Source organism: Sceloporus occidentalis, unplaced genomic scaffold, assembly GCF_023333645.1.
Source record: "Sceloporus occidentalis isolate IW3139 unplaced genomic scaffold, rSceOcc1.0.p SCAF_41, whole genome shotgun sequence".
Taxonomy (NCBI): Eukaryota; Metazoa; Chordata; class Lepidosauria; order Squamata; family Phrynosomatidae; genus Sceloporus; species Sceloporus occidentalis.
This window is the reverse complement of record NW_028317021.1, coordinates 4,021,637-4,141,301: the sequence shown is the minus strand read 5'-3', so window position 1 is coordinate 4,141,301 and position 119,665 is coordinate 4,021,637. Positions and strand designations below refer to the sequence as shown.

Here is a 119,665-nt window from a genome sequence, read left to right as displayed (position 1 = left end):
CCAAGGGGGTGGGCAAAGTGTGGTCCTCCAGAGGCCTCTCCACACTACACAATTATTGCGCTATGATTCTACTTTACCTGCCAGGGTTATGTCCTATGGGATTCTGACATTTGCACAGTAGAGAGGGGCATTTAGAATTCTTTGCCAGATAGTTCTAGTGCCTACCCAAACTACAAACCCCAGGATCCCACAGGATGCAGCCATGACACTTAAAAAGCAGCATCACAGCACTATAACTATATAGTGTGAAAGGAGCCCAGATGTTGTTGGATTGCAACGCCCAGCATCCCTCATCATTGGCTATTCTGGCTAAGCTTGTTGGGTGCTATGGTCTTGACAAAATCTCAACAACCACAACTTCTTCAGTCCTGTCTGGAGGGCAGGGTGGATGAAATTCCCTACCGTACAACGTGACCCATTAGGAGAACCCCTCATAAGACCATGGGAATAGCTGCCTGACACATTTGTCCACTGTGTTTGAGTCTGCAGCGGAAACAAGAGTATACTTGTTCAGGTTTTATAGTAACCAGTAGTGGAGAAAACCCAATGTAAAATACGAGAGGCTGTTACACAACTCTTGCTCTATGATCAGCTTGTCAATCTCATTTCATATTGATGCATTCATTGGTGCAACCTGTGTCTTCCCCTCCTGTTTACGGTGTGTTTCGTAAAGACGGTTTTGCAACAACCCACAGTACAAACAAATAAAATTCACTTCCAACTGAAAACAAAAGCTGATTCAAGATTTGTTTTAACAGGCTGTGGCCTATACAGTTTAATGCTACTACAAGCAGCACAAGAACTCCGACGTTTGTTCTTAGATCAATGCAGTGTTCATTTATTATTTGTACTTACAAAAAGAAACTTCCCAAAAACCAACCCTCCCTTTTTAACTATCCCCCTCCCACAAATGCCTTGTACAAATAGTTAAAAATTAAAAACCAAATAACATTAATTTTGGTACAATTATTCAGTAACACAACTGTCATAATTAACAGGTTAAGTTTCATACAACCAGGTGACTTGGTAAGGGGGAAATTCTGGTTATTGGCCAAATAATTTTTTTTCATATTACAAGTTAGCAAATTCTAGTACAAAAATAGTCCATGTGATACAACAGCCTGCTTTCTTTTATTGTTATTCACAGTTAGAAGTCTGTTGGCGGCATATTCCCTAAGCAGTTTATGGGACTCCTCCTTATGTAACCCAAATATATGACAGAGCCTCAATAAATCCTTAGTAACGAACCCTATAACAAGGGTTAATGTGATGTTCAGTTTATCGTCTGTGCTTTTTGCGGGATATCCAAAATCCAAGTGGCTCCCAAATAGTCCCTTTGATCACTGTCACTATGAGATCTGGAATCAAAAGGATCCCTGAAGGACATTTTCCAAAACTTTCCACAGTTGCCAAAGGCCACATCTGTAATGCTCAAATTTCACCTGGAAAAAAACCTCCAAACTCTATTCATCCCCTTATTCCACACATTCTTCTTGTGACCTTCTTTTTAAAAAACGAAACAAAACCAAACTGAATTTTGTTTGTTAGAACAAATCGGGGCCTGGTTCTTGTATTTTCCCTTCCCATCCAACTCTGACTATGGCCCTCCACTTCTGTCTTAATGCTTGTCGGCAATTTCCCCCCACAGGCCAGAGAAGATGCTACTTGTCTCTCAAGATGTCTAGTTGCTCTTGATATTCTGTGAAGAGCCGCTGGAAACGAAGGTTCTGGCCAATGACGGGAAGCAGTTCCTTAAGCAGATCTCGCTTTCGTAAGCCCTGTATAGAAACAAAAAGAAAACAATTCCTTAAACATTCATACACTGCCTCAGTCAGAGCCCCTGGGACTCTGTTTTAAGACCTAAATGGGGACTAGAAATTGTAAGTGATTTCACAAGTTCCTTCTCTCTGAAGAAGGGTTCAGATTTGAGATTGGCTACCCTACAGCATCACAGCCTCCTGGTGACGCCAAAAGAAAAGCTGATGTATTATTATGCACAAATTTTCCAGCAAACCCTTAAGGAAGGCAAGCATGATCTCTGGCTCCACCGAATCTACCCCATACTTTTTGCACCACCTAGCAAAGGTAATCTAGGTAGCTTTTTCTCTCTCTAAGAGAAAGGAAAAGCTCAACAAATAATCATTGACAGTCTCCCTTGGAGCTAGGCAAGAAACTGGAAATAGACTGCTCCTTTGCTAGGAAGTGCACTTCAGGCTTACTTTGCATATTGCTGCCTACTGAAGCAAATGAGAGTAGCAACTCAACCAAGAATATTTCTCCACTGCAGGAAAAAAACAGTACTTACCACAACAGTTGATTCCCACTGACTTCCAGATGAGGAATGGACTGGACCTAATAAATCCTTGCATAATTCCCGCAATCGATATTCAAACCCTAATGAAGACACAAAGTGAAATCACATTCGTAAGCATCACATCCTTTGCACAATTCAGACAACAGAACTCAGTGGGGGCAGCAAAAGAAAGAGAAAGGTCTTGGCCAGAGGACATTGTAAGTTATAAAATGACTCCGTAAAGAATCAGGGCAAAAAGAAAATGGAGACCAGGGAATGAAAAGGTGAACAAGGTATCCATTCTAAGTTATTTCTTCACTGCTAGCCTAGTGGCCCAGAGTCTGATCCAGCCATTAAGTACAACTTTTCAAACAGCAGGTGCCAGATTGGAGAGGGGCACGCTACCATCTCAATGCTTTACTTGTAGAAGGTCTCATGTTCAGTCCATGATACCACCATCCTAAATGGTAGCTGGTGCTGAAGAACATCTCTGCTTGAAACCCTGGACCTGCTGTTGTTCAAGACAATAATAGTAGACTAGATGGACAAATAGCCTAAATAGTACCTCATGTTTTATTCACCCATCCTATTTTAGCAGCTATGTTTCCATTTGATTTATATTTCAAACTGAGTTTAATTGCCTTGTTCACTGCATGATAGATTTTTTGACTTGAGCCAGTTAATAATAATTAATTAATAATTTGTTTTATTTATATACCGCTATTCCAAAGATCATAGCGGTGAACAGCAAGTAAGCTAATTAGCAAGTAAGCTAATTTGCCCCCAACAGTCTGGGTACTCATTTTAGCGACCTCGGAAGGATGCAAGCCTGAGTCAAGCTTGGGCCCTTTTGCTGGTCTTGAACTCGCAACCTTGTGGTTTCGAGTGAATGGCTGCAGTACAGGCATTTAACCACTGCGCCACCAGTGTCAGAATTAATGCTGAAGATGTGTAGAAGTATTAGTTTAACAGAATCCAAGACAGGATGACAAGAGTTTCTCAGAGCTCTTAAGTGAAGAGGACAAGAACCTGTTGCCTATAATAGCTGATGACTGGAGGACTACAAAAAACAACAACATAGAACTTTAGAGGAGAATGCCCAACCAAGTGCAATGAGAGAAGGCAGGGTGGAAATCTGAAAATTAAAAGGATACTTCCATGGAACATAAAAACACAAGGACCTCACCTTCATTAACTAGATACCGTGCATAGATAAGAAGCCAGTGGCGGTATTCGTGACTTGATTGTAAGGCCAACGCAGCTGCTACCTGGCTCTCCAAGTACGCCAGAGTAGTTTCTTGCTGGACCAATAGAGGCATAGAGAACAACTTTGCTGCTTGCCTTCCAGAACTGAAATAATGAACAAAGATAGGAACATTTGCAACAGTCAGGAAGCAAGTGGCTAAAAGGTAAGAGTCAGTGTATACACTCGTACATTTGTGGCTATATCGAGACTTGAAGGGCAAACCGTGAGCATCTGCATCCATGTGTTTAGCTTTTCTTCACCTGTTCCCACATGAGAGAAGCTTCCACCTGTGGTTTGTTGCTATGATTTTCTAATAAACCATCTTAAATCTAGGGCAGAAGCTTCTCATCTCCTTTCTGGAAGCAAGAAGGAAGGAGCAGAGAAAAGGGTACAAGCCAGAGGCTGCATGCTTCCTTCTTCTGGTTCATTCTATCTATTTGGAAGGCAATTCATGTTTTGTTTTTACGTCTGAACCATAATTACCAATATAGTACCATCTGTGTGTACTGTGGTGTTTTTCAGTGAATGAGAGGACAGGTTGACAGGATAAAAACAGGCCTAAGGGAGACAAAGAGAGACAGGAAGGAAATGAAGATGGGACAAAAGGAAGAATATGTGATTATTTTAGTTACTCACACCCATTAGAGCAAGACTTTAAGATTAGAGTGTGGAACCTTTATCAATGTGTTTGTGTGCCTTATCCAACTTTCAGAAGCCCTCTGCAAGCAACCAGTTCAAATCTCCTGCAAGAGTGACCTAGTCTTCTCCCTCAAGAGTGACCTACAGGCCAAGAATGAGAAAGGAGAGCAAGGCTAGCATTAAAAAGTGATGCAACACTCAAGTTCTTACTTAGCTGTTTTCCCTTGGATTATGGCTAAAGGTCCCGAACACAGCATAGCCTCCTGGGATGGTAAACTGTTCCTGAAGTCTGCACATTGTGCTAGAGTCTCCTGCTTGTCAGAGATAAGGTTCCTGGAAAGACAATATATATTTTGGAGCTAAATAAATGGGAAATGAGATGCCGTGTTTTGAAAATCAAAAGGGACGACAGACTGTTCCAGTGTCTCCTTTCCCAATCTGGTGAAAATTAGTAAACACCCAACCCTTGTAAACCTTTTGAAATCCATGGTACCAGGTTTCCTGGTGCAAGGACGCAAGCACAAGCTTCAAGCGACAGGGTAGTAAAATGGAGGGAAAGGCTTGCAAGTTAACCTTAACTCATTTAGAACCATTTTTACTCAACAAGTCACATTTTGTTGCAGAATTCCCATAGAATTAGACTTTCAATGTAGACATTTAGTGACATCACCACTGTAAGAGTTGAAAACAATGTTTTCAAGCCACTTGCCACATACAAGGTTTTTTTTTTAAAAAAAGGATCAAAATGGCTGAGACAAAAATCGAAGCAACAAAATCTATTACTTTTGCTAACTGTACATTTTTTGTCCTAGCCAATGTAATGTGTATTGGAACAAAAAATGTCCAGTACCATTTTAGGGGGACCCAAAATGTCAAGAGGCAGGTGACCTATTCTGTTTGGAATATGTCATAGGGCATTGGTATTCTCAGTAGGTTCAAGAAACAGAAGATGTGTAAAGTTAACTCCTCCAGTGCTGCCAACCCTTAATTTATCAGAATTCCCATGGGATCAGAATATAGCCCAAAACTCACTTAATTCAACTGCTTTATCTGTCAAATTCAGAGTCAAGGCTGCATTCTACAGTCCACTCATTCCAACATAAAAGCTCTGAAAGTCATGAGGACTGCTGCAGAGAAAAAGCGCTTCACAATAACGGCTATCATTTTAAATTAAGCCATCAAATAAAAGGTACTGGACAACTGATGTCTGAGCCATAGATCTGTTCCCATTTAGCATAATTTATACCAAAACAGACAAATCAAAGCTTCCCCCATGCAATACTTACCAGGAAGACAGAGATGGGCTAAAACAGTATGCTTTGCCATCGGACATGTTCATTATAGGGATGCCATGTTGTGTCAACAAGATCTGAGACACAGTGGTTTCGCTTCCTATGGATCAAATCATACCAAATATTTAGATTTCCTTGTGGTAAAAAGATGGTGAGGTCAATGAAGAGAAGTAATAGGCAGGTTTGCATGCAAATGGCCCTTGGCATTTGCAGGTGAAAGAACCCAGGTACCAAGACACAAAAAGCCATCTGCCTGGAAGAACTGCTGCTAACCAGAATTTTCAGTAGTGACCTAGATGGACCAATGGTTTTGACTCTGAGCTTGGAAACATTACTTTTATGGACTGCAATTCTCAAAACTTCCCAGGGATGTAGTTCAAAACAGTAATACCTCCAAGCTCACCTCCAAGCTATCGTCTGCCATATAAGGCAGTTTCATGTGCTATGTTTGTTAGGGTGCTACAAGAGTGCAAAGTCAATGAAAATACACGGTGCAAATATTCTTTGTCCTCCTCCGCAGTTTTCAGAAGAAAGAAAAGGTGGGAAAAGTGATGTGAAAATTCAGGAGGGATGAAATTATAAGACAATATCATCTGGATCCCCCTGCCTTAAAAGCTGTGAATGAGGCAGGCCAACAAAAGTCTCTCAAAGAAGCACACTTCTGCAACAGGGAGTACTCCATACATGACAAACTTTGGCAACTAGATCACATGCCGGGGGAGGGGGGGGACAAGGAAAATAAGTACAGTATTCACATTGACTATTCATAATAGACTTTTACAACCAATATGTCTTTGCAGGAAAGGGAGAATTAGCCCCCCTTACCAATTTTCTCTGCTAGCAACATGTTAGAAGATTGGAGGAGCCTGGAAGAAAGTACCAGCATTGTGTGCAAAAGCCCCTTGAGAAAAGGCTCCTTGGAAACAATGAGCTGAACAGAGCAGCTAATAGGAAGGATTGAACAGTGCAACTGAAATGCAGGTGGGAAGAATAGCAGAGAAGTGGCAGACCCTTGTATTTTGACTTTCAGCCATAGACACTGCTTAATATGTAGCACTTAGGCAGCAACAGCATTAGAAATTGCATTTACAATAGCATTTATATCATTACCTGCTAAAATTGTTTGCAGCGACTCATCTTTCACCACTACCGATCGTTTCTGAACATTCCTGAAAAGTAAACGAAACAGTGTCTAAGTGGTTTACAACTGTAAGCTAATTTGCCCCCAACAATCTGGGTACTCATTTTAGCGACCTCAGAAGGATGAAAGCATGAGTTGAGCTTGAGCCCTTTTGCTGGTCTTGAACTTGCAACCTTGTGGTTCTGAGCGAGTGGCTGCAGTACAGGCATTTAACCACTGCACCATCAGGGCTCAGTTGTGCCACACAGACTCAATTGCCATCACTGCAGCATACTGTACTCTCCCTATGGGGGCCGAAATGTTAGTGACACTGTTACATCTTCCTACTTACCAGACAGAGAGGGTTGCTGCAGTTGTAAGAGCCATAACGTAGAACCCTGTGCAGTGCAAAGTAGAGATGGGTGAATGCAGAACAATGGGGGGAAGCAGGCGGCGCCCACAAGCCGAAAACACTGACAGGGTTCTCTTCTCACAAGCAACACTCACCACCTCACTAGAAAAGACCAAGAGGAAATTCGCCTCAGAGGTTATGCTTATTTAAAACTAAACTTTAATAGTCTCCAGAGCAAACTACACACAATCAACAAATATATTTAAAAAAGCCCAAGGGGGAAAAAACCTAACTACTCTAAAATCAGCATTAAGAAATAAAAACAAATATAGTTCTATATATATTTTCCAACTAAATTTTGGGAGAATAGGGTAGCCTTGATTGTATGTTCCTGCATGGCAGATGGTCAGACTAGATGGCGCTGGTCTCTTCCATTTCTATGATTCTATGAAGCTTAAGCCAACATTATGCAAAAAGCATAATTATCTCAATAGTCATGTTCCAATGCACCTTTGCTCAAGGGTGCGGACACTCATAGGCACTCATACGGTACCCTAAATCTCTGTGTAAATGAGAGATAAGACACCCTTGCAGCTTTGCTTTGGGCCTAAACCCACTGAATCAATTGTTGAAAGCTTTTACAGCCCTACGATTCCAGACAACTAAAACCATTTACGTTGAAGGCAGATATAAAAAGATCCCTAAGGAGCAGCGTTATTTGCATTTGTGGAAGACACCATACACTATATGCTACATTGTAGGATATATAAATCCCCAAGAGTTTTTGAAAAGAAGTTTAGAACTTGTAGCTAACCAAAATGACCTGGAGAAAATCATTTACTTGTTAGCTAATACAGCTAAGTCTGTGATGTTCAACACTGCCAAATGCACTGTGAAAGCAGCTAAACGTAGATTAGATTTTGAGGATAAAGGCCTGCATGGGAATCTGCAATAAATAAATTATACTAATTTGAACGGATTCTGGAAACCTGTGATATGTTTTAGTATGAAAGATTTTTGTTATTCTAGTGTAAACATATTGCTTTATATGTTATAGAGTTAACTGACTGTAAAAGTTTTAAAAGGTTTTAATTATTTTTATTTTTTTAATTTTATGACTATAACCTGTATTTGGTTGTTAGGAATAAACTGTGTGAATGAGTCAATGTGTATGCAAATTTCACTCTGATTCAATGGGTCTACTTTAGTTGAGACGACTATGGCTATTTAGGACTTGAACTACAACTCTCATATGCCCCAGTGAGCTTTGCCATAAATTGAGGATTATGTAGTTTGTACTTGAAACACCGGAAAGACTCCTGATATAAATGTTATGTATAGTTATCTGAGCAGTTATGTTCCAGTGCACCCTTGCTCAAGTGTGAGGACTGCTGCACATACTTACCAGCTTCCTGCTGCTGAGAGAATGCGGCTGGTGAGCACCGTTTCCCATTCCTTTCCTTCTCGATTGCACTTTAACCTGCTAAGTTTTGAACCTCCCACTGCAGTGATTTCATTCTCCACTTCAATATACATGGAGGGATCTGAGCTTACCTGAAAAAGACAGTCAGTCAGTCATAACTGGTAACACAATAATCATAACCGGCAAACATTTGCAATATGAATAGAGTTCAGGAGGCTTGTGTCTTCAGAGATTTTTGTGCTATGGAAAAGAAAGCGAACCTCAGTGTACAGAAGATGAACGGCAAAGCCAGGCAAGCTACTCCTCATCATTTCTTTCCATTTGAAGTTCAAAACATGGCTTGGGATCTAAAAGTCTGTTATTTCAAGTGCATGGGTACATTAGCCACATTTGCACTTAACATTTATTGTAGCTTGCTGTGAGCAAGCAGCTTGTTGGTGCAGAAAGCTTGTTTACTCCAGTTTAATTTCTCCCTTTGTGTGAGCAAGTGACATTCATCAGGATGTTTTACTGAGACTTTTTAAACCCAGTATTCTGGTTTGTCTTCCCAAACAATCCAGGAGCACAAGTCAGCAAAAACTACCTTTGAAAAAGAAATCAGGGAGATACAAAATACAAACCGTATTACATATTGCAGTATGCTGCTTCTTCATAGCAAACCAAGAATCCTGTGATACTGCCAATGTCTGAACGCCAACCCGTATAATCACACTAAAAACGTTCAGGACTCTGAAGGCAAGATTTTTGGAATGCCTAATCCTATGTTGTTGCTCTTTTCCTATATGGCTCAACTCAAGCCTTTTCATGACCCACAGTGTCTTCACACATATATGGTACTTCATGTAATTACATAAGCAAAAGATTATGGATCACCATCCAGACATTGTAGGATAAGCAACAACAAGGGAGAAGAAAGATTAATTAGGAATATGAGTATCAGAAAATGTAGTTGCATGTATCACCACCATCACTTTTATTTATATCGCACCTTTTTCCAGAATGGGGATTCATAACAGCTTTCATGTATACTCAGATTTTCTTAGGGTTTGAACAAATCAGCATCTGTTTCATTTATTTTGGAGAGACACTGGGAATCTCTCTTTGAGCTTTGGCTTGACACCCAGTCCATTCACACAAGCCATGCCAACTACAGGCAGCCCCCCACATTCACTGGTTTACCTTTCATGGATTGGACAATTTGCGGATTTGATTAACATGTTCTCTCTAGGAATCTCTAGGCCCTCTAGCATGATTCTGTAGTCAACTTCCACTGGACGCTGACGTATTATCATGCTGGAGGACCTAAAGAAGCCTACAGAAGAGTTCTCGGGTTAAAAAGAAGTATTCAAGATTTTTATTTATATTCACATTTTTTCCACTTTTGCAGCCCTGTAAATGGGGTGATGGTGGTGACTGTATATAACCTCTTAAGCCCCAGGAAGAAATGTAAGCAACTGCACTGAAGTGCAACAGTTCTTCTCCACTCTGTCTAAGTTTAGTTTGATCATTCACTTACTTGCAACGCAAATGATTTCTGTGGGACCGGGGTTGGCAGTTTAAGTGCTAACGGTGCACTGTGGCAAGCACCATCCTTGTCTGAAGCCAATAGAGCTGGGGACTGAAAAACACACAAAAACTCACACATGTAGCTTAATGCAAAATGCCCACAACATTTCAGATGCAATGTGCATTATGGAAAAGGCTCCTTCTCACCAACTGCTCTGGAAGAAGTACCGTATATACTCGAATATAAGTCGAGAAATTTATGCCCCAAAATTGCCTCTAAAATGTTGGGGTAGACTTATAGAGGGGTCAACTGATTGGCAGTGCTTAGAAGGGTCCCCAAGCAAGCAAGCCTGCCACCCCAATCTCCCTTGAAGACCAATTCCTTCCCTGCTCCAGTCCGTTTCCCAAGCCTTGGCTTCCTAGTGCAAAAACTCCCCATTTCAAAGCACTCGTGTCTCTCTCTGCTCCCTTTTGCTAGCCTTGGCTTTCTAGCAGAAATACTCCCCATTTAAAAAAACTTACTTCTCTTTTACTCTGTTTTGAAAGCCTTGGCTTCCCAAGGAAAAACTTCTCCATTTAAATCCAGTTTGCTCCGTTTTGCATGCCCTGGCTTCCAAAGGAAAAACCTCTCCATTTAAATCCAGTTGCTTCTATTTATTTTTGCAAAACCTGGTTTCCCAAGGAAAAACCCCTTCATTTAAATCCAGTTGCTTCTATTTATTTTTGCAAAACCTGGTTTCCCAAGGAAAAACCTCTCCATTTAAGTCCAATTGCTTGTCTTTTGCTCTCTTTGCAAGACCTGACTTCCCATAGAAAAACCTCTCCATTTAAATCCACTTGTTTTTCTTTTTGCTCCCTTTTGCAAAACCTGGTCTCAGGGAAAACCTCTCCATTTAAATCCAGGTGCTTCCTTTCTCAATCCAATGTTATAAGTAAACCTCTCCTCCAGCACCTGAGAGTTGACTGGGAGAGGTCCAGAGAAGGAGGGACGTAAGTGGTATTTCCCCCTTTCCATCCTTCTTTATAGAAATTTTACCCTCGACTTATCCACGGGTCATTTCAAAATCCAGGATTTTGACCTTGAAACCTTCCCTCGACTTATACACGAGGTCGACTTATACATGAGTATATACGGTAATCCAGGGGCACAGAAAGCAAAGACGACAGAAGCAGTCTTCTGCTCCTGATCCATCTTGAGTTTTCAACTGGGTGCCAGTTAGAAAGGAAGAGTATTCATCTATCAAACACATTCCATCTCTCTCTTCCCATTTCCCTCCCCACTCTCACACCTGAGTTGTACAATGTACCTCTGGTACACTGGACTCTTAAATGGTCGCACTTGTGGCACTCTTTCTTATTTTGTTTTCTAATGTCAAAATAAGGTAACTACAAGGTTAGTAATAAAAGAGGAGAGGAAGTGATCAGATGCAAAAAAAGAGCAAGATATTGTTAAATATAAAACTGGAGTTTTGCCAGGTGTTGGAGGCCTGAAGGGCCATAACCCCCATTGCATTCCCCTTTTATCCTTTTCAATTAAAAAACTGCATTGATTCAAAATTCACACATTCTCTAGTTAAAGGGAGGAATTTCACTGCATGTTTACATACCCTGGGTTGGTTTAATCCCAGGAAAGGCCTTTATTGAACAAGGAAATAAAATGAAATTCAACTTCCAGTGTACCTCTTTGTTAATTAGGGGTCCAAAACCAGGCGAAATTGCCCTTCAGACCTAGTCTGGATTTGTAAAAATTGAAATATTTCTGGAAAACACTTTTTGAGGAGCTTGGGGGGGGGGGGAATGCTATGCAGCCCACAGATCACATTTTCCACACCTTGGTGTAAAACAAATTATTGAGTGCCCCCCATCAAACTCAGTGTAAGTTGCACGCCCAAAAATTCTTTCCTAAATTCAACTGTGTGTTGTATTTTGTGCTTTCAGTCATTTCTGACTTATGGTGCCCCAAAGGCCTTTGCCTTCCTCTCAGGCCAAGAGAATGGGACTTATCCAAGGTCACCCAGTAGGTTTCCATGGCTGAGAAAGGATTTGACCTCTGGTCTCCTGGAGTACTAATGCAACACAAAAGCCACTACACTACACTGGGTCCTTCTCCATTGCTACTGTAAAACAAGCCATATGTGTGGCTTTTTCAATCTCACCGCCAAAAACATTTTATTGCATTCCATTATCTGCTTAATATACAGTACAATCTGAAGTGGGAGCCATGTTGCAATTAGAGGTAAAGCTGCCTCCTAAAAAGTTGACCAAATATGCCTCTAAAACATACTTTGTATTCTCAATTGGAACAAATGAAACAAACAAGCCGCCGCCATTCTGGCACTCCTGGATTACAAAACAAGGGTGGGAATCACATGCCCCGCCTGATGCTGTTGGACTGGGATTCTCAGCACTTCTTAGGACTGCATATGGTGGCTAGGATTGTTGGGACCTGGTCCAACAACATCTGGAAGGATGCATGATTTCCACTGCAATTATACAAGAACCCACAATAGCACAAAAGGGATCACAAGTAACCTTAGTTACCTGAACGGTTAGAGTGACAGGCATGAGCCTAGAATCCTTTCGAGGCCTGCCTTTTTTCTTCTTTTCTACTTCAAGTTCCAATTTACGCTTAGATAGTGACATAGGCTTAGCTGGGACCTTTTCCTCACTGTCGCTGCTGCTTTCTAGGAGATCCCTGGGTTTATTGTCCCTAATCGAGTTCTGCTCCTTTAGTCTGCATGAGAAACAAACAACAATTAGTTGCACAATTTGCTTCAGGTTTCTGAAGCTTCCCAAATTAGCCCATTGTCTATTTTTTTAGATAAGCATCAGACAGATAAGATCATGTTCATAGTTCAGTTTAGGACAGTGTAGGGCTGGAAGGAAACTGCACTTTGTATGGGCTGAAGTCCCAAGACGCGGCTGAGGCCAGAGCCATCCCTACCGTTAGTTAGAGCGAAGTGGTTGCTTTAAGCAGAAGATGCAGGGATGTGGCAAGAAGCTGTTCAAGGAAAGAGCTGTGTGCCATGCAATTGCCAGTCTAGTCAATGGGAAGCATGGAATAGGAAGGAGGGCACCAAATCGTTTCAGGCAAGAAAAACTGGGGGGGAACCATAGCTGAGGAAAATTCATTAAAACATTTAACACAGCCTCACTGGTATGTGTGATACAAGTGGGTTGTATCACAGTTATCAAGTAGACATTTAACATAGCCTCACTGGTACGCTGAGCCTCCCTTATCTGGAATTCCAAAATACTCCAAGAACCAAAACTTTTTATGGGTGCTGAGATAGTGACACCTTTGCTTTCTGACAGTTCAATGCACACAAACACAATGCACAAAATTATTAAAAAGCTTCTATAACATTACCTTCAGGTGCTCTTGGCCCTGCTGTTGCCCCTGGAAGGCCAAATGGCTGCTGTAGCCAGGAGAGCCTTTGCCCAGTTTCTGCTGGTGTGCCAGCAGCACCCCTTCCTAGTGAGTGCAGATCTGGCTACAGTGACTCTTGCCTTAACTACCTTCTGAATAGACTATGGTAATACACTCTACATGGGACTCCCTTGGAAAAGTGTTCAAAAACTACAACTAGGGCAAAATCCAGCAGCCAGATTTGGCAGCTGTGCATTTTAGAGACCATCTGACATCACAAGAACTGCACCAGCTTCCAAGCTCAATTCAAGGTCCTGGTTTTGGCCTACAAAGCTCTGAACAGCTTGGGGCCAGGATATCTAAAAGATGGATCTCCCCCCATATGAACCTGCTCCAAATTTGAAAGCATCAATGCACATCCTTTTGTCTATCTCCCCATACTATGGGGCTGGGTTGGTGGGTACGCATGACAGGGCTGTCTCTGTAGCAGCCTCCTGACTGTGGAACTCTCCCCCTAGGAAAATCAGACTGGCTCCATCTCTTTCAAGTTTTTATGTCTGTTTTCCAAAGTTTTTTATTCATACATTAAATGTTTTAATTGACAACGTTTCCAAGGCATGCTCCTCCTCTGCATTCTCCTCGATTAAAATAACTGCACACCTATGTGGAATGGGATATGTGTTTCACAAACACTACCCATTCCCCCCGACTCACAGCACAACAAACTAGATTTCAGAGTGGAGGGAAGTTTCAAATGCACTTTCAGATATTCTGCGTGAGGAGAGGACAAAACTGCCATTTCACAAATTAATATCTATCAGTCTTCCCCAAGAGCTGGAAAAATAAAGACTGCGGGCACACAGCTCCCCAAAACCCAAAAGTGGCAATCAATATTCTGGCCATATCTCATGTCACTTTTTTTCTTTTGTTTCTCTTTCTGTAACTGTTTGAAGACTTTCATCTATAATCCTATTAGATTTTTCTTTCTGTTTGCAGGGCATGTCATTTTGCATTCTTCCCTGACAATGTCTCTGGTTTTGGTCCAGAGTTCTTCTGGGTCTCAGTCTATAGCACTTACTCTTACTCTTAAACCTCTGGTCTTTAACTTCTATAGGGACATTCTTCCAAGTTTTATTTTGGCAAATTATTGATTTATTGTTCATCTTTAGTTTTAATCTAATTTTTGGTGCTACCAGTTGTGGTCTGTACTATAATCAGCTCCAGCCTTGTTTTTGTAGAGAGAATGAGCTTCTCCATCTTCCGCTTCCAATTATGTAGTCTATTTGATTTCTTTATTGGCTTCCAATAGACATCCATGAATACAGTCGTCGCTTTTGTTGTTTGAAGAATGTGTTTGCAATGAACAAATTGTTGGCCTCATAATATTTGGTAAACTATGCTCCTGCTTTTAAGGTCCTGCAGGGAGACAATGCAGCATGCACCGCTACCTGGTATCTTTTTAGCTGGAAATGCAAAAGACTGAACTTTGGAACCCCTGCATAGAAAACACATTATTTTTCTACATTCTGTGATTAACTGCTTGACTTGTGGCTATTAGGTCCACTGCAGCTATTTTTAATCCCATGTGCCTTCTTCCACCTGTGCCGCTCGTTCCTTACCTGTCTATGGCAATCTGATTTGTGTGTACAATAGCAGAAGTCCCTGAGGTGGCTTTGGATCGCTCCGTAAATCTAGAATCAAACGCTTTCATCGGCTCTATCTTGGAAGAAGCCGTCAGCACAGAGGGCGATGACGTAGGAGGAGCAGCTGAAGCCGAGGTAGCATTTACACTGTAAAAAGATGGGGGAGAGAGGAAGCATTTGAGTTTTTAAAAAACACATGGAAAAAGCTGTACAGGCTAACCAAGTGCTTCAAACCAAGCTCTCAAGGTATGGAAGACTGCAACATCAATCCTTGTGCCATCTTCCCACACCACTCCCCCAACCTACCGTCTAGTAACAAGGAGCATATTGGCTGTGAATACAGACACTGCTTTTTGGACAGTGATGGCTTGTAGGGATGTGATTATATGATGTGTAAATTGACACTTCCCACACCAAGGGCACCCTTTGGCCACTTGCTATCAAACTGAAGCTAGATGGTCCCCATCCAACTTTCTCCTTAAAACATTGTTCCCTGACTTGTGAGATCCCTGTTAAAGTGAAGATCATTAATTGATGGCAGAAGTCTTTGCCTTCATGTCCCATTGTTCAGTGATCCTTAGAATTCAGTAGAAAGGGAGAGAAGGTTAAAACCTCTCCATCTCCGTGTGCTGAGATACACATATGTTTATGTGTCCCCCCCCCCCCAAATGACACATGTCCCCACTATTGGTCACAAAGGCTGTAAACGCTGGTGAAATTACATATAAGCTAACCCATATATTCACAGAGCAATTAAATGCGGACTTACAAAGTGACAAGCTAAAAAAATTAAACACAAATGTGCACACACACCTTTAGAATGAATTCATAACTAATTAAATATGGGACACTAGTGTTCAAAATTTACTGAGAAAGAAATAGTCTGAAGTCACATGATGTAGACATCTTACTCAAATTATCAGTTGTCTTTAAAGTGCCTGTATGGGATTTGATTTACTTACTACTGTAAGTAACAATAATGATGTCACCATAAAGTGGGTATCTTTTACTCAAGTGTTTCGCTCTGAGAATCTCTTGGACTCTTATAATACATAATTCCTTTGAACGTCAGATTATTCTGAAACTTTCTGTTTTCAGATTAGCAACGGTAGAAAATCTGGCTAGTTCCTCCACTTGACACTCAGAACTGACTGCCGGAGGTATTGTTTTAATACCTACGTATACCGAAAAGTTTAATGTTATCTGGATCCGGCTGGTAGGCTGTATATGACTGATAGTATCAATATATAACTGTTTTAATGAATTGATTATTGTTAGCCTTACAGAAATGAACATCTTTAATTAGATTTTTATATGCAGTTTGAAAAAGAATGGGTACTAGACTGTTTTATTGTAGTGGTATTTTATTATTTAGTGATATTTTATTGTGCCATAATCATATTGTGGTTATGCCAGTGTAAGGATTATTTCCAGTGTTGTGCAAAGAGGTATGTGGTCTTATAGGGCACCTCTTCAGATGCTAATGCGCATTAGTTCCCTTATTTCAAAATAAGGTAGGCCAGTCCTACTCCATCTGCTGAATAGATCCTGGACTTCTGCCTCAAAATCCTACCCTAGCTGTGTGTCTGAAGCAACGTGGGACTATATGAACTTTTTTCATGATAGTTCTTAACTGACACATGTTGGGCAGGACAAGGTGGACAGGGATGAAATCCCAAAAGTCAGAACATGAAATCCCTTGCTCGATACTGACCCATCTTTGTTGGCTGCATCTTCAGCTGGTTTAACACTGACTGCCACAGGTTCTAAGGCAGGCTTAGATGTGCCAAGGGAATTGGTTGCATTGTAATCTAAAGACATGAGCTGATTCGTTTGGGAAGCTGACATCATTGAGCCTGCTAAGGATCCAGATATTGGGATACTATTGAAAAAAGCTGTTGAAAAATCCCTATTTAAAGGGAAGGGAAGGAAAAAGAGAGAACAGTCAAGAAAAATGTTATTTTTTTTTAAATGTCGTGACTACATGCATGCTTATATGATCAAAGACACAGACTTTACACACAAGGTTACAGGTTTAGAAGAAAAGGTGAGAGCTTCTTTAGCAATTTTTCCACTGCATTCTCTCCTCCCAAGTCAGCCTTAGTCATACTAAAAGGTACTTCCTAGTGCTGTCCATGGAAATGCACCTTGTATTTACTCTTTGGAGGAGCTATATGCAGTCAGAGATGAGCAAACCAACCCACATGGGACTTGCAGAATCTTTTAACAACAAAAGTAGAAAAGTGTATGTCCTTCTTATCTTCATTGTGCAGCAATTTCAATGTAAAATGAATTTCAAAGAGAGTGAGGGGCTACCAATTCAGAGAGGTAACTTGTCGTTCCCCAGGCAGCTTCATATTCAAGGAATTGCAGCCATCCCATCATCAACAACACTTAAATTCCTAATGGTGTTGCACTTTCAACACTCCAACAAATCATTACTCGACATGTTGCTCACCAGGTAACCTCAGGACAGTCACAATCTCTTCACATCACCTGCCTCATAGGGTTACGGAGAGGATAAAACAATGATAGGATTAAAAAGCAAAATGCAAATTTAACAAAGAAATGGTTTCCAGGTAGCGGTATCATCAGTCCATCGGATGGAACTTTTCACATGTTTGTGTGGCCACAGTTACCATGCAGTCAGTCATTTAGTGAGGTCTGAAAGCGCTGCCAGACTGTGCAGCTGATCTTTCACTGAACTTGTAATCTCACCTGACCAACACAAATGTTCTTCCAGATCAAAGTGAACATTTTCCAGATCAGACTCTCACAAGCATTATCTGGGTTCAATCAATTTAGTCCATAAACATATTCAGATGATGAGCAGCTCTTGCGGTAGAACAAACAGAAGAGTAGACTGTCTGTCATCTGCATACTCACACCCTACCCGGCAGTTTATCAGTATATGGCACTAGGGAGAGAATGGAATCTTATAGCACCTCACAAACAATGGGATTCCAGATTCCATAATATTCCACGAGTATTGGAATATTCTATTGAAACATAGGAGCCTATGGCTTCCCAAAGGAAGGAGACATGCTGGATTCCAAGGAAACATCTTCTCTGAATTGCAAATGGACATTAAACTTCCTCAACATTGAAAGTCTCCCAGTGACCACATGGTCAAAGGGGTAAGGTGCAGCCTGCAGATAGTTCTCCCTACCTTTTGAACTAAGACCAGAAACAGAAAATGCAGGCCTATGACTAACATCTTCAATTTCTTTCTCCTGTTTGCCTGATGAAGAAGCCAGTGTGACTTCAAAAGCTTGCAACATGTAATTGTGCATTTGGGTTGACCCAATAAAGGTATCATTGTTTGGATGTTATTGGATTTGCTCTATGGCCATCATGGCTACCCCTAGATTTTTTTTAGATTCTAAGAGTTGGTTGAGGTGCTATGTACAACATTAAATTCTTCACTGTATGTTCATGTTTCATGTTCAATGAGAGTTATTTAGTTATGTGTCTTTCATCCAATGTGTTCAAGTCGAGGTACATGTTCTCATTTCATCCTCACAACAATACTATGAGGTAGGTTTGTAGGTTAGAATGTGACTGGCTCAATGTCACCCCAGGGAGCTTCATGGCTGAGTTAGAACCAAAACCTGGATCTTACAAACCTAACCAACTACTACAGCACACTGGCTTCCCAGTTACATTCAACTTAAATAAACCCATCCTCTATTTCTCTGAAGAATTCACTGCCATATCCAGTCTCAAGCACTACCCCCTGCACTGCGTTATACAATAATATATTGCTTTACTGCAGAATCTGAAGAAATCTGTTTGGAATAAGGTTTCAAAACAAGTTATAAATATTTTGAAAAAAAGGTGGATGGTAGGAAGAAGGGATTTTTTAAGTATATGAGTTGGGAAGATCATGAGATAGACGTGGAAAAAAACCAACAAAACCTCAGTGTTATGTACCCAGTGTCCAGCTGAGCTATACAAAGAGGTGTGATCCTTCTCCGACCATCTGCTGTCCGGGTCTCAACTTGTTTCTTTAGAAGATTCTGTCAGAGGAAAGGTGGTTATTGGAACTTCTGTTTTATAAATTCTATAGAGGTATATCAGGCTATATCAAAAGTCCATACATTAGCTTCTTGGAAAGAATGACTTGTCTGTCTTGTGGTGTAAAACTGTCTTGCAAAACTCAGTACTGATGAAGATGAACAACAATAACAATGGTCTTCAAAATAAGCACTTGGAAGATCTTCTAAAGTTGTACTTCCGAAGGCTTCTAATATGAAAGGCCATGGTCCTTGAGCTGAATGTTGTTGTCTTAACAGATGTGAAGAGAAAGCAACAAAGCAGGATCTTGCTAACAGGAGGCCAAGGCAGTTTCCTGGAACTTTCTGAAATCTTAACTTCATCAACTAGACATACAATTTTCTACAGCTCATCCTTGTATGTAAAAAGGGGCAAGTGTCAATGAGGCACAATTTTAATCTTTCACATCAAAAAATCATTTAAAAAAAATTACACCAAAACCCCTTAATTGTTTACATTAAAAAAGGGGATGCTGGGGATTCCTCCTCTGTTCTCTTCACTTCTCCTCTTGAAAAGATACTTAGGCCTGTTACAGACTGCCAAAATAAAGCTGCTTCGGGTCTCTTTGGAGATATGCTGTTTAAATGATGCATGGGTCCTAAGAGTCTGGAGGTTGCGCCAAAGCCACACTCCATTCCTAAGCACTGGAGTGCAGCTTTGGTGCAGCTTCCAGATTCTTAGGATGCATGCATCATTTAAACAGCATACCTCCAAAGAGACCCGAAGCAGCTTTATTTTGGCAGTCTGTAACAGGCCTTAGACAAGTTATGACAGTAACTCTACTGTAATTTGGTTTTTACCTCTTTTGCAGTATGGTTTTATTCATATTTGTTTTCTCTTCTCCTATTTGCTTTTTTCTTATTTCCTCAGTTGTGTTACAATATATGCACTAGTACATCATTCCTTTTTAGCTAAGGGCCCGAAAAGACAGGCCAAAATAAAGCTGCTTCAGGTCACTTTGGAAGTATGCTGTTTAAATGATGCATGCGTCCTAAGAGGCTGGAAGCCGTGCCAAAGCCATGCTCCAGACCTAAGGACTGGAGCACAGCTTTGGCACAGCTTCTGGACTCTTAAGATGTGTGTGTCATTTAAACAGCATACCAAGTGGCCCGAAGCAGCTTTCTTTTGGCCTGTCTGTTCAGGCCCTAAGTCATTCACAAGCTTTGTACATGAAGGGTCTTATAATATCTACCTTCCTAATGTCCTCCAAGCTTTCTCCATTCACCATGCTTGCCACTTTCGGAGGCGGTGTTGCTGCTGCTGAACCAGTGGTCTCTCTTGCTGCTTCGTTCTTCTTTTCCACTTGCTGCTGCCTTTGCTGATACTTTAGCATCTCTGGGTTCTCAATAATAGCAGTAGACAGATGTGCCTCAGTCATTATAGCCAAGCTTTTCCCATAGGTAGACTGATGGATGTTGCTCTGAAAGGTATAAAAAGTTTTAACAGTAAATGTCTGTTTAAAACAGCAGTGCTTGATAAAAACTGACAGTAAACTGAGGCACAGACTGAATTATCCCAATAATGCAAGGCATACTGGTTCATCAGTTACCTTTGATTTTTCTCCCTCTGTCAACCCTGTTGGCTTTCATCATTATTTATTAATAAATGGCAATGGTTATGCTTTCCAAGGACTCTAACAAAGGTCCTTCCTCATTCTAAAGATCCTCTTTAATGAAGATGTCATGCATAGAAACTAGGGATCTTCAAGGTGCAAAACATGTGTAGCATCACTGAGATATGGACCTTTGTAGCCAACTGCAGGTGACGGTATGAAGGAGAGGTGGACCTGCACAAGCGTCCTGTTACAAAGAAACATGTCTCATGTTCCTGGGCATGATTCAAACTGTCAAACTGGCAATATAGCCCCTGAATAACCAAAAGCATTCTGCCATTCTAAAGTAACAAGCCAGTTCAAAATATCACTGTACCTTCTCCTCCTCACTCAGTGGATCACCAAGCTCATCCTGGGAAAAATCCAAAAAGGCCACTGACCCATCCATGGAGCATACCAGTATGCCAAGCCCATTCAAGGTCCTGAAGTACAAGAAGTCAAAGATCTTGATCAATACATTTCATACAATGGAAATAACAACTGGAAGGTTGAGGAATATTTGACAGACTGGCCAACCCAAAGCTTGTTTAGGTTTTCAGATCCATTAAGAAGCAAAAACGTCTAACGCCAGTAAGGTTCAACAATATAAATAAGAATTATTCAAGGCTACGTTGGAAAAGTTGCCAAGAAATTGGTACTTATATTCATATGTGGTGGAGCTGTAGATCTGTAAAGAAATTTTGGCAATTTGGTATTTAAAGAGATAAAAGAAACAACAGAAATTGACTTAGAATTTTGTCTAAAGACATAATTATCTATATATGATACAATTATCTATATATGATATGATCAACTGCACCCAGGCTATGAAGGAGTTAATTACAAATCTGTTAACAGCAGCAAGATTAATTATAGCAAAAAAGTGGAAAGATCAGGGAGATCTACAAATACAAGATTGGTATAAAGCGATATGGCAAATAGCAATTAATGATAGGTTAACTTGTGGAATTGCGGTAAAAAAAGGAATAATGAAGGGAAACAATTTTGAAGCAATACAGAAAATATTTGTACAAAAGGTTGTAGTAAAAGAGGGATATGCTTTACCTCCACAGGAAAAGTTACAATTTTGGAGGGTAGAGTAATATGAAGATAACAGGCTCAAGTGATGGGGAGCACTTGGGGAATGGGAGGGGGGAAATTAATTACTGATAAATTAATAGTATTATACCTTTGTGGAATGATGAACAGCATATGATGAAAAGAAGACAAGAAGAAGAATGAAGATATTAATAATCATTTTATGTGTGTTTTTTAAAAAATTACCGGTTTAGTTCATTTTAACATGGTTTAATATGAACAAGATTTAGATACGGTAATAAAGAACGGATAATTAATGTGATTTACCATATATATGCGAAATATTATGTAAAAGTTTTCTTATATTATTGTATGTAGGTTATAATACTAATAAAGATTTTTTTAAAAAAAGAAATAATAATTTAAAAAAGAACTCTACAATCTTCTGGAGAGGCCCTTTTCTCTATCCCAGGTTCATTTGGTGGAAACAAAGGACAGGGCCTTCTTGGTGGCTGCTCCAGGGCTTTTGAACTCCCTAGGGCAGTGATGGCGAACCTATGGCAGGCGTGGCAAAGGTGGCACTCAGAGCCCTCTCTGTAGGCACATGTGCCATCACCCCAGCACAGAGTTTGCCAGATTTTGTTACTAGAAAGCCAGAGGGACATGGCACTTTGCAATAAATAAGTGGGTTTTGGGTTGCAGTTTGGGCACTCGGCCTCTAAAAGGTTCACCATCATTGCCCTAGGGAAGCCAGGATGGTTTCCACTTTGCTTTGCTTCTATCCGCACATTCAAACATTCTTATGCAATCAGGCTTTTAGAAACTGACTAGGATGGCCTTTGAACGGTGTGCTGTGCTGTTTTTATGCTTTGCACATAGCCTTTCGTTGAATCTTCATGGCTTCAGTTTCATAAATGGATTAACTGTCTTTTAAATAACTTTTACATTTATACGTCAATCGACACTTCTGTACTGTTTTTAATCTGCACTGTTTTTAAATGTGTTGCTCACCAGTTTACAACCACCAGTTTCTTCTTCGCAGTAGGCCTATTGGTAATGCTTCCACACCAGCAGAGGGAGTAACTGGCAAGAGGACCAAGGCCACACTCCTTCCACTGCACTTGAAGAACCACAGTGCCAATGCATGGCAGGGGGGTGTTATTGCACAATGGCAGGCATCTACAGCAGAGGTTTTCAAAACTGACTTTTACAATTGCTGGAAGTCTCTTCACCATCTACTTTTTTGTCTACAAAGCAAGGCATGTACATCTCCTGTTGTAATAACGGCCATCCTGTCTTTCTAATACAATGGATATGCCTGTCTTGCAAGCAAATTTCTGTGAACTAATGTGTAATGTTAAAGAGTTGCCGTACCTTGGATCAAACATTAACTAGAACGGAGACTGCAGTCAAGAAGTATGAAGATTAGGAATGGGAATGGCAACCATGAAAAAACTAGCTAAGATCCTAAAGTGTAAAGACTGACAACTGAGCCCTAAAGAAAGCTTTGTCCAAGTCAGTGTATTCCCCCATCACCATGTAGATTGAGAGTCCGTTCTTCATATACTTAAAAGAATTGTGTGTATATACTTTGCGAATTACACCTGATTCCTTCTAGTGTGTTGCCATCTTCTGAAACGTTATCGTTTTAGAGTAATGTTTAAAGTGTTTTTCCACTTAAATGGTTCGCTTTGCCACACTAAATTCTCAGATCACAGTTTTCAAGGATTTAACCACCCTAGAATTACTAATTTCTTAATCTTGTTTGTTGTAGAAATACAGATATTTACATCCCTTTGATTGAAGCAACATGGAAATTTGTACAAAATTACTGTAAAAATCTAAAATGGTCACATATTAAAAAATGGAATGGTATGATGAAATTGGTATGGATCACTGAAAGCCATTGAAGGCTTTTAATTTAGAAAGGCTGAAAGAAGGGGTAGCTTTGAGACTAAATTTGTATCAGGTCTATTGAGAAGTTTTTAGTTCTTTTCATGCCACGAAGATATCTTGAATAATGATAACATCAAAATAATTATGAAACTTAAATGCTATATGAATATGGACAGGAATTTTATGTTTGTGTTCAATACCTTAGAGAAAGTACAAGGTACAATCACATCAAAAACAGTAGCACTCCAAGTTGTACAATATTTGCCTTGCCGAAAAGGATATGTGTGTGTCGTACATGTATATACATATTGTGCAAATTTGTGGTTTTCCTTAATTTGTAAAGAAATAAAGCCTATTTTCTTATACTTTGAAAAAATGGTATGTATAACCAGCACTGCTTGAAGGGCATGTGTATTGCAAACACTTGCATTTTCTTTTATTTTGTGAAATAAAAAATAAAAATAGTTTAAATAATGCCTGTACTGCAGCCACTGACTCACAAACCATAAGGTTGCGAGTTCAATACCAGCAAAATGGTTCAAGTTCGACTCAGGCTTGCATCTTTCCATAGGTCGCTAAAATGAGCCCCCACATTGTTGGGGGCAATTGCCTTACAGTTGTAAACTGCTTGGTGGACTGCTTAGGCGGTATGAAGCAGTATATAAATGAAGCTGCTATTGAGAGCTGGACACTGAAGAAAGCAGACCGAAAGAAAATGAACTCATTTCAGATGTGGCGCTGGAGAAGAGTGCTGAGGCTACTGTGGACAGCCAAAAACACAAACAAATGGGTCCTTGATCAGATCAAACCTGAATTCTCCCTGGAAGTTAAGATGAGGACATTGAGGCTGTCGTACTTTGGCCACATCATGAGAAGGGCAGGACTTATTAGCAAAGACAAAGAGAGGAAGATCTCACTCCAGATGGATGGACTCAGTCAGGAAGGTGATGGGCCTGAATTTATAGGACCTAAGCAGAGCAGTGGAGGAAAATGGGGTCTTGGAGATGTTCATCCACAGGGTCGCCACCAGTCAGGGATAACCCAAGGGCAGTTAACACACACACACACACAATGTGTAATGCTTATCTTTACCCTCTGGGCAAGTTCTGTATTAATCTGGATTCTTTATATTAACTTGAGGATAGAAAGTGACAAATATCCCGTCTTGCATTGGAATGAGAAAAAGAAAACACCCTCTCCCCTTTCAGAACTAGCAACAGCATCAAAACCAGCACAATCCCATTATTATTATTATTATTAAGCTTTATTTATATAGTGCTGTAAATTTACACAGTGCTGTACATACAATCTTTTTAGTTAGAAATTAAATTATACCATGAAAGTCACAGCGTACGCCAGGCTCAGCAACTATGAAGGCCCCCTCAATTGTTAAATTTTAAAAAGAACAAATTAATAGACTGTACTACCACTGTATTATGGAAGCCCCAAGCCCTAGGTAGGGGGCCTGTTAAATCAAATATTATAGAATGCCATACAAACTGTTAAGTGACCACAAGCAAACCGCTCAATGAAGGCAACATAAAATAAAAAATGACAGGGTGAGTGAATGGAAAATTACATTCAGTAGGTGAACAACTACTAAGCACGTTTTTACATAAATAATATATTAGGGTAGAATCAAAGCCATCTTACCATGAGATGTCCATAATCGACTTGTCAAACAGCTCATGTATAACAACCAAAGGCCTTTTCAGACACGTAAGCTAAAAACAAAAGTTTCAGATTGATGACAGTCACAGGTTAGCTTCAAACCCCACTCCTTTTAAGTTTTAACAGCAGGTGGAAAGCCAGCCCATGACTAAGGCTTGATAGCTGTATGTCCAACAGTAAAAAAAACCTAGAAAAGGGAGGTATATTTAAGGCACTGCAGCAACTAGGCCACACTAGTGGCAAGGTAATCTTTTGGCAAATGCAGAACTCTTTCATCGGTGACTTCTTTCCAATCACCCAAACCAACAGTCTTAAAATGAGAACAGTCAGTTGATAAAGCTCTTGAATTTCAATAAATCTTACAGATCAATACTTTTGCCCAGATTGGAGGCTAAATTAAATCTGGGAGACAGGTATGTAAAGCAGAAGGAAAAACTATAATGCACAGGTTTTCCATCACGTTATTGTTTTTCTTTTCTTTTACAAAAACAAATTGCATCATTTACACACACTGTGGCACGTAAGGGTTTGAAATACCTCCCCTCTCTACATATACACACACAGTTTACTATTAACATCCAAATTCAAGAAACTAGATTCACTGTAATTGAAGTTAGCTCAAACAAACCAGGACATCCAACCACAGAGACAGCATAAGGCTTGAGGCAGACTGCTAAACCATAGCGCAATATCCAATCAACTGAACATGATCCCATCAAAAGGAGACTCTGGATCTACAGCAAGCTATATATTTCTACCTTTACCCAATCCTGGATTACACCCACAAGAATATTTGCTTGCTTGCTTACTTCTTATTATTATTACTATTATCACTGTCAGAACAGAACACATATTTACCCAGACAGAAAGAGAACGGTCTTTACTTCCAACTGCACAACAACAATAAGGACAGGTAGGCTTTGTTGAACTTCCATTCTTTTGCTTCTTTTTGAAGATTTTTGGATTGAATTTCTAAGAATGACAAAAAGATCCCCGTAAAACTCATGAATACCTTAATGCACTGGATTTTTTAAAAATAAGCTTTACAGTGTTTGTATTCTGAAGTATTTTCCATCCCAATGAGAATTTCAATATACCAGGATAGAAAATGCCCCCCAACCACAGGAATGTTTGTGTATTCAGGTACCAAAGTGTTTCACTCAGGTCAGAAAATGCAAGTGGAATAAAATTAACATAAAATTAAATGCATGGTATTCAGATTGTGGATATATATATATATATATGGGGAGAAGTATATTAAAGAATAGGAGCTAGTGTGGCATAGCAGTTTGAGTGTTGGACTCTGGAGACCAGGTTTTGATTCCCTGTTCAGCCATGAAACCCACTAGGTGACCTGGAACAAGTCACACTCTCTCAGCCCCTGAAAGCCCTGGAATAGGTTTGACGTAGGGTTGGATAAGTCAGAAACTACTTGAAGGCACACAACAACTAGGCCATTGCTTGAGCTCCTTCCCTCATATTGATAGTCACTGTTATTTCAAAGTACTCTTAAAAGAGTTTTTTGTGGGCTTTTCGGGTTATGTGGTCATGTTCTAGAAGAGTTTCTTCCTGACGTTTCGCCAGAATCTGTGGCTGGCATCTTCAAGAAGCCAGCCACAGATGCTGGCGAAACGTCAGGAAGAAACTCTTCTAGAACATGGCCACATAGCCTGAAAACCCCACAAAAAACTATGAATGCCGGCCATGAAAGCCTTTGACTTCACTCTTAAGAGTTCCTGCAGGGCAGAAGGCGGTTGGACTGGATGGCCCTTGGGGTCTCTTCCAGCTCTATGATTCTACGATTCTACTCACCCTTCCTTGAGGAATTCTAATAACCCATGCAGGACTTATTTCAAGACTTTAATGATCACCTGAAGTAATCCCAATTCTCCCTCTGTTATCTTCAAGCTTTCAGGATGGAGAGTGACTTACCACTACTGTCACTGCTTTGCGATGACCTACAAAGTCCATGTTGGTTTTCCACCCATCCCTCTCAATGATCTGTGCTGTGGGGCCAGAATTATTCATGGCATGAGCAGAGACCAGATAGTGCCCATCTGGTGACCAGCTGAGACGCAACACGTGTGTTGTTCCTCCGCACTGAACATAAAATAAAGTCGCAAAAAGAATTAGACAGTGAACAACACTTTTTGGAGTTCGTAAGCAAGGATGTACAAATGATAACAATCCAAAATAACACTCAAAAATTAAAAGGGAAAGGTGAAATAGAGAACAGAGACATGGGTTAGATAGAGTGTTAGATCAGGACTGAGACTTTGCAGAAACTCAAACAAGCTCAGCTCAGTCATTCCCTAGGTGAACTTGGACTACTCATTAGCTCTCTGCTTAAAAAACCTCCTAGGGTTGTCGTGAGGATACTAGTAGGGAGGGGATCTTGAACTCCTCAGAGGAAAGATGGAATATTAATTTAATGACAATTTTAAAAATGGAAGGCAAATATGCTGGACATAGTTCTGAAGAACAGCTAGCCAAATGTTTTTACACTCATCCCTCCATATTTGCAGCTTTGATATTTGTGGATTTGGTTATTCATGGATTTGATTAATATTTTCTCTCTAGGAATATCTAGGTCCTCCAGTGCAACTCCAAACCCAAATCTTAAGATGGTATGACAAAGATGAGCCTGAAAACCACCTCAGGATCCCAAGCATATCCTCCTTTTGCATGCCACAATTCTCTCCCATCCCTTGCTTTTCAGCCTCTAAAATATCATGTTATAGAATTTTCTTCCCCGTAATCCAGAACTGCAAACCAAGGAAATCTTGACTTGTTGTTTGAAAATCAGGACATTTTAGGTCCATTTAAAAATAAATACCTTGTGGATCTGCAACAGACATCTTTTTTAAAGAATACAGCAGGACTGATTAATGAGCTCTGTTCAGCTTTCTTAGTTTGGCATACATGGTGATGCCTCTTTGACAGAGAAACAGCTATATTCAAAAATAGTTCACGCAGCCATGCTTGAAAATGCAGGCCACTGAGCTGATCTGTACCAACAAACCACCCTTAACAGTGGTCATCTCCACTAGGAGCAAGTCTTTTGTAAAGGTAAAGGTAGTCCCTTGATGTGAATGTCTAGTCATAACCGACTGTAGGGGGCGGTGCTCATCTCCGTTTCTAAGCCGAAGGGCCAGCAATGTCTGAGGACTGCTACAGTGGTCATGTGGTCAGCATGGCTGCACCAAACTCTGCTACTTCTGTTACTGTCCCACTTAAGTGGTACCTATCTATCTACTTGCATTTGCATGCTTCCGAACTGCTAGGTTGGCAGAAGCTGCGACTAGTGACAGGAGCTCACTCCATCACACAGCACTCAGGCTTCGAACTGCCAACCTTCTGGTCTTCCGATCACCAGAACTGGCATCTTAACCACTAAGCCACTGCAACCCTGTCTTTGTCAAGGTAATGGGTCCTAATGGCCCACTGAAAACCAAGCCACTCCAAAATACTTCTCATTAAAAGCTGGATAGCTCACAATCATATGTAGGTGTGGGAAATTTTATCTACCCCCATCCTCTGCTACTGCTACGAAGACTGCAGCTAATCTTAGAGAGAACTGGGAAATCTGAAGGAGCTGCGGAAGATGATATAATCAGCACTACTGCTCAGAAACTCCCAGCATGCCAAGCTTGTGAACCCTACCTCCACTACAACAGTGTCTGTATTTCCATTATACCATATCACGAATACAACAGCGTCTTGAATTTTGCTTCTTTTGGTTGTCCTGCCCCATCTAATTTTTCTTTTTATCCCATATTGAGTGTCCCTTATCCGAAAACCCAAAACCTTTTTCATAACGGCTGAGATAATAACACCTTTGGTTTCTGATGGTTCAGTGTACACTAACTTTGTTTCAAGCACAAAATGATTAAAAATCTTCTACACAATTATCTTCAGTCTATGTGTATATAAGGTGTATATGAAACGTAAATAAATTTCCTGTTTAGACTTGGCTCCCCATCTCCAAGTTACTCTATTACGTATATGCAAATATTCTGAAACGCCTCTGGTCCCATGCATTTTGGAAAATGGATACTCAAACTGTATTTCTTTCTCTCAGCCATTAGTTTAAACTATAAACCATACTTACCGCTTTCACAGAAATATGATTATATAAAGGTTATAAATAAGACAGACCAATACAATTTCCTTCTCAAAGGAACGAAGATACAGCTGCCCTTTCCTAGAGCAGCGAGGCTCTCCAAATATTTTGCCACTTTTCAGGTTACAAGAGTTAAACATTTGAATATGTCTGAATATGTCAATGGTGTCTCGTCATAGGGTGACAGATTAAAGCAATCCTTCCACTGCTTCCTAAGATCACAAACACAGCACATACCTCATCAAATGGTTTGGTAATGCTAGTTTCTAGCTGCCAGTCCATGGTCCGCCACACCTTCAAGCTCCTGTCATCTGCTTGCGATGCAATGTATTTCCCAACAGGATCCCAGGTGAGCCCCTTCACCAAGCCAGAGTGACCCTTCAAAGTGGCAAGAATTTCTGCATGCAACAGTGAGATTTTTAAAAAGCGCTATTATGGACTTTAAGTGTTTCTAGAAACAAATTACAAAAAGCTGGGGGAGATTTTAAAAGGTCTATAGTGTGGCATCACGCCAGTAATGGGGAACCTGTGCCCCTCCCATTAGATTAGCAGCTATGTTGGCTGGGGCTATATGGAGACAGAATCTAACATATCTGGAAGGGCCATAGGTTAGGAAAGGTTGTTATGATACATAATTCCAAGGCCAGGGAAGATAAGATAGAGAGCCAGTGTAGTGATTAAGAGTGTTGCTGGACTTGGGAGATCCAGGTTCATGTCTCTACAGGGCCAGTCATTCCCTCTTAGCTTCACCTCTCTCACATGGTTGTTGCGTTATTGATAAAAAGTGGGAAGAAGAGGGACCCTGTATGCCTTGCTGAGTCACTCGGAGAAAGGCAGGGTATGATTGTAACAAATAAGCAAGACACAGGGAAACTGATAAAGGTACTATGCTTTTTCCGTGATATCACTACATATCATCACTACACTAAGCTGAACAGTGGGGGATGAAACAATGTAATTCCAATGCATTCAGAATTCTGTCTATGTGCACATCATACCTGGGAATTTGACAGCATTCCAGATGACAACTGTGTTATCCACACTGCAAGAGGCCAGCCAAGCATCATGCGGAGACCATGCCACATCCATGACATCTATGGGGAATAAAAAAAAAAGCCATCCTCTCAAAAAGACTTATGTCTGAATAAGAACCAAAACCAGCACCAGCTCAACAGTCCTTTTGTGTTTCAAGAACAATGTGCAGTATATCTAAGCATAACTGAAACGGGAAAAATGATGAAAATATAGAGAAGATGTAAATGACGAGACGGAGGTCAGCTTTAATTGTTGATGGCTGCTGCCACTTATCTATTTTGTCCTGAGTATTTGAACAACTGGGTTGAAGAGTGCAACGAGAAACAATGCTGACCATTCCAAGCACAGCTTGTCTAATGGGCCAGATAACGGGGAATGAACTTTGATTTGATGGCTCCTATTTCAGGGAGCAAAAAATTCATTCTAAACTTCCATGGTTTCAAACACACTTACCCCCTGAATGACTTCTAAGAATTGAGACACATCGCCACTGTTCTACATTCGCAAGTTTACTACTGGAACCAAATACGGTGCTAGGTCCAATGTACCTGTAGAAGGCAGAAGAATGGAACAGCTGAAATTAGCTTCAACAGAAAACAGTCACCTCCTACCAGAAAATTCAGGGGGAGAACAAAGTAGATAGCCATAACTTTTTTATGTTCCAATGTTTTTTTAAAAAAATATCCTGTTGTTTCCACAAGACTTTGGGAATTGACTTATGAGGAAGTCAGAAATTACCTGAAGGCATACAACAACTGCTCTTATTCCTTGCTTTTTAAGGGATACAGGCTTTAATTGTTTTTAATTCTATTGACGGTTTAATGATATTTTTATTGATGACAGCTTTTAATTGTATCTGTTTAATTCTCATAAGTCACCTTGGGTCCCAGGGTAGGAAAAGAGGCAGGATATAAATGAATAAATAAATAAATATTCACTCAGCACATCTCTAGAGAAAAGAAATAGGGAAGAATTCAAAAGCAATTCAGGGTACAGGGGAAGTTCTAATATGGAGGGGGACACACACTTACGCCGCTCTCTTCCAAACCATGATCAGCTTGTCGTCTCCTCCGGAAGCCAGATATATGCCATTGTTTGACCATCGTACACAGTTAACGCACGCTAGAATTAAATAGGAGAAAAGTGAATGGGCCAAAGAGTATTTTGAAATGTAGTTTTACTGAGTTAATTAAGAGTTTTTCCAAGGAGAATGGCTACTATATGGCATGATAACACCATATATTTGGATATCAGGAAATGATTTGTGAAAAGCAGAACAAGTAGGAGGAAGTGAGAGGGAAAAATACACCAGGAGAGGGCTCATTCATTTATCATCAGAATGAACATCATGTGGTTGACCTGCCTCCCCTTACCTCTGACAGCCATTTTTTCAGCTACTTGCATCCCTGCTGCCACTAAAACCTGGTGATTCTGCTGAGAAACATAGAGCATAGGAAGCAAATACCTTTTTCCCAGTAGACTTCCAGAAGCACAAGTCTACTGGGGAACATGGCACACGCATCTCAAGTTCCAACCAAATTTCTGGGCTCAGGTGGTAGAAACAGCACTGGCAAGAGGATGTGGTTCCCAGTAGGTTCTGGGAAAGCCAAAACACATGTGTACACAGGAACATTCTGATTTCAACACAAAACTATGGTTTGGAATAAAATCTGAACCAACTCTTACATCCTGAAATTATTATTATTATTATTATTATTAAGCTTTATTTATAAAGCGCTGTAAATTTACACAGCGCTGTACATACAATCTTTTTAATTGGACAGTTCCACCTCTGATACATAGTTAAGGCCCACCATTCTCCATGTCGGTGCTTACGCTGCATTGACAAGACAGCCCCAAAATGGAAAGACTCATTCCACAGTACCTAAATGATTGTCCATCTGACAGAGCATCTTGGGTACATTCTCATTCTTTTCATCTTCCTCTTTGAGGACAGGAGCCATGTTCCATATAACAACTTTCCCAGAATCCTCTCCTGAAAGCACAAGGAAATCAATATACCATATGGGGGGAGTGCACTGGTACTTCATAGACAATACTAAAGCTTGGATGACTGTCAAATACAATAGCAATAGCAATAGCAAGTACATTTCTATACTGTTTATCAGTGCACTTAAGCACTCCCTAAGCGGTTTACAATATGTAAGCCAATTGCACCCAACAAGCTGGGTACTAATTTTAGCGACCTCAGAAGGATGCCAGGCCTGGCGCTGAACTCACAACCTTGTGGTTTGTGAGTAAGTGGCTGCAGTACAGGCCTTTAAACCACTTAAAATGATTTAATAACGTTCATTGGATTGATTTGCTGGTATCAGAATAAAAGAGGACGTTATTCCAAACAGAGATAATACTTTATTCAAATTATTATTATTATTATTAAATTATTTTAAGTGGTTTTAAATTGTCTTGTTTAAAGTGTTAAATGGTTTAATGCTCTGTTAGTCTTTTCTATTATTCTTATTCTTTCATACTGCTCCAAAATGATTTTATTGTATGTCACCTTACAGGCCTACCTCAGTTAACAAAGCCTCTGATAGTGAAGCTGCTTTTGACCAAGTCTTTTGAAGCCCCCTCAGCCTTCCCTTTCCCTCTTCATCTCTGTGTAGTTGGAAGTTTTTTAGCAGCATTGAAATTGGAAAGAAAGTGAAGCAGGGTTGGGACACACAAACTTTCAGTCTTGGGTTGCAGCAACCTAGTCTGCAGCAAACAATACAATGACTCTTAAGCTGGAAAAGAGTAGGATTCTACTCTAGGTGACCCTGCTTTAGCTGTGTGTCCCTGCCTGCAACAGGCAAAGTAAACAAAACAGGGAGCAGACTTCAAATAGTCTCTAGAAGATTCAAAATGTTTTTGCTAAATTAGGCAAAGCTTACCTGGCTGTATCATTTCGCAGGTGCATACTGTTAATTTTGGTTTAAAAGCTGGCTGAAACATGTGGCACTGCTCTTCTTTTTTTGTGGCATAGGAACCTATCTCTAATCTTCCCATGTCATTTCTGCCTCTGGTACCAAAGTTTCTGTTGAAGAAGTAATGCCCAGGGATTCATCCGTTTTGTTAACTGAGGTATACCTCCATTGCAAATTCACTTCTGTCTTAGCAAATATTAAGACACAAATTCATCTATGTAGAAATGATGAGTGCAATCCAGCCTGAAACGGCCTATGAATGAGGTTTGCTGGAAGTCAAAAGGGCTAAGGACAGTTTTGCTGTGAGTTAGATTCCTAATTATATGCGTAAAATACATCTAAAGAAATAAATAAAATGTTTATGTAAAAACCAGAGAGCTTAAGCTAGGGTGAGGATCCTTTGACCCTCTGGACGTTTTGAAGTACAACTAAAGTTCCCAAACAGCTGGCAAGGCCAAAGGTTCCCTGCCTAGTTTAAAGGAACCAAGAAACATTTATCAGTGTCCTTCAAAGCCACTGCTCCGAATCAGGAGCAAACATTTTTGCAAGTCAAAACACTTTTATTAAGAAACAGTATGGCTCTGCCAATGTAGATAAAGTAAGGAAAGAAAACTACAGGATGTTATGAATCAGTCTTATAAAATTATGCCGAGCAATGCCACATTTATTATAAACGTACAAAATACCCTTCACTATGACTAGAAAAGTCTACGCTTAGAGAAAGACCTATATAAGGCACAGTTGTTATAGTTCTGCAGATGTGTCTTTTTGCAGCTCTCTTTTTGTAGATAAGAGACTTTTTTTTAATCACTAAGTGTTGATGTGATTGTTTCTAAACTATGTTGTATGGGGAAGAAGAGTTAAAATATCTCCCATAATCTGGTGTTGTTGTTGGTTATCTCAAAAGCACTCTCGACAGCCTAAATACAGTATATTCATGTATAATCATCTGGTAAAGAAGCATGGATCCCCTCTTCTCTCTCATCCATCCAGCCTTTAGGATGAGGACAAACAGTTATGCCTGCTAGAATTTCTTTGGCATCATTTTCCTTTGCATCATCCTTTGATACATGCCCCTAAATTTTACCCTCGACTTATCCACAGGTCATACCAAAACCCATAATTTTGGCTGCCCCAAAACCTACCCTCGACTTATACATGAGGTCAGCTTATAGTCGAGTATATACAGTACACTGAAGGCATCGGATCCCATTTGATTTTGGAAGTTAAGCCGGGTCAGTTCAGGTTAGTCTGGGATAGGGCATCGCCAACAAAAGCCAGGTGCTGTAGGCTGTACTTCATAGGAAGGAACTTGCAAAACCACCTCTGAGGATTCCTTGACTAAGAAAACCCTGTGCAATTCATGGGGTTGTCATAAGTCAACTTGAAGGCATGCACACACACATGCTTGGCATAAATTTTAAAGCGTGTAATTTCATAACATCCTGTAGCTCTTTTTCCAGCTCCAGAGAGCCTCTGAAGAGAGCCAACATGTACTATACTGCACAGAAAGAGACAAAACAGGATTCCTACTGGAGGAAGTGAAATTGCCTGAAAAGGTGTCAAGTCTGGTCCATTACACACTGTCATCCTCTTCAGTTTCTACTGAAGAAGGTATCAATCATTCACCCAATACCTGTGATTCACCTTTTCCTGAGTGGGGATGGATCACAAATATGTGGAGGAGGTGTGCATAGGCACCATTTGCACAGCTCTGGTCACTTCTGAGCATGTGAAAGACATCATCTTGGCTTAGGATCTGAACTAATCCTAGACTGGTTGCAAGCTTTCAAAGCTCCACTGGTTTCTTCATCAGGCAAGCCAGTGGAGCTTTGAAAGCTTGCAACAAGTATATTGTGCATTTCGGTTGGCTAATAAAGGTATCACTGTTTGGTGGATTTTTGTTTGAATTTACTAAATGGCCAACATCCTAGATTGTTATCAAACAGCATCAAATTAAGTTGAAGGCACACTAACTGAAGGAAGAGATACTTTTTTTACATTAGCCGAAGACGAGGAATTCAGAAGTACCAGAGGATTCAAAAAGAATGGTGCAAATGTAAAGCTGTTCTCATTTGTTTTTGCACCATTCTTTTGAATTACCTTGTAGTTCAGCAAAAGCTTCATTTATAGCACCCTATATACCACTTTAAACCCAAGTGAGAACCTTTTTAAATTCAGCATCGTTAAACAAGACACTACATGTTACCATTATTTGACTGCAAATGCCAGTAAATCAGTTTTAACACAAATGATTTCCAATCCTTTGACCAAAGAAATGGGTATTAGGAATGGGCCACTGAAGCAATTGCATGGAGAAAAGACAATTCCTTCTTTAGTTCTTCATTTGAAAATATGCTCTGCTATTTTTATTTCTGGAAAACCATGCTCAGTCTAGATGCAGAGCTTTCAAAAGAGAATATAACTGGAAACATACCTTGCCCTCCAGTTGCAAACTTGGTCCCATCTGGATGAATGTCAACTGAAAATATTGGCTTGCCTGAAAGAAAAACAGGAAGAGGAAAAGAATGCTGTGAGCTAGGAGCATAAGACATTAAGTTATAGGTAGGTACCAACACCCAAAGGTTGCTTTGTCAGTACTGTCCAATACAACAGCAAGTTAGCCTTACTGAGAACCACTAGTTTCATTGGTTCTGAAAACAGCCATAATTTCAACATCCAACTAAAATGTTACATTGGCCTTATCACAATATTCAATGTTATCTTTATTTTAAAAAAAATTACATGTATCACACTTTCCCTAGCTATGAGACAGAACAGGATACAAATTCAAACTTAATGGTACTGAATGTCTCAAATTGATGCTCTGTATGAATTCCTGATTACTGAGGGCACGGGAATTACTGAAGACACTGAAAATGGTGTTACAATACAGAAGTTAACAAACTGATAAAAGAAATTAAAAAGCATGGAAACAAAGCCACAGAGACAATGGAACAAGAAAAGTAACTGACTCATACATAATTTACTTAGTCACTGTGCCAACCATGGGTGCTATTCAATGAAAAGCAAAGAGAGAAGGGATCAATCTTATTCCATTGGGGATGGTGCCACCTCCAAAAAGGCTCTGACAAACTTGGCTTCATTGCAGTGAAACAAAATCAGAGCCTCACACCATAATCATAATACTATATGGGCAAATTCATGGGGAAGCAGATGAAAGATCTGCTTGAGTTCTGTGAACTCAAGAGAAGTCACAAAATGTGAAGTCGAAGGCTTTCATGGCCGGCATCCATAGTTTTTTGTGGGTTTTTCGGGCTATGTGGCCATGTTTTAAAAGAGTTTATTCCTAGGAATAAACTCTTCTAGAACATGGCCACACTGCCCGAAAAACCCACAAAAAACTATAGTCATAAAATGATTTATATGTATCTAGGGTAAATACAGTGCAACCAACAGGCCCCTTGTGGTTGCCCAAGGCCCCTGTCAATCTCCCCCCAACGTCAACCACAAAATGGCAAATCATGCCTCAGAAGTATACTATTCAGCATTTGAATATAACTCCCAGATCTGTTTTGTTGGATGCGGCATTGTGTTTCTTTCAAGGCACCCAGCAGCTGAGTGGGGATTCAAAGCCTCGTTTCCAGAATCACAGTCCAACACTCAAACCCATGCTGGCTCTGTTTTAGGCAAAAGAAAGTATAGAAATAAGGCATGGAAGACCCGGAGGATGCAGCTTGCCACAATTTGGAAGGACAAAACAGCCTCCAGACCCTCAGAGGTTGCCTATCAATGGGCAACTCAATGCACAATTTGTATAGCGTATAGCTACATGTGTCGATGACATTTCACAAAGATCAGGTTTAAAAGGCCCTTACTCCAAGGACTTCCAAACTAAAAATAGACACAGGGAAACAACAGAGGAACTTGCAAAGAGAGGGAGAATTGCACCAGAAGAGTTAACCTGTACGTTACTACTTTTCCTTCAAAAAATAGTAATAATGCAATATAAAAGTATTTCAGCGGGCCATCTCCTCTTTTCAATTTTGCCAATTCAGATAATCAGGCTGGGTCCTTCAATCCACATAAAACAGGCTGTGCAATTTGAGCCAGTGTCATATGAGAAAAACAAAGCTAAATTCTAAATAAAGCACAGCTCGTCTTTTCCACCCCAAAGTAGACACGAGACAACTTCTAGTTTCAATTACTTTTCTTAAAAAATCAACTGGGTGTAACCTTCAGAGGGTCCCAAAGACCAAAATTTGGTTCCTTGCCATTCTGTGGTTGCCTTCCTCTGTGTGACAGCACTGCAGGGACTCTCCTGAAAACATTTGTGGAATGACATTAGCTGCTATTTTGCTTTCTCCTCATCACCATTTAGATCCAACCCATTATATGCCGCAGCCATATTTCATGTGAAAGGTGTAACACAGACAGTTTTGAAGCTCCAGTTTAAACACATGTTGCTTAAACGGGAAGGCGGGTCTGTAATCCAGTGTGTGCTATCAGAAAGTCTTCAATCATTGATCTCAGTTATCTTGAGAGATGTCATGAAAGATGTACATTTAAGTGTCTGAGGCAAGTTGCCTCTTACAGCTTCTGTTCTTTAGTTTTACAGTGTAGAAAATCTGAATTAGGTCTCATGCCCTCCAGCACTAGTCCAGGTTTTCCTATGCTCTTGGTCAAGATATGGTCAACAAATGGCCTTGTTCTCTGTGTTTTTCTTTTCATTCCCATTGTCACCACTTGCTACTTCTTCCCACTTCATCCTCAACATTATTACCACTGCTTTTCTTGGAAGGCAGATAGTCAGTGAGACATGTGGAATCAACTGTTTCTCCTTTGCCTTCTCGGTATCGCTGTCTGCTAGGCCAGAGGAAGAGTAGGGTGAATGAGCTGGCTAAAATGCTGAAAAGGAGAAGCAAGTCCAGGAGATTCACCAGTGCTTTGTCAGGTGCCCAACCATGCGTTGCCTTTGATACCGGCCCTACAAAGTCCACTGTATAAGTTGGAAGCCCATGGGATATAAATACTAACTGAATTCACTCAGCAGTTTATTGCTAAGGAGACTACTAATGGATTAAAAATATTTTAAGCTCCTCTGAGATTGAACATGGCACATTTGAAGATGAAGATACTGTGCAACCTACTAAAATCGCTCAGATCCTGAATGTTCCCTTCAGCATATTCATAAAGTATGAACGAAATTGATGAATACCTCTCAAAATGCCTCTGGTTGAATGTGGAAGAAATGGGCCCCACCACTGTGGTCATCCAAGGGACAGAAGACCTAGAGCTGCGGTGGGCAACTACAAAGAAAGCAACTGATCTGAAATGACCTGACACACTCTTTCCCCACTCCGACCCAAAGGTAGTAAGGCAGCAAGTGTACACTCGCTTGATCCTGACCAAGAAGGACTAAGCGGGGATACTGATAGAGTGAGGGACAGGGATGGAGGGTCATGGCACAGATATTCACAGACAATGCACCACAGAGCAATCCAGAGACATCATTCAGCAACATGCCAAAGAAAGATGCAAACAGGAGCAGGACTAGAAACCTTTGAACTACTCTGCACCGAAAACATAACTGGAGAAACAAGAGGGGCACAACATGTATTCAGAAAGCCAGAATGATTAGTGGTTTGGGTGTTGAGACAGTGATCCTGGAGACCAGGGTTCAAATCCACACCTGACTGTGGAAACCCATTGCATGACTGTAGACAACTCACACTCTCTTAGCCCCAAAGAAAACCCCATGATAGGTTCACCTTAGTTTTGTGATAAGTCAGAAATGACCCAAAGGGACACAACAATAAGCAAGGAATGAGCACAATCTTACCAAATTCAAAGTGTGGCAGTCCCTTAACAACACTGCAATGAAGGCATACACTGGCCTGCTAGTCCTAGGGGAGGGAGATCACAGACAACACGAAGGCTTGAAGAAACGGTGGGACCTGGTGTCAGGGTGCCACCATTTCAGAGCAGTGGTGGCGGCTGAACAGACTATGTGTACTCACAAGGTAAATGAGGTACAGTGGCAAGGGAACAAGAGCAACTGGGCATTTTTTGAGACATATGGTGCATTTTTCTGAGCACCTTTCAGTGTTACAGCAGAGTAGTCTAACACTGAGCAAGAGCCGAAGTCAGAGGTAAATGCCCATTCTGACAATATATGCAAAGAAAGCCAGGAAAATATGGCATAAATGTACACTGGTGGTGAAAAGCTAAACCATCCTACCCTCTGGAGGGAGTTATTTTCCTGGGTAGGCATAATGGGAAGCCAGGTTAGTTACAGTGTGGTGACTGCACAGTGGAACCATATTTCCACATTGGATGAAATGTGGTAAGAGACATAGCTTTCACCAGCTTTGAGAGGGCAGGTCTGCTTACCAAAGACTTAACAAAATCTGGCACTTTTGAATGGGATATGCATCTTGCCACCCGTTACTGCCGTGCCAGAGCAGCAGGCAAGAAAACCAGGAGATGGCACACTATGTGTGCAAAATTTGTTTGCAAGGGCCATTGCCCCATCCAAGCGACATGCTCTGGTTGTCTGTCGAGTGGCTGGCACAAAGAATGGCCCGTTCAGTGGAGCATATTTCCCGTTAAAGATGCAATTAAAAAATGGGGTAGAAAAGACCTCAGGCCCATTAATGCTACCTTTTTGTGCAGAGATGAAAACAGCTGTTTCCTACAGGGTTTATTTTTTCTGGATTTTTCAGAAACAATGGGGGGGGGGGGGTTCCCCACGGAAAAGTCAACAGTAATATTTTTAGGACGCGAATCATACCAGTTACATATTTTTCACACAGATAAGGAGGTCTTTGTCAGCTCCTTAGACTGAACGCTCTTCCTCTCGTGATTTATGGCTTTGGGTGTAGTGTGAAATAACCCCAATTCTGCAGAGAACAAACACTCCCGTGGACATGGGACATTTGTATACCTTGAGATACATTAATAATTCTCATGGGGGGAGAAAATACTCCAGAAGTCACTTAATGCATTTCCCCCCCTCCATCTGCTTGGATGAGGGTTAAATTACTAAAGGCATAGAGCATATTATCTATGTCATGCACACTGACAGCCACCTGTCTATAATTAGAGATTACAGCCACCAGACTGCAGACACTTTCAAGCTAACCATGGGCAAGGAAATAAAACAATATGACTTAGCAGGGTCATAAGAACCAACTCTGTTGTCTTCTGAGGCTGAGAAGATTAAACTCTTGAAGCAATGCACTCGAGAAAAAATTTCCACTGTTGTGTGTGAAAAAAGCGGGGAAAGGTTGTGTGGTTCTGATCCATCATGAGAACAGGCTATTGGAAGAAGTGACTTGTTAGACTTGTCGATAGAAAAGCTATGAATAACTATGCATTTATAACCATCATAAGAAGATCATAACTCATCTCTTTTCCTTCCCCCCACCCTTACTTGTCATTTTTTTCTTTCTGTTCTGTATTTATTTTCTTTTTCATTCCTGCAAGTTGCATTATATTCTCAAAATTTATGATAAAAATACATTTTAAAAGAAATAAAAATTCTTCACGAAACAAGTTGTTGCCAGGATCCCAGTCATCAATGTGTGTTTTTGCATTCTTCTGCCTGTTGGTAAGTGGCTGAAGTATTCACAGAATTCTACTTGCTGTCAACCATCATATATTCACATATTTCTGTCTGCCTATTAGGTCTAGGGATAGGCATAGCATAATATGTTTGTATGTAACTGTTTAATAATGTATTTTTATCTGCTGTAAATCAAGGGTGGGCTGTTTCCAGGAGTCCTGGGGCATCACACGTTTTCCCTAGGGCCTTTACAGATTTCTCAAGGCCTCACCCCCAACACCCCAATTTGTTCTTTAACTTTAAAAAATCCCTTTGCACCATCTAGAAAACATAATGGCAATCGTGTCATATCCCACTACCAAGTTGTTTTAGGCCTGTAGGTAGGAGTCTTTTTAAAACATACAGTGACAAGATCCGACTGCTTGCTACCGCTGGTTCGTGTGACAGGAGGCACACTGAGGGACCACAAGAGGGGCATTTTTCCCCATCCTGTTGTAAAATAAAGTACTTGCATGTTTCTGTGTCTGTAGTCACAGAACCATAGAATCATAGAGTTGGAAGAGATCCTGAGGGCCATCCAGTCCAACCCCATTCTGCCATGCAGGAACTCTCAGTCAAAGCATACCCGACAGATGGCCATCCAGCCTCTGTTTAAACACCTCCAAAGGAGGAGACTCCACTACACTCCAAGGGAGTGTGTTCCACTGTCGAACTATCCTTACTGTCAGGAAGTTCCTCCTAACGTTGAGGTGGAATCTCTTTTCCTGGAGCTTGCATCCATTGCTCCGGGTCCTAGTGTCCGGAGCAGCAGAAAACAAGCTTGCTCCATCCTTAATATGACATCCCTTCAAATATACGAACAGTGTTTAACATGTTTGTTTGCTACCCATATTTAATAAATGAAGCATTTTATCTTGCACAGAATATCCACATACATGCATTTTTGTGTATTTATGCATGTGCATGCACACGTATAGTTCTGTGATGATGGATTGGTCACACACCATGTAAAAACACTGTTTTCAAAGTAGCTGTGTCTCTTGCTGCATAAAAAGGTTGGAGGGGGGGGAAAAAGAAATGTGGCAGCACCGTTAAAACTAAACTGGTTTTATTTTTGCATGAGCTTTTGTGGATAGAAACAGTACAGCATCCAAAGAAGTGGATTTATACCCACGCAAGCTTATGCTAAAATAAAACACTTAGTCTTAAAGGTGCTGCCACATTTTTTCCCCCTTCCATCTCTTTCCTTCCTCCTTTTTACACTAGATGCTGGTCTATTTGAATAAATTTATCAGCTTTCATAAATCATAAAACAATTAACAGAACTAGAATTCATATCTACGCAGCCCTTCAATAGGGCCTCCCGCTGTCTTTTAGTTTCATGAATTAAGCCTACCTTGAGAACAAAAGAAAACTCACAATCTAAGCCTTTGCACCACTCCAGAAAAGTGAGATTTCACATTGTTCTGACAAGATCTGCTGTCCAAATTTTCATTCTTGAAGCATAAAAGCCTCGTCCAGCTTTGGCAAGCACCTCATTTCATTTTGCAGAGTGCTGCTGTTGCTCTCATTATTTAAGCAGTTCCACTGTTTTAGAACTCTCCAGTTAATACCAAATTTCCCACCATGGCACCTAGAATTTTGTTTTTCCCACAGCCTCTACCAGGGCTTTTTTGTGGGGGTTGGGGTTTAGCAATGGGGTAATTTGGTTAATTTTCCACCCCACAGTACCAGTGAATCCTCTTCCATGCCAGACTTTATTTGACTTACACTCCACTTTTCTCCCATGGATTGGAAGGCAGGCAGCTACTTCTTGACTGTTGCCACAATGAGAAATTTTGGTGCAACGTTAAAGGTTTTATTTACAGTATATCACTGGGGTATTAAAGGCTGAAAGCATTACTCATTTCACTCCATAATAACTTAAAGTATATTAATTATCTTTAAATGATAGTTGCTGTTTTCCTCTTGGCCACATCTCTTTCCTCTAAGAGTTGACTCTCTTCGGCCTCATTCCCACTACGTTTTAAACCGGTTTGCAAATCGGTTTGAAGCGGTTTAAGTGACCCTGGTTCACACTTGAACCGAATCGCTGAAGCAATTCAAAGAGGGGAGGCCATGTGCTAAACCCATTTAACCCGCATCTTTTTTGACACTGATTTTTTCCGCGTCTTTTTGGATAAATTGATTCCCCGCAAGTGTAAACCAGATGCGGATCAGAATCGATTTAAATTTGCCCTTTGGCCGGATGGAGCGGGTCCATTTTGAATGGATTAATTTGTCAATGTGAACCACAAGTGGATTATTTTATTTTGCAGCAAGAAAATGCAATGAGGGCAAATGTAGTGTGAACCATGCTCCGCTGCCGAACCGATCCATCAATTCTGATCGCAAACTGATTTATTTGTAAGTGGGAATGTGGCCTTCTTACTTTGTTGAAATTGGCTAAACTCTATTTGTTCTCTGCCACAGGAATGGATTACTGTGCTTTCTGACAGATGAAAAAGAAACTCAAAGAGCTTCTACTGAAATTTGTCTAGTTAAAGGGTTAGATCGAAATGCATCAAGAAAAAAGCTTTCATCGAGCATGATAGAAAATAAATATTCTAAGTTCAAATTTGACAGGAGGCATTTTATAAAAAAAAAAAATTTCCCCAGAGATTGACCATCAAGTTGCAGATGAGCAGAAGATGAAGTACTAAGATTCGCTGACTTGGACAGTAAGATAGGGAATGGTATCTGCAGCATGCTCTCATAACATTATTTGCAAGACTTCCCTAGAACTTCAGAAAAGATTTAGGTTCCTAGCAGGAGGCTGCACTGGATGAACAATAAGACCCCTTAGCAGCTTTAGGATTTGACTAATGGAGCCTGAAAACATTCTCTCTGTGTCTCTCTGGAAAAACAGACACCAAAGAAAGATGGGTATTTTAGGTCAACAACATGTTTCTGTCTCTTTGGAGACCTTGGCTAGAGACATTTGGGATTTTACTTTTATAAATAAAAACTATCTTAGTTCTTATTGTTTTAGTGGCTAGGTTTGTTACTGGCTTTGCACTATTATTCTTTGAGCACTGAAGCAGGGATACAAAATCCTTTCTAAACCTCCTGATAATGGAGAGCCATCCAGAGGAAAAATAGCTCTAAAGGGTGAAATCTAGGAAGATTTTCTGGTTTTCATAAGACTAGTAAACAATCATCATTGTCTTAATCTTAATATATGTAACAGACAAATGAGAAGGTGTAAAATTCACCTCTGCATGATCACCTTCTGCAAAAGCTAGTTTTATTTACTTGGTTCATTTTCTAGCCCTTTACTGAAAAGTCGTCCAAAATGGCATACATTTAAATATTTATATTAGGGAATTATTCTCTCTCTCTCTCTCTCTCTCTCTCTCTCTCTCTCTCTCACACACACACACACACACACACATATATATACAGTATATTCCCCAGTCCCACAAGATATTTTATCAAGGAATCTGGGAGCACTTTAAAGACAAATAATTATAGCACAGGACTCTAGTCCACAAAAGCATATGGTATAATAATTTTTTCTGTCTTTAAGGGAGAGGTGGGCTCCAGAGATGGGAACTGCAAGTTCCATTGGTTCTAACCAACAAAATCACTGTTGAGGAATGATGGCAAGTGTAGTCCAACAACATCTGGAGACACCTCAATCTTACTGGAGAGGTGAGGTAGAAATAAGTATTATTTTTGTTGTTATTATTATTATTGCCAGACACAGATGCAGGTGAAATGTCAGGAATAAACTCTTCCAGAAACATGGCCACACAGCCTGAAACCCCCCCCCCCCCAAAAAAAAAAAAAAAAAACTATGGATGCCAACCGTGAAAGCCTTCGACTTCACACTGAACATCTGGAGGGCCAAATATTTCCCATCCTGGTTTTAAGATACCCAAAGACTCTTCATTATTTTGCTGCTTTGACATACTAACCTTCTGGAAGAAAATTCAAGTGATATGCATACTCTGTGTCAGTCTCAGGTAAGTTATCATCTTTCACTCAGAGACCCACTGGTGGCATTTTACCTCTCAATAGGACCTACCCATTAGTCTGCCTTGACTCAATGCTTATATATTTGAAATGTGAAGCATATCCAACAGACGTTTGCACTGTGTGTTTTGAAGTGCAAACTGAAAATGTTGTTCTAAATTGATCCAGGCTTTTAACTGCTTTTTCCTTGGATTTCACTGCTGCTTTTTCACTGCTTTTTCCTTGGATTTCATTTTATCTACTTTTCTTAAGGGATGCTGTTTTGGAAAGCGTGTGTTTTCTTTTTTAAAATGAAATTCGCTCCAATTAATTGATGAGAGCCAACTCTGGGGCCAACTGTATGGTGGAAAGACATGATAGACACATTTCAAATAAATAAATATGGACATGCCATACATCGACAGGCAACTGGAAGGCACATATACCCTCACCCACATGCACCATGTGCTAGTACTTAATGACCCCTCCTCACTAAGATCCATAAGTGAATGAAAAACTAAAATATGGCCCCCTAGGCTTCATGACTTTCCTTGTTCTTCCGTATACCAAAGTGGTCCAATAGACAAGAAAAATCCTTAAAAATCACAGCCCCCCCCAAATAATACAAACATCTAATGCAGCCGTGGTGACCCCTTCCTCTGTCAAGAGCCACATGCCAGCAATGGATGATCTGAGTGCGGCCATCGAGTCTTTCTTTCTCTCCCACATCTTCTCCGCTCCGCCCCTCATTTCTGCCTCCTTTTCCAGAAGGCTGACAGGGGAGGGAGAGATCTCTCTTGCCAGGGATTTGGCCTGGTGGCTAGTGTAGGGCTTTTGAAAGGAGGCTATAGGTTGCCCACTACTGCTATAAATGGGAGGGGAGCTGATAGCAGTAGCTCAAATATCTAATGTCAAAAATACCAACGGATACAAAGTGCAAGCGATGTCAAGCCTACTCAAACAAAATAGTCAAACCAGTCGTAACTCTGCTGCTTACATTTCAGCATGGCATTTACATACCTCAGAGCATCTCACCTCTCTTCTGGAGGTGTCGCCAAGCTTTAACGCAACACTTCTTCCTTAGTATTAAGATGCTAGCCGGCTCTAATACCATTTCATTCACAGGATTTCTATCTCATTTTTTTTCAGCAACGGAAGCTGAGAAGTATAATCGCCAGATTAAAAAGAGATACACCCAATCCTTTCCTGCTGCCATCATTTTCCAATCAGCTCTGCTAGTCAAATGCCCTGCAACTAGCATTCTCCTGAAGAAGTTACCTGGTTATAGTAATTTCATTTAATGACAACTTGCCTCTGCCTGGAATGTCTCTGCTGCCTGGACCAAAAATGCTCTGTAACAATTCCAGCTACAGCAATTTAGCCCAAAGGCATGCAGCTCAAGGACCAAAGACACAAGAACCGATCTTTACTTATCCAGTCCCTCCTGAAGCCAAAATCAACTGCCTGGAGATACACATTCTAATATACCATGACCTCTGTTGCTTCCCATTACATTATTTTCACAATTACTAAGTCCTCTCCTCTCGGAAGGGCCATAGCTAGGCTCAAACATGCAGACGCTGGAAAGATCAGTCACAACGTAATTCAAGGACAGTTTTCTGGGGTATGATGGCAAACAGGTCTGGTAGATAAACCTAACTGTCAAAAGCAGACTGAAGGTGGGTAGGTGCAGGTATGCATTATCGTGAAAACTTCCTTTAAATATGATTTACTTTCATCATCTGCCTTAGAGATGGGAATCGAGGGCCCTCCAAATGTTGGACTCCATCTCCCATGAGGCCAAGTCCGGATATCCAACAGCTAGGGATTGTGGGAACTGCAGTCCGACGACATCCAGAGTGCCACAGGTTCCCCAAAACACTGACCTGCATAAACAGGGGATGACTATGGGATTCTCTGCCTCCACATGGGCTTTTCTGAGTGTGAGGAAATGGCCTCATTTAGAAAGAAATCAATTCAGTACATAACAAAGGAACTGCTGCTATTCTATACTCTCCATTGTCTTCACATTTCATTGTGTATGTGCAAGTCTTAATATTTTTTTAAAAAGACAATATCTCTAACTCTTGCCTCAAATCACACTTCTGCTATTACACTACACAATACAATGTTTTTCCATTGGTAGGCCATGAACCAGTAGAAGTCTGAATCATGACCATTACACAAAAGCTACCATGGGTTTTTTTGCCATTTGTACATTTAGGGCAGCCTTTCCCAACCCAGCACCATTCAGTTGTTGTTGGACTACTACTCACCATACTTCAGAATTAGGTACGCTCAGAACTGCTGTAACATCTGGAAGGCCACAAATCCTCCCACCTCCAAACCTTATGGCTTCCCCTTGCATCATCCCATCCCATTCTTCCAGGTACAGTAAATAAGCATCTACCCACATATGCCTTTTTATCATCTCTCCTGGCTGTTTGATAGAGCTGCCTGCCACTCTATCGTATGTGCATATTGCACAAAAATGAATGATGAAAAGGTCAAGGAAGGACGACATATCTCGGTCCCATTAACAGCATAAGATATGAAATCCTAAGAGCCACCCTTCTGGCAGGAGATAATTCACTACTGTGTAACTACAGGGCTTGCATATAATTCTGCAAAGACCATCCTTGAAACTGGACCTGCAACTTCATTTTCATACCCAAAGGATTTGTAATTTGAATTCACATCCTCACAGTCCTCACATACCAATGGCATATATATGTCTGTACCTGGCTTCCACTCCACCAAATGCATTTGAGGAAGTAGACTGAAGTCTATGAAGACTCATGCTGCCAATTTCTTTCTTTCAGTTAATCTCACAGGTGCTACAAGATCTCTCTACGTACTGATTCTACAGACTAACACGGTTTTATCTTTGAATTCTGCAACAATTATGAGAGATCCACAAATACCAAAGAGGGTTCTATAGAGGAAGAGGAGACCGACTTCCATAATGTGACACTTATTTTTTTGTTTTAATCACCACGGTTTTCCATCAACGTGTTCTACAGATATAAAGCAAGATTACAGCTGCAGCATAACTAATCTATATTAATAACACAACCAGTGTGGTGTAATGGTTGGGCTAAGACTCTGGAAGCCAGTGTTCAAATTCCCTCACTCTCTCTCTCTCTCTCAGCATCAGAGGAAGGCCATGGCACACCTCCTCTGAATAAACCTTGGCTAGAAAACCCTAGGACAGGGTCAGCATAAGTCACAGTCAAATTGAACACATTTAACAACACGAACAACAACAACACGGAGGGTTCCATGACATCTTAAATTAACAAGTTTATTGTGCCATTATCTGCCTCTTAGTTGTCTCCTTGCATCTTTTTTCTACATTTAAAGTGCCTTGGGGCAGGTTTTCTATAATGAACACACATATTGTACCAAACCTGACTATGTAAAGTCGAAGGCTTTCATGGCCGACATCCATAGTTTTTTGTGGGTTTTTCATGCTATCTGGCCATGTTCTAGCAGATTTTCTTTCTGACGTTTCGCCAGCATCTGTGGCTGGCATCTTCAGAGAATGCTTTGCCTGGAAAAATTGGGTGTATATATACTGTGTGAGCCTGGGAATGCAGGAGTGATTTCCATGTGTATTGTTCTGTGTTGATGGCTGGCCTCAGGTTGGAAGGCTAATGCAAAAGAGGATTAGTGTCTGCTAATTGGTGATCATTATCTGCTGGGAAAGCCCCTGACTCTGAATGGTTTCCCATTTGCATTTGCTGAGTCCTTATTTTGCTCTTCCTCAGGACTGGTAGCCAAATTTTGTTCACTTTAAGGGTTTCTTCTTTCTGGTTGAAATTGTCCAGGTGTTTGTGGATTTCAATGGCTTCCCTGCGCATCGTGACATGGTACTGGTTGGCATGGTCCAGAACTTCAGTGTTTTCAAACAGTATTTTATGCCCAGGATGGTTAGTGGCATGTTCTGCTACTGCTGATTTTTCTGGCTGGCCCAATCTGCAGTGTCTCTTGTGTTCCTTGGTTCTTGTTTGCACACTGCGTTTGGTGGTCCCTATGTAGACTTGTCCGCAGCTGCATGGTATGCAGTAAACTCCTGTGGCTGTGAGAGGGTCTCTCTGGTCCTTGGCTGAGCGAAGCATTTGCTGGATATTATTCGTCGGTTGGGGTAGCAATGGGAAGCCCTCTAAGCCCTGTGATAGTAAACTTTTACATGGAACACTTTGAAAAGCAAGCCCTGGAAACAGCACTGAAAAAATCCACAACTTGGTTCCGATACATGGATGACACTTTCACCATCTGGAGCCATGGAGAAGAAGACCTGGCTGTATTCCTGAACTATCTGAACAACATCCACCCCAACATCCAATTCACTATGGAAAAAGAAAAGGAAGGAACACTGCCATTTTTGGATGTCCTTGTCATCCGCAAACTGAACCTATGTTTGGGTCACACAGTATACCGAAAACCCACACATACAGACCGATACCTGCACAAGAACTCCAACCATCACCCAGGACAAAAAAGAAGCACAATCAAAACACTGGTAGACTGAGCAAAACGCATCTGCGAACCCCACTTCTAGGAAGATGAACTGAAGCACTTGGACCGGGCTCTACAGGCCAATGGTTATTCCAGCTCAGACATCAGAAGGGGTGCCAGGCCCAGGAAAACCCAGAGAAGTGAAGACAAGCAGCCACCCAAAGGGAAGGTATTTTTACCATACATCAAAGGAGTCGCAGACAAAATAGGCAAAGTGGTGAGGAAGCACAACCTTCAAATGGTTTACAAACCGACGAAGAAAATCCAGCAAATGCTTCGCTCAGCCAAGGACCAGAGAGACCCTCTCACAGCCGCAGGAGTTTACATTTAACCTGACTATGTGAACAAGAAAACAACAAACATTAGTTTTGGAGCATTCATCCCCACTTCCTCAGATCTATGGCTTGAGATAAAGATACAGAATTACTGGTATTTCATGTTCTTCTGATACTAACCAGATCCTGAAATCAAAAGGTCTTGGAGCACAATTCAAATTAAACTGCCCCTCATGAATTCCTTGATACCACAGTCCTTTTCTTCCATTCAACAAGTCAATGGACCATACTACTTCCACCGACTTGTATTTGTTTTCGTTATTTATTTACTCTTTGCATTAATATCCCACCTTATAACAAATATTCACAGTGGCTAATAGTGATCAGACTCGATAAGACATGGGCCTGAGCAGTCGAGGACAGGGAATCTTGGAGATGTCTCCACAGGATTGCCATGAGTCAAAGTCAACTCAAGGAGAGCTAAGAACAACCATTACCAAAATATCCAAGGACACCCAAGACCAAATATCCATAAAACCAACAATATCCTTGAAAAAGACAGCTATGGTAAAAAGCAGTCACAGCATAAAACTACTGAAGGGTAGTAACTGATAAAGGTACGTCATGCTCCAAGGTTTTTTATTCTGATGTGTTTGTTGAAAACATATCTATATTTGCAAGTGGTTCCTATGCAGTCCAACCTGCCATCTGTTTCATGGTCAATGGAAAGATTATGAATCAAGGATTAACAATAAATTCTCTTTGCCGCCTGCTTAAAAGTACAATGATGGAGTCTGTCATGGTAATTTCTTGGGTGACTGTTCCCAAGGGACCACACTTAGGAAGGCCCACTCATGAACCCACTTGCTATATTTCTGAAGATGAAAGATGCTAAACAGAGGCATGGATGATGTTGGGTTTCTCATATAGAGGAAGGCAAAAGGTTTAAAAGTCACAGGCTGTTCAGTAAAGAGAAGGGGATGCTCCAGGCTTAATATGGTTGGCAGACTACCTGAATCTGCCCCCCAGAGAATACAAATGGGGCCCTTTCCCCTCCCAATTGGGACGGGAAACAAGGCAGGAGAATCCCTGCGTTGCATGTGATCAAAGATGGTCTCTGTGCACTCTCCCTTTAGAGCTTTCAAAAAGTCAAAAGAGCAGTTTACCTTGAGCCCAAACTTGATGTACTGATCAACTGGTCCCATTTTGCACAGATATAGGATGGGGGGCACATGGCTGAATGAGACTATGTGTTAAAGGGATCTAGGAGTCCAAGTAGACCAAGTTGAACATGAGTCAACAGTGCGATGCGGCAGCTAACAAGGCAAATGCAATTTTAGGCTGCATCAATAAAAGTATAGTGTCTAAATCAAGAGAAGTAATAGTGCAACTGTATTCTGCTTTGGTCAGGCCCCACCTGGAATATTGTGTCCAGTTCTGGGCACCACAATTTAAAAAGGATGTTGAGAAACTGGAGCGTGTCCAAAGGAGGGCGACTAAAATGGTGAAGGGTCTGGAAACCATTTCCTATGAGGAACAACTTAGGGAGCTGGGGATGTTTAGCCTGGAGAAGAGAAGGTTAAGAGGTGATAAGATAGCTCTATTTAAATACTTGAAGGGATGTCATATTGAGGAGGGAGCAAGCTTGTTTTCTGCTGCTCCAGAGACTAGGACCCAGAGCAATGGATGCAAGCTCCAGGAAAAGAGATTCCAGCTCAACATTAGGAAGAACTTCCTGACAGTAAGGGCTGTTCAACAGTGGAACACACTCCTTCCTCAGAGTGTGATGGAGTCTCCTTCCTTGGAGGTCTTCAAACAGAGGCTGGATAGCCATCTGTGAATGGGGATGCTTTGATTGTGAGTTCCTGCATGGCAGAATGGGGTTGGACTGGATGGCCCTAGTGGTCTCTTCCAACTCTATGATCCTATGTTTGAATCTACTGAAACTTTTTGCCTGCTCTTAAGGGCAGTCCCGTGTAACGTAACTTTCAGAAATTCAATCTGGAAGTAGGAAGCCTGTGAAGGTCTACAGGAAAGAGTCACTGATTAGAAGGCCACACATGGGGCTGTCTTGCACATTTTGTGGGCCACACTCACCGACAATGGTTCTGTAAGAGATCCACTGCGTCTAAGGACTGGACTACTCTCAGCTCACAAATATCAAATGCCCGCTTCGATCTGCCTGCAACTTTGGCAACTGTGTTGCTTTCTCTCCTGATCTCTAACACAGTTGCAAACCCAAGGCCACTGATACAATGAGATGAAGCTCACACTGATGATGGTTGTTAATGTGAGAACATCCCCAGACGCTTCCATGGGAGTATTAGTAACTGGCGTGAGGTTAGCCTCTGTCTCTCCCTCTTACTCTTGACATGAGATTTTTCGCATGTAGAAGACATAGCTTTGAGATGAATGGCTGGAAAGCCTACTCATACAAGCTTTAGCTTCACAGTGGAAAGAAAATTAAGATAGATACATATATCTCAACATTTCAGAATTAATCTTAGCCTATTTCAAAATGCAGTTATTCTCACCGAACTAGAAAATCTTGAAGCATCAAGAACACAGTCCATATCTAGTATGTTTAAAATACTAGGGGGGACAATGAATGGCTAAAGCGTGCGTGTTTTCCAGTCCTCTTCAGACGAGTTACATTTTTCCATAAAACTATAAAATCCCCATCACCTTTGGAAGGGGCAAAGGAATAAATTATTCAGAGAAGAACTAGCATTTAAGTACATGACTCTGAATATTGCCCACACTACAATCTTAGGACAATTAATAAATTGTCTTAAGTATCAGCAACGTTGCTTGCTGCTTTCCAAGTCCATGAGCAACAAATCTCTTAATACAGGCTTTAACTCTATGGTGGACAATGAAACCATAACGAACAGCCATGCTGGATTCGACCAAAGGCCTGTTCCCCTGAGCATCTTCCCAATGCCTCTAGGAAACCCACATTAAGATCCCAAACTAGGAACCCAGATGTTTGGGGCTATCACTCCCAGGGTTGATGGGAGTTGCAATTCGACATAATCTGGAGGGCTGCAAGTTGCCCACCCCTGTTCTCTAATAAAGTTTTTAAGTATGTCTCTGTCAGGATGTTAAAGAAATGTAGACCTGGGTCTACCACTGGTCAGTTTCTGCACTAGATTATTTTCAAAGAGCCATTTCAGTCCTCAGAAGAAGACAAAATCACTCTCTCCATCATTTAGTAAAGAAATCATCTCCATACTTCACCAGAATTTTGGACGCATAGATCCTCAACACAAAGTTATCCTAAGCTACCATAAACACCAAGTAGTTTAGGGCCTGTGAGAAGCCCCTCAAGGCAATTTTTGCAGCACTTGCGCACTATCCTTTTTCTGGCCAAACCTCCCCACAAAAAGTGAATGAATATCTGTTCACCTTTAAAACAGGCTTTAGCCTCCGGTCACACTATTTAACATTCAAAATGCCTGTGTTTCAAAACGAGAAATGGACTTCCAACTGTTTCCAAGTTTTCCACATTTCTTTTGTCTGGCATTTTTTGGCATCTCATGAAGCCATGGAGGGTCCCAGGAACTGAAGACTGACCCCCGGACCGGCTGCAATTGCTTCCACCGAAAGAAGTAGCACCACCGTGTCTCTGCAGACCATCAGGTATAAATCGGGGGCAGGTTTGGGGGCCAAAATTATGCATGTTGATATGACCCATGGATAAGTTGAGGATAAAACAAATGGGCTTGTGCATGCAGTGTGCATGCCATTGCCACTTCCAGCATGTGGCTTCAGCATACGCTGAAAGCTGTGTATGGCACGCCCGCATATGACGTGGGTGCACTGTATATACAGTAAATACCTTTAAAACACAGTGCAAAAATAACATACCTCACTACAAGACCCTTGCACCACATGAGTTAAGAGTCAAAGGCTTACTGAAATAAAAAAGTCTTTGCCTACCAACAGAAAGAAAGTAGAGAGGGTACCAGTCAAACCCTTGTAGAAGGGAGTTCCAAAGCCTGGGAGCAGCAACCGAGAAGACCCTGCATTTGCAAAATCTGCCTGTGATGGTGGTAGGACTGCAAGAAAGCCTTTCACCAAAGGTCTTAAATCTCATATAAAGAGATGCCGTCCTTCAGAGAGTCTGGGCCCAAGCTGTGTAGAACTTTAAAGGTCACAACCAGCACATTGAATCCTGCTTGGAAACAGGTAGGTAGCCAGTGAAGCTGTTGCAAGAAGCAAGTTATATGTTACAGCTACAGTAAACTGCTACATGTTCTGGGTGCTGCGCTTTTATAATGCTGGGCTTTTAAAATGTCAAGCTCGCTCTCTTCATTTCCACCTGTGTCCTATGCACAAGGAACCCAATTCCTAATTTAATCTAAGGCCACCCTGAAATGTGGTGTGACTCTCAAGTGTGTTTATTCCACCTGGCCAACCCTTTGGTTCCATGAGACAATTTTGTAGAACCTGTATTCTCATTTAGACTGAAGAAGTGGTCTTCAACGGTTATGAGTTAACAGGGCACTCTGCATATGCTTAAGAGACCCAATGTTTCCACACACTCAGGAGCCTGAAGTATTGAAACAAAGGAGATCTGCTGCTGGTGAGAACAAACAAACAAGTCTAGATGGAATAAAGGTCCGACTTGGTGGAAAGCCATGGCACTGCAGAGGGCCCTGGACACCTTTAAATAGCCTCCTCACCCATGACAGCAGTCTTTTGCGCAGCTCCCTGCGAGGCGTCCCATTTCCAAGTCGGCGCATTCACTTCTCCAAGAACTATCTGGAGTTATACCACTGCTCCTCAGCGACCAATGGACCACTGAGCGCATGTGCATGGTGGCCTTCACCTTTTTGAGTCCCAGGCTTTCCCAGACAAAAAGCGCAATGACCTACTTTGGTGTAAGGGAGCTCGCTCTCATAAGTGTGTGGAAGCCACGGCCCTCCAAGAAGTGGTGGAATCCCAGTGCCCATGTGTCCTCAAAGGCAAGGCATGATGGGATGAGTAGTTCCTTGAAGCTGGAGCTTGCCTGCCTCCTCTGGGGAATCCAAAAGCCACTCTCCCTACAGCCAGAGCAGTCCAGAGCTAAACCTGGGTGACCTGACTCAGCGTAAGGCAGCTTCATACCTAGAAGACATTACACTTTGGTCACAGACACACACACCAAGCACATGGCAGCTGGGATGATGGTTTTCCACAAGGATTTGGGGGGGGGGGGGGAGGATGGATTTGGCAAGGCTGGGGGGAACTCTGCATACCCCCAGAGGCCCCTTTGGCTCCCTTAGCTGCTGGAGGGACAAAGGGGAGCCTGGGCAAGTGGTCTGGAGGCTGCAGAGGTGGCTCCAGGGCTTGCCTAGATGAAAAAGGGAAAGAAGAAAAGAAAGGAGCCGGAGAGACAGGTCCTGGAGCAGCCTCTTCTCTGCATCAAGAGGGGAAGGAAAAAGAGGCTAGCCTCCCCAAGGCTTCTCCAAGGGCAAGGTCCCTCTGAGCCTGAGGGGACCTGGAGAAACAAGGAGGACCACAACCACACACACACACACCCTCTGGGCTCCTGGAGGGGTGGGGCAGGGGCCCACAAAGGCCTGCCAACGCCTCTTGGGAGGGCCTTTGCCTTTTCCAAAGGAGAGTCCGACCCAGTCCAAAGAAGCCACAACAACCTGGCCATTTGCTCTTGCCACTTTGTGTTGTGTCCTTGCCTTGCCATCCTGACTTTGTAGCTTGTCGAGGAGATGTCCAGCCTGGGCATCCCTTGGCTTTCGGATCCTGATGGACAAGGCATCACTGCACACACACACACACACAGACACCCAGGCACCCCTCTTTCATGGTTGCTCAGGTCTTGCTTCCTAGTGAACACACCACTGGAGACAACCGTGTAGCCCCAAACAGCCAGCTCCATCCGCACCGGCACCAAGCCCTCCACCTCCAGCCAGACTCAGAGGCGGGAGCCCCCCTCCCCCGATCCCCCGCGAGGAGGAGGCCGGGGAGCCTAGCGCCCTGCAGCCGCTCACCGTTGTGGTTGACCCAGCTGGGCTTGAGGAGCTTCATGGCGCCCCGGGGCCTCCTCCTCCTCTTCTTCTTCCTCCTCCTCCTCTTCCTCCTCCTCCTCCCCGCCGCCGTCCTCCTCCTCCTCCTCCTCTCCGCCTCCTCCTCCTCCTCCTCTCGGGGCCTGAGCCTCCTCCGTCTTGAGGACGGCGGCGGGTCGGGGCAGGCTCTGCTCCGCGAGGGAAGAAGAGGAGGAGGCGGAGGAGGAGGAGGAGGAGGCGGAGGAGGCGGAGGCAAGCAGGGCAGGGCGGTTGCTGCCCCTAGGAGCCAACGCCAGGCCCAGCCGGCGCTCCAAGCCCCGCGCTCCCCTCACGCCGACGACGCCGACGCCGCCATGGCTGCCTCCCTGCTGCTGGCCCGCGCTCGCCCCGCTTCTGCCCGCCTCCTCCTCCGCCTCCTCCTCCTGGCGGCCGCATCCCTCAGCCTCAGCCCCGCCGCCGGAAGTCCAGGCAGCCAGGGCAACCGCCCAAGCGGCCCGGCGGGAAACAAGCGGCGGCCCGAAAGAGAGAGAGAGAGCGAGCGAGCAAGGGCCCCTCCAGGCTTCAGCCCCACTTCCTCAGGGCCCCAAATCTAGGGGGATTAGAAGCCAAAGCCATGGCCCTGGGGGGCTGTGGAGAGGCCCACTGGAAGAAAGGGCTTGGCAACAGGGGCTTCTTCCCTAGGCCCAAGCCCCCTTCCTTCCTTCCTTCCTTCCTTCCTTCCTTCCTTCCTTCCTTCCTTCCTTCCTTCCCTCCTTCCTCAGGGACATTGAGTCCCCATTCAACTGAGGCCCTCTCTACTCCAGACTAACAGGGCCAGAGCTGTGGTCCTCTTCCTTCCCGCCACTCTCAAAGGAGCCCCCAGAGCCCCCTCCACTACTACTACTACTACTACTACTACAGACTGCTGCCACAGACTGACACGGCCATGGCTTTGAATGAAAGAAGCTGGCAGCAGGAGCTTCCCCAGGCTCCAGTCTCCTTCCTTTTGGGAACTGTACTTCCAGAGAGAGGCCTAGAGCCCTCGCCTGGTAACAAACTGTCAAACTAGGAGGAGAATTCAAAGCTGTAGCCCTGTGAGTCTGTGGAACCAGGCTGGAGAGAAGTCTTGTAGCCCCTTGGAGGCTCACTGGAAGAAAGAAGTTGGCAGCAAGAGCTTTCTGAGACTTCAGCCTACTTCCTCAGGTGCATTCAAGGCACTTACCTCTAAGGCAACCCTCCCCTGGGGTTTGCTTCGTGAGAGAGGATGGCTCACCCAAGGGAAACCAAGTGGGCTTCCATGGCCAACTTCGAACCCTGATCTCCTGAGTCATAGTCCAGCGCTCAAACCACCAGGCCAGAGGGTCCCCCTTTTAAGTACTTAGGACCTCTAAATCTATAGAGTCCAAGGAGCAGAGGGCCCCAAGTGCTAAGAGGGCCGCAGCAAAGAATCACATACAGTCCTTCTCCTGCCTTTCCCTGTTGTAATCCATCACACAATAACAGGTTGAGTCTCCCTTATCCAAAATGCTTTTGGATTTTCACTTCCTTCACCCACTCAATTTTGGAATATCTGCACCTACATCAGGAGTATATCTTGGAGACGAGACCCAAGTCCAAACATGAGACTTATGTTTCATATACTCCTGAGACACATGGCTTGAAGATCATTTTATCCACAATATAGGATTTTAAAAGACGGTGCGTGAAACAAAGCTCCAAAACACACTGCCAAAAGAATCCAGTCTGAGATGGCTTGAACTGCCCTGGCTCAATGCTAGCGAATTCTGGGAACTGTAGTTTGGTGAGACATTGAGCCTTCTCTGTCTGAGAACTTTGGTGCCACAATAAACTACAGTTCCCAGGATTCCCTAGCCCTCAGCCAGGGCAGTTAAAATGGTCTCAAACTGGACTATCCCTGTGTTTTGGACCAAGTATTTCCCCACCCGGATATACACACACTTTCCTTCCCCTTGGGAAGCTTTGAAGATTCCTAGTTACTTGTTATTGGAAGAGGCATCATTATAATTTGTAAAAGTACTGTAAATTATTAAAACTTCTTTCTTTCAGGGAGTCTCAAAGCCGCTACAAGATCCCTTTGCAGACTTTCCAGACTATCATGGATACATCTTTGAATTGGTGGGTTGTTTTTTTTTAAATGTTGCTGCCAGTTTAATTCTGTTAACCTTTTGCATGTTTTAGCTGTTTTAGTTTGAAAGCCACATAAAGTGAGGGGAGGGAAAGTGGGATTATAAACAGTTGGGGATGGCAATAATAATCACTGCGAAGCTGAAGGCTTTCATGGCCGGCATTCATAGTTTTTTTTAGGGTTTTTCGGGCTATGTGGCCATGTTCTAGCAGAGTTTCTTCCCAATGTTTTGCCGGCATCTATAGCTGGCATCTTCAGAGAACCCAGAAAGAGAATGCATTCTCTGGAGATGCCAGCCACAGACGCTGGCAAAACATCAGGAATAAACTCTTCTAGAACATGGCCACATAGCCCGAAAAACCCTAAAAAAATTATTATTTTAAAGTCTAGGACAGGGCAGGTGTGTAGCTTTTATGGTGGTTAACTGCCATCATGCCTTCTAAGTTATGGTGACCCCATAAACAAAAGACCTCCAAGTCATCTTATTTTCACCAACCTTGCTCAGATCTTGTAGATTCAGGGCCATGGCTTCCTTGGTTGACTCTGTCCATCTGCAATGTGGTCTTTCTCTTTTCCTACTGCCTTCTACTTTGCATCGTTGTCTTTTCTGGGCGGCGACAGGGGAAGTGTGACCCTGCTGGTGCTCTTGGACATCTCAGCAGCATTCGATACCATAGACCATGGCATCCTTCTGGGGCGCCTGAGGGAGTTAGGTATCAGAGGCACTGTACTCCAGTGGTTCCGTTCCTCCCTCTCCGGCAGGTTCCAGATGGTGATGCTGGGGGACAGTTGCTCTCGTAGGAGAGCTGACATCCAGCATCCCTCAAGGTGCCATCCTGTCTCCCATGCTTTTCAACATTTACACAAAGCTGCTGGGCGAGGTCATCCAGAGACATGGGGCTCAGTGTTATCATTACACTGATGACACCCAAATCTGTCTCTCCATGTCTCCGACTGAAGCAGTGACCAAGGATGGCATTTCGCCTCTGAATGCCTGCCTTGGGTTGGTAATGGGCTGGATGAGGGAAAACAAACTCAAGTTGAATCCAGAGAAAACGGAGGCACTAGTGATAGGTACCCCTGGCCCAGGGAAGGCGATCTGTCATCCAGTCCTGGATGGGGTCACACTTCCCCTGAAGGATGAGGTTTGCAGTTTAGACGTGCTTCTGGATTCATCTTTACAGTTGTCATCTCAGGTGGAGGCGATATCCAGGAGTGCTTGGCACCACCTTCGATTGATACGCCAGCTGTGTCCCTACCTGGCCCAGGAGAACCTTGAAACAGTGATACAAGCGCTAGTAACTTCTCATTTAGATTTTTGTAATGCGCTCTACATGGGGCTACCTTTGTACCAAACCCGGAAGCGTCAACTGATTCAAAATGCTGCGGCCAGATTGATCACTAAAACATCTAGATCAGAACAAATCACACCGATATTAAAATCTTTACACTGGCTACCGATCAGCTTCCAGGCCCAATACAAAGTGTTGGTTATTACCTTTAAAGCCCTACATGGCTCAGGCCCAAGTTACTTGAAGGAATGCCTCTCCCTACACAATCCGCCCCGCACACTCAGAACATCTGGAAAGATATTACTAGAGTACCCAAAAATCAGACTGAAATAGACCTATGACAGGACATTTACTGCTGCTGCCCCCAGACTTTGGAACATCCTGCCAGAGGAGATCTGTCGCATCGACACCCTAGATGCTTTTAAGAAAGCACTTAAGACAGATTTCTTCCAGCAGGCTTATCCATTTGATCCACCATCATGGAACCTCAGTAATACCCTCTCTTCCACTAATTTTATATAGGTATAGACTGTATTAATTTTATGAATTTGTCTTGTTCATTAATTGATGTAATTTTAGATAATTTGTGCTTGTTGTAATGCTGATTTTATGTGTTGTACTTCCGCCTCGATCCATGAGGAGAGGCGGGAAATATAAATAAAGATTTTATTATTATTATTATTATTTTCTACTGAGTTGTATCTTTTCATGATATGGTCAAAGTATGACAGCCTCAGTTTAGTCATCTTGGCTTCTAGGAAGAGTTGAAGCTCTGTTTGCTGTAAGAGCCACTTATTTGGTTTTTTAACAGTCCACAGCATCCACAGAACTCTTCTCCAGCAACACATTTCAAATATATCAATTCTCTATCGCTTTTCTTCACTGTCCACAAGCATGCACACATTTCACAACCATGCGTAAAAACGGGGACGATTATGGCATGGAGCATCCTAAGTTTAGTATTCACTTCTGTATCTTTACACTTCAGGATCTTGTCTAGTTCTTCATTATAGATCCAAAACGTACTGCAAAAAAATCTTGAACTGCCCTGGCTCGATGCTAGGGAATTCTGGGATCAGTAGTTTTGTGAGACATTGAGCCTTATCTGTCAGAGAGCTCAGGGGTCACAACAAACTGCAATTCCCAGGATTCCTTAGCACTAAGCCAGGGCAGTAAAAGTGGCATCAAAGTAGATTCTTTCTGCCGTGGGGACACAGCCTCTGGTCCAAAACACACTCTATGAATAATCTATTTTGAGACCGTTTTAACCCTGGCTCGATGCTAGGGAATTCTGGGATCAGTAGTTTTGTGAGACATTTACTCTGTAAAAGAGCTCTGGGGCCACAATAAACTACAATTCCCCGGATCAGCTAATACCAAGCCAAGGCAATCCAAGTGGTCTCAAACTGGTTTATTTCTGCAGGGTGTTTTGGCCTGTAGTTTTGTGTGTTCTTTAGCCTTCTCTGTCAAAGAGAGCTCTGGGGGGGGGGCACACCAAACTATAATTCCCCAGGTTCTGCTAAGCTCAAGGCTGCATCCACACTGGGCCCCACAACATACTCCAACTCCCAGAATTCCATAGCCTTGAGCCAGACAACAGTTAAAGCGTGGCCAAACCGGGTTATTTCTCCAGCCAAGAAGTCCTCTCAGTAGCCATGAGAAGGCGGCCCTGAGGCGCCTAGTAGGCCTCTTTGGCACCCGGAACCTTTGTGACGGGGCTCCAGGGCGGGAGGGCAACAATTGGGGACGGACCTTGGTGCTGCCCCACCGGAAGTCCCCTCCTTCGAGGCGGGGAAGCTTGGCGGAGGCGGCGGGGCTCCCGAGGAGACCTTTGGGCCGAAGCATGGCTGCCCAGGCTGCCTTCCGCTTCGGAGTCCCTTCGTTTCGGTAGGCCCTGAAACCCAATCCTTTTTCACATATATAGCTGTAAGAGGCAGGAACAGAGATGTGTAATTTCTGCAGTGCGGATGCAGCCATAGCCGTGAATGTGGAAGAACCCCAAATAACAAAAGCACTATGTTGTTACCCGAGAGAACACCTCTCTAGGAATCTCTTAGCTCCTCCAATGCAAATCAGTGGCCAAGATCTGCCAGACATCGATGATAGAATTGCACTGGAGGAGCTACAAAGGCCTAGGAGAGTCTTCTCTCTACCAATCTCTAGGCCCTCCAGGGCGACTTTTTGTTCATGTTGACCACAGAGTTGCGCTGGAGGTTCTTTGAGAGAACATCATAATAAAAATCCTGGCATAATCAAAGCCACAAAAGTCAAAGTATTTGTGTGTAGAGAGATCTAGTAGCACTTTTGAGGCCGACTGGAACACAATTGGCAGCATGAGCTTTCACAGACGTCAGTCTGCTTCCTCAGATACATTTAGTGGAGTGGAAACCAGGGACAGACATCTATATGCCATTGGCACGTGAAAATGTCAATTCAAATTCAAAATCCTTGACCTTCTCACATACCAATGGTGTGTGTGTGTGTGTGTGTGTATATATATGTCTATTCCTCATGTCCACGCCGCTATATGAGGAAGCAGACTAAAGCCTACAAAGGGTCATGCTGCCAACTTCTTTATTTCAGTTAGTCTCAAAGGTGCTACAAGATCTCTACACCCTGATTCTACAGACTAACACAGCTATAGCTTTGAATTCTTTCAGCAGCACGTGTGTAAGGGAAAGGGCTGGTTTTAGTAGCCCTTAGCTTAGGGATGGGAATGTGCGGCCGTCCAGAGGCCCTGGACTACTCGCAGTTGCAATCCAACATCTGGAAGGCCACGCTTTGGTCAGTCTTAGATATGCAAGGCTTGGAGCGTTTATTTGGAGAAATTTAGCGTGGCAGAGAACCTTCCCAGGAGGTAACAGTTGCCTCCGCTGCATCTATAGGACTGGCAAGGACCTAGCATGCCTTTGGCCTTTTTGGTCACCATCTTTCTTCTGTTACACCTCTTACATTTTTAAAAATTAATTCTTCTTTAGGTCTCAGTTAATCTGGAATGTTCAGCGTCGAGCAAATCACTGGCAGTCTTCACTCCTTGGACTGAGGGCGGCTCTACCCATGAGGTAAAGGATAGTTATCATTTTTAGAGCAGCTTCAGAATGTTCCTTTTCATATGCTTAAATTACGCTCAGGGACGGGGAGGGATTAGCATTTTCTTATTTTTGTCACATTTTGACCGTGTTTTTCCTCCAAGGAACATAGGGACTATAAAGTTCTCTTCCTTGCCTTCCTGTTTTAACCTATAGGAAGCCCAGAAGGTAGGTTCAGCTGAGAATGAATGAGGAGCCCAGGGTTAGCAAATGAGCATCATTGCTGTGCAGGGTGTTGAACTCAAGTTTCCCTGGTCCTGTAAATGACATTGGATTTTGATATATACTTGCAATGGCCTTTGTATTGCCTCTGAGCGTACAAGTTGTTTTCAGATCTTTGCTTTGCTTATTTTTACATTGGTTCTCTGATATAAAAAAAAAAGTGGCCTGGGCAGACTAAACCAGTAGGCCTTGGCTGCATAAGGGTTTTTCCCTATGTAGTTTTGTTTAAAGCCCACACCTGCAAAGATTGTTGTTACTAAGACTGCAAACCAAACAGTGGCCTGTTACAGACTGCCAAAATAAAGCTGCTTCGGGTCTCTTTGGAAGTATGGGTCCTAAGAGTCTGGAGGTCGCACCAAAGCCACACTCCATTTCTAAGCACTGGAGTGCAGCTTTGGTGCAGCTTCCAGATTCTTAGGACCCATGCATCATTTAAACAGCATACCTCCAAAGAGACCCGAAGCAGCTTTATTTTGGCAGTCTGTAACAGACCTATGCTCACTTTCCTCTGACTTTTACTTCTGAATAGATGGGTGCATCATAAGGTTACAGACCTTTACAAACCCATACTTACGTGTGTTTATTTATTATTCGATTAATATTATTCTGCCTTTTCCCCAGCCCTGGGACCCAAGAGAGCTCACAACATGATTAAAAAGCTACTGCAAAATAAAAAGACAATAATTTACATTAAAACACAAACAGATTTTAGTACACAGTTGATTTAAGAACAGCTTTGAAAAGTTCATCAATAACAACAATAATAATTAATAAGTGTAGCACTCTCCCTTTAAATGCCCCATTCTTAGCATTCTGTTGCCGAAAGTCTGCTTGAATGGGAAGGTTTTTGCCTGCTGACAGAGCAGGAGGAGAGTAGGGGTCAAACCAGCCTAGTCTCCCTTGGAAGGAAATTTTCATTCCTGGGAGCAGCCACTGGGAAGGCCTTTTCCCCCCTGTTGGCCTGAAAGTAAACTTCATTGGACACATTTCCAGGCAAACACGGAGGAGTGTGCTATGCAGAAGAGTGTGGTGTGGCTCAGAGTTGATCCAAAGGAATGGAGTAAAATATTGTAGGTCTAGTCTGTCTGTTTTGAGGAAGCAACTCCTCTGAAGCACTAATCATCCTTACTTCCCCTGAATGATAATACTGGACATAAAGATTTTCAGATTCCAGGTATCTGGGAGTGTGAAATTGTTATTTTGTGTGCATGCAGTTGCTTGAAGTGTGCTTTTCGAATTGTGTTGTCTCCATTAGAGCAGAACCAAAGAAAAAGAAGAAGGTGGATCCAAAGAGAGAACTAGCTATAAGGGACCGGATGAGGAAGAAGATAAAAAAATTGGAAAAGGCCCCACAAGAAATGATTCCTATTGAAGACTTTATAACACCATTCAGATTCATGGATCAAACAAGGTAATAATCAAGAATGCATAGTAACTAGGGAGCTGAAATATTTTGTTTTTACAAAGTATGTTCAGCAGTGCTTGTAGAGTCTATATCTGTTTAATGCGAAGACATAATAGATTTGTCATTTAGTTTTTTTTAATCTACGACCCTCAATTTGCGATCTATGAATGGCCAGCTCTGCAAGGGAGTGTTGCTGACTCTCTTAGGAATGCAGGGTGTTAACTGAACACAAAGGCGGGTTACACACCGCCATAAGGGACATCCTTAGGACGTCCCATTTTGAAAAAGGGGCGTCTCTTCCAGACGCCCCTTACCCTATCACGGACAGAGTCCGTGACAAATGGCGGCGGCCGTTCCACACGGCCACCGCCATATTGATGTAGCGGACGCTGTGCATCTGCACGTTGCACCCTGGAAGCGGCGCCGCGAGTGCGTGACTAGCGCCTCACGACGTCTTTTCCGGGGGCCAGGAAGGAGCGCTCTTCTTTTACCTGTGCTATAGCCGGCTGAGGGAAGCTGGCTATAGCACAAGGGAAGTAAGCATCTTGTGTCCCAATGTGTTTCAGAAATACTGCCTTGTTAAACTGTTAGTCCTTGTCAAATTATTGTGTTGTTTAGTTTAGTATAGTCTGTCTAGCAGGGTCTTTCCAGGGTTTTAGACAGCCATCTCCATGCCCCACCTGGAGATGCCAGGGATTGAATCCGGGCCCTTCTGCATAAAAAGCACGTTTTGTGACCTGAGCTATTCTAACCTTTCCCCACCAATTTATTGTCTATGAGACAAATGTTCAGAAATTCAGCCTGGTGGCGACTGACAAGAAAGTCTAATACCCAGAACTCTGGGACCTGTCAAAATGTAACTCACTTCTAATACTTCATTTCCTCTTTTCCAAAGACTTTCTAGGTTACTTGGGCTGGGTAAGTAATGGTATCTCTCGTGGTTTCATCTCCTAAAACAGAAGGGAGGCACCTTTGGCCCTCCTGTTGCTGCTGGAGTCCAGCTCCCAGTCCAGCAACATCTGGAGGGCTGCAGGTTCCCCACCTCAGTTCTGAAACAAGGCGAGAAGCTCGGGAATGCAGACGGGTTTATAACATTTCTTTCAAGTTGACCCTAAGTACACACTGCCATTTGGTCCTTTTTCCCCCTTCTTTTTTCTTTGTTAGGGTGCGTGCCACCTCTCCCCTATCATTTGAGGAGAGTGAAAGGCGAGCACTGCTTCTGAAGAGTTGGGCTCTGTATAAGCAAAAGCAGCACAAGGCAGAGATGAATACAATCAAGTCCCTGGTGGATGCCCAAGAAGAGGCATTAAAAGAACTGCGTCTCGAATCAGAGGAGCTCTATCAGGCAGCTATTCAACGAGATGAAGGGCTATTCCCTTTTGAGAGGCAGGAGCCTACCCACTCGCCACCACTGCCTAACTACGAGGCTCCTGAAGGGAAGTGCAATGACATCACAAAAGTTTATACACAGTGACATGGAAGATTGCCAAGGGACTGCTGGAAGATGCTGAACGCAGACTGGTCACCCACAGTTGCATGGCCTGTATGAGGTTGTTTGACAAACCATGCCTGAAGCAAACAAGAACTGATGGGGGGGGGGTCATCTTAGAGTAGGGTATATTCTACACACTGTAATCCTATTCTTTCTGGACAAAGAATTTCCTTTCTGGTTCATAGATGTCAGTTTGGGATACTACCATTTTGTTTGGGTTTTGTAATTTCATTCAGGTCGCTTGAGTTATCCTAATAACCATTCCTAGTTGTTTCACTACCCTTGAACATGTTTTGGGAAACTACATTCAGTGCTTTCTTTGCCCCCCCCCCCCCATCTCTAATACAGATTTTCTAAGAGACTGCATATGCGAAGCATTTTTTTTTTTTATAAAACCTGAAAAGAATGTTTCCTAAGAATGTGAGTGCTCATTTTGAAGGAGCTGGCTGCTTTACTTTCAATGCTTTGGGGGACAGATGGAGTCTTCAAAATGGAATCATAGCTTCACTGTTTTTACCACAGAGAAACCTACTCACTCCTTTCTCCTCTTGAAAGGCTGTGGCCGCTGCTTCTGAACAACCGATTTGCCATTTGAAAGCGCAGATCCATTAGGCCTCTGAGCAGCTGTGATGTATCTCCATCCTGCATTTGGAGGAGCTAGACAATTTGAAGGGTCACTTTTGAGAGCCATCTTCATCCTGTTAGTTTTCTAATGTGGGGAAATTGTGCTTCCTTAGCCAATGATGAGAAATGCTAGAGTTAAGTAAAACAATATCTGGAGGGCCACAGTGTCCCCTGCTCTAGCGGAAGGGCATTTTTCCAGTTGTTGGCCAATACAGGGACACGCAGCTCCACCTCTACAGGTTCTCTCTCACACAGCCTCTTTGTCACATAATGGGTTGGCAATGTGTGGCCCTCCAGATATTAAACTGAGCGCCCATCACTTTGAAACATTTCTAAAGTAATAGTTGTGTGTCCAAATGGACCCCCAGTCCAATAAACAAATGAACACATACGATTTGATCAGTGAACCACATTATCATCAATGCTGTTTTAATGCCTTCAAATTACTGTAAGCCCAAAATAAAATGGTATCCAAATACATATCCTTTGTCATCCCAGATCAGTTGTGTTTTTAACCTATCTTACTAAACTCTGATAAGAGGTTTAGACATTTTTCTTCTTTTCTGGTATTTTCTGGCAGAGGGCAAGAACATCTAAATTGCTGGGATACTGATGGTTGTAAATGTATTTGGAGCTCTCTACTGACTTTTTTTTTTACATAAACCACTCTCAGTACAATGTGAATGTCAGGATTGTACCTAGGGGAGAAACATCCACTCACAAACCTTCTGAATGGGAGAATGGACACACAGTAACCATTTCTTTAAAAAATGTCCTGCATCAGCTGTAGCTGGCCTGGCTCATGGTGAGGTAGTAGTTCATAAACATCTAAGAAGCCCAAGGTTTATCACATTTTTCTATGAGCTGCAAGACAGCATCCTTATTTCCTCCTGGTAGCCCTTCAATAAACACTAGGGAATGAGCAGTCCAATAACACAGGGAGAACTATCATTCCCAGCCAGTGGGAAAGAGTGACTGGAGTTGCAGTACAACAATGGTGGAAGGGGACATTTACCCATGGTAAGATGCATGCTTAGCAGCATCTAACACAGAGATTGAGAAGATGCTATCCTCCTGTGGCTGGTGATCTACTTCTATCATATATCACCATTAGCCAAATCAATTAACACTGATGGGAACTGAGTTCAAAAACATCTGGGAGGCTGCTACTTCCTCATGACTCCCCGAAAACGACAGCCAGAATGGCCAGTTCAAAAAATGCCAAGCTCACATTTTCCTCTGGATAAGTTTTGATCTGTCAGTATCAATTTCATTAACCCAGAATCAAATGGAAAGACTACTTTAGTTGATCTGGAGTCTCCACACAAATCACCAGCAGACAGGTGCTTCTGACCATGTTGCAATATGTATGGAAACTGAGCTCTTATCAGAGTTTCAGCTGGTTATGGCTCAGCTATGGCTAAATGAATTTTTAGAACTATTTTGGGATCAGGTGAACAAGGCAGGGTGGGGGTCTGCAAAGCCTTGCAGTAAACGGAAATATTCCTACAAGTCCCACCTCCAAATATATTAACATACCACACACAGATATACGGAACAGATACATATATTGAAAAACAAACCTGCCATAACTAAAATGAGGTATATGATTTATGGGAGCATGGATTTATGCCTAGGAACTGTCCAATACAGCACAGTTTCAGGATACTTGAGGAGGCATCACACACAAGTCACAAAAGATCTCACTTTGGTTTGTCTTCATCAAGGGGCAAATACCAATCCATCGGAGGGCTTTTCCTCAGGGTCCACACTGGAGGATGTTTCTCTTTCTCTGCAACCCGGTCTCTCTCACTTTTACAGAGGGCCTCCTAAAAAGACCAAACCAATGATTAACTCAATGGTAAGAGGCCGTTTCCAGAATGAGATCTGGGTGTGGTACAACATGAAGGCACCTGAGAATATGACAATTTTTTCGAGTTCTTTCATTTATATCCCACTTTTCTCCCAAGACCTGGGACTGAAGCCCACTCACAGCACTGACGAACAGGAACCAATAAAAACCACTGTAAATTCCAATATTACTTGTAACATGTAGTTGTGCATTTTGGTTCTCCCAATAAAGGTATCATTGTTTGGATGTTATTGTATTCACTCGCTAGGTTAGGATACAGCTGCTACGTATATATAGATTAAAGCCATTAGTAAACTTTTGCTTGAACTACAAGCTGCTTGTGTTGTTTTTGAGTCAATCTCAGTTCTTAGAGAAGCACAGCTAGACGAAGGCACCTTTCTGCTACTCTGCTGGTTTAAAGCTAGACCCTGACAGGTGTGGCTTTGACGTTTTTGACCTTTCAGTATGTTTGTTTCCTTACCAAAGGCCAAAGCCTTAGGAAACTGAAGTTGCCCTGCAATACCTTTGCCGCCACGCTTTTCCTTTTCTCCCACTCGCGGCAGTTCTTGTAGTCTCTCTTCCACTGGGTACAGGAGGGCGCCTCCCCATAGGTATAGTAATGGTGGAACAGGTTCAGGATGCTCTTGCAGTGTTTCCATTCATCCCAGTAGGCCTCACATGCTCGCGGGGGCTGCCAAAGACATGGGCAAATAGAGAGAGCAAGCACTTAGTACCAGTCAAAATACTGCAGTGTCAGAAGAAATCCCCAAACGTCCTCCATTTTGAGTCTGACTCAGAAGCATGAATTTGTATTAGGGTTCAGAGCTTTAATTTGGTGACATCCTACATTTTCCTGAAACGCTCGACATTTTGTGACGCCTTCTCCTCCTTTCTGGATTTAAGACATCTGCTCACCCCGGGTTTAACGCCACTTTAACTGCCACGGTTCCAGGCTACGGAATTCTGGGAATTGCAGAGCGCCGCCCTGGCGTCGCAACCAACTACAGTTCCCAGGATTCCACAGCCTGGAGGCGTGGCAGTTAAAGGGGCATCAAAATGGATTATGTCTCCAGTGTGGAGGAAGCCTTTGCAAACTTAGGTCCAAAACACACTGTGGAAATCATCCAGTTTGAGACCGCTTCAATTGCCCTGGTCTAATGCTAGGGAATTCTGGGAACTGTAGTTTTGTGAGATACTGCGCCTTCTCTGTCAGAGAGCTCGGGTACAAATGCCAGGATTGGCTAGGAAGGAGCCATGGCAGTTAAAGGGGTGCCAAACTGGATTAGTTCTGCAGTGCAGAGGCAGCCTAGGTCCTTCCCCAAACTACACATCCCAGGATTGGCTAGGAAGGAGCCATGGCAGTTAAAAGGGGTGCCAAACCGGGTTAATTCTGCCGTGTGGAGGCAGCCTACAGCCCGCCACGACTAGTTTGGAGCTATTCGGAGCCTCCTCCTCCTCCTCCTCGGTGGTTCTGTCGGCTCCAAAGGCGTCTGAGGCCCTTGTGGCAGTGAGTTCCCCAGGCGAGCGAAGCGCCCAGAGCCACATTTCCCCTCCTTTCCCGCCCTCCAAGCCTCCCGTCCCTCAGCTCCCAAGGAGAGCCGCCCTTTCCAAGCCTCAAGGCCTTTCACTCTGTAAAAAACCTATGCATTCAAAGGCCAACTCAAGGCGGGCTTCACACAAGGCCCCTCACCCGCCAGCTCCCCTCAGCTGCCATACTGGCTCCTCCGCCCCCGGCGCCTGTCATTGGTCGAGAGCGCCGCTCATCAGAGGCGGAGCTTCGCCATGACCCCGCCCCTCGACGCTTCCGGAGCGGGGACGCGCTGCGTCACAACGGGGCGGGAGAAGCCGGCCGAAAGGGGCGGAGCGCGCCAAAGGGCCCAGTCTCCGCGGTGTCGCCCGTCGACTTCGCGTCCCCATTCGACGTTTAAGAAAGATGTTGGACTCCAGCTCCCAGAAGCCTCAGCCATGTTGGCCAATAGCCTGGGATTCTGGGAGCTGAAGTCCAAAATCCCCTTAAAGTGCGGTTTGGAGATCAATGGTGTGGATGCACTTTCGTGTGAGTAGAATCATAGCATCCTAGAGTTGGAAGAGAGCACAAGGGCCACCCAGCCTAACCCCCTTCTGCCCTGCAGGAACTCTGACAAGTACTTCGAAATAACAGTGAAGGGAAGGCGCTCAAGCAACTACCGAGTCGTTGTGTGCCTTCAGGTAGTTTCTGACTTACCCTATCCAAACCTATCCCAGGGCTTTCAGGAGCTGAGAGAGTGTGGCTTGTCCCAGGGCACCTTTCATGGCTGAACAGGGAATCGGACCCTGGTCTCCAGAGTCCGATACTCAAACCACTAGGCACGCTGGCTCCTATTCTGTCATTTACTTATCCATTGCCAGAGCAATATATAATAAGAAGGGAGTGTTTTAGACCAATGGTTCCCAAACTTTGGTCCTCCAGGTTTCCGGACTTCAACTCCCAGAAGCCCCAGCCAGCCTGGCCAAGTTAGGAATTCTGGGAGCTGAAGTCCAAAACATCTGGAGAACCAAAGTCTTGGGACCACTGTTTTAGACCACAGCTCTTGAAGGCACAGACACACAGAGTCAGGGAATGGTTTCTTTTCACTTATCCAAAGACCTGCAAAACCAACAAGAAAACTCTCAACTGAGAAGTACATAATGTTCCACGCCGTCCAGCTAACTTCAATTTATGGCAACCTTACGGATAAGAGAGAAGCCAGCATGGTTTGGATGTTGGCGATGGGTTTTGGGAGACCAGAATTTCAACCCCATCTTGGCCATGGGAACTCCCTGGATGAGCCTGGACAAGTCACACTCTCTCAGCTCAAAGGCAAGGACCAACCGCTTTGGAATGAATCTTCCCAAGTCAATCCCCATCAGAGGGTTATCATACGTTGAAGACAAAGAACAAATGAATGAGAGACCTTCAAGAGATGTTGTTATGAATGGCCCTGCTTAGGTCTTGCAGACCCAGGGCAGCTGTGGTTTCCTTGAAGGAGAGCATCCATCTGTGATGTGGTCTTCTTTGCTCCTGCCTTCTGCTTCACCATGCATTATAATCTTTTCCAGTGAATCATGTCTAGCCATGGTATATCCAAAGGACCTCGGGTCAGTCATTTTGGTGTCTAGTCACAGACCAGGCTCGATTTACTCTTGTATCCATTTATATGTGAGCTTGACAGCGTAGAACAGAACAGATGCTGGTGAAACGTCAGGAAGAAACTCTTCTAGAACATGGCCACACAGCCCCAAAAAACACGAAAAACTATGCAAGCCTTTGACTTCACAATATGATATAATCTATAGTAAACCGTCCATTTTGAAGACAGAGCATGACTTGTCCATCACTTTTCAGAGCTGTATAGAGAGGAACCAACTTGCCAAGGAAAACATGGCACTGAAAGCCTTTATTGTCGACTAAGGAATGCAAGAAAACTCACCACCACCAAGGCTCTCCAACTGACAATTCCTCATATCCATGTAAAGCCACTAATTTTATACCACTTCAGTCCTTGCTAACAGAAAAAAACCCTGCAGGGATGTAGCTGTAAGGCCATTGCCCCATAAGAATTCTGCCCCCCAGCACCAACATTTCCTTCAGTTCTGAAATTTCTACCACTGCAGTAACTCAAATCTTGCAGGTGAGCACTTACAAATAGTTTTAGGCATCCAAAGAAAAGGGGCAGGCAAAGTGTTCAAGGGACTACAAGACATAGCACTGCCCCCTCAGCATTTGCTGACTGAGACAATTCGCTAACTTTGCACAATTATAAGGATAGCCCTATAAAGAGACTGAAAAATTAGGAGATCAACTGTTCTTAAGCAGGGAAACATTTTACTTAGCTCTGTTTCTCGGGTTTCTCCAAGAAGTCTGTGTCAGCACAGACCTGCAGCTTCGTTTTCTACTAAGTACAAATTTCTGAACCACCAAGTTACCTTGAAAATACAGAATAGGAAGACAACATTCTTGGGGTACTGTTTGAGCAGGAGTCTCTCTTCTCTCCCCCCCCAAAAAAAAATAAGGGGGGGGGGGAACCCCAAGAAAGAAAGTTTTAAAAGGCCAGAAATGCTGCAGTGTTATTTTATTGTCTCTCAGCCAAAGGAGTCGGGATTTATGGTTTCCTTCCTTTCTTGCGCAGTGACTGGCCTTCTCCAGAAAAAGCAATGAAGCGGCTACCAGAATCATCCTGAAAAAAGGTATAGAAAGCATAATTCTATGAGGGGTTTGTTTTTGCATGCAATTACACAGATCTGTTCCATGTCAGTTACTACTTCCTGTCTTGGAACATGTTTAACATCCAGATCTATACAAAAACACCCTGTTACACAATTACTTTACAGAACAGTCTTCTATCCCACACTCAATTCCAATGTAACAAGACCCCAAAATGCCATCAAATCAAGCTACTTAGTTGTGTTAGAAAGATGTTTGCTTCCTTCAACTAGTTTTCTTTAAAATATACTATAAGACACTGTTTTAATTCCACTCTGTCAACAATAGTGGGTCAAAGCTGGAGGGAGGAAAAGTCAAGAGATCTCTCGGCCTATTTGTGGCCTCAGGATCATTTTTATTTTCAAAACAAAATTCTGTATATCTCACACAAAAAAAGAAAACACTAAAGCGGCAAAAATTCATCTGTTGAGGCCTTATTTTGTCCCAGGGACTTATGCATACAAAAATGAAAACTGTAAATAGCTTTATAAGAACATATACAGTAGCATTTATTTTCGCCAACGGTTAAACAATATAATTAGCAACTGCAATGAGCTATGTTTATATATTTAAAATATAGAGAGAAGTAGTTAAAACTGTGGTAGATGGAAAAATGATCTGGCAAATAGTCTGTCTAATGCAGCTTCCAGCGTACCTACGTAACAAAGTATTAATGAAACAGTAAGATCAGCAGGTATGAAGCCATCAGTGACAGCATAAAATGGAGGTGCAAAGTGTGTGTGTGTGTGTGTGTATATATATATATATGATAGTAAGAATCTTTTGCTACTTTTTCCTAATTGAACTGAACTCACAGCATAAAGCACAAGAATTTCTCCAAGACTGTTCATGTCCGTTTGTCAGTACACCAAGCCTTTAGAGAGACGAATAATTCCATCCACGAAATTCCACGCTAAAAGGATCAAGGTACAACTGTACTCACCTCTTCGATTTTTTTGATCAGTGGTCGTGAATTCCTGATGAATGTGATCTTGCCAATCTTGAAGTCATAATTAGGAATTCCTCTGCAGAAGAGATTGCTGACAGTTATTTAGTTATTAAAAATATATAGGCGCCAGTGTTCTGCTTTAAGACCGTCTAACCCTTTGCCCATGGCAAATAATCATTTTTATGCATATAAGGGAGAGCTGGAAGGCTGAAATCTTTGGACCCGAGAGCCAAGAGAGTGTAAGTGTATTAACACTTAAGCGTAAGTTTAAAGGGCTGCTGTCTATACTTGAGCTTTCCTGAACCTGGAAGGCTTCAGAGGTGCTGGACTATTAAATTTATGTATAAAAAGAGGGTTATCACCATTTTAGGGCAACTGCCATTTCATGTGTGCCTTTCCAACTTGTGGAAACCCTATTAGGGTTAAAATTAAAATAGTAAGGATTGATAACGTTTGTAGAATTCGACTGAGGCGTCCCTTTTGCTTGCCTCCTATGGAAAATGGAACTATCACACTCACTGATTCATCATGGATAAGCTATTTTAAACATTCAATCTCAAAACGCCAAAATCACATTATACTTCTCAGACGAAACTGTTATTGAAGCACATGATTCCATCTCACCCAGAACTTCACTGTCAAACAATCTAAGTGAGTCTGGCCGGGTATAAACAAAGAATTGTTTTGGATAAACTAACCTTCGAATGTCTCCTGGTTTAATTGGGGAAGGGCTTGGCTCAACGCCTTTCTTTTTCCCATCCAACCTGTTCCCAGATCCTGAAAATGCCTATGGGCATAAAAGAGAGAAAAAAAGAGTGTGTGTGCGTGTAATTTCTACATTATCAATAAGTCACTGTTCCAGTAAAAACTAAATGGTTTCCCAAAGATGTATCTATATCTGATTGATCAGTCCAAGTTCCATTTGTCCAAGGTCTTCCCAAAGCCCAGAAAAACTACCAATGTTCTTCTTTTGACAGGTTGCTTTATAGTGGGGGTGAAAACTTATAGCTCTCCAGATGCTGTTGAACTGCAATTCTCATCAGCCTAGGCAATGGTCTGAGATGACAGCTGCAATCCACAATATCTGGAAAGCTATGTTGCCCACCCCTCCTTTAGATCACGGTTTTTCCTGTATTTTGTCAAGAAATGGTTCATATTAATTTTCAATATACTAAAGTCTTATAGTACATGACACATACCAGTATGTGCTGTGCTGTAACTCAGCAGTGGGCAAACAGGGTCACATGGAGCCACAGAGCCCCACTTTGGTTGCCCGGGAAGCTCTCCATCAGTTCCCCCAAAGCCCCAACCACTATTAAAAATATAATGGAATACTTGCTGTTTTTCCATATTCACAGGGGTCCTTCACCCCTAACCCCAGCAAATGTGGAGGGACCACTGTATTGGATTAAAAAAATTGCTAGAACAAGTTGAACTGCTTTTCTTTTTTTGTGGTGCAGGAGCCCATCCATATTCTTTCCATGTTATTTCTGTTTCTGGTACCAAATTTTCTTTTAAAGTGAAAATGCCCAAAACCACATGTATTTTGTTAACTGAGGCGTACCTCTATCTCCAGTATTCACACATAGGCACCAGTCCTTAGGCAGCCAAAAACCCTCACTCATAAATGCAGACTCAGAGGAACTCTAAGGTTTCTAGCAGAATAAATATTTATGATGTTGGATGAGGGGAAGCCACAAACAAGGACTGAGTTGTGAATTACTATTAGTTGGGATTTTTAAAATAAAACTGAGAAGCAGTGGAACAGGGCACAGAATTCGCCACAGTGCAACCTTCTGTTGCAGTTCTCACTTGTTTCAAATTCTTTTTCAAGGCTAGTACTTTGCAAGAAACACATGCAGTATTAAATGAAATATAATTGCCCTTCATTTGCATTATTGTCAGCTAAATAAGAGACTTACACGGAATCCCAGGTCACTCACATAGCCGCTGTGATCTGCTTCAACATCCTGAAAAGCAAAAGAGGAAAAGATATTCATGCATCTTATCATGGCTCCACAGGGCACTATACAATAAAGGGCCAGAAAGTTCCCCACAAGAATTAACTTTGGCAGGGTATTTTTTTTCCACCAGTCTTTGGTCCTCCTGGACAGGCTGTTATCAAGTTTGGTTCTAATAAAATTTTGGGTACATGTGGTATGTACTATGACCCCTGACTGACCTCATAAAGGACCCGCCATTAAGCCAAAGGTGAGGAGACCACATAGGCAACTCGCCTTGCAAAGGCAGAGTCCCTAGAAAAAGATGGAATTGGAAATTCTCCTCAGGAAGTTTGGGAGTCGCCAAACCAGAATCGCCACTGCTTACCCAAGTAAGACAATAGACTTGGCCTCACACCTGATGAGCCAGTGATCAGCTTAATGACTTAGTAATCCAGTCGGATGCCCCTCTGAATTGTGTCCAGACCTAAATGCACTGTACAACACATTACTTGCTCTTGGCTTAACAAGGCCCAAGCAATCAACACCTTTGTCTAGCAGATCACCATAGCCTCCGGATACGTTTCACACTATAAAAACCCCGGGTTTTTGGACCCTCCTTGTGCTATCACCAGGTTGCAAGCTCTGCTCTTAGCTCCCACGGCCCTCTTCCCCGTGCTCCTGCGGCCATGATTCACTGTCCATCCAAGCTTCATCAGACTTCCCGGAGAAGACTTCTAAGGTAGTATTCCCTAGTGATGCCTCTCTTTCTTAAACCTATCTCCCTAACTCACTCATCCCCTGCTGTAGCATTGAATGTGTGTGTATGTTTTCCGTTTGCTGTGTGATTTTCCCTGTGCTTTAATAAACATTACCCTTTTAATTGGACCTAGTTGGTATCAGTGTCTCTTTCTGTTGGGGCTTGCTGGCAACCTCTGGTATACACTGTTGGGACCCGATTCCGGCACGTGGTTTTGTTAGGACCTCCTCTCGGCTATATTTGAGCTAATTAAAATTCCCCTAAGCAAGAAACTTCCTAACAAGGTGTTTATATAATTCACTGCTTTTTTCAAGTGATTTGGGGAAAGGTCAGAGAATCAGTCAAGGAAATACACAACGAAAGGCAACTTACTGTTGATTCCTCATGCTGCGCCTGTCTTTCCGGTTCTTTGTAACCCAATGGTGCATCAAAATCTACCTGCGCCAATACAATGCAAAACTTATAATCAGGTAACAGCAAGAAAGTTAAGTACCTGCCACTTTCCCTATTTATAACATGCAACATCTACAGATTGGTTGTCAATAACTACTTCCAAGGTGGTTTATCTTTTCCCACAAACAGAATTTAAGCAGAAAATGAAACGTCCATCCCTAACTTACATTCATATCACACTCGATGATTGACACTGCTTTGTCCGGTTTGGTTTCCATGACTCGAAGCTCATAAATCTAGAACAAGAAAAGCAAAAAGATATCACCACTTCTAGAGCAGTTTTAGTGACCATGCCTTGGAACTGTTCTTACTGCCTCCATATTCCAGTACTTTTGATTAAATGGGACACTATCAATCAGCGCAAATCTCCTTAAATGGAAGACAATCTTGCTCATAGTACCATCATAAATCTAATTTTAGAATTCACCATAAATATAAGCAGAATGGAAGCCAGTTCATGATTTCTAATTATTCCCCCATAGGCCACCCACATGTAACCTACTTTTTACAGTTTAAACAGCATGTCTTACCTTCTCATTGTAGTTGATGGCAATAACATCTCCAGTGGTCAAGCACGCAAAATTTCTGAGTGCATTTTCCAATCTTTAGTGGATGTTAAATTGAAACAGAAGTTGAATTTCCAAGACTGAAGTGACACTTCACTTCTGGAACCAGGGTCCAAAACACGCTGCAGAAATAATCCAGTTTGAGACTACTTTAACTGCCCTGGCTTAATGCTAGGGAATTCTGGGAATTATAATTTATTGTGACCCCCAGAGCTCTCTGACAGAGAAGGCTAAATGTCTCACAAAACTACAATGCCCAGGATCCCCTAGCAGTGAGCCAGGGCAGTTAAAGCAGTCTTAAATTGGGTTATTTCTGCAGTGTGTTTTGGACTGAGGTCACTTGCTGATTTTAAACCTACTGAGTTCCACTAGGTTCCTCCATCTCTTAACTGTCAGCTGCTAGAAACCATTTGATCTGACTGCAACAGAGGGAAATATGGAAAGGAGGGCCCACTCCATCAGCAAGAACAGACAAAATTCCTTGGTGGATCAGATCCAAGACCTGCCTATTCTGTTCCCATGGCAGCATGTATGCAAATGGTAAGTGCACAAACAGGGCATCAGGGCAATAACTCCATCCTACACATATTCCCTAGCAACTGGTACTGAGAGGCAAAATGCCTTTCACATCACTGGTAGTGCATACTCATAATGGTTAGTCAACTTTATTTGCTGAGAGACCTGAAGATTTGACTTGTCTTCTCCCTGAACTGGTTCTATATGTCATTATAAGAACACTGAAGCAAACCACCCCACTCCTCCCACAGAAGCTTGAAGAAAAGGATACACAGCTTTGGGGTTGGTGATGTCAAGGAAGTCAGGACTCTGCGGCTGAAATTTCGAGTACGTGGCCACCTGAAGGTTTACACTCTCTACCTGCACTAGGCCTCCTTCCTCCAGAAGCAGATTCTGCATCATCTGCAAAACAGACACAATGACATGCATTCAAGCTCTTCCTTGGGAGACTGAGAGCCAAGCCAGATGCAACACTGAATGTTTAAAATTTAAGCAAGCAAAGAAAAAAAGATAGCCACCAAGCAATTTGGGGCTGCCATGCAAGCAACAGAGAAGAGAGGTTTGAGCAAAATATTTAATGCAAATAGACCAGTAATAATAATCAGAAATCCAATAATAGCTAGGTATCTGTTCCCCCAGAAGTTGGGGGAGCAGTTGATAATCCACTTTTAGAATACAAAGGCAATGATTTCATTCCTCCAGCATTCCTGAAGTATTCTCTTGGTTGGTGGTCTGAACTATTAGCGCCCCTGTTTACAGCATTCAATGAGAGAGGTCATTTGCTCAAAGGATGGAATAAAGAGACGGTACTCCCAATATTTTGGAAAGGAGACAAAATTGACACTGCAACTTATAAATTAATTTCTCTGTCATCAGTAGTAAGCAAACTGAATGCACAGCATTGATGACAAGACTGAGAAATCGAATAGAAGAATCAAATATTCTGGCCCAGGAAAAAAAGGGTTCCAAGAAAGTAATTCAGTGGTTGATCACTACTTTGTAATTTCTGTTGTCCCACACATATGTCACTGAGTATTGCATTTGCATTTGTTTTTGTGAAGGCTTAATGTAATTTAGTTAGGAGAGAACATTTATGGTACAAATTGACCCAAAGAAGTATTATCTAGTCATAAACCTTCACATTCAAACGTCAGTAAAGATTTAAGCGAGTATGATGCAATGGTTTGATTGGGAGAAAGTTCCCCATTAGTGCCAACCATTGCCCACAAGTGCCCCTTTCTCCTGCTGGTAGCAAAGCAGAGGGGTTGAAATTTACACTGGAAGCCTAAGGGTACTGTACCAGATGTGCCATCTGCTTTGCTCAAATGCCATGTAAGAATTCTGAGGCTTTTAAACCCATTTTAAGAAAGCACCAAGGGAGTCTAGGATACCGTCACTGAAGATAACCAGGCATGGATCTGGTCTGGTGAGAGACCACCAGGGGCACTAGTAAGAGCAAGAGACTAGATACAACTGCAGTTGATCTTTAAAAGGGTGATCCACTTTTAAGAGCCCTTGCAATGGTTTGAGCTGAGCACCCTCAGTTTAAAATGAGACACACACTCCCAAAACCTCCAGCAAAAACACAAAGAACACTCAACCCTCCACAAAAATATTAGCCCAGTCCTCTCTGCAGGTTTAAAAGAACAAAAGTGTCCACTTACCCAGTGCGGAAGGTAGCAAATGCCTTCATCAGCCACAAACTCAAGCACTCCACAGTGAGTCATACGGTCTGAATTTTTATTGGTCAGTTTAAATAGCATGGGATAGGTGATATTAAGTCGGCCTAGAGAGAACAGGAGGGAGGAAAACCACACTGTTAGATCAGCATCCCTTAAGAAGATCTAGGCCAGCGGTTTTATGCAAGTTTTAAAGAGAAAATTCCATTGAAGACAGGTTCAAAAAACTGATCTAAACACAAGTCAAAATAATGTAACAACTAATGTATGAACCAGCAGGCCCATTAATAAAGAGCTAAAAGTAAAATATAAGGTCAGTATAATGCAATAAATATTTGATCAAGAGATAATGAAAGAATATGTGTCTCTTAAGAACTTTTCTAAAGCCCCCTAAGAATGGAACCTGATGCATACCAACAGACAATATTTTCCATTCCTATATACACCAACATCTATCAGCCCCAGCCCATATGGCCAAAGTTCAGAGATGATGGGACCTAGCATCCAATAACACCTGGAATGGCAAAGATTTCAGTTCCTAACCAAGACAGACTCAGTTTTGTTTTCTACATATAAAGTCGGTCCTCCATATCCAGATCTTTATCCACTGATTCAAGCATGCATGGATTGAAAATACTGCGCACAAAAATATATATAAATTCCAAAAAGCAAACTTTGATTTGTCATTTTATATAAAGGAGAAGATTTTACTCTGCCATCGTATTTAACAGGACTTGAACATCCATGGATTTTGGGATCCACAGGGTATCCTAAAACCAAACCTGTGGATACCATGGGCCCACTGTATATTATATATTTTTAAAAAGCTAGCAGTCCTGTTATTTTACAGTACTTAATTTATGCACCCCACAGTCCACTTGTCATTTACAACCAGTTACCACTTCTGTAATATAAAGGGAATATTTTACCCTCTGGATGTTTTGGACTTTCAGAAGTACAAGCCAGCATGGCCAGTCAGAAGAGACCATGGGAGCTGATGCCCAAACCATCTGGAGGGAGAAAACCTCCCCAGCATCAGTGTAGCAGCACTACCAGTAAAATACCAATCCTGCCTTGCTACAAACCTATGCAGTAACAGAATAACCAATCTGACCATACACATCACAAAAAGGTTGAACAGAAGTTACTCACTGAGCTGATCCAAAGCAGAGGGTGGCATAATTACTACAAAAAAACAAAACACCAACAAGAAAGTTAGAGTAAGTTGAGGTGTATGGGAAGCAAACATAGTTCCAACACAGAACATTTTAAAATGTCTTAGGACATAACTGCAAGTTAAGAGAAGCATCAATTTCCCCACACTCCCCAAACCCCTCCCCTACTGTAGCCTGCAGTGAAATGTATTCAGTGCCTAAAAAATTCTCTACACCCAAAGCTATGGATTCCATAATCCCAACCAGGCAGGTGGGAACTGGAGTCCACCAACAAGTTCCCTTGCCCTGCTATGCTCCCCGCATCCCCAATGATGTGGAAGAGGAGTAGGAAACATACAAATCCATAGTCAAGAGTTTTATTTATTTTATTTATATTTAATCTTCCCCTCCAAACTGGAACTTGGCAGCTCAAAACATGAGGTATAGATAAAAGCTCAGGAAGTTTCAGAGTTAATACACAATTTTAGCAGATGGACAAAAGGGAAGTGGGGTAATTTAGCCCCCTTCTGAAGGAAGTTCTAGAGCCTGAGAGCAGCCACCAAGAAAGCCCTTTCCCACATCCCCACAGAGTGTGCTTCTGTCAGTGGAGGACCAAGAGGAGGACCTCCTTCGAAAGAATCCATAGCCTGAGCAGGGTCATATGGGAAAATACAGTTCTTCAGATAGTCTGGACTCTTTATGAGACAAGGGAAAATGATTCAACAAGGGGCTGCTATAGGTGCAGAAATAATCCAGTTTGAGACCACTTTAAGTGCCCTGGCTCAATGCTAGAAAATTCTGGAACTTTAGTTTTATGAGACGCTTAGCCTTGTCTGTCAGAGCGCTCTAGTGCCACAACCAACTACAATTCCCAGAAGTCTCTAGCACTGAGCCAGGGCAATTAAAGCAGTCTCAAACTGGATTATTTCTGCAGTGTGTTTTGGACCATTTCCACCTAAATGCTGCAACCTACCATCCCGGCTTCTTCCCCTGTGCACCAGAGGTTCCAACTGACTTTCTCCTGCTTCATTTAGTTTCTCTTGGCATATATCTGGATTGTGGGTTTTTTGAGGGGTGGTGGTGATGGTTCTGTATGTATGTATCTATCTTTCAGCCCACTCCCCCTTCCCAAAATTACCAAAAAGATGTTTTTTTAAAGCAACTACAAAACTGCTTTGCAACTTATTGTTATTTTCAGTACCATAAGAGAAGAATATGCATGGGATCATTCCAAAGAAACAAAAATGAACACATACTCTTCCCGCCTTTCTCCACATCTGATCTGTCATTAGGCCCAGCGAGCATTGACACCGAGAAACAGCGATATTGAGTTGAGAAGCGGTTCTGGAAGACCCGGGGAATTGGATGATCAAACATGTTGAAAGAAAACTAGGGAGAAACAAATCATTATATGACAATGCATTCAACGAAATTACGCAAAATATGAAACAACAACAAGCCCTTATTACGGTTAACAAATCATAAAGCAAAAGAATGACAAAACAACAACAACAACAACAACAACACTAACCAAAACACCCCAACAATTACACAGTGGGTCCATGTTATCTGCTGGGTTTTGATTCCAGGACCCCTTATGGATAATGAAATCTGTGGATGTGCCAGTCCCAGTAAATATAATGGCAAAATGGGGACCCTTATATGAAATGGAAAATCAAGGTCTGATATTTGGAATTTATACTTTTCAGGTATGATCCTGTTGGCTGCTGGAAGCACGGATGTGGACTCTTCTCTCCAAATCATTATGCACATTATAGAAGCAATGCCAACCTGGTGTAAGTGGTCTGAGTGTTGGACTAGGACTTGGGTTTGAATCCCAGCTTGGCCACGGAAACTCACTGGATGACCTTGGGCGAGTCACACTCTCTCAGCCTCAGAGGACATCAATGTCAACCCCCATCTGAAGAAACTTGACAAGAAATCTCCAGGATACGGTTGCCATTAAGTCAGGAATGAATTGAGGGCACACACCACCACCAAGAAATAACATGGTCTGTAGATGGGTGCTGTAGTCCCTCTGAGACTCACTGAAAGAAAGACCTTGGCAGCAGGAGCTTCCCTAGGCTTCAGTCTCCTTCCTTGCCAAAAGCATCTGAGGAAGGAGACTTGAGTCTAGGGAAGCTCCCGCTGCCAACTGCTTCCTTTCAAAGCCATAGCCGTGTGAGTCTGTGGAATCAGTCTGTAGAGAGATCATACAACCCCTTTGGGACCATGTCAGTCTGTGGAATCAGTCTGCAGAGAGACTCACGGAAAGAAAGGAGTTGGCAGCAGGAGCTTCCCTAGGCTTCAGTCTCCTACCTCAGGTGCATTTGGTGCATTCTAGGAAAGCTCCTGCTGCCAACTCCTTTCTCCCATTGAGTCTCAAAGGGGCTCCAAGAGCTCTCCACACAGAATCTTAGAGGTAGGATTCAAAGCTATAGCTGTCTTAATCTGTAGAATGAGTCTGTAGGGATCTTGGAGCCCCCCTGAGACACACTGGAAGGAAGAAGTTGGCAGCAGGAGCTTCCTTGGGCTTCAATCTCCTTCCAAAGGCATCTGAGGAAGCAGACTGAAGTCTAGGGAAGCTCCTGCTGCCAACTTCTCCCTTTCAAAGCCATAGCCCTGTGAGTCTGTGGAATCAGTCTGTAGAGAGGCCTTGGAGCCCCTTTGGGACTCACTGGAAGAGAGAACTTGGCAGCAGGAGCTTCGCTAGGCTTCAGCCCCACTTCCTCCAAATGCATCTGAGGAAGTACATCAAGGTCGATGGAAGCTATGGAGCTCTTAGAGCCCCTTTGAGGCTCCCTGGAAGGAAGGAGTTGGCAGCAGCAGCTGTTGCAGAGGTGGGTCTCCTTCCCTAGGTGCCTTTAGTCCAAATTCCAGTGAGATCCTGAGACCCAGATGCAGCTGAGGAAAGAGACTGAAGCCTGGAGACGCTCCTGCTGCCCCCTTCTTCCTTTCAGCCAGACTCCAAGGCCTCTCTCTCTCTCTCTCTCTCTCTCTCCAGACCGATTCCACAGACTGGCGCAGCTCTAGCTTCCAAGGAGCCATGCAGTTCGCCCTCTCTTTCATGACCATGGATGGCTCCGTCTTACAGAGCCCTGGGATGTGTAGTTTGCCGAGCCCTCCCCCTTTACGACCGAGGAGGCTCCAAACCCCGTCCTCCAAGGGCGAGGGCGCCAGAGAGCGCTCGGAGGCAGGCTTTCCTCCAGGGAAGGAGGATGACTCGGCGCTTTCCCCCTCTTTACCGGGCCAGGCCTGCTCCAGTGACTGCCTTGAGGCCCCTCGGAGCCTGAAACGGCGGGAAGGCTGGCTCTCCTCCTCCGGGGACCGGCCTCGTCGTCACCCGCCATTGTCACTCAAGACAATCGCCCTCCCGGCCCCGAGGCCGCCCGGAGGCCCCTTACCATGGCGCCGCCGTCCTTCAGCCCCGAAGCGCTCCCAAGCCGCCTCAGCACCGTCCACACACACGCACAGACCCCTTCTCCTCCCCGACAGGAAGCGGAAAGCGGAAGCCGCCCCTCCGCTCAGCTTCCCCGCCTCCTGACTGAGGCGCCCCTCTTGGGTTCCAAAGCGGCTTTGGGGGGGAAAGAGAACAAGCTTCCCCGCGGGAAAAGGCTGCAGGCGAGGTGGGCCTAAAAACTACCCTTCCCAGAGTGCACCTCGAACGCTCCGGGACGGAAACGACGCGTCCCAAAAGGCACTTCGAAGGCTTAGCAAAACGCTGTGAAGCCTTTGCGCTCGAATGCCTCTCGCCGCCTCGTAAACAAGCCCGAGAGGGGCCGGCTCGCAGAATTCCTGGTGCTGATTGGTGGAGGCAGAGAGGGAGGGAGGGGCTGCCAAGGGCTCGTCCAATGAAGCTCCCGGGGAGAGGCGGAGACGAGGATGCTTCCGCCTGAGAGGAATGGGACGGAAATGGGAAGCTTCCCCTCAGGCGGCTTTGTTGAGCCTTCCCGCTTGACCAATAATAATAATAATAATAATAATAATAATAATAATAATAATAATAATAATAATTTTATTTCCGCCTCAAGGCTGAATCCAAACAGGCCGCCCTGTTTCCAAAGAAAATTCGCCTTTAGCTCCGCCCCCCGACCAATGAGAAGCAGCGAACTACACAAAGGTCCTCATTTCCGGCTCTGGTTAGACGTGAGAGCCGTGCCTCAGCCCCATGGGATCCTGGGCTTTGTAGTTTTCGCGAGAGAATTAGCCTCCTTCTATGGAGCCTAGGACCCTGAGTTTTCGCCTAGAACTAGGAAGCCCCTTTGCGCTCCGATGCCTCGCTTCATAAACAAGACCAAGGGAGGCTTCGGAGAACTCGTCGTTCTGATTGGTGGAGGCAGAGGGGAGGGCGGGGCCGCGGAAGGCTCGTCCAATAAAGCTTTCCCAAAGCGGCGGGGAGAGGCGTGGAATGGGATGGAGGAGAAGGCCATTGGGCGAAGCTCGAAGCGGGACGGCCAATGGGGAAAGGCGAGGATTTGGCGCCTGTCTTTGAGCGGGGATGAGAGAGTAGGGCCCGGGGTCTTTCCGCCAGCCGCCATTGCTCCTCTCCCGCCATGTTCCTGACGGACTTCCGCAAAGACTTCTACGAAGTGGTGCTCAGCCAGGTCAGTTTTCTCTCAGGCTGCCTTTCCGACTTGGTTTGCTGTCGTTGGCTGCAGCCACACGGCAGAAATAATCCGGTTTGGCCTCGCTTGAAGTGCCACCGCTCACTGTTACGGGATTCTGGGAAGGGTCGTTTGTTGGGGCGCCAGAGCCAAGGCCTAAGGCTCCTTGGCTTGCCAGATATTTGCAACGACAACCCTCCTGGGTCCAAAACAGCCCTGCAGAGACAATCCAGTTCGAGACCGCTTTCACTGCCTTGGCTCAGGGCTAGGGAATCCTGGGTATTGTAGTTGATTGTGGCCCCAGAGCTCTCTGACGGAGGAGGCTCAATGCGTCTCCCAGAACTACACTTCCTAGCCTTGAGCCAGGGCAGGGAAAGCGGTCTCGAACTGGGTTATTTGGGCAGTGAGTTTTGGAGCATAGGCCCCTTACTGTTGGCCAAGTTGGGGGGGGGGGGGGACTGGTGAGACCTGGCAGCCATCCCTTGGAAATGAGAAACAAAAGCCCTGTCTGTTTGCAGTGGAAGGAATGGCTGGCATGAGGAGCTCTAAACAAAATGAGCTTCAACAAGGAGAAGTCTAAGGTACTGCACTTAGGGCAGAAAAATGAAATGCACAGATATAGGATGATGGGGGACACTTGGCTGAATGAGAGACTTATACGTGTGAAAGGGATCTGGGAGTCCTAGTAGACCACAAGATAAACATAAGTCAACAGTGCAATGCGGCAGCTAACAAGGCCAATGCGATTTTAGGCTGCATCAATAGAAGTATAGTATCTAGCTCAAAGGAAGTCATAGTGCCACTCTATTCTGCTCTGGTCAGGCCCCACCTGGAATATTGTGTCCAGTTCTGGGCACCACAATTCAAAAAGGACATTGAGAAACTGGAGCCATGTGTCCAAAGGAGGGCAACCAAAATGGTGAAGGGTCTGGAAACCATGCCCTATAAGGAACGTCTTAGGGAGCTGGGGATGTTTAGCCTGGAGAAAAGAAGGTTAAGAGGTGATATGATAGCGCTGTTGATATAATTGAAAAGATGATAGAGAAGCTTCCTAAAATACTTTCAAGGAATGTTTCTATTCGTTGAGTAAAATACCCTTCACAGCTTACTTTGTTCTGCTCCAGAAACATGGCTTTCCATGGGATTTTGACCTATAGCTCCCTAACCACTAGCTGTACTTGATGAGAACTGGAGTCCAACAACATCTCAAGGGGCTATAGCTTACCCTCCACTCCATTGCCTTCACCTTGACCTCTTCCTTCTTTAACTATGGTTTGGTTTGGGTGGTTGCTGATCCTCCTTCTGCAGTGTGGTGTTCCCATACGTGCAAACTCAAATGTTTCTTTTTTTGTAGCGTGTGCTGCTCCTTGTTGCTGCAGATGTCGATGCCTTGTGCGCGTGTAAAATACTCCAAGTAAGTCCTGAAAGTGTGCAAAAAGCAAAATATTGGAAAGGTTTTAAAAAGAATTAGTAGAGAGATGAGAAGACAGCCCAGGCTATGAAAGAAATGTGAAGTCGAAGGCTTTCATGGCCGGCATCCATAGTTTTTTGTGGGTTTTGCAGGCTATGTGTCCATGTTCTAGAAGAGTTTATTCCTGACATTTTGCCAGCATCTGTGGTTGGCATCTGCAGAGAATACTGGTATGGTAGAGAGTGGGACATAGTATGTATATGTATGGCCACTATATATATATATATATATATATATATATATATATACCCACTCTCTTCCATGCCAGCATTCTCTGAAGATGCCAGCCACAGCTGCTGGCGAAATGTCAGGAATAAACTCTTCTAGAACATGGACACAGAACCCCCAAAACCCACAAAAAACCATGAAAAAAATGTTTCACAGAGATCTTTGAATATGACAACTTTACAAGGAGGGGCAAATTCAGTCCTTTCATGGCTCAGTTGAAATTTTGATAAGTAACCAGGAAAAGAATGTTTTTATTAAGCTGTGGCCTGTTACAGACTGCCAAAATAAAGCTGCTTCGGGTCTCTTTGGAGATATGCTATTTAAATGATGCATGAGTCCTAAGAGTCCGGAGGATGCGCCAAAGCCACACTCCATTCCTAAGCGCTGGAGTGCAGCTTTTGGTGCAGCTTCCGGATTCTTAGGATGCATGCATCATTTAAATAGCATACCTCCAAAGAGACCCGAAGCAGTTTTATTTTGGCAGTCTGTAACAGGCCTGTGACTCTTTTCCAGTCTTGTATTATTTTGTGACTCTTTGGCTGCATCCGCACAGCAGAGCTTTGATGCCACAACAAACTACCAATCCCACAATTCCTTAGCATTGAGCCATGGCAGTTAATGTGGTGTCAAACTGGAATATTTCTGTCGTGCAGATGCAGCCTAAGTTCATCTTTATGTTGGGGCATGAGGAATATGTTGCTAAACATTGTATCTTATTTATAGCACTCAAGTATTTTAGGTTGCTTGGATTTCTGGGCCTGTCCTTCAGTAAATCCATATTTACTTTTCTATGGCAGGATGTGATAAATATTTACTCAGAAACTACTGTCGAGCAAAAGCCCATATTACTGCTCTGCTATGCCAGGGCTGTTAGTAGTACTTTTTCTTCCTCTGAAATGTAACTTTCATTGTTTTAGGCTCTATTCCACTGTGATCATGTGCAGTACACACTTGTCCCAGTCTCTGGATGGCAAGAACTTGAAACAGCATTTCTTGAACACAAAGATCAGGTAAAAGCCTTCTTTTGAAAAACAGCTATTTAATTTCTAATAAGCTGCAGTATGGAATTATTTCCACAGAATTAAGACCTACTAAATTAAGTGGCACTTAAATCCCAAATTATTCTATATATGATTATTAATTACCATTAAATTAGTTACAAAGCCCAATCCTATCTAGAGTTAGAAACACAATTGAAACAGGTAGTATGGAATAAGGGAAGGTGATATATATAAAGTCAGGCCTTTGATTAATCTAGCTCAGTATTCTCTGCTCTGACTGGCAATGTCTCCCCAGGCCTTAAGACAGCAGTTTGTAAAGTGTGGTTTCTGGTACTTAGTCATGATTTCTTGAAGGAAATATACACTTGTCCCTCCACATTTGCGGCTTTGACTTTTGCAGATTTGATTATTTGTTCTCTCTAGCAATACCTAGGTCCTCCAGCGCAACTCTGTGATCAATATGAACCAAAAGTTGCATTGAAGAACCTAGAGAGAACACTCCACTAGGCATTTGTAGCTCCTCCAACACAATTCTATGGTCAATGTCTGGCAGATGTTGACCAGAGAGTTACACTGGAGGACCTAGAGAGGTGTTTTCTCAGGTAAAAACATAGTATTTTTGTTATTTGCGGTTTTCCCATATTCATGGGGGTCCTTCACCCCTAATGCCTGCAAATGTGGAGGGATGAGTGTATAGAATTAGGGCTTTAGAATAATTCGTAATAAGGCATGAAGAAGTATTAATATTTCGGAAGTGGAATAGCACTTCACAAAAGCCAAGTCTTTTTGGTATATTTATATTGTTACACCTATTTGGTTATAGTTCCAGTATTTCGTCCTGATAAATTGTGGTGCCAACATTGACCTGCTAGATGTCCTTCAGCCCGAGGAAGACGCTATATTCTTCGTTTGTGACACTCACAGACCTATCAACGTAGTTAACGTTTACAACGAGACTCAGGTAAATTCTGTTTTCGACAATGTGAACAACTGATCCATTCACATCTGTTGGCCATACTGCCTGAATAATTCTAGGAGTTGTTCAAAACAGAAGTTTTTCCAGACTTTGACTCTCCTGCTCAACTAGCCTGAGTTAAATTCCATGTTCTCTCCTACAGATTTCAGAAATCTGACACCAGCATTTCTAACCATGTAAGCAAGCTTGTTTCAGGCTTTTACCCATATGATCTTTACTTCCATTGGCATTGGCCGTGCACCAGGAGCTTTTCAGGTTTCTGGTGAAAAGACAGAAAAGGAGGGAAAGCTTCATAAAATGTACCTCTGGAGGTGACTAGAACCCTACCATTCACCAATCCTTTAGCAATACTTTTAAACACAATTATAATGAGCTAGAGAAGTAGCCATCACAAGAGCGGGAATTACATCAAAGTTCAGGTAGTCCAAACAAAGACCATCTAGTCAAGATCAAGACCATCTAGTCAAAATCCACTACTGCAGCACCCCTGATGTGTGACTGTACAGCCTCTGTTTAAAACGTTGTAACAACTACTTTCCGCTTTGCATCCCCTCCATCAATCACTACACCACACTAGCTCTTCTTCGGTAATCTTTTTAAAAAAAATTAAATTGTTTTAAAAATGCTTCACTTAATCAAATGTTTTATTTTGCTAGATCAAACTGCTGGTTAAGCAAGATGATGACCTTGAAATTCCAGCTTACGATGATATCTTCAGGGATGAGGAAGAGGACCAGGATTCTGGGAATGAAAGTGATGGATCAGAGCCTTCAGGAAAGCGAAGGCGATTCGAAGAGGTTAGATCACAACTGAGTTTAAATATAACATAAAGATTAAAGGCTTTTTCCCGTCACGTTAAAAACTACAACCTTTTTGTAATTTAGTATCAACTTTGTTGATTATATGCAGTTCCCCAACTGATTATTTCTTGATTTATTGTTTCAAGTTGCACAGCTTTCAATGAGTTACAATTCGGAAGGAGACTTTCAGGACCTTGAAAAATGCTGCTTTATACCTTTTACAGGGACACCTCAGTTGACAATGTAGATGTGTTCCTGGGCATTACCTCTTTAACAGTAACTTTGGTACAGAAGGCAGAAATAACATAGAAAGAATAGGGTGAGGTTTCTGAACCACAAAAAGAAGAGCCGTTCAATATATCTCGTCATACATTTTCTTCCAAACAAACACATGTGAAATGAACCAACCAAGTCAGGCAAACCTTACATAAGTGAACAAAAACATTTTGAACCTTCTAGAGACCACTTGACAGCTTCTTCCAAAATGCATCCAGGGGCATAGTTTCCATTCACCAGCCTCCACCTTTCTTATGATTTCTGTTTTGGTAACCAAACATACAGATCCATGTGCTTAAAAAACATACTGGGAGAAGCTGGTAAGACAGGTTTATCTGTTCTCCCCCTTTTGCATTTCATGCCTACTCAGTAAGGGATTCTGGAGGGAGCTACTGTTTATCTGGCCTGTTCTAGGCAGGAACACACCACTACAGTAGGAGTATCTAGAGCAAAATCACACTTTCCTTTAAGCCTTATTGCAATGTTTACTACAGACATGTTGCTGCAACCTGACATTGAAAATCTGTTGCTCCAACCCTCCTTCACCATGCTCCCAATGCAGCTGCTGCTAAAACTTTACAGCTAGACAGAGGATGAGGGAAAGGGGAGGAGTGGGCATACATAAATAGATTTCGTAAAAAGGAGCTTTCTTAAACTGAGGTATGCCTATATTTCATTCTTGCTGACTACAGAAGATTATTGCTTGTCATTATGTTCTTTGTATTTAAAATATTTTGAGTACAAATTGGTAATGAAGAACTATATTTAAAGTAGTTTGTGTTCAAAATATTTAAAATTTCCTTCATTGTTTCAATATTATGCTCTACTATGACTTTGCCCCTTCATTTCTGTATAGGAAATTGTAGAAAGAACCATGAAAAGGCGACAGAGAAGGGAATGGGAGGCACGCAGGTATGTTTCCAAATTCTGTTCACTTCCTTGGTTCTTTATCACTGTAAAGCTAAGATTGCAAGCTCTCCAATATACATCTGGTTTGTGCATCATCTGCAAGAACCCAATCCAGTTTGTGTATTTTGAACACACAACTTCTTAACATTTCAGAGGTTGAAATTTACCTCTCCAAGGTGCTTAAGGTATTAATCAACTGATAAGATATTAGCATGGAAAGAACCCAATCATTTTTACCAGAAATATATCATCAGTATATGGAATAGTACTCTTCTGTGATAAATACTTATGAGCATCTTCTGTTTTGACCAAAGAGAAACCATTCTCAACCTGCTTGTACCTCTTCATTTGTATTCCTTGCTCCATTCCTAAAAGTTCTCAATGAGTACAGGATCTCTGCACATGAAGTTTTCTCCCCCTGGAATGCCTGGCCTGGCCATTTCATATGTCTTCTACCATGATAAATATGAAGCCACTGTTTCAACTGAAATAAACAGGGCTGATTTTGCATGTAGGCATTCTCCACATACATTGAAGTGCTTCAGGCTGGACTGGCTTTCTTTTTCATTTGATTTCAGAAACAGTTTAAAGACCTTATAATTCAGTCTTGCATATATAATAGTTGTGGGAAAGGAATGATTTGTTTTCTTTTCTTCAGGCAAGAAATCCTTTTTGACTATGAGCAGTATGAATACCATGGAACTTCAGTAAGTATTTAGTCTTAGTCTCAAATTGTGAAATAACTTTCTTCAAGGGAAAGCATTATTGTATCATGTAAGGAAACCCTTAGAATGCTTCAACTGATACTTAGACTTATTACCATTGGCCCTCCATATCCATTGGTTCTTTATCCACAGATTCAACCATCCACGGCTTGGGAGATGCATATATATGCACAAACATATATATGCACATATGTTCCAAAATGAAAGGCTACAGTGGGGGAGATGGCTTTGCCTCCTTTGGAGTCCATAGATATGGCTTTGCCCCTCTGAAGTAACATTGGCCCTGCTGGAGTGCTAAAATGTTTTCATTGCAAAATAGTTCATTAATGATTTCTTTCTTTTCTCTTGCAGTCTGCCATGATGCTGTTTGACCTGGCATGGCTCATGTCCAAAGATTTGAATGATATGTTGTGGTATGTAGCCTTGTTTGCAATAGCAATGTTGTTGACTTCATCCCTGTTCTAACCCAGATAGAAAATCCATTACTGTACTGCAAGAAAAAAAAAACACCATCAGGGTTTCTTTGTTCTCGCCACCTTGGACTTGTTGCACTAACAGCTACTTAAAGATTTGTAGGATATGACTATGTCAGATATTTGAACATTGTAACAAGCCATGGTTATTTTGATGTTTATGAGCCTTGGGCACACATGCAGCCACTTCTCTCCTCTCCTCTGCCATTGATGTGAGAAGGAGTTCAAAGTTTTTGTTTCCTCTTCTGATTCATTTATTACATACATCTAAAAGAAAATGTTCTTGAGGCACCACCAGTAAATATTAGTCATTCCCATTTGGTAGTTTATGTACTTTACTTACAGAAGGTTCCAGTTTAAAAGTACGTTTTCAGTTAAAAGAATTCCGCTCAACAGAACTGAGACTTGAGAGGACCTAGCTGGTCTAACTTGGGATAAATCAACTTCCTATATAGTTGGAAAGTGGAAGGAAATGTTTCACAGGCATAACTTTGTATAACCAAAATAATATTATTTGAATTATTTCAAATAAGTATTTATTTCATACCCTTTAGATGTTTGTACACTATGCAGTTTGGACAGAGATTATTCACAAATGCCTGCTTCTCCCTCATTTTTTTTTTTAGGTGGGCTATTGTTGGACTAACAGATCAGTGGGTCCAAGACAAAATTACTCAGTAAGTGAGCAACAAATCACCAATTTTAAATTACGTTTTTAATTTCTTACACATCTTGGATGATGGCACAAAATGATAGGACATAGATATTTGAAGTAAGTGAGAACTATTATAGCTGATCCGGCATATTAGTACAGTGCACCCACCTCATACGCGGCTTTCAGCATACGCTGAAAGCTGCGCAGGGAGGAAGGGGCGGTACATCCCATAGGGACTAATGCCGCCACGTGCATTTAAATGGGGCTTGAGCATACACGGAATTTGCTTTACGCGGGGGAGTCCAGAACAGATCCTCCGCGTAAAGGAAGGGCACACTGTATTCACTATTACAGTAAAATCAGAACAGATTTGGGAAGTAACGTGTTCGTTTTCTGTGCAGGGCCACCCCCAGTGCTAAAATGAACTGGGACAACTCTATTCACTGAGAGAGCTATGGGTGACTGATGTAGCTGTAGGTGAATACAGTGGTCCCTCCACATTCGCTGAAGTTAGGAGTGAAGGACCGCTGTGAATGTGGAAAAGCCACAAATAACAAAATACTGTTCTTTTTACCTGAGAGAACACCTCTTTAGGAATCTCCAGGTCCTCCAGTGCAACTCTGTCGTCAACATTTGCCAGACGTTGGTCATAAAATCATGCTGGAGGAACCACAAATCCCTAGAACGGTGTTTTCTCTAGGAACATCTAGGTTCTCCAGAAAACTCTATGGTCAACTTCCAGCAGAATTGCGCTGGAGGACATAGAAATTCTTAGAGAGAACATATTAAACAAAACTGCAAATTATCAAATCTGCAAAAGTCAAAGCCACAAATGTGGAGTGCCAGCTGGTTAATATTTATGGTGTTTGTTGAGACTGAGCATGTTATTAAAGGATAGTAGAGTACATTCCTTCCTTACCCCAAAGGACTTTTTTGGCATTCGTTTTACTAACAAACGAACATGCTAAAGCATGGATGGGGAGGCATGTAGGATATATCTTGATTTTGATTGACTGCTTGATTGAAAATATTTTTGTATTGCCTCCCATCACTCAATGCTACAGGTTTCTGGGAATTATAGTTTTGTGAGACATTTAGCCTTCTCTTTCAGAAAGCTCTGGTGCCACAACAAACTGCAGTTCCCAGAATCCCATAACATTGAGCCGAAACATTTAGTGATGTCAGACTGGATTATTTCTGCAGTGTGGATGCAGCCTATGTCAAACTATTGAGAGTCAGAAGCCATTATTATTATTATTATTATTATTATTTATTTGTATAGTGCCGTAAGTTTTACAAAATCATAAAACAACATAAAACCTGCCAATGGTGTACAATCTTTAGCAATCTTTTGCAACTACTGCAACTTTTTGCCAACCTTTCCTAAATGACATTTGAACGGGTAATAGAGTTCTGAGGAAAAGAAACTGAAGCAAATAATCTTTTTTTCTTTATCAAAAGAATGAAGTACGTAACAGATATTGGAACCCTACAGCGTCATGTATCCCGGCACAACCATCGCAATGGGGATGAAGAGAACTCTCTTTCCATTGACTGTATGAGAATAGCATTTGAATATGAGTATCCTTCTGAATGATTACGGGTAAAACAATTGTCATGACTTGTGAGAATGGTTTGTAGTAGTTAACATTGCATTGTTTTCAGTCACTGGCCCAGTTCAGGCATAATGGGTTCACTCCAAAGAAAACTCCCATTTCTTGGGATCCTTCCCTCTTCCTCTTGCATTCCCAGGTGCAGAGAAGACTGTCATGTTTTCATACATGGTCCTTTTTTATTTATTTACCTGTTTTTCTCACTAAAATGCCAAAGGTGGATAACAATATATGTTCAAACAGTGTTCAAACTTGGTCCAAAATTCACCGAAAATGGTGTGTTGGGGTTAAGACACCATGGAGGAAGGTAGTTTTTCATTCACATTCTAGTGAATTGTAACTAACTGGGGCAGCCCTCATTTTTGAGAATAAGGTTAGAATGATCTGGAGTATTGCAACTGGATCTATAAAACTGGTTCAAATTTTAGTTCAGCCACAGGTTCTCTGAGTGCCCTTGAATTCCCACCTCTCTGCCCCAGTTCCCTATATTTAAAAAAAAAAAGGGGGGGGGGGTCAAATGATAGGATAGCTGTTGTAAGAAAGTGAAAGACTATCAAAGCTATGACTATAAAAGAAATAGCAAATGATTCAGAGTTTCCAGAAGTATAGACATTATATAATCTCTTATACAGGATACTGTTCTGTTACAGTCTTCGATTTATATTATTTTTAAGACTGTGAAAAAGAGAAGAAGGTCATTTTTATCTTGACTATTATAGCTTACTGATCCAACCCATTGTAGTTATTTTTCCTAATTCTGGCCCCAGCTTGTGCCTTGCACTCTACCAGCACTGGTCTCTGTATGAAAGCCTCTGCAATACCTCTTATACTTCTGCTAGCTTCAAGCTTTGGTCTGTGCAAGGCCAGAAGAAACTGCAGGAATTCCTGGCTGATATGGGGTGAGTTAAAGAGAAGAGTGTTCATATGTGTGTGTACCATCAAGTCACATCTCAAAATACAAGAGGATAATTCTGCATCCCAAGGGGTTTGTCATAGGGAAGGTAACAAATAGTGGAGAGGAAAGTGAGAGTGAGCAGGAGGTTATGGATTTAATTCAGTCACACCTACCTTAAAGAGCCATGAATTTATAGTGCATGAAGTTCCCCTGCTTGACAGCAAGTATTCCACTGTGTTACATTCAGATTTGCAGTGGATTGCCTTCCAGTTATGACTTTGTTCATACTTAGTTAGCCTTATCCTTGAATGGCAGATATGCAGCCTTCCAAAGGGGCCATGTTCAAAGCTTTACCAGCTTGATAGAACCTTGCAGAGCTCATACTCTGCTGGCACATCTTCAAGATTGTTACATCCATGCCATGATGAGGCTGCAGGGTAGGACTCTGTTGCACACGTTTAACCTTGTTCAGTGTAGAATGGGTCTGACAACTGTGGCTTTCTAGATATTATTGGAACCAACTCCAATCAGCATTAGCCAACACAGCAAAAGCCACCTTGAATCTCAGATGTTGTCTTCAATATCATTCCTGGGAGAAAAGCAAGATATAAGACATATAAGTTAATTAAATCATGTAAGAGACACAGTTGCCTATTCCTGCCAAAGAGTTTGGTGCTAGGAGTCAGTGGCTTCATGGAAAAGGTGGCTTATTAGGGAGGTTTTGAAATAAATGAATAGGAGGCAGCATATAATAATAATAATAATAATAAAATCTTTATTTATATCCCGCCCTTCCAAAAAGATCAGGGCGGCTTACAAATGCAACAGTGCAACAAATACAGGTTAAAAACACAACAACATCAGTACCAATACAAATTTAAAAATAACAATAAAAGCCCCATTAGCCCATCCTCATGGCCACGGAAGAGGAGGGAGGCCCACAGGATGTTTAGTCGGGGAATGCCTGCTTAAATAGGAAGGTCTTAAGATCCTTCCTAAATTGGGCCAGGGTAGTAGATGAGCGGAGCTCGGTGGGCAGCGTGTTCCAGAGGGCAGGGGCAGCTGTGGAAAAGCCTCTTATTATATAGATGCTCTTATCTGCCATGCTGTGCATAAGAGGCAACACTAGAAAAAGGGAGCATCACTTTTGGAAGCAGGTAAAGCAAAGAGAGCCATGACAGTCCAAAATTGAAATTACTAAATCCATAGTTGGGTAGCACTTTCAGTACAACCAGCCAAAATGTTACAAAATGGAAAAGGGGCAGGAGATGTTCGTCTGGCTTAGAGTAGTGGAGCTGGAACAGTGAACAACAACTCTGGTGATATAATGGGATATAAGGGTTAGAAACAAGAGCTGGTGTGGTATAGTGGTTTGAGCATTGGACTATGGGAGATGAGGATTCGAATCCCCATTTGGCCATGGAAACCCATTGGGTGACCTTGGGTTAGTCACATTCTCAGCCTCAAAGGGAAGCAAAGGTTATCTCCCTTCTGAACATATCTTGCCAAGAAAATCCCATGATAGTTGTCTTAGGGTCACTGTAGGCTGGATACGATGTGAAGGCTTGTGGGGGGGGTAAGCATTTGCTTTCAGTGCTTGGTTCTCCACCAATGCCTTGCAGGCAGCTGGTCCCAGGTTTTAGCTTGGGAAAATCCTTTCTAAAATTCTGGTGAGCCCCCCCCCCCCAAGTCTAGCTAGTCAGCAGTGATCTGAATCAGAATAACACTTGTGTCCAATAGCTGCACTAGTAGAGGGTAACTGTCTGGTAGTCTGCGGGATGATTGCTTATCTCTTCCAAAATGTCATCAAATGTGCTGGAGAATCCTAGATGCAGTTTCACTCCCCATGGATTAGCCACAGAGATGCGCCCAGGAGCCATCAGACCGATAAAGGTATTAAAAGGGATGCAGCATACCTCCTTCCACAATGTCTTTAAATGTATTTAAGCTGGTATAATTGGGGGCAACACCACCATAAGCCTTTTAGAGGATTCCTGCCTATGGCATTTTTCCTTCCTTTGATGAGTATTGCCCTTAAAAATTAGCAGTAGTTATTGAGTGATGAACATAAAGAGACTGTCAGTGATGTGGGTTTGGGTGACAGGCAGACGGGTAAAAAAAAAAATTCTTGCCAATATTCCACATGCACATTATTCCCCTTGATTGTATTTTTCATTTTTAGGTTACCTTTGAAGCAAGTAAAACAGAAGTTCAATTCTATGGACATTTCCTTGAAAGAGAACCTACGGGAGATGATAGAAGAATCTGCAAATAAATTTGGGTTAATCACCTTTCTTATCTATTTGCATGTCTGATGTTCTTAGAAGATGCTGAAGTGAAGCAGAAACCCATCCTCAGTAATCTAAATGTATGATTCTTAGCCTTTAGCCCTCCAGACGTTTTGGATCTCAGTTCTCAGACTCTAGCTATTGGCATTTCTAGCTGGGGCTTCTGACGGGCCAAAGATTGAGAACAACTACTGAACAGGTCTAAGTATTTACATATAGCCATTGGACATTTAACAGGTCTCTTGTACCATATGACTTTGCTGCTCATTACTTTAAATAAATTTTATTGGTCCCATTATGCTCATTGAGGCATATCTGCAATACATTGAGAATAACACAGACCTTATTAGGCTGAGTTGGTGATTGTTGAAGCAATAGATGTAGATCATGTTGAGTGCTTTAGAAAAGCACTACATAAAGATATTATACATGTTGTAACACACTTAGAGGAAACCTTTGGTTCAGAAGTCTTGATATCTCAGTGGAAAAGGCAAATGTTTCCAGTTGCAGCTACCTGAACTGCTTTAGATTTTGAGAGGGGAAGGGAGGCAATGCAGAAAAAAGAGTGGAATGGCAAGCTTTCCAAAATAACAATGGGAAGAAGAAAATGGTACAAGGAGACAATTTGGGAGAGATGCTCATGTTCTGCATATCACCAGGAGCTGCTTTGGTCAGGAAGGTTAAAGTTGTAAATGTTAACTTTATATGTGAACAAAGGTATAGAAAACAGGTAAAACTAATAGAAGGAAAGCAGTGAAATGTGCTAAATGAGAATGATAGCTAGATTTTTTGTTTGTAGCTGGATCACCCAAAATAAGAGTTGTCTTTTGAACATAAATCTACCTACATGGGATGCAGTTGTATTAACTCATTTACTTCTGAGTGTACATGTACAGGACTGCAGATGTTACGAATTCTCAGTTACTTTAGCTAACATCCTGGTATATAGCACAAGAGAAAACAAAAATTCTTTAAGTTACTACTTCTGGCTTAATTTTGTTTTACAGCATGAAAGATTTAAGAGTACAAACCTTCAGCATCCATTTTGGTTTTAAACATAAGTTTTTAGCCAGCGATGTCGTATATGCAGTTGCTGCTTTAATGGAGAATGTGGAGAAGGATGAAAGTGCAACTGATAACTTTATCAAGGCTTTGGATAGTCTTTCCAGGTAATGTACATGTGTTTTCCCCACATTCATTTGATTGCTGTTGGAGTACTCATTTTTCGTACGTGTGTCTTTTATTTTACAACGTAAATATTGATCATCAAATATTGGTAACATGTAGGAAGTCTTTGGGATAAGATGAATTATTTTCTTCTCCATTAAAATAGGTTCCTTATTTTCCCCTTGCTTCAGGAGTAACCTGGACAAGTTGCATCAAGGGCTGGAGCTCGCGAAAAAGCAACTCTGTGCCATTCAGCAGACTGTAGCCAGCTGCATCTGTACAAATCTTGTAATCAATCAGGGACCTTTTCTTTACTGCTACCTCATGGAGGTAAATTTTATTTGAACTTATTTCTTAGTTCTGTATTATACTTTAACACTCTTCATTTGCCATGACAGACCATGCCAGTAATTTAAAGTCTGAACCGTTTAGCTGTACACCCACTTTAACTGCCATGGCTCAGTGCTATGGAATTCTGGGAATTGTAGCTTTGTGAGACATTTAGCCTTCTCTGTCAGAGACTCTGATGCCACAACAAACTACAAATCCCATGATTCCATGGCTGTTAAAGTGGTGTCATATTGGATTATTTCTGAATGCGGGTGCAGCCTTAGATCGGATAGTAGGGATGGTTAAAAAGAAATGTAGAGAGACTGGAAATTTGAGAAGCTTCTTTACAATTCTTTTAAACCAACCTTGCTATCTTTTAGCTCTCGGGTACATTGTCTTTGGAACCCAGAAATCTTGTCCTATTTGGATTTTTTTTTAATTCTAAGATTTGACTCAACTTGCACATAGAACTGCTAGTCATTGTAAATATTAGGCTGGAATCTTTGGGGGGTTGATGCTCGCTTAACTGGCCAGTTACACAAGCAGTCGGGCTTTTTACTGGCTTACATAAGAAGATCTCTAAGGCCTCCTTTTCTGGGACTGAGAGTGTGCCACTTGCCCAGTGGGTTTCCATGGCCAAGTGGGGAATCGAACCCTGATTTCCAGAGTCATAGTCCAATGCTGAAACCGCTACACCACACTGACTCCCCCTTTTCAACTTAGAAATAAGTAATGGTATCTTTGTTTCAAGGGCACCCCGGACGTGAAATTGTTCTCTAGGCCAGTGTCCTTACGTCTCCTTAGTAAATACTTACTGAGGTCCTTTATTTGTTCTGTAAGTATGTTTACCATTTCTACATTTATGTATGCTTAATTCAAATAGGTATGATCACCAAGAAGGGTTTTCATTTGTTAAATAGCACCATCTTATCATCTTAATATGTGACTTTGCTGTGAGCTTCATAATGAAGTGAGACATATGGTGGTACTAGTACCAAAGAAGATGTTATGCTGAATATGTCTTTGCTTTTTTAAATGCAAATTGCTTCAGCTTGGTCCTTGTGGGTTTTGTCTGAATGAAAATAGCACTTCCATAGAAGATTTCCTCTGGAACAGAATAGGGAAGGTAAAGCTTCATTGTAAAGGTGACAGCAGGCACAGAGGGGATATCCCTCCCTATTGATATGATCTTAGAAATTTCCAGTTCCCCAATCTGATTTATATTTTAAAAAAACAACAACAGCATGTTCACAACTATCTAAGAAAAACATTTAGTCCTGGAAGAGTAATAATACAAGCCAGTTTTATTTCCATGCATCATGTGTTTTATCACAGCTCTTTCTTTCAGAAGGGGAAGAATCATTATAAATATACAAAAAGGAATAGGTTTCCACATCATTCCTTGAGAATATAAAGCGAGATGGATAAAATGCAGCCATATCTAGCTATCTTTTTGGTTTTTTAATGCCAAGGAGCTCATATTTAAATGGCAATTCACACACACATCCTAGATTTGGGGGTGCAAAAAGTATTCTCCAGACCTCACAGAGGTTGCTATAACATAAAGCAATCTTGCAAGTCACCCCTTGCTTCAATATTCAGGTCTTTTGTTGTGTATTTCATCCGCCAGGGTGAAAATTGTGTTTTTATTTTTGAGAATCTTACAGATTTTATTTTAAGAAAGTTAATCTATTATCATTGCTTTAAGTCATTCTGAGTTTGGTCAGGTTTTTCTAATTGGGGGAAATGAAGTCTGGAACTTACTGTAATAGTGCCATAAAGTACATTAACTTCTTGAACATGTTGATGCATTTAATTCCTGGAAAGAAAGTTGTTGTCTGGAGACTCCTGCCTAGAAAGTAAACAAAAGGTCTGAAGAAGGCTTGATCCTTAATCCTTTTTTAGATACCTTTAATCCCCAAATTCGCTCTTCCTGAGTACTTCAAACAACAGGGCTAAAATGTTATGGTTCTGTCTTTGAGCTTTGTATAATCAAGATGTTTTCTGGCCTCCAGACAAAAAACAAGCGCTGCAAACTTCTGCCAATGGTTATGGCAGCACCCATGGATCTGGAGCAAGGGACGGTGATCATGGTGGGGATTCCACCTCACACTGAAAGCTCCGACAAAAAGAAGTAAGGTTTCTGTTTTGGTTTTTGTCAATCCCTTTAGATAAGATGCTGGGTAAACTGAACGCTCTTGTCTAGTATGAGCAATGCTTGTTTAAAGAATATGTGTGCGGGCGTGCCTGTGTGAGACAGTACTCAGAAGGCTGCAGTTGGAATGAAATAAGCAAAGGCTATATACTTACTGTATATACTCATGCATAAGTCTAGAAATTTAGGTTTAAAAATTGGCCCAAAAAACCTGAGTCGACCTATCCATGCGTCAATGTAAGTACTGTATTTTAACTCATATTACATAGAAATATATGGTGAAAGGCAAGAGTTTAGTCTGAGCTCGAAGCACCGACCCCCCTCTACTCTCTCATCCATTCGCCTTTAGTATGACTACAAATAGTGATGCCTGCTGGAATTTTGTAAGTTCTTTGTCATTGTTTTCCTTTGCTTCATCCTTTACATCCTTCATTATATGCCCCTATGTTTTACCCTCAACATATCCATGGGTCATATCAAAATCTATAATTTTGTCCCCAAAACCTGCCCTCGACTTATATATGAGGTCAACTTATAGTTGAGTATATACGGTATTTTGCACTCATGTTGAGTACTAGTCTGGTATAGTAGCTGGAGTGGACTTGAACCAAAGAGACCCAAGTCCCAGTCCTTGCTTTGCTGTAAAATTCTCTGGCTGGCCTTGGACCAGTCACTCTTTTAGCCTAACCTACCTGGAAAGATTGTTGTGAAGATGAAACTGCTCTTGGGGTTTGGGAGTGAGGCAGGGCTGCATTTTGCCCGGCTCTTCTCTCTAGGGAAAAACTAAAAAGGCTTCTGTGTATACATTCCCTCTAGCTTTTTTGGAAGAGCATTTGAAAAAGCTGCAGAGAACACTAATTCTCGGACTTTACACAACCATTTCGAAATGTCTAGTAAGTAAAATTAGTGCACTTTTCCGTATATTTTGTATGTATTTCAGCAACTTTGAAATTGTTCCATGTATCTTATATGTTTGGTTTTTTTTTAAAAGAGAGGAATATATTAGAAACTGCTGGATGCAAATTTCAATATTTTTCTGTGTGTGCAAATATTTGAAAAGGAGCTCCTGCACCTGTCTGGTATCACTGACATTTGCAAGACAGATCAGGGGCTAAGGGTCCAGCATGATGCACTGAAGTTCAGATGCAACAAGACATGCTCTTTCAACATGAATTGTGCACAAAAAAGACTCTTGTTACAAAAGTAACCCCAAACTGTGCATTTGACAACTATGCCTTTGGATTCTTCCAATCTGGCCAGTAGAGGAATATAACACTTGATAACAAGACCATGTCATTACTTTGCAAGTAAGAAACAGTAATTAAACTAGATGCCACCATTATATATGGTGTGGTATTCCTTCAGCTGAAGTGCTTTTCAGTTGGGACATTTACTCTAGCTGGATGATAGGACAGGAATGATCTGTCTGCAGGGGTAAACAAGTTTGTATAGACAGCTTTTAATTTCTAAATCTGACTTAAAAATGCAGAGTACTGCCAGACAACTGATTGATGAAACGGTCTAGAACATGGCCACATAGCTCGAAAAACCCACAAAAATCTATTGATGAAACTGTCTCTTTATGACCTGGTGTACAGATGTGGCAAGCATGCCAGTTGTACTGTGGTAAGATGTTATCCCTCCAACGTTGACTCTAACAGTTATTTCTTTTATCGCTTTAGTAATTGAATTGAAAATGGAAGACAGGAGCAAATTCCTGGATGCACTTATCTCTCTTTTGTCCTGATGGTAATCTGGTGCTGAAGATATGGATTTTTAAATTTTTATTTTATTTTATTTTTTTATTTTCAACATTTTAGAACCAGTTAGAATTTATTGCGCATTGTGTACTTGGTTTTCTTATATTTAAAAAGTTTTTCTCTCCTCCTTGTAGGGTTGTGATACCTTTTAATCTGTGAATTTTACCTTGTGTATATGAAAAGTGTAAATGTCAGCGGTTGTTTTATGTCTGCCCTACTTTTATATAGATTTTGTATAGACCTGTTTTATAATTATGGGAGTTGTAGCCAATCCAAGTTTTGTAACGGAAAATTTTAATCAAATAAATTTTTTATTCCATGTCCACTACCAGGATAGCCCTGTCCAGGTAGCACCAATTAAATGAACCAGAGTCATTTTATGCGACTAGGATCTCATGTCCTATGGAATACATAGCTTCACAAATGAGGGCAGGCGGCCATTCTGTATCACTTTATTCCAGCAGTTTCATGCGTAACCTGAAACCCTGATGTAATCTAGTTGAGTGGGGTGGGCAATACACCTGTACAGTTCACATCTGCCCATATAGTGGTTGCAGGATGACCCCCCAACCCTGCTGCTAGGAAAAACAATCCATCAAAACACAGAAAAAACTGCAAGCCTCCAGGCCTGACCATTTTGTAACTGCAAGGCCTTACTTCAAAAAAGTGCCTTTGTGGAGACGAAGGGTTAAAGCCAGAGTCTGGTCACTTCCAGTTTTGGGAGGAGGCACTTTTGCCAGGAGTGGGGTCCACAGTAGGTTCAGGGGCCATGAAAATGGCCCCTGACCTGTTGCTTGCCCTTGTAGAACAGTTGGTCCTCCACATTTGTAGCTTTCACGTTTATGGATTTGATTATTTGGGGTTTGATTAATATGTTCTCTCTAGGAATCTCTGGGTCCTCCAGCACAACTATGCCAGAATTTGACCAGAGAGCTGTGCTGGAGAACCTAAATGTTCCTAAAGAAAGCACTTTTCTAGGCATTTGTAGGTCCTACAGCAACATTCCATGATCAGCTTCTGGAAGAAGTTGACCATAGGGTTGCACTGGAGGACCTGGAGATTCCTAGAGAGGTGTTCTCTTAGATGAAAAGAATAGTGGGATTTTTTTTATTTGTGTTTTTTTCACATTCACAGAGGTCCTTCACCCCTGATCTGAGCGAATGTGGAGGGACCACGGTACAGCCTAATCCATTCAAGTGTACCCCAATCCTCTGCGTCATTGTAAGATTCTGACCAAGCAGTCTTCATAATATGAGATTCACATCAGCCATCCCACCCACCTCCACCCCTATTTTTTGTAACGCCTTGCCCAATGAAGAGGGAGAGATCGGGAAAGAATGCAACAAAGGTATTGCTATGGGGCACAACACAATGTACCATATATATATATATATATATATATATATATGAACTCAATAGGTTATCCTTTTAATACATTCCTTCCTTAGCTGCTTAGCATTTAGGTGAAGAAGATAGTAGGATACTTGAATATCTGAGCCCTCTAGCGGAAGCTTAGGGAAGTTTAGTGGAAGATGTTTCACAGAGCTAGCGTGAAGCATCTTGTTAGGTACATCCGTTGAAATATAAAAAGCAGTACCTTGATTTCTGCCGGCTCAGCTCCCCAGGAGGCAGGTTGAACGTTCTAACCTCTCCTTTGTGGAAAGATTAGTGTGCTTTATAGTTGCAGGTTCACATGGTGAGTTTTGGCTGCTGCTGCTGCTGGCATTTTAAAAATAAAATAGTTAAGGCAGGAACAAATCAGCTTAGGCCCTATTATTTCTCTGCATTCCACACTGCAGTGTCTGAAAGCAAAGAGACATTCCCAAGGGATTAGATTGGCGCGGCAAGATATTTTTAACCAGCATAATATTTGTTTACTGTAATAACACAGTGTCAGATTCTTAATTATTTGCCGTCAAGTTAGGATTTCAAGGCAGGGTGGGGTGGAAGGAGGCCAAAAGCTAAGAAACAAGCCTCTGCTGCACAGACATTAAACTAAATCTTTTCACAAAACGTGGTGAGGTGATTGGTCAGACTAAATTAAACTGTTGCTAAACAGGTATGGAAATCGGACAAGCGCTTTGCATGTGGTGTATACAAAATGTTTCTAACCAAAGACTGGCTAGATTAAGGAGATCTAGTTCCTAAAATAGGAACTAGATGGATCTAGCCAGGGTCACGTAGAAAAGAGATCCACAAGCAAAATACATTGCACAGCACCAGGGACAGCGGCACAAAAATGGTCACACCTGAACCCCCTTTTAACTCACCAACTTGGGTGAGTCAGACAGCCTAAACTATGCGCTTGTCACTTTCTCACTTCTATTGAAGCGAACTGGAGTCCTTGAAAGTGAAGTGCTCCTCAGTTACTCAAGATAACACACATACAGCGGGTCCTTGTTATCTGCTGGGGTTTGGTTCCAGGATCCCCCGTGGATAACAAAATGCGTAGACACTCAAGTCCCATTAAATATAACGGCAGAGCAAAATGACAACCTTATATCAAATGGAAAATCAAGGTTTGCTATTTGGAATGTATACTTTTTGGGAGTATTTTCAAGCTGTGGATGCTTGAATCGATGGATAAAAAAATCTGTGGTTAAAGAGGGCTGACTGTAATATGAGGAGTAAGAGAAACACTGGGAGATTGGGAGGCAAGGGAGGAAGATTTCTTTTAGCATAGGTGCCAAGCCAGTGATGGGTCTGGAACTATGGAACCAATTGAACCCTTGATGATCTGGTCCTTTCTATGGGATTTTCACAGATTACGTATACATGTGTGAGCATACATAGTCATAGCAGCACCCCATCTCTGCATCCCCAGCCTTTCCAGAGAAGCACTTTTGCAGGATGGGAGATGTGGGTAATCCCATTGGCACAAGCAGATTTGTGCCTATGCCAGCCACTGATCCAATTCCAATAAACTGGAGAAAATGGGCCTGAACAGACAGGCCCAAATAAAGCTGCTTTGGGTCATTTAGAGGTATGCTGTTTAAATGATGAATGCGTCCTAAGAGGCCAAAAGCCATGCCAAAGCCATGCTCCAGTCCTAAGGACTGTAGCGCAGATTTGGCACACCTTCTGGCCTCTTTAACTTGCGTGTGTCATTTAAACAGCATACCTCCAAAGGGACCTGAAGCAGCTTTATTTTGGCCTGTCTTAATATGTCTTGATTTAAAATTACTGATTAACATTATTCTGCCATTATTTGGGGACCCCAAAACACCATACAATAAAAATACTTCTAAAAACATTGGCCTAATCCTGTGGTTAGTCCTGACTGAAGTAAAGACCCATTGACTCAACCCAGAATGGTGAGTCAACATTTAGGCAAATCCCACTGATTTTTTTAAATCCCTCTCATTCTCTTCCCCGGTACTTAAAATTCTTAAACTCTTCAACCAGTTTGCTGGCATAAGAATAAATTTAAATAAACCCAATCTATTACGTTTAAATTCTCCACTCAGTCTTCAAAAAGAATGGCAGTTGATCTCAAAACGCCACCTTAAACCATCTGGCTTTTATTATTTGGATTTTCTTATCAAGAAAGATTTATCTCAGTTTCCAGAAATTATAATGACTAATTGGATGAAAAGAAAAACTGAAAATATGGCCATCATATTTCTCTCTTTTGGGCTGAATATCACTTTGAAAAATGTTCCTTCCTAAAACTTCTGTTTCTGTTTCTGCTTGGCCGCAAAAGGGAGGACAGAAATGTTTTAAATACCATTCGTTAATAGTCATTTTTCTTTAAGAAAAATGTTTTTAAGTGGGTCTTCGATTGACTGATTTTTTTTAAAAGAAAAATCTCAAAAGTGGATTTTGGTTCCTTGCTGGACAAAGATGAAATCCTTTATAGTGTTTTTGTGCATTCTTATCAGATGCCGGGTAGGTTACGAATAAAGGATTTCTGGCTTCTTCTCTAATCTCTACCATAGTCTGGATAGTGTGCATGTCTTTCTATAGAATGACTGCACTGTTTATATATTGGCTTCGCAGATAACAGAGACCTGCCAACGTAAATCCTGAGTGACTTGCAGAGAGGAACCACAACCTCTTTTACTACGTGAATGTGGTGGCATTCTGTCGAATCCTCCGTGTTGCACAAAACCATGTCCCAGCAAAGCACATGGAACTTTGCAGCCTAGAAAGACCAGGGAAATCCAAGCCGTTGCTTGAGAGACAGTGTCCAGTTGCCTAGGTTGTGAAACACTGAACATGGTGGCGCATGGGAAAGAGTCATTTCAGGTGTAATGCTAATTCTACTTCTGCTCTTCATCCAAAGAAGTCTTTAAGACATGCAGAAGGATTGTATGGCCCTCTGGATGTTGTTGGACTACAACTCCTAGCAGCCTGAACCAATATTGCTAGGCGGTCTCCTTCAACAGCATCTGGAGGGCCACATAATGCCAACCTCTGTTTTAAGACAAGGGTGGAATACAGTACCTTTGCTGTAGACTTTCCAGATGTTTTGGACTAAAACTCCCACAGTCCCTTACCACTGGCCATCCTGGCAGGGGCTTCTGGGAGTTGAACTCCCAAACATCAACTGTTTCCCTTCCCAGGCTTAAGGCTTGGAAGATTTTCAGACTGAAGATATTTTCTTCCACACATTGTGGATTGTGTACTAAATGTGAGGGAAAGCCTCCTTTGTCAGCAGACTCTTCTAGCATCTACATCGGGATGGGTCCTTTCTGTGGCCGCTGGGGGTCCAAAAAATTGGGATTTTTTTTTGGCCCCAAATGCTCATTTTTGCCACATTTTTTTGGCCGCCTGGCCCAATTTTAAAGACAGAAAGTGACTTCTGTTTGCCTCCTCTTATTAAAAAAGAAAGCCCAGAATGTCCTGTGGGGCGAAAAACATGGTAAAATGTTCCCACACGCTTAGGGCATATTTGGAGGCAAAAGAGGGGAAAAAATTAGTGGGGCGTCTGCTTTAGTTTCTGCTGCCACCACCTGCGACCTGAGAATGTCGACTATTTTCCATGAAAAGGCTGAATTTTAATTAAATAGTTCTTATTAATTTCAAAAACAGTTAATAACAAATACCTTCAATAACTGGTGACGTTGTGATAAGATGATATTGACCTCCTTATCTCTTCTAATCTGTTATAGATCATCTATTTCTATCATTCAATAAATTCATAATCAACTGACTCCATATTCCTGTACGTTTACATAAAGTTTACGTAAATCATCTATAATATTCATTATTCAAATGTTGTACACCTCTTTGATCTACAAGGAAAAGCGGTATATAAATAAACAATTATTATTATTATTATTATTATATTATAGGTGTTCTGAAATGATGCTTAATACCTATCCCTAATACCTATATAGTACAAGCTTTCTATATCAATTATATAGCTTTAATAGAATAGAAATGTTTATTGATTAGCCCTTAGGCCATTTCAAAATAACACAAAACAACACTAAAACAAGTAAAACACACTATAAAATCCTATTAATCATTAAGCTATCATTCTCATCTTTCTAACGTAATATTCATAAATTCACCCTTTTCCATTTTTAGAAAAATAATCAATGGTTCCCAATCATTATTAAAGTCCTCCAGTGTTGTTCTTTTTTTTAATCATAGAAGTTAGCCACCAATTTCAGGCTTCCCAAGAATTATGCTTGGAATCCAGTCAAAGCGTTGATTCCAGAGTGGAACGTTCAACTAGAGATTTGTCTTCAAAACTTCTGGCATTCCAGAATTCAACATTTGCCAACAGGAAACATTAAGAAGCATTAAGTGCGAGGAAGACAATGCAAATTTATCAAGGCGGGGGGAAACCTTTTCCTTGGTTGCCGACTGAACTCCAGTCATTTGCAAAGTGGTTGGGTTCCATCATTACCGCTTGTAGTTTGGCACGGTCAAAGAAGGGAGGCAAAGAGCAGATTATTGGAAATCCTTTCTGGGGATGGGTGGGGCGGAATATTGTTTTTACAGTATTGTGTAAAGAGTGTAGAGTGTGAAGTTTCCAGTTCTCTAAATAAGGTGGCCCCAAAAGCCAATGGCTGAACCAACAGCAATATGATGGCCATACCAAAGAAAGTGCCACTCTGTTCTGCTTTGGTGAGACCTTAGCTAGAATATTGTGCCCAGTTCAAGAAAGATCTCGATAAACTGGAATGGGTTCAGAGGAAGGCAACCGGAATGGTCATAGGTCTGGAAACCATGCCTTATGAGAAACAATTTAAGGAGTTGGGTCTGTTTAGACTTGGGGATGAGAAGATGGAGAGGTGCCTTCAAGTCCTTTCAGCTTATGGCAACGTGTGTGACGCGTCCAAGGTCCCCCAGTGGGTTTCGATGGCTGACTCTGAGCTCCAGAGAGATCTTGTAGCACCTTTGAGACTCACTGAAAGAAAGAAATTGGCAGCATGAGTTTTCCTAGACTTCAGTCTACTTCTTCAGATGCATCTGAGGAAGTAATCTTAAGTCTACAAAAGCTCATGCTGCCAATTTCTTTCTTTCAGTAAGTCTCAAAGGTGCTACAAGATCTCTCTGCCTACTGATTCTACAGAATAACACGGCTCTATCTTTGAATTCTGATCTCCGGAGTCACAGTCTTTTTTAAAAAAATATGTTTTTATTGCCATTTAATCCAACATATATATCCACATATCAACATCAGACATAAAACATATACAACAAGACATAAAACTTACATTTCATAGTCCAATGCTCAAGCCAATACTACACCATGCTGGTTTTCTTAAGTGGCATGATAGCCATCTTTAAATACCTGGAGCAACGCCATGCAGAGGATAAGGCAAGCTTGTTTTCTGCTGCTCCAGAGACTATGAGACAAACCAAGGGATTCAAATGACAAGAGAAGAGATTCTATCTAAATATTAGGAAAACATCTTGAGCGTTCATGTTGTTTGACAGTGGCACAGACTGCCTTGGAGGGAGGGAAACTCTTTGTGTGTCCATTTGGTAGAATTCAAAGATATAGCCATGTTAGTCTGTAGAATCAGTGTGTACCAAAAGCATCTGAGGAAGTCTAGGAAAGCTCATGCTGCCAACTTCTTTCTTTCTGCAAAGGTCTCAGAGGTGCTGCAAGATCTCTCTACTTTGTGTGTCCATGTGCCTTCAAGCCACTTGTCGACTTATGGCAACCCATGGATTTCAAGCCACTTGTCAATGTATGGCAACCCATGGGTTTTCTTAGGCAAGGAATCCTCAGAGGTGGTTTTGCCAGTTCCTCTATCTGAAATAAAGCCTTCAGCACCTGGTTTTTGTTGGTGGTCTCCCATCCAAGGCTGACCCTGCTTAGCTTCCAAGATCAGATGGAATCTGGTGCCTTTAGGGTCTTTCAGCCCCTCCTTTGGAGGCCTTTAAACAGAAGTTGAACGGCTGTCTTTTGGGAGTGCTTTCATTGCATATGCCTGCATCGAAAGGGCTGGTCTAGGTGGCCCTTGGAATCCCTTCCAATTCCAAATCTAAGGTTCTGTGATTCTAAGGAATACAGACAACTGGGACATCAGGAGCTTAATATGGGCTCCAGGAGTTTGGTGTAAAAACCGTGCTTGTAAAGATACTCCTGCTTTTAAGGGGCATTTTAAGGGGACAGCAGTCTAATCCAGTCTAAGGGCTTTGTTCTCCAAGATCCAAACATTTTTTTTTTGCCAGTTACAGCATATTTGGGACTTTCCCCTTTCCTTTCCTGACTTTTTTAAAAAGAGAGTTTTCAGGGGAGCCTGTTTTTTTGTTTTTGATATTTTTCAAAATGGAGAATCCAAGTTAATTGCTTTTTATTGCTTTTCCTCTACCCAGAGAGCCTAGGGGCTTTTTGGAGGAAAACCTAATACCTTATGAGCCCATCGGAAGAGACAACAAGCAGACTATGATCTGACTTGAAGCTCAAGTCATTTCTAAGCTCCTCTCCCTTTTCCTCTCTGGCTTGCTTTATGTAACACCAGGCCTGAAAAGGGGGCCTGGAGCTCTCAAAAGCTTGCCTAGATGTGCACCCCTAACTTGCACAGGATCAAATCCTGTTGTTTTTCTGTGCTTTCAAGTCAACTCCGACTTATGGCAATCCTATCCAGGGATTTTTCATCACAAGATTCATTCAGGGGGCTGAGAGAGTGTTGACTTCTCCAAGGTCACCCAGTGGGTTTCCACAGTGCAGCAAAGATTCAAACCCTGATCTCCCCAAGTCCTAGGCCATATGCCATCATGTTGTATCCCTATTTTAAAAAAGCAGCAGCACCACCGAATACCTCTCCCTATTTACAACATGAAAAGTTCCTTTCCACTATTTAACTCCCCGGAATTCATTTTCTTTTAGTCAGTAGCTCACAACCGGTCAAGAGAAAAATCAGAGACACCTGCCATTGAGGTGGAAGGAATTAACGGAGACAGAGAGCCCTTGGTTTGCTTTCGTTGGATTGAAAGCACAAAAAAAAAGAAAAGAAAAGAAAGCAGAAAAGAAAAGGAAGGAAGGAAGGAAGGAAGGAAGGAAGGAAGGAAAAAATAAGAAGTAATAGATACATCACCAAGAGTATGGTGGCAATTCTGGGTGCATCTACACTGTAGAAAGAATGCAGTTTGACACCGCTTTAAGTGCCATCGCTCCATCTGATGAAATCCTGGGATCTGTAGTTTCCCAAGCCTTCTCTGCCAAAGAGGGCTGATGCCTTACCAAACCACAAATCCAAGGATTCTGTAGGATAGAGCCATGGCAGTTAAAGTGGTGTCGAGCAGCATTCTTTCTACAGTGCAGAGGCACTCTAAGCCACCAGAAATGGCATTACTCTGGAAATCTTGATCTATCACAGATTGTAGCAGAAAATAGCCAAGGTGGCATCTGGTTCACAAAAGCTGCAGAGCTCATTCAAGCACAGTTGCGTAAAGCCATAGAGTTGGAAGGTGTTCCACGGGCGATCTATTCCAACCCTCCACCAGTGGAAGGATCCACCACTAAAGCATGCCTGAGAGACGGCCCTTTAATCTCTGTTGAATGACGTCCAATGTTGAAAAGTCCACTACCTTCTATGGGAGTCCGTTCCACTGCTGAAGAGCTCTTAGAACGCTGGGCCCAAACTCACAAAATGAATTTCAACTGGGAGAAATGTAAGGTACTGCAGTTAGGCAGAAAAAATTAAATGCATAGATATAGGATGGGGGACACTTGGCTTAACAAGATGTGAAAGGGATCTAGGGGTCCTAATAGACCACAAGTTGAACATGAGTCAAGTGTGATGTGGCAGCTAAAAAGGCCAATGTGATTCTAGGCTGCATCAATAGAAGTATAGTGTCTAGACTGAGGGAAGGAATGGTGCCACACTATTCTGCTTTGGTCAGGCCTCACCTGGAATCCTGTGTCCAGTCCTGGGCACCACAGTTCAGAAAGGATGTTGAGAAGCTGGAGCATGTCCAGAGGAGGGCCACCAAAATGGTAAAGGGTCTGGGAACCATAACGCCCTATGAAGCAGAGACTTAGGGAGCTGGGTATGTTTAGCCTGGAGAAGAGAAGGTTAAGAGGGGTATGATAACCCTGTTTAAGTATTTGAAGGAGTGTCACATAGAGGATGGAGCAAGCTTGTTTTCTGCTGCTCCAGAGATGTTTTCCTCAGGTTGTAGAAGGCTGTTTGCTGCATGTTAGCCAAGTTCTATTCTGAAAGTACATCTGCACTGTAGAAATAATGCAGTTCGACACCACTTTCACTCCCACAACTCCATACTGCAGAATCTTAGAATCTGTAGTTTGTCGAGGCCCCAGCCCTCACGGGAGGGAGGCTAAAGATTTGTAAAACTACAAACCCCAGGATTCTGTTTGAAGGAGCCACGATACTTCAAGTGGTGTCAAACGGCATCATTTCTACAGTGTAGACGCACCTTAACACTACAACCTCGACATCCCCGCTGCTTGAACTTGGTCAAGGCCTTGTCTGAAGGTCCCCCTCTTTTAGCAGACGTAGGGTATCTGTTGCATTTGCCAGAAATAACCTTTACCCTTATCCGCCAAGCTATAGCCCCATTATGATGACAACAATAGCAATCTTTCATTTCGTAACACAAATAAACCAAGCCGTTATCTCCGAAGAGAAGACTGAAACGAACCAGCAAGGCTTGTCAAATGATTAAACTGATTTCTTCTTGCCATGCTTCCTGCTATTATTTCCCTGCCAAGATCGGGCTCTCTGTAGTGTATTCTGGATGTGTTTACATTTCTTTTCTCTAACCTGGTGCCCTCCAGATGTTTGGGACCAAGACGCCAACCAGCCCCAACTAGCTTGGCCCAGGGCCAGGGACGATGGGAGTTATAATCCAAACATCCCAAGGGCATCCATCAGCCTCTGAGGTCCTCCCGTGTTTGCCAGCCACACATATTGTATACGCGTTATAATACCGGGTGATGGGTTATGTGGTACTGGTGGCGATGCTGGGCAGAGAAATTTTTATATTTCGGGAAACTTCTGTTTCTGGATCAAGTGTTCTGAACCGTCCTGAAACCTGTGTTTCTGAACTGAAGACTGCCACTACATGACAAGATCAGGCTCAGGACAACCATCTTTATTTTCTTTCTCTTACACTCTCCAAATAGTTGTGGCATTTACACAAGGGGTGGACAGGTGGTAAGTCAGGATCTGCCCCTAGTTCTCTGGAGGGTTTGCAGTAGATTCACTGATCCTTTTTAACAGCAGCAGCAACAAAAGTTCCCCCCCCCTTTTTTTTTTGGATTGCAATTAATTGAATTTCCCCATCAACGCTGGCGGAAGGATTTCTTGGAGCAACTTTCCCAAAGTAACTTTCCCGCGGCCTGGCACCCTTCTACTCCTTACTCCAGTTTTCTGTTACAAGGGCATTACAATTTTAGGCAGGAGTGAAATTCAGAAAACTCCCCATGGCAACTGGGAAGATGGCTATGAGGTTGCTTGGCTACCTGAGCCCAATTTTCCCTTCAGTGCCAAATGTGGCTTTCCGGTGAATCGGCCCAGCTGCTGGCATTGTCTTGCGACATTTTAGCATTACAGCATGTCATGCTTCCCTGTCTCTCTGATCCACTCGGGTTTCTTTGTGCACATGAACCAGGACTATGTCTCTGGAAACTAGGGTTTGAATCCTGCCTGACCATGAAACCCACTGGTGACGGTGGGCAAGTCACATGTTCTCAGCTTCAGGGGAAGGCCATGGCAAACCTCCTCTGAACAAATCTTACCAAGAAAACCCCAGCATAGGGTGGCCTTAGAGTCACCATAAGTCGAAACGACTTGAAGGCACACAACACGTGCGTGTGTGCACACACTAGAGAGCTCTAACGCACTCTGTTGACTTGCAGAATTTGAGCGCTTGAGCGGAGAATTTGAGGTAACACAGCACACTACAAACCCCAGGATCCTGTAGGATGGAGCTGTGCTAGTTAAAGCATTATACTCATCTCTACAGTTATCATCTCAAGTGGATGCGATGGCCAGGAGTGCTTGGTACCAGCTTCGGCTGATACGCCAACTGCGTCCCTGTTTGGACCGAAAGGACCTTGAAACTGTAGTACACGCACTGGTAACCTCTCGCTTAGATTTCTGTAATGCGCTCTGCATGGGGCTACCTTTGTACCAAGTTCGGAAGCTTCAGCTATTCCAAAATGCTGCAGCCAGATTGGTCACAGGAACATCAAGATCAGACCATATTACACCGGTACTAAAATCCTTACACTGGCTGCCAATTAGCTTCCGAGCCCAATACAAAGTGTTGGTTATCACCCATAAAGCCCTATATGGCTTGGGCCCGAGTTACTTGAGGGAACGCCTCTCCCTACACAATCCGCCCCACACTCTCAGAACAACTGGAAAACTACTCCTTGAATATCCTAAAGTGAGATTAACAACTACTCACCGAAGAGCGTTTACGGCCATGGTCCCCACGCATTGGAATAACCTCCCGGAAGAGATTCGACTCATCCCTACTTTGGACGCCTTTAAGAAGGCGTTGAAAACTCAACTCTTCCAACAAGCATACCTCCCTGACTCTCTATAAAGGAAACAACTCTCAAATAGGATTCTACCTCTGGATGTTAAATTGTGAATGGTAATTGTATGTTTTTAGATAACATTTTATTTTTATAAGCTGATTTTAAATAATTGTATTAGAATTTACTATGTACTGTTGAAGTGATACTGACTGTAATCCCGCCTCGATCCGTTGGGAGAGGTGGGAAAATATAAATTTATTATTATTATTATTATTTTATTATCAAACTGCTACAGTTGTGCAGTGTGGATCCATCCCAAGGGAGAAGGAACTTCAGGTTTTTTTGGTTTTTTTTATAAAAGGCAAATGCAGGAGAAAGTAAAAGGGATGATACAGGCAAGTGAGGATAAATAATGGCAAAAGAGGGTAAGATTCCCTGATGAAACAGGCTGCAGTTCATGAAAGTGTAATGGCAAATGAAGATAAATAATAGCAAAAGAGGGTCAGATTTCATGCATCTGATGAAACAGGTTGCAGTTCATGAAAGCATAATGGCCAGTGAGGATAAAATAATGGCAAAAGAGGGTCCGATTCTTTCATGCATCTGATTAAGTGTGCTTGTGCCTATTTTGCAAGTCCTGAAGGTGCTGCAAGATGTGTGTGCTGTGTGTGTGCAGCAAGATGTGCGCGTTGTGTGTGTTTATGATCTTATTGTCAGGGCCTATAGGTTGCATTAGAGGAAACCCACCCTGAGGGAATAATTACTCACTGATTCAGGGGGCTGTGACATATTCCATACAGCAGATGCATGGCAAATACATCTGTGTGCAGGAAAGGGAAATGCTGCCTTAAACATCCTGCCCCAAACATGACCCACGGTTTCCTTTTCCCTTGGCCTGCCGACTAGTGTGTTTCCCCTTCATTATCCAGGCAGGTTTGAATACTGTTTGCTGGGTCTTCTGGGGCGGGACAGACCAACCAGAATATGAAATATTTTTGTGGAGCAGAAATAAACTGAAGCAGGCTTTCATCTAGCCCTCCTTCGAGTTGGCGATGGGGGGAAGCAAAGGATTGCTGTTCCCTCTTAAAGGATCTGCATCTCTTAGAAACAACAGCAAAACAGGGAATGCGGAATTCAAAGGTATAGCCATGTTAGTCTGTTAGTCATTCAAACTGGAGTTTCCATACCCAAACTTTTCCATACCCAAAGGCATATACGTGTCTGTCCCTGGCTTCCACTCCACCAAAAGCATCTGCGGAAGTAGATGGAAGTCTAGGAATGCTCACGCTGCCAACTTCTTTCTTTCAATTCGTCTCAAAGGTGCTGCAACATCACTCTCCATAGGGAATCAGGAGTTCGCAAAGGGTTCCTACCATATATCTACAATGATGGTGGCATGTGGACTTTAGAAATAATCCAGTTTGACACGGCTGTAAACCCCCCCCCCCCATGGCACCATGCTATAAAATTCTGGGGTTGGTAGTTTTGTGAGATATCGCACCTGTCCTGTCAAAGGCTAAATCTGCACTGCAGAAATAATGCGGTCTGACACCGCTTTGACTGCCATGGCTCAATGCTATGGGACACTGGACCTTTTTCAGTGTTGTGAGCTATTGAGCCTGAGCTCTGATGCAGCAGCAAACTTCAAATCCCAGGATGGAGCCATGGCAATTAAAGCGGTGTCAAACTGGATTATTTCTGCAGCGCCAATGCAAGGCAAATAGCCTATATATACAACAAGGTATGGGCAAATTGGCCTCGATCCTATTCCTTAATCCCAAACAGAGTAGACCCATTGAATAAATTGTTGAATGGTGAGTCAACACATAGATGAACCCCACTGATTCAGTGGGCCTTATTCTCGTTGGAGTTAATGATAGGATTTAAGCTATTGGATGGAATCTTGTTGATACATAAATTCCTCTTGTGGAAGGAGTTGGGTATCATTCACTGATGCTCATGTTCAGTTCAGGCATCACTAGGGCTGGTGGCAACCCAAGTGGGATAACCCATGCTGTAACCTCTGAGTCTGCCTGGCACATAGCCCAGGTGCCATGGTAGGTCACCTCTGTTATACAGTGAGCTCTTGGTACCTTCTGGGGTTTGGTTCCAAGACTCCAAAACCCCACCCGGATACAAAAATCCATGGATATTCAAGTCCTGTTAAATACAATGGCATAGTAAAATTGTGACCCTTATATAAAATGGCAAAATCAAGATTTCTTTTCTGGAACATATATATTTTTGGAACATTTTCAAGCCGTGGGTGCCTGGATCCATGGATAAAGAATCTGTGGATATGGGGGGCTGACTGTATAAAACAAACAGCTAATGTTTTTTCTGGAATGTCCTCCATTTTGCAGTGCCTTGGTCTCCTTTGCAGTTATGACATCTGGTCACCATGGATGGGAGTGACTGCCCTGCTGGGTGTCCTCCAAAGTGTCACCCGGTGTGGTCCGCACCCCCATGCCACCATAGCAATGCCTTGGCATGCACATTAGATTTGGTGGTGCAACTTTCCCATTCAGTACAAGGACTAAGCAGCACAATCGAGGTGCAATGGCATACATGGAGACTTACACTATGCAAACTTGATATATCCTATTCCAAGGTTGGAGAAGCTTTGGGCTGCCAAGTTTTTGGATTATAGCTCCCAGGATCTCTTACCAATTATGATGACTAGTGCTTCTGGGATTTGAAGTTCCAAAAGCTGGAGGACCAAAGGATCTTCGCTTATACTAACAACAAACTGTGAACGTGGGTCCTTATGTCTTAGTTTTGTAATTGTTTTAATTGCTTTTTTGACACTGCCTTTGTATCCGTATGTCTATATCTAAAAACCTTGTAGTTAATAGAACAAATAATGTCACAAAAAAGACTACATTAGTTGTTTGGAAGCAGGTTTAGGAGCATCCCAATGTTTCCAAAAGTAGCCCTTTTTGGAAACCTGTTAAAGGAGAAGGGGGTGGATATGGGACTTTTAAAGACTGTTTAAAAAAAATATGAATGATTCATAGATACTTTTTTTTTCCTTCCCATGTTCCAATTGTGAAACTGAAAATATTTCATTTTTAAATCCAGGATACAGTAAGAGTGTGAGCATATGACTGGGATTAGGAGCGGAAAGGGAACCACAATGAGATCATTGGCTTTGGGGTTAGTCACATCAGAATTATGTGTCATTTCATAGGGTTTACTTCTGCAAAGAATACTACGGGGACATCTACACAGTAGGAATAATGCCATTTAACACCACTTTAGGTGCCACAGCTCCATCCTATGGAATCTCGGGATCTGAAGATTTATGAGGCATCAGCACACTTTGGTAGAGTGAGTTAAAGACCTTGGGAAACTACACATTTTTACCGTGGTGTCAAATGGCATTATTTCTACAGAGTAGATGCACCTTTAGGATGCATTTGCACTTACGGAGGTAGTGCAGTCTGACACTGGTTTAACTGCCATGGCTCCACGCGATGGGATTCTGGGATTTGTGAGGGATTTATAGCTTTTTTTGTTAGAGAGCTCTGGGCCCCCCAGAAACTACAAATCCCAGGATTCCATCAGATGGAGCCATGACAGTTAAAGTGGTGTCCAGCTGCATTCATTTTCCAGTGTGGCAGTTTTGTCAGTTCCCTCCTTCTCAAATATAACCTACAGCACCAGAGATTTCTTGTCAGTCTCCCACCTCTCCCACCCAAGTACTAACCAGGGTTGACCCTGCTTAACTTCCAAGAGCAGATGGGATCTAGTGCCTTTATGGTATTTAGGCTACTGTGAGGTAAAGGGAGGAGACAATGTCAGAGAGGAGCTCAAGAAATAAAGGAGAGGATGCCTACTGTCTCAAAATCCGCTCTGTTGTTCCTTTGCAAGTCCACTTACCCCCCCCTAAAAAAAAACACCCATAAACATAAGTTTACGATTTCCATAGCTCCAAATGCAATTGTCAGTCTCAACTAGAGTAGACTGTTCAATAACTTTCCCATTCAGGAACTGATTCAGTGGGTCTGCTCCAGCTGGGACCAAGAGTTAGATTTAGAGGTTAACACTGCTGCTGAAGCAATTGCCTCACCCTGGATGCATCTACGCTGCAGAAATAATGCAGGCTTGTGACCACTTTAAGTGCTGGAGCATCAACCTATGGAATTCTGGGATGTGTAGTTTCACAAGGTCTTTTGTCTCCTCTGCCAAAGTGGGCTGGTGCCTCACCAAGCTACAAATACCAGGGTTCTGTAGGATGGAGCCAGAGCAGTCCAAGTGGTGTCAAACTGCCTTAGGTATATAGTATAGATGCACCCTCTGTTTAATGCTAGAGCTGGTTCTGAATAGGATTCTTTCAAGCTAGTGTATACTGGACTGAGGGCTCTATATTTAACATTTTGCCAAACACAAATCCCCAAGGAGTTTAAAATAGAATGAAGATGGAACCATTGGGGGTATAGGGAGATGCTGAATGGCTTTAAAAACTCAATTAATGAAGTTAGTGGATTCCTTAGGACAATTGTGGATTCCTTAGGATGCAACCACAGCAGCTGCAGTGGAATCATAGTACAATAACAGTGGAGTGTAAAGGGGTCCCCAGTTGCCTTTTGTGTGCAACTCATGGGCTCTATAGACTTTGTTCAGGATGGTGAAGTTATAGAGCAAGAGGGGACGGCTGATCTGTGTTATCTTTCCTTCTTTCCCTAGGGCATCTTTTATGATTACTATTTTCTTTCTTCTTTTCTTTTTGTTGCTGCCGCTGCATTCCAGCAGAAGACAATTCCCCAAGGGCTAGCTGTGCTACCCTAGTGTAACAAAAGCAACCCAAAAGTCTTGTGACACCTCAGAAGATGAACCAATGTCTTATGGGATAGGTTTCCGCCATCACTGTGGACAGCATGCTTTGGCAGACTGCAGCACCTATCAGCCTCGTGGTTCCCAAACTTTGGTCCTCCAGGTGTTTGGGACTTCAACTCCCAGAAGCTCCAGCCAACTTGGCCAACACCTGGAGGACCAAAGTTTGGGAACCACTTGATGTAGTTCAATAACATCTGGAGGGAGACCAGTGGCTTCTCCCAGGATGGTAGTATTTGCAGGGCTGGCTTTAGACATTGTGTTGCCTAAGAGTAGGGCACAACCAGATCAGACTGAACATAGCCAACTTCAACCAATTTCAGATGCTAAGGTGTGTTGGGCATGGCTGGGAGATCACCAGGGAATACTAGGTGTCTCCAGGTAGGGCAGGAATTCTGCCATGCAGCTCTGATGCCAGTCCAAGCTGAGAATAGTGGGTTTGACAGACTAGCCAAACCTTACACTAGTTTTCAGTATAAAGTAGTATCCTGTGTTCCTAGGGTGCCACAACAAACTACCATGCCCAGAATTCCCTAGCATTCAGCCATGGCAGTTAAAGTGCTCTCAAACTGGATTATTTCTCCAGTGCAGATGCAGCCTAACTGTATACCAGGTATCATTTTAAAAGCCTTCCAGCACCCTGAATCTTTTCCATCCTTGCCACCCCATCCACATTATTAGACAACCA

General features: G+C 42.4%; 5 protein-coding genes across 7 annotated transcripts; 2 read left to right on the top strand and 3 right to left on the bottom strand.

Annotated features, from left to right (window-relative positions):
• Positions 1–745: 745 nt before the first annotated feature.
• Positions 746–55,970, bottom strand: HIRA (histone cell cycle regulator). 2 transcript variants are annotated; one of them, XM_089489790.1, is made up of 25 exons: positions 55,538–55,970; positions 35,659–35,721; positions 32,180–32,290; positions 31,326–31,416; positions 30,748–30,842; positions 30,258–30,353; positions 29,497–29,657; positions 27,069–27,236; positions 25,995–26,108; positions 25,119–25,189; positions 20,869–20,974; positions 20,133–20,360; positions 18,818–18,903; positions 16,599–16,793; positions 14,861–15,031; positions 12,413–12,605; positions 9,882–9,983; positions 8,348–8,496; positions 6,943–7,104; positions 6,581–6,639; positions 5,465–5,570; positions 4,389–4,511; positions 3,480–3,643; positions 2,306–2,394; positions 746–1,778 (listed from the first exon to the last, which is right to left on the bottom strand). In XM_089489790.1, the coding sequence occupies exons 1-25, from the start codon at positions 55,572–55,574 to the stop codon at positions 1,662–1,664; spliced, it is 3,057 nt and encodes a 1,018-aa protein (XP_089345916.1). In that variant the 5' UTR covers positions 55,575–55,970; the 3' UTR covers positions 746–1,661. The 2 variants fall into 2 exon arrangements, with proteins under 2 accessions (XP_089345916.1, XP_089345917.1); XM_089489791.1 differs by lacking the exon at positions 16,599–16,793.
• A 4,782-nt stretch (positions 55,971–60,752) lies between these two features.
• MRPL40 (mitochondrial ribosomal protein L40) lies at positions 60,753–67,336 on the top strand. Its single transcript, XM_089489813.1, has 4 exons — positions 60,753–60,856; positions 61,948–62,031; positions 63,536–63,691; positions 64,850–67,336. The coding sequence occupies exons 1-4, from the start codon at positions 60,813–60,815 to the stop codon at positions 65,157–65,159; spliced, it is 594 nt and encodes a 197-aa protein (XP_089345939.1). The 5' UTR covers positions 60,753–60,812; the 3' UTR covers positions 65,160–67,336.
• Positions 67,337–67,352: 16 nt separating this feature from the next.
• Positions 67,353–69,426, bottom strand: CUNH22orf39 (chromosome unknown C22orf39 homolog). Its single transcript, XM_089489814.1, has 3 exons — positions 69,344–69,426; positions 68,177–68,344; positions 67,353–67,630 (listed from the first exon to the last, which is right to left on the bottom strand). The coding sequence occupies exons 1-3, from the start codon at positions 69,395–69,397 to the stop codon at positions 67,505–67,507; spliced, it is 348 nt and encodes a 115-aa protein (XP_089345940.1). The 5' UTR covers positions 69,398–69,426; the 3' UTR covers positions 67,353–67,504.
• Positions 69,427–71,729: 2,303 nt separating this feature from the next.
• Positions 71,730–83,642, bottom strand: LOC149289988 (ubiquitin recognition factor in ER-associated degradation protein 1). 2 transcript variants are annotated; one of them, XM_089489896.1, is made up of 12 exons: positions 83,297–83,642; positions 81,149–81,281; positions 79,891–79,923; positions 78,724–78,845; positions 77,331–77,461; positions 76,508–76,580; positions 76,145–76,213; positions 75,897–75,962; positions 74,747–74,794; positions 73,523–73,611; positions 72,819–72,900; positions 71,730–71,849 (listed from the first exon to the last, which is right to left on the bottom strand). In XM_089489896.1, the coding sequence occupies exons 1-12, from the start codon at positions 83,297–83,299 to the stop codon at positions 71,775–71,777; spliced, it is 924 nt and encodes a 307-aa protein (XP_089346022.1). In that variant the 5' UTR covers positions 83,300–83,642; the 3' UTR covers positions 71,730–71,774. The 2 variants fall into 2 exon arrangements, with proteins under 2 accessions (XP_089346022.1, XP_089346021.1); XM_089489895.1 differs by lacking the exon at positions 83,297–83,642 and adding an exon at positions 83,138–83,219.
• A 638-nt stretch (positions 83,643–84,280) lies between these two features.
• CDC45 (cell division cycle 45) lies at positions 84,281–102,321 on the top strand. The gene is made up of 18 exons (XM_089489812.1): positions 84,281–84,496; positions 85,851–85,910; positions 87,113–87,205; positions 88,020–88,157; positions 88,829–88,969; positions 90,105–90,160; positions 90,816–90,864; positions 91,234–91,295; positions 91,982–92,032; positions 93,472–93,591; positions 94,391–94,522; positions 96,701–96,799; positions 97,814–97,975; positions 98,165–98,303; positions 99,055–99,138; positions 100,319–100,437; positions 101,275–101,351; positions 102,141–102,321. The coding sequence occupies exons 1-18, from the start codon at positions 84,446–84,448 to the stop codon at positions 102,203–102,205; spliced, it is 1,698 nt and encodes a 565-aa protein (XP_089345938.1). The 5' UTR covers positions 84,281–84,445; the 3' UTR covers positions 102,206–102,321.
• Positions 102,322–119,665: the final 17,344 nt, after the last annotated feature.

Excerpts from the sequence above, each read along its gene's own strand:
- HIRA (XM_089489790.1), bottom strand. The coding sequence starts at position 55,574 with ATGAAGCTCCTCAAGCCCAGCTGGGTCAACCACAACG. Across the intron at positions 29,658-30,257 it reads GAATGCTGTCAAATTCCCAG|AAATTCTTGCCACTTTGAAG; the intron begins GTATGATGTGCA and ends TGTTGCATGCAG. Across the intron at positions 12,606-14,860 it reads AATCAGATTGCCATAGACAG|ACTAAAGGAGCAGAACTCGA; the intron begins GTAAGGAACGAG and ends TTTCTCATGCAG.
- MRPL40 (XM_089489813.1), top strand. The coding sequence starts at position 60,813 with ATGGCTGCCCAGGCTGCCTTCCGCTTCGGAGTCCCTTCGTTTCG. Across the intron at positions 60,857-61,947 it reads TTCGGAGTCCCTTCGTTTCG|GTCTCAGTTAATCTGGAATG; the intron begins GTAGGCCCTGAA and ends ATTCTTCTTTAG. Across the intron at positions 63,692-64,849 it reads AGATTCATGGATCAAACAAG|GGTGCGTGCCACCTCTCCCC; the intron begins GTAATAATCAAG and ends TTTCTTTGTTAG.
- CUNH22orf39 (XM_089489814.1), bottom strand. The coding sequence starts at position 69,397 with ATGACAGGCGCCGGGGGCGGAGGAGCCAGTATGGCAGCTGAGGGGAGC. Across the intron at positions 68,345-69,343 it reads CAGCTGAGGGGAGCTGGCGG|CCCCCGCGAGCATGTGAGGC; the intron begins GTGAGGGGCCTT and ends TGTCTTTGGCAG. Across the intron at positions 67,631-68,176 it reads GGAAAAGCGTGGCGGCAAAG|GAGGCCCTCTGTAAAAGTGA; the intron begins GTATTGCAGGGC and ends TGGTCTTTTTAG.
- LOC149289988 (XM_089489896.1), bottom strand. Across the intron at positions 77,462-78,723 it reads TTTGCTACCTTCCGCACTGG|ATGATGCAGAATCTGCTTCT; the intron begins GTAAGTGGACAC and ends TCTGTTTTGCAG. Across the intron at positions 73,612-74,746 it reads TGAGTGACCTGGGATTCCGT|GCATTTTCAGGATCTGGGAA; the intron begins GTAAGTCTCTTA and ends TTATGCCCATAG.
- CDC45 (XM_089489812.1), top strand. The coding sequence starts at position 84,446 with ATGTTCCTGACGGACTTCCGCAAAGACTTCTACGAAGTGGTGCTCAGC. Across the intron at positions 84,497-85,850 it reads ACGAAGTGGTGCTCAGCCAG|CGTGTGCTGCTCCTTGTTGC; the intron begins GTCAGTTTTCTC and ends CTTTTTTTGTAG. Across the intron at positions 99,139-100,318 it reads TGAGGTCCTTTATTTGTTCT|ACAAAAAACAAGCGCTGCAA; the intron begins GTAAGTATGTTT and ends TCTGGCCTCCAG.